Genomic DNA, 103,424 nt, shown 5'->3' on the forward strand with positions numbered 1-103,424 from the left:
ATATATGTGTGGATATGTGTAGAAAGAAAGAAAGAAAGAAAGAAAGAAAGAAAGAAAGAAAGAAAGAATCTTCTCCAGAATTTTCTTTTATGAACTGAAAATGAAAATGCTGACAGATACAGGAAATTGGATTTAAACCTATTCAGTAGAATCACCAAAACATATCTCATTGCATTTCAGGAACCAAATTTTCTAATATTATTTACATTAACAAATTAAGGAGTGAGTCATCAGGAGAACATTAACACCCATGAATTACAATGCATTAAATGGGATCTCATTAACCTATACCTATAACTTGTCAATATTTATTTGATTGATTATGACAACGGAACCATAAATTTGTAAATCTACATTCATTTGATTAATGACACATGGCACATGACTTCACCCAACACCTGATAAACACCGTAAATGATCATGAACACCACTCATCTGTCAAAACTTTCTCTCTCATAACACTACCTCCACCCTGCCAAACCAATGGACAATATGTTTTGTATATTAAGTAGCTTATTTCTTTCTTCACACTTTGGCTTTTTAACCACTTTGTTAAAGGTTGATCTTAGTTCCAGAGCTTTTGTTGCTCATCTCTCTACTTCTTTGTGATTTCCAGTCTGGTTTTCTGATTGATACTGTTGATGAGTGGCTTGCATTTTGTGTAATGGCATCTATATTTCTTTCTTTTTCTGAGCAGTTTAAGACTTTAGCCAAATCTCCCAGGGACAGCTCTCCTCATGTTGGTTTATCCTTCTAAAGAAAAAAATGAAGTGTAAATGTACACACAAGATACATTTTAAATACTGACACTAATTAGATGAAACAGAAAAAAGATCATGTGATGTGCTGGGACTGACGGCTAGTGTTGTTCTGTGCTGTATACAATGCGACCATGACAAGAATAAAAAAATAATCAGAAAATTAAGGACATAATATTCATTTGATTTTAGCTTGTCTCTAAATGTTACACAATTTCTGAATGTCAGTACTAGACATTCATTTTGGTGGAGTGCAGAGACTGAACAAAAAATAAATGTGGTTGTAGAAAAAAAACAAACCTGCCAGGCATCTGATATTTCAGAGTATTCTAACACTGTAGCTGCAACTTTTCATTCAGATTCTGAGAAGGCCTAAGATATGCTTGAATGAAACCATTTCGATTTAGTTTAATTTTCTTTGTATAGTGCTTTTAACAATGGACATTTTCTTAAAATAGCTTTACAAACATATCAAAAGTGAGAATAAAAATTTTATATTTGTCCTCAATGAACAATCTGATGCAAATGTGGCAATAAAAAATAAGGAGCGTTTAAGCAACTTAAAATGTAGGTGTAATTTTTGAATTAAAGGTGGGGCGCACGATTTGAAAAATGCTTCAGAAAACTGAGTCTGGCCGAGAAACAAAACAAACGTGTAGCCAAGTAGCAGAAAGGGGCATGTCTTCTCAATATGCAGCAGAGAGTGTTCAGTGTGCATGTCTGACATTAGCAGAAAGCAATTGAAACATTGACATGGCGGATACCTGCCATTATCTCTGCCTCGGGTTATAGGTGTTGAACGTCGTCTTCCGCGTAAAACGGAGCTAAACCTTTCATTGTACAAAACCCAGTACTACAAAAACACACTTGTATTACTATAGTATTACTCATGGAGTTCATTTATTGATAAAAATATCTCCTCGGCCAGCTGCCCCAGCAGGTTCTGCCATACTGTAATAGTTGCCTGGATTGCGTATGTATGGGTGGTGGGGCAGAGCTATCAAAACAGGGGTGACACCCATTTGGGTTAGGGGCGTGTTTGTTTAGGTGATTTCAAATGTCAACATTGGCTTTCAAACATTGTGCACCCCACCTTTATTTATAGGTTTAACTCCAATTCCTTCATGCCAAAGCCAACAAAATGTTCAATGATGGAAACCCAAGTGCAAAACCAACTGCCACAACAGCAGGTCAATCAGCAGACTTATTGGGCATTCCTCCAAATGCCCTAGCAATATACAGTTTGCTTATATAATAACCAATGTACCGAGTTTTGCTCGCGAAGCAAGGTAAATACTTATAAGTAACTATAACGTGTTATAGTGACTTCTAAATATTTTAACCTAAGTTGAAATTAACGGTAATGGAATTAACGTTACACTTATTTTGTCTGTTCGTCCGGCGAACGGGCCGTGTAACCTTTATTAATTCTATGAAGGCGGTATCTTCCCGGCCAAGAAAGATTCGCTTCCCTTTTACTTTATACCGTAATTTAAATTAAATAAACTTTAATAGAGCATGTAGTTCAGACCCGATGTTGCAGGTACCTTAATTTGTGAGCGATACTCAGAGACAAATCACTTGTGGTGCAAAAATATGACATTTAATGAATGAGACTAACACAACATAAAACTAACTACACAAACAAACAAAAGAAATAGGGAAAACGAAGATGAAAATAAAATAAAACAAAAGAAATTAAAATTGGGGAAAGGGAGGAAGAGACTGGAAAGAAGAAACTAGAGAAAGGACGGAAAGGAATGGCAAGCTTAGACTCAAAAATTAATCACACCCTAACTGGGAAATCGTCACAGAAACTTAAATTCACTTTATGATTCAATGAAAGATTCCTACTTAAAATTATGCATCTAAATTGGTTGGTAAAGGAAACGGTTACTTGCATTGGCTTACTGCACAAGAGTCCGGATGCAACAGAGAAATCTCTGAAAAGTCAGTTAGGGTGGGGTCAGACGTTCTTCCAAGTTCTCCTGAAGATCAGAATAGTTGTCGTTCTTGGAAGTGAAGCTTGCTGGAACTTCTTTGAAGGAAAATGGAGTCGTCTCCAAGCTGTTCCTGAAGTCTGACCACGGATTAGTGGTGTTTGTGACAATTTAAAGGTCGTGAACTCCACCCATCTTTGGGGAGATGACCAATACTTCGGTCAAGATTTTGGAGGGAAAAACTCCCTTTGTTTCAGGTGTCTGCGGGCGTGGTTTAGCTATCAAACTTTTAGATGACTTTAAAGTTTGATCCAGGGTGTATTATGTAGCGATTTTGGCTCGCGAAGCAAGGTAAATATTTATAAGCAACTATAACGTGTTATAGTGACTTCTAAATATTTTAACCTAAGTTGAAATTAACGGTACTGGAATTAACGTTACGCTTATTTGGTCTGTTCGTCCGCCGAACAGGCCGTGTAACCTTTATTAATTCTATGAAGGCGGTATCTTCCCGGCCAAGAAAGATTCGCTCTCCTTTTACTGTATACCGTAATTTAAATTAAATTAACTTAATAGAGCATGTAGTTTAGACCAGATATTGCAGGTACCTTAATTTGTGAGCGAGACTCAGAGACAAATCACCTGTGGCTCAAAATTATGACATTTAATGATTGAGACAAACACAACATAAAACTAACTACACAAACAAACAAAAGAAATAGGGAAAATGAAAATAAAATAAAGCAAAAGAAATTAAAATTGGGGAAAGGGAGGAAGAGACTGGAAAGAAGAAACTAGAGAAAGGAAGGAAAGGAGTGGCAAGCTTAGACTTCAAAATTAAATCACACCCTAACTGGGAAATCGTCACAGAAACTTAAATTCACCTTAAGATTCAATGAAAGATTCCTACTTAAAATTACGCATCTAAATTGGTTGGTAGAGGAAACGGTTACTTGCATTGGCTTACTGAACAAGAGTCCGGATGCAACAGAGAAATCTCTGAAAAGTCAGTTAGGGTGGGGTCAGACGTTCTTCCAAGTTCTCCTGAAGATCAGAGCAGTTGTCGTTCTTGGAAGTGAAGCTTGCTGGAACTTCGTTGAAGGAAGATGAAGTCGTCTCCAAGCTGTTCCGAAAGTCTGACCACGGATTAGTGGTGTTTCTGACAATTTAAAGGTCGCAAACTCCACCCATCTTTGGGAAGATGACCAATACTTCGGTCAGGATTTTGGAGGGAAAAACTCCCTTTGTTTCAGGTGTCTGTGGGCGTGGTTTAGCTATCAAACTTTTAGATGACTTTAAAGTTTGATCCAGGGTGTATTAAGATGGTATGGTGCCTTTCATGCTCAAATAAAATACACCAGTGCTTGAAAAATGAGTAACCGATAATTTTGTGGTCATTTGGATACTAAACATGAAGGGTAATGACGGTATGAAGGCAGCGGTACATTACATACATAGATCATTAATCAAGGCAAAGATAAAGGCAAAGAAACAAAAATTAAACATAAACAAGATGCACTTTCATTAGGGAAGTAAAAAAGAAAACGATAGCTTCGTATACATTCTGACATCAGACCTTAAAGGGGCATACGGCATTAGACCAGGTATACATTAACATGCCATGATCAGTAAGATATGATGATAGAGTATAACGGATTTTAAAATACAATGTTGTTTTCTGACACATGAATAAAATGCACCTTTGTCAGGAAATTAAGGAGCAAATAATTTTAAGTCAGGCAAGCCTTAAAAGAAGAAACACATTACAAAAAGGGTTATAAGAATGAGAACCTTAGAGTACCTTATCTTGGGTTTTATTAGTAAAAGGAATGTCTCATTGTGTTGTGTGTGTGTGTGTGTGAGAGTTCTGTTTGCAGGCCCCAATGAGCCGCATGGGGTTATCTGGTCTTTGTGGAGGCTCCAGACATTCTGGAGCCAGGTGTGTGTTTAAAACTGAGTTGCTCGTCGGTTAATTGAGGAGTAGATGTTGAAATTTAGGGTGCCTGGGACATGAAATCTAAAATGACCGGGAAAGACGCTGCAATTAAGACGGTATGGCGCCTTTCATGCTCAAATAAAATACACCATTGTTTGAAAAAAGAGTAACCGATAATTTTGTGGTCATTTGGATACTAAACATGAAGGGTAATGACGGTATAAAGGCAGCGGTACATTACATACATAGATCAGTAATCGAAGGGTAACTGATGTTAATATGATATTGTGTTGTTATAAAGGCAAAGAAACAAAATGAAACACAAAACAAAATGCACTTTCCTTAGGGAAGTAAAAAGAAAACGATAGCTTCGTATACATTCTGACATCGGACCTTAAAGGGGCATACAGCATTAGAACAGGTATACATTAACGTGCCATGATCAGTAATTGGAGTATAACTGATGTTAAGTACAATGTTGTTTCTGACACATGAATAAAATACACCCTTGTCAGGAAAGTAAGGAGCAAATAATTTTAAGTCAGGCAAGCCTTCCTTAAAAGAAGAAACCATTACAAAAAGGGTTATAAGAATGAGAACCTTAGAGTATCTTATCTTCGGGTTTTATTAGTAAAAGCAATGTCTCATTGTGTTTTGTGTGTGTGTGTGTGTGTGTGTGTGTGTGTGTGTGTGTGTGTGTGTGTGTGTGTGTGTGTGTGTGTTCTGTTTGAGAGCCCTTATGAGTTCAATCGGAGAAGCCGCATGGGGTTATATGGTCTTTGTGTAGGCTCCAGACATTCTGGAGCCAGGTGTGTGTGTGTAAAACTGGGTTGCTCATCGGTTAATTGAGGAGTAGCTGTTGAAATTTAGGGTGCCTGGGACATGAAATCTAAAATGACCTGTACCAGACGCTACACCAACATACACTCAAAATGATTTCTAATAAATCAAGGGTCACCTTTATCTGAAGGATGCCCTCTATCAACAATTTGTTAGCATTATTTTTCCCTTGCAGACAATTAGGCAAGACATATAGCTAGTTCATGCCTTCATGACCTCTAGACTGGACTATTGTAATGCATTACTAGGTGGTTGTCCTGCATCTTTAATAAATAGGTTACAGTTAGTCCAAAATGCAGCTGCCAGAGTTCTCACTAGGACAAGAAAGTATGACCATATAACCCCAATTTTATCATCTCTACATTGGCTGCCTGTTAAGTTTAGAATTGACTACAAACTGCTGCTACTTACAGTGAGGAAAATAAGTATTTGAACACCCTGCCATTTTGCAAGTTCTCTCACTTAGAAATAATGGAGGGGTCTGAAATTGTCATCGTAGGTGCATGTCCACTGTGAGAGACATAATCTAAAAAAAAAATCCAGAAATCACAATGTATGATTTTTTTTTTAACTATATATTTGTATGATACAGCTGCAAATAAGTATTTGAACACCTGAGAAAATCAATGTTAATATTTGGTACAGTTGACTTTGTTTGCAATTACAGAGGTCACACGTTTCCTGTAGTTTTTCACCAGGTTTGCACACACTGCAGGAGGGATTTTGGCCCACTCCTCCACAGAGATCTTCTCTAGATCAGTCAGATTTCTGGCCTGTCGCTGAGAAACACAGAGTTTGAGCTCCCTCCAAAGATTCTCTATTGGGTTTAGGTCTAAAGACTGGCTAGGCCACGCCAGAACCTTGATGTGCTTCTTACAGAGCCACTCCTTGGTTATCCTGGCTGTGTGCTTCGGGTCATTGTCATGTTGGAAGACCCAGCCTCGACCCATCTTCAATGCTCTAACTGAGGGAAGGAGGTTGTTCCTCAAAATCTCGCAATACATGGCCCCGGTCATCCTCTCCTTAATACAGTGCAGTTGCCCTGTCCCATGTGCAGAAAAACACCCCCAAAGCATGATGCTACCACACCCATGCTTCACAGTAGGGATGGTGTTCTTGGGATGGTACTCCTCATTCTCATCATTCTGGAATTATGACCAAAAAGTTCTATTTTGGTCTCATCTGACCACATGCCTTTGTCATTGGCAAACTTAGGACAGGCCTGGACATGTGCTGGTTTAAGCAGGGGAACCATCTGTGACCTGCATGATTTCAAACCATGATGTCTTAGTGTATTACCAACAGTAACCTTGGAAACGGTGGTCCCAGCTCTTTTCAGGTTATTGACCAGCTCCTCCTGTGTAGTTCTGGGCTGATTTCTCACCTTTCTTAGGATCATTGAGACCCCACGAGGTGAGATCTTGCATAGAGCCCCAGTCCGAGGGAGATTGACAGTCATGTTTAGCTTCTTCCATTTTCTAATGATTGCTCCAACAGTGGAACTTTTTTCACCAAGCTGCTTGGCAATTTCCCCGTAGCCCTTTCCAGCCTTGTGGAGGTGTACAATTGTGTCTCTAGTGTTTTTCGTCAGCTCTTTGGTCTTGGCCATGTTAGTAGTCGGATTCTTACTGATTGTATGGGGTGGACAGGTGTCTTTATGCAGCTAACGACCTCAAACAGGTACATCTAATTTAGGATAATAAATGGAGTGGAGGTGGACATTTTATAGGCAGACTAACAGGTCTTTGAGGGTCAGAATTCTAGCTGATAGACAGGTGTTCAAATACTTATTTGCAGCTGTATCATGCAAATATATAGTTAAAAAAATCATATTGTGATTTCTGGATTTTTTTTTTAGATTATGTCTCTCACAGTGGACATGCACCTACGATGACAATTTCAGACCCCTCCATGATTTCTAAGTGAGAGAACTTGCAAAATGGCAGGGTGTTCAAATACTTATTTTCCTCACTGTACGTACAAGGCTCTTAATGGTTTAGCTCCCATGTATCTAACTAGTCTTCTAACACGTTACAATCCTTCACGCTCTCTGAGATCACAAAACTCAGGACTTCTGGTAGTTCCCAGAATATCTAAGTCTACTAAAGGTGGTAGAGCGTTTTCTTATTTAGCTCCCAAACTTTGGAATAGTCTTCCTGATAGTGTTCGGGGCACAGACACACTTTCCCAGTTTAAACGTAGATTAAAAACTCATCTCTTTAGTCAGGCGTACACATAATACATCCCATAATATCATGCACCAGTACATCAGACCAGCACATTTTTATGAACAGCAGATATGTTAATCCCTTTCCACTGCTTCTCTCTTTGTACCTATCCCGAGGCATCCAGACACTGTACCAGCTCCCAACGTCCTCTGTGGGACGAAGCCTTTGGACGTCCACTGAGCCGAGGCCGACTCTAAGAATCCTGAGATATCTCCAGTTAGACTCTGTAGTACTGAGGATATCAGAAGTCCTTGATCCTTACACCAATACAACATTTAACTGACTGTATATTACAATCACACCCCCAGTGTCACCCATATGAGGATGGGTTCCCCCTTGAGTCCGGTTCCTCTCAAGGTTTCTTCCTTTACCAATTTAAGGGAGTTTTTCCTTGCCACTGCTGCCTGAGTCACCTCAGACTTGCTCATAGGGGAATAAATACGTACAGATTGTGAACTATATACAACTAATAATAATCTAGAATTTTTATTCTGTCAATTCTTATTTCTTTTATTATTCGTTAATTCCTTTATCATTAATTATGTTTACCTTCTGCTCTATGTTTATGTTCTGTAAAGCTGCTTTGAGACAATGTCTATTGTAAAAAGCGCTACACAAATAAACTTGAATTGAATTGAACATATAATATCAAATGTAATAATATATAATACACAAAATAAAATATCACTATATGCAGATGATATACTTTTTTAGTATTGCTTTTTTTTCAGATGTCCCTCAACCCCTCATTCTTTCAGGAACTCAAATTTATTTGGCATAGTTAAAAACTCAATTATTTGAAATACATTGAATATTTTTATATTATGATAGATATTATGTGTCTCTTAATAGATAAAATAATGTAGCATATCATTTGCTCTGTTATCTTCATCTTCTTTTATTTTCACGCATGCACACACACACCCACACACCCACCCACACACACCCACCCACACCCACACACACACACACACACTTACTGATTATAAAATCAATTGTTTATCATAAAAATGCAGTTCTCTGAATGCTAAAATACATACAGTATTGAGTGCTTAAAAAACAAACAGTATTAGGTTAGAAAACAAATAAAAAATCCTTTTAACCCTACCTAACTGTAAATACTGACATATCAACTTTGACATTTTGTTTCAAAGTAATTTTGTATTGCACTAAAAATGCAGGTCTGGAAATGCAGTCTATTTAGTAGGATAAGACTCTGGATTTGCTGGACTGTGCCAGTATTCTGCTGCGCTTGGACACTCCTGTGTTGGATACCCTTGTGTATGGTGTTGAAAAGCATGTGAAGAATCCATAGTGGTGTATGGTGGAGAAGGTAATAGAGATGGGTCGAATCCTGATGCTGACGCATTTAAGTCTGGAAAGATGTCCGTATAGGAAGGTGGTGGTTCATCTGGATTGGCTGGCTGAGGGTATTCAATTGGGTATACATTTGGGGCTGGACCAAAGGCACCAGCAGGAACAAGGGGAAAGGGAACAAGTGCCGGTTGTAATGTAGAACCCATCTGTAATGATTGGCGTCTGTTCTGACTGGTATTGGATGCTTCATGACTTTGCTGTGGAATGCAATACTGGCCTGTTTGTACAATGACCAGTGGAAATATGATCTCTGGGTCTCTAGCGTAGGGGACATCCAAATACACCTTAAAATATGAAAGAAATGCAGCAAAAATGGATAATATAAGAAAGCACATATTTGAAAATATTAGTACCATTAAGAAAATAGTACAACATCATTACCTTGAGCATGTATTCCACTTTAATAATCTTACAGTTTGTGATGGTTAGATCCAAGTTTAAAGGGATCTTCAGTCTACTGGTGAATGTTTTCTTGGATCTGGATGGAATGGGATCTTCCACAGCTTTGAAAATAGCTTTTATCGAACAGTTTTTTTGAGATTGAGCAATGAACGTCTGCCATTGTTCAAGTTTGAATTTGAGCTTGAGAGCACGAGATGAAGAGTTTTCAATTTGGGTTTCAACCTTGATTCTTTATAGTGGGCTAAAAAAGCTTAAATTATCTCTGGCCTGTTACTGATGACATACATTGTGTAATGTAAAATTACCTGGCATGTAGCCATTTTTGTCAGTAGTTGCTCTTATTGAGACACTTCCAGATGTGAAAACTTTCATCTTTTTATCTACTGACACAGAAAGTGGCCTCTATAAAAGAAAAATCATATTTAAAGGCAGTACACAGAACACTTTAGTCTGTTTATGATAGCCTGTTATTTGGATTTCACTTAATTCATTCATGTTCAGTAACTGCTTTATTCTAGTCAGGGTTAAGATGAACATGAGTATTTACAGGTAATACTGGGTGTGAGGTGAGAATACATCTGGGCAATTTAGTCTCCAGGAATAAAACCAGAAGGACTGAACCAAGGATCCTGAAGCCGTGAGCCAAATAAGCTAAACACTGTACTGCACTTCCATGCTTTGGTTCAACATAATGTAATTTAACATTATAAGCACATAACATTAAATGAGAACTATTTTCAGAAACGTCTGACACAAAGATGAATTCTTTCGTTACAGTTTGAGGGATCTTCCATGATCTACTCAGTTTGGCCTGAAGGACATATGCAATTGCTCCGTGGAATCCTTTAAAAGATAATGGGCTGTTCCTTAATAAAAATAAAAAAATAAAAATAAAAAAGATTAAAAAAGTAATTAACATCTGCATCTTCTACAGGAAGTGGCATATGGGACCATACTTTGAGAAACATGGCTTGCTGTTCTGATTGGCTGAATGGATGACTGCATAAATGAGTGTACAGATGTTCCTATTAAAATGTCAGATCAGTGTATATCCACTGACATTAAGACATAGATCTAGAACATCATCTTTTTTCTATTAACATGAGTATGTAGAGTCAAACAACAAACCATATTTTATATTATCGACATACTATCTCCAGAAGAATATACCTGTGAGGAAGCTGAAATGAAAATGGAAAGGTATGGTATCCTGGCATAACCAAATTGTTGTCTGTAAATTCAAACCAAAATAAAATGAAGTTACCGAAGGCATCACATAAACTAAAATAAAATAAAATCGATTTATTAAGGATTTAATACTTAAATACATATCATACAATAAAGCTACTGCATTTGCATCCTTAATATTTACTATTACATAAACAAACAAATAAAAGAATATGCTCACATTTCTCCCCATTTGATGTTACAAGTATGGCTCCATTTTCTTCTGTAAAGACAAAGACAAAATTGAGCAATTTTTATATCACCTGATTTATTCTAATAAAACAACACACACCACACAATTCCAAAGATAACTGAAGTTCAAAGGCTGCATTTTCTGAGCTGTTTACAGGAAGGGATTCTTTCTTTTAACACTTTCACATCTTGTGAAGACATAACAATAATCAGACATCTAATCTTTTTCTCAGACACACTGATACAAGCAAACAGGATCCAACAGCACATAACTTCTTAAATGCCATAATCTTGTAACCTTTCACTCTGCACTCTTCAATGCCTTAGCCTTAGAACAATTTCTGTAATATTTATTTACTATATACGCTTTCATATAGTATACCACTTGCTGTAAATATGCTAGATCTGCACTTTTGCATGACTGCTACATTTTGCGCTTCTGGTAGATGCCAAACTGCATGTCGTTGCTGTGTACCTGTACAATGCAATGACAATAAAGTTCTTTCTTTCTTTCTTTCTTTCTTTCTTTCTTTCTTTCTTTCCTTCCTTCTTTCTTTCTTTCTTTCTATCTATATATCGAATAAGTGTGCAACACCTTTAGGCAATGCTCTGATAACAGGTATAAAACCATTTTGTCCATACAGTACATAAGTTTATCATGTTTTTATATCACTGTTTCCTCTCATTGAACCATGTAGAAAAGAAAACTTTATAAAAGCAGAACTCTCTCATGTTAGGGACATGTATTACTAATTATTACACAAAATTGCTTGGCACAGAGAAAATTTTATGGCTAAAAAACTGTTGGTGCAATTTCAACAGGCGGTCTGAAAGACATTAAACATACTAGAAAAACCTTTGATCAAAATAAAATTATAACCTGAATCATGATTTATTAATTAAATACACTTTACGTCAGATGACCCCATGACATTAACATGAATAAATACTACTTTCTAAGTAAAAGGGACATATTTATGGCTAAAAAACAGAAAAAATAAAAATAACATCTCCTGACAGTGTCAGGTCCCTTCTATCCGAATCTATTTTAGACAAGAGTGCATATTATTATAGATAGACCTGTGGGGGGGGAAAAACATATAACCACAAAATATATATATTTTTATATTTGCTGAGGAAGTTCAACCTGCCACAGGATCTTCCTAAACAGTTCTACTCTGCCATCATTGAATCCATCCTCTGCACCTCAATTACTGTTTGGTTGAGCTCAGCTACCAAATTTGACCTCAGAAGACTACAGAGGGTAGTGTGGACTGCTGAACCATTGGCACAACTCTCCCCACTCTTCATGACCTGTACTTCTCCAGAGTGAGCAAAAAGGCAAAGTAAATCACTCTGGACCCCTCACATCCAGCACACTCAGTCTTTGAACTGTTGCCATCTGGTCGATGCTACAAAGCCCTGATCATCAGAACGACCAGACATAGGAAGTTTCCTCCCTCAGACAATCCATCTGATGAACAATTAACACACATGGAACACACAACACTATTCTCACACTTTATTTACTTAAAACACATACTATGTATACTTCAGTTGCACATTTCACACCTGTACATGTGTACATACAAGTTTGTCTATATTATTGTTGTTTTGGTGCCTCTGGTACTGGGTACCTTGGCTGTGTGCAAGGCATCATGAAATCTGGTCGCAATGAAGGGCCCAGTGTCAGAAAGCTGGACTTGCGTCCAAGATCATGGGTCTTCCAGCAGGACAATGACCCCAAACGTGATTCAAAAAAGCACCTAAAAATGGATGGCAACAAAGTGCTGGAGAGTTCTGAAGTGGCGAGCAATGAGTCCAGATCTAAATCCCATTGAACACCTATGGAGAGATCTTAAAATGGCTGTTGGGAAAAGGTGTCCTTCCAATATGAGAGAACTGGAGCAGTTTGCAAAGAGTGGTCCAAAATTCCGGGTGAGTGGTGTAAGAAGCTTATTGATGGTTATAGGAAGCGACTGATTTTAGTTATTTTTTCCAAAGGGTGCAACCAAATACTAAGTTAAGGGTGGCAATCATATTTCAAGACTGCCAAAACGTTTGGCCATGACTGTATGCCAGTATTAAATTTAAATAGATGTAGTAAATAAAAAGAATAGGTAAATAGTTATTAAAAAAAAAAGAATGCCACAAAAATTGAAGAAAACAGACTTGTGTCATTTTCAGTTTACTGTTCCAATACAAAACATTATTTGGTATGTGCGGTATGTTTAGTTTGGTATTGAAAAGGAATCTGAATTATGACACACGACTTAATCTGCCAGCCACATTTCTTTCATCTGGGCTGCATCATAGCTTATTTTACAAATTCCTGTCCATTGAATGAGTAAAGCTAAACTACTGTGGTGTTTAAAACTCTTAAGAATTAAGTGACCCACAGGATCCCCTCACAAGAATGTATAGAGAAAATGTGCATATAGGCTTGTTTTCAGCAGCACGTAACATTAAATTGACACCACTAGACCTTGGCACAAAGAGAATTTCTTTTTTTTTCAGTGCGGTCCATTTTCCATGAACGGTCCACTGTGCTGAGCCATGACAGCCATCAAAAGATGCTGGAAAATTTATTTGGTGGAAAAAACAGCATACATTATTTGAATGTAATTTTAATTAACTTAAAATACTAAAAATATTTACAGCTACAGCATGGACTACAGTTGCACATTTTATCCAGAAGTTAAAGTTCTGCAAACAAAATGTCCATGCTGCAATATTTACATGTAGCTGATCCTTTTATCACGATGTGTGCACTATGTAAATCCAAGCCACTATTTTTCACTATAACCTCCTTTGATCGATTAGAGTTTTTTGTGTTGCTGTATGCCATGTTGGACTGTTGCATGCTGAAGGAATGTGTGCTTTAGGATTTCCTCTACTTACTGATTGGTCTGACAAACATTTTGTGTTGTGTAGGTGATTTTCTTTTTTTTGGTACAGGTGTTGGTGGTAGAGTTGGTGATGGTAGTAGGCATACACTGAACTGAGTATTGGTATTGGTCTTATCAGATTCAAATACAATATTAGATTAGACTGTAGTTTAGTGTTTAGGCAGTGCAGAGGGTTCAGGTTCAACTGATGGTATGTAACATATGAAAGCAATGCAGAGTGTTACAGTTGCTAAGGTTTTTACACAGTAGTTTTTATTAAATATGGAATATACTGTCAAGTTTAAACTGCTTATTTTTACATTTATAGCATTTAGCAACCATACTTCTCCAGAGCAACTTACAGGAGTGCTTTGGAGTCATCAAAAGCAGAAATGTAATCAAAAATACATCCTCAACCTTAATCCTAATGTCAGGAATTAGGAGCATTTTTTTTTCTATTATTGCAATTAATTATATAAAATGGTAAACACACATACTACACAAATACTACTAAAATAATAATAAAGAAAGTGAACTAACACAAACCCATAAATGAATACAAAGTAAACTGTAGCATCATGACTACATTTCTAAAATTAGCTGTGTTAATATTCATTTGGCAGCTTGTTCCCAGCTTTGGAAATAATATTGCAAAGCTTTTAGCACTGTGTCTGTTAAGAGTACTTTCTAAATCTCTGTTGACCAACCTGGAAATTGCAATCATGATTTCACTAAAACAAAAATTTTTAAATTTCAGAATTGTTGAACTAGAGGTTTTACATACTACTTCAGTGTAGTATTTCTCACAATGACGTATTTGTCTAAAGGGTTTCAGTCCCAAAACATAAAGCATTTCTAAACCCCATCAAAAGCTGTTAAAAGCTCATTAGAAATCACTATACAGTACTTACCCATGGGGCAGTTGAAAGCTAAATGGATAAACATGGTTTCTGGGCTTAACCACATTGCTGTCTGAAAGTCAAAAACAGAAAGAAAAAAAGAGAAAGAAAAACATTTACATATGATGGAAGACAAAATAAAGCAGCTAATGTGACAACTGAATAGGAAAAGCAGAGAGCAAAAGCATAACAGACAGATATGCTGAAAGTTGCCAATAATTACAAAGCTTTTACTTTAATTTGGTAATAATTTAATGTAAGGAATAATAAAGAAAACACTTACAGATCTCTCCACTCCGATCTAATATCACACGAGATCTTCAGTTCCTGAAAAAAACAACAACACAAAAACATGTACATTTTAATGTTTAATCCTACATGAATTGTATGTCTTTATTAGATTAGGATGGTTAAGATAAAAATGTGTGCATCCTTTTAAGCAAAAAGATTCCAAAAATTTCATTTGGATTGAAAGAAAAAAGAAGCAGGGTGGACCAAAATGAGAAAACTTAATCGTATACTGAAACAAAACATTTATATAATTAGATTAGATTTAACTTTATTGCCATTACACATGTAGAAGTATAAGGCAACGAAATGCAGTAATGTGAAGACTAAAACGTTTTAAAAGCTTTTCGAGATGGAAAAACATTAACTATGTGGAATCAGAACAAACCCTTTTATCACGATGTGTGCACTATGTAAATCCAAGCCACTATTTTTCACTATAACCTCCTTTGATCGATTAGAGTTTTTTGTGTTGCTGTATGCCATGTTGGACTGTTGCATGCTGAAGGAATGTGTGCTTTAGGATTTCCTCTACTTACTGATTGGTCTGACAAACATTTTGTGTTGTGTAGGTGATTTTCTTTTTTTTGGTACAGGTGTTGGTGGTAGAGTTGGTGATGGTAGTAGGCATACACTGAACTGAGTATTGGTATTGGTCTTATCAGATTCAAATACAATATTAGATTAGACTGTAGTTTAGTGTTTAGGCAGTGCAGAGGGTTCAGGTTCAACTGATGGTATGTAACATATGAAAGCAATGCAGAGTGTTACAGTTGCTAAGGTTTTTACACAGTAGTTTTTATTAAATATGGAATATACTGTCAAGTTTAAACTGCTTATTTTTACATTTATAGCATTTAGCAACCATACTTCTCCAGAGCAACTTACAGGAGTGCTTTGGAGTCATCAAAAGCAGAAATGTAATCAAAAATACATCCTCAACCTTAATCCTAATGTCAGGAATTAGGAGCATTTTTTTTTCTATTATTGCAATTAATTATATAAAATGGTAAACACACATACTACACAAATACTACTAAAATAATAAAGAAAGTGAACTAACACAAACCCATAAATGAATACAAAGTAAACTGTAGCATCATGACTACATTTCTAAAATTAGCTGTGTTAATATTCATTTGGCAGCTTGTTCCCAGCTTTGGAAATAATATTGCAAAGCTTTTAGCACTGTGTCTGTTAAGAGTACTTTCTAAATCTCTGTTGACCAACCTGGAAATTGCAATCATGATTTCACTAAAACAAAAATTTTTAAATTTCAGAATTGTTGAACTAGAGGTTTTACATATGATCGCGAATTTTTTGTGACTTTTGTTCCAGAGCGGGCAAAGAAATGGCAGGGAAAACGGATTTCATTACAGGAACTAACCATTTCAAAAAAGAGACTGTGAGAAAACACGACCATAGTCACAAGCATAAAAATGCTCGTGATCATGTTATCGCAGAGAGTGCTCCACAGACTACAGCAATAGCATGTGCAGTTTCTCTCACATGTGAACTGCGTGACGACAAAGAAGAAGGATCTAAACATTAAGTTTAACACAGCCTATATGATCGCATGTGAGGAGCTACCATTCACAAAATTTACCCGTCAGGTGTTACTTTTGAAGAAAAACAGGCTTGATGTGAGCAAAACGTATGACAACGACAACGAGTTTCTAGGATGCATTGCAGATGAGCTAAAAGACCATGCTCTGACAGAGGCCCATACAACTAATTACATCTCCATTATCACTGACTGTGGCACAGACGTTTCTGGGAAAGACAATGTGATTGCATACTGCAGGCACATTTCTGCAGGTGTTGCAGTGAACTGGTTTATTGGTTTAGCTGAGCTTGAACACTGGCATGCACATGGAGTATTAGATAAAATAAAATGCTTGTTTAGTGATGCTAAACAAACTGATCATGATTGGTGGCAGAAGAAAATTACGGCCTTTGGAGCAAATGGGGCTGCCGTTAACATGGGTGTCTCAGGTGGTGTAGGTGCTCTTTTAAGAGAAGAAATAGGAGAGCACATTCTTTCCTTTCATTGTATGCCACATAGACTGGAATTAGCCATGCTGGATGTTCAGAAGTCTGTTCCAGTGATTGAAAATTTCTATGACTTGCTACAGCTAGTATCGAAAACATACCATTTTAGCCCCAAAAGCAAGCACGAGTTGAAAGCCATCGGTATGGAGTTAGGCTGTGCCATACGAATACCTTCTGCAGTGAAAACCCAGCGCTGGTTGGCTCACATTTACCGGGCCCTTTCTGTTTTTCTTGCTTCTGATGTCACTACAGGCCAGGGTCAATATACAGCTGTGCACCTCCAAATGCAACACCTTGCTGCCTCATCCAAAAACACTGAAATAAGAGGAAGAGCAAAGCACATCTCACAACAAATGGAAAAGTTGCCTTTTGTGGTGTAACTTTCTCCATGACCTGTTTGGAGAAATCTCAAAGTTGTGTTACAGTTAAGGAACTTGAAAGGAGGTTTGAAATGATGAAAGAAAACACACAGCACAAAAACACAAAAAGGGAAGAGATCATTCAATGCTTCTCAGTCTTTTGTCATGATTCATGGCCACACTTTTGGACAAAATTAAATTGACACACTGCTGAAATGGTATTGAGACATCTTGCTCAAAAATGGTTGTGACATCAGTGCTGTGCAGGCTGAATGGAGATTGCTAAAGGTCTTGTAAAAGGACATTTCTCAGATAAATCTTATTGCAGCTTGTGGGAAGTCCTACATACAAAAGGGCCCTACTGCACAGATTTTCAGAACGTTTTGCATCTAGTTGAGATAATGCTTGTCCTACCAATTTCGGCTGCTCAGTGTGAATATGACTTTTCAGCTCAAAACAGGATCAAATCTAAAGTACACAATTCACTCCATGTGTCAACACTGGAAGATCTGATCAGAATCAGCACTGAAGGTCCATCACTTGAACAGTTTGATCCAGAACCATGTGTCAAACTGTAGGGCCTATATAGTTTGTAAGTTGGAAAAGACATTAAGTTCCCACATGAATTCAGTTCCCAGAACATTCAAGATAAAAATGCTGAAACTATAAAAAAATAAGTTAATTGTTATGTGGCTCTTAAAAAAAATATTTGGCACCTGGTTTTTCCCTTTATAGGAGTGAATGGCTCCTTAATTGATTTTTTTGTCTGGAGCCCTGCAAAGGCAAAAATGGACAGCTCCCTATTACTGCAAAGCAAATCACTCCTCTCACTGTACCTTGCTTCCTTTTGTCTACTAACAATGCTTGACTAATAGGTAATTGTTGAAAAGGAACAACAAGTAGAAGGTTATAAGATTATGGCATTAACAAATTGTGCATATATATATATATATATATATATATATATATATATATATATATATATATATATATATATATATATATATATATATGAATGTGAAATATTAGGCAGAATGTACAGTAGTGTATATAGATACACATACATTTTAATAGCATTTATAGATTAATCTCTAAAATACTTAATCAGTAACAGCTTTAAACAGTTTATTAGTAATAGTTAAAACTGCCATGCCCTGTGCTGCAATGGTCTAATCAGTTTCAGCATCATGTGTTCGTATCACCACAGTGGTACCTGATTTTTTTATTTATTTCTTTTTCAGCAACAGAATGTAAAAATAAAATAATTAGCTATCTTTATAGTTAGAAAACTATCTAGATGTAAAGTTAATATACTGTAGATAGGTATGGGGATAATTTTACTAAATAATTCCTATTAACCAATTACAAAAACAAAAAATTTTATTTTGGTATGCAAAATTCAACATAATTTGATTTAATCTTGTAATGTCTAAAAGAAAACAAGTCATTATTTTCAGGGTCAGAATTTGAATAAAACATGTAACAGGCATAAAGTTTATGATGTCAGAATTTTGAGATTATGAATCAGTAACTTTGAAATACAAACATTCTGACATACAGCTGCTGTAGAAATGAAAGAAAAAATATGTGTTGCATTTCTTTTCTTTTACAACCTGGTAGAAATGGACTTCAGCAGAATTATCATTTATCACCTGAAATAAAACCTAACTAGCGGGAACAGGAGGCTCACAGACCGCCTACTCACACTGTTCAGGAAGATTAAAGAGCAAACACACACACACACACACACACACACACACACACAGTGAAATATACTGTTTTTGGGTTAAATACAGTACAGACCAAAAGTTTGGACACACCACCTTTTCAACAGGACAATGACCCCAAACACACCTCCAGGCTGTGTAAGGGCTATTTGACCATGAAGGAGAGTGATGGGGTGCTGCGCCAGATGACCTGGCCTCCACAGTCACTGGACCTGAACACAATCGAGATGGTTTGGGGTGAGCTGGACCGCAGAGTGAAGGCAAAAGGGCCAACAAGTGCTAAGCATCTCTGGGAACTCCTTCAAGACTGTTGGAAGACCATTTCAGGTGACTACCTTTTGAAGCTCATCAAGAGAATGCCAAGAGTGTGCAAAGCAGTAATCAAAGCAAAAGGTGGCTACTTTGAAGAACCTAGAATATGACACATTTTCAGTTGTTTCACAGTTTTTTGTTATGTACGTATATAATTCCACATGTGTTAATTCATAGTTTTGATGCCTTCAGTGTGAACCTACAATTTTCATAGTCATGAAAATAAAGAAAACTCTGAATGAGAAGGTGTGTCCAAACTTTTGGTCTGTACTGTATATTCACGGTTTCCTAAAATAGCTGTGCCGTACTTTTAAGCAGTACTTAAAAAAACATGTGAAATAGAGGGAGGTAACGGATTCTGATAACCTGTAATGCCTTATCATATTTGGTGACCGTGCTGTAAGTTTGTTTAATTCAAATATGTAATAATAATAATAATAATAATAATAATAATAATAAGCATCAGCATCTGACTACATTTTTTTAACCTTAATTAATAAATTACTTTCAGGGTAGTTAAAAAAAAGCAATAATGAAAACAGAATGCAAAAGCATTTGAATAGCTTTGTTTTTTTAAGTACTGTAAATGAGTCTTTAGTTCAATGCGCATGCAACTGTTTCTTTGCAGCACGACGGCACGCGCGTTGAATGTAACGTTCACGGCGCTTGGCGCGTTCTCGCAACAAGATTTACGCAAGATTTTGCATGTACTCTGTTTACGTACTGTAGCGGACGTCTCTAGGCGACCTATTTTAAGCTGCATTTTAGCAACAGCGCCCTCTAAGGTCACAACATACGATAGGTCACAGATTTCGGTGTCACACCTGTTCATTGTCATCACTTTATCAGAAATCAGCCACAGTAACATCCGCGGTTTTTATTTCCACCCCAGAGTTCATACAGCGGTTTAACCTGTTATTATATTCAGTATGTGTAACAGCAGTGACTTACCTTTCTTTGAAGGGTCCTGAATGAAATACTGTTTGAGTTTAAAGTATCTTTCATTAGCGCTGTAAGTACGGTGTCGGTCATTCCGCCGCTCGCTCCAGCTCACTTTTGCTTCACCTTTACACTTTATGTAAAGGCTTCCAATCGTAACTTCTTTAGTCACTTCGAAACTGACTCGACCATTAATAACATCGCCGTTTGTGAATGTGTTACTGTTATTAACCGGATCGTAAACGATAGAGTTGTTTTATCGGTGACATTGTAGTATGGCACGCTAACGTAGCCCCAGATCTCCGCCTATAGTGCTAATGAACTGTTAACAACAAAGCCTTACAAACTTCCTTAAGGCTTTCTGTGGAAGGCAATAAGGGCCAAAGAGTCTCTATGGAAACACAAGTCAGTATTCAGTACTCAGGGCTGTAACCATGACTTTTTATTTTTTAAATAATTTTTAATTGGAAAAAACAGAAATGGCACTGTACAAACTCCTTCAAACATGTAAACAATTTAACAACAAAACAGAACATAAATGTGTGTGGATATGTGTAGAAAGAAAGAAAGAAAGAAAGAAAGAAAGAAAGAAAGAAAATCTTTTCCAGAATTGTCATTTATGAACTGAAAATGAAAATGCTGACAGGTACAGGAAAGTGGATAAAAGTTAAACCTATTCAGTAGAATCACCAAAACATGTCTCATTGCATTTCAGGAACAAAATTTTCTATTATTATTTACATTTAAAAAATAAGGAGTGAGTCAGTTTCATCAGGAGAACATTAACACCCATGATTATAATTATAATTATATTATATAGAATTATAATACATTAAATGTGATCATATTAGCCTATACCTATAACTTGTCAATATTCATTTGATTAATGACATATGGCACATGACGTCACCCAACAGCTGATGCCGTAAATGATCATGAACACCACTCATCTGTCAAAACTTTCTCTCTCATAACACTACCTCCACCCTGCCTAACCAATGGACAATAAGATTTGTATATTAAGTAGCTTATTTCTTTCTCCACACTTTGGCTTTTTAACCACTTTGTTGATCTTGTTGATCTACATCGATCTTAGTTCCAGAACTTTTGTTGCTCATCTCTCTACTTCTTTGTGATTTCCAGTCTGGTTTTCTGATTGATATTGCTGATGAGTGGCTTGCATTTTGTGTAATGGCATCTATATTTCTTTTTTTTTTTTTTTTTTTCAGTTGAAGACTTTATAATTTATAAGACCAGTTGAGTTTATAATCAATAATAGTGCTGTGATGGAATATAAGTATCTGGGCACTATTATTGATTATAAACTCAACTGGTCTGCCAACACACTAGCAAGATACTCAAAAGCACAGCAACGGCTCTATTTTTTAAGGAAACTGCGTAGATTTAATGCAGACACAACGACTTTGACATCGTTTTACTTAACTTTTATTCAGAGTGTGGGGTGACTTTCGCCATCCAGGCCTGGGGGGGGAGGTCTTTCTGTCCAGAACAGGAATATGCTGGATAAGGTGACTAAAATGGGCAGAAAAATTACTGGATCTAATGTTAAAAGCATCTCCAATCTTACAGATCAGTATACCCTCAATCTGGCATTGAGGATACTGGATGATCGATCCCACCCACTTTTCCTAGAGTTCTCCTTACTCCCATCTGGATGTAGATTTCGAATGCCACCAACAAAAACTAAACGTGCTATTACATCATTTGTACCGAGGAGCATTCAGTTACTGAACAGATTAGACACAGGTACATAGAATTTTTAAAGAAATATTTTAATTAGCTATTGATTCATTTTTAGATATTGGACTGATTATTGTATGTCACTATCATTGTTGTGTTTGTGTTGTTTGTTTTTTTTGTGTGTGTCTTCTGTGTTTGTGGTGTTGTTGGATGTTGATGTGGCTTCCTTGAGTGCAAAACAAATTTTGGGGCAATAAAGGTTTCAAAATACAATAACTTTAGCCATGCTCTGTGTGGTTGTTGTTGGTAATGTCATTGACAGTTGTTTGGGGGTTTTCTTCACAACTCTCCCAGGGACAGCTCTCTAGTCCTCATGTTGGTTTATCCTTCTAAAGAAAAAATGAAGTCTTCACAGACAGATACACTGGATTTATGCACACTGTCATTAATATCATCAGTGTGTAAATGTACACACAAGATACATTTTAAATACCGACACTAATTAGATGAAACAGAAAAAAGATCATCTGATGTGCTGGGACTGATGGCTAGTGTTGTTCTGTGCTGTATACAATACTACCATGACAAGAATTAAAAAATAATCAGAAGATTAAGGACATAATATTCATTTTATTTTAGCTTGTCTCTAAATTTTTCACAGTTTCTGAATGTCAGTTCTGGACATTCTTTTTGGTGGAGTGCAGAGACTGAACAAAAATAAATGTGGTTGTGGAAAAAAAAGGAAAAAATCCTGCCAGGCATCTGATATTTCAGAGTATTCTAACACTGTAGCTGCAACTTTTCATTCAGATTTTGAGAAGGCCTAGGATATGTTTGAATGAAACTATTTTGATTTAGTTTAATTTTCTTTGTATAGTGCTTTAAACAATGGACATTTTCTCAAAATAGCTTTACAAACATAAAAAGTGAGAATAAAAAGTTTATATTTGTCCTCAATGAACAAGTCTGATGCAAATGTGTCAATAAAAAACAAGGGGCTTTTAAGCAACTTAAAATGTAGGTGTAATTTTTTAAGTAAAGGTGGGGTACAAGATGTTTGAAAAATGCATCAGAAAACTGAGTCGGGCCAACAAACAAAATAAACTTGTAGCCAATTAGCAGAAAGGGGCATGTCTTCTCAATATGCAGCAGAGAGAGTGTTCAGTGTGCATGTCTGACATTAGCAGAAAGCGATTGAAACATTGACATGGCGGATACCTGCCATTACCTCTGCCTCGGGTTTCTAGGTGTCTTCTTCCGCGTGAAACGGAGCTAAACCTTACACGGTACAACACACAGAACTAAAAAAACACACTTGTATTACCATAGTATTACTCATTGAGTTCATTTATTGATAAAAATATCCCCTCAGCCAGCTGCCCCAGCAGGTTCCGCCATAATAGTTGCCTGGGTTGCATATTTATGGGTTTGGCAGAGCTATCAAAACAGGGGTGACACCCATTTGGGTTAGGGGCGTGTTTGTTTAGGTGATTTCAAATGTCAACATTGGCTTTCAAACATCGTGTACCCCACCTTTAATTATAGGTTTAACTCCAATTCCTTCATACCAAAGCCAACAAAATGTTCAATGATGGAAACCCAAGTGCAAAACCAACTGCCACAGCAGCAGGTCAATCAGCAGACTTATTGGGCATTCCTCCAAAAGCAATATACAGTTTACTTATATAATAACCAATATACACTCAAAATTATTTCAAATAAATCAAGGGTCACCTTTATCTGAAGGATGCCCTCTATCAACAATTTGTTAGCATTATTTTTCCCTTGCAGACAATTAGGCAGGACATATAATATCAAATGTAATAATATATAATACACAAAATAAAATATCACTATATGCAGATGATACTTTTTTATTATTGTTTTTTTTTTCAGATGTCCCTCAACCCCTCATTCTTTCAGGAACTCAAATTTATTTGGCATAGTTAAAAATTCAATTGAATAATTTATAATCAATACAAATTTAGAATATGATTGATATTATGTGTATAGGTAAGTGGCTCCCATTATTTGTCCCTTAATAGATAAAATAATGTAGCATATCAATTGCTCTGTTATCTTCATCTGCTTTTATTTTCGCTCACGCGCACACACACACACATTCACTAAATCACTTGCTCTCACTCCCACACCCACCCACACCCACCCACACACACCCACACACACCCACACACACACAGAGTAGGTCTATAGACATACATGATTTTGGTTTATAATATCAATTGTTGATAATAAAAATGCAGTTCTCTGAATGCTAAAATACATACAGTATTAAGTGCTTAAAAACAAACAGTATTAGGTTAGAAAACAAATAATAGAAAATAGTAAAAACAAAAAAAATGCATTATTATTTGTATAAAAATAATAATAAAAATGCATTATTATCCTATTATTTTGTTTCAAAATAATTTAGTATTGCACTAAAAATGCAGGTTTGGAAATGCAGTCTATTTAGTAGGATAAGACTCTGGATTTGCTGGACTGTGCCAGTATTCTGCTGCGCTTGGATACTCCTGTGTTGGATACCCTGGTGTATGGTGTTGAAAAGCATGTGAAGAATCCATAGTGGTGTATGGTGGAGGAGGTAATAGAGATGGGTTGAATCCTGACGCTGACGCATTTGAGTCTGGAAAGATGTCCGTATAGGAAGGTGGTGGTTCATCTGGATTGGCTGGCTGAGGGTATACAATTGGGTATACATTTGGAGCTGGACCAAAGGCACCAGCAGGAACAAGGGGAAAGGGAACAAGTGCCGGTTGTAATGTAGAACCCATCTGTAATGATTGGCGTCTGTTCTGACTGGTATTGGATGCTTCATGACTTTGCTGCGGAATGCAGTACTGGCCTGTTTGTACAATGACCAGTGGAAATATGATCTCTGGGTCTCTAGCGTAGGGGACATCCAAATACACCTTAAAATATGAAAGAAATGCAGCAAAAATGGATAATATAAGAAAGCACATATTTGAAAATATTAGTACCATTAAGAAAATAGTACAACATCATTACCTTGAGCATGTATTCCACTTTAATAATCTTACAGTTTGTGATGGTTAGATCCAAGTTTAAAGGGATCTTCAGTCTACTGGTGAATGTTTTCTTGGATCTGGATGGAATGGGATCTTCCACAGCTTTGAAAATAGCTTTTAACGAACAGTTTTGTTTAGATTGAGCGATGAAAGTCTGCCTTTGTTCAAGTTTGAATTTGAGCTTGAGAGCACGAGAAGAAGAGTTTTCAATATGGGTTTCAACCTTGATTCTTTCACCTGGAAAAAAAATTAAGAAATACTAGATAACAAAATAGAATATAGTGGGCGTTAAAAGCTTAAATTATCTCTGGCCTGTTACTTATGACATACATTGTGTAATGTAAAATTACCTGGCATGTAGCCCTTTTTGTCAGTAGTTGCTCTGATTGAGACACTTCCAGATGTGAAAACTTTCATCTTTTTTTCTACTGACCCAGAAAGTGGCCTCTATAAAAGAAAAATTGTATTTAAAGGCAGTACACAGAACACTTTTATCTGTTTATGATAGCCTGTTATTTGTATTTCAAATAATTCATTCATGTTAAGTAACTGCTTTATTCTGGTCAGGGTTAAGATGAACATGATGAGTATTTACAGGTAATATTTTACAGGTAATACTGGGATTTTACTGTAAAATTTAGTCTCCAGGAAAAAATGCAGAAGGACTGAACCAAGGATCCTGAAGCCATGAGCCAAATAAGCTAAACACTGTACTGCACTTCCCTGCTTTGGTTCATTTATTTTCTACCGCTTATCCGAACTACCTCCCCATTTTCTACCTCCAGAGATGCCAATCAACCTACCATGCATGTCTTTGGACCGGGGGGAGGAAACCGGAGTACCCGGAGGAAACCCCCGAGGCACGGGGAGAACGTGCAAACTACACACACACACACAAGGCGGAGGCGGGAATAGAACCCCCAACCCTGGAGGTGTGAGGTGAATGTGCTAACCACTAAGCCACCGTGCCCCCCCTGCTTTGGTTCAATATAATGTAATTTAACATTATAAGCACATACCATTAAATGAGAACTATTTTCAGAAACGTCTGACACAAAGATGAATTCTTTCTTTACAGTTTGAGGGATCTTCCATGATCTACTCAATTTGGCCTGAAGGACATATGCAATTGATCCGTGGCATCCTTTAAAAGATGATGGGCTGTTCCTAAAAAATAATAATAATAAAAAAAAAGATTTAAAAAAGTAATTACCATCTGCATGTTTTACATTTTCTATAGGAAGTGGCATATGGGACCATACTTTGAGAAACATGGCTTGCTGTTCTGATTGGCTGAATGGATGACTGCATAAATGAGTGTACAGATGTTCCTATTAAAGTGTCAGATCAGTGAATATCCACTGACATTAAGACATAGACCTAGAACATCTTTTTTCTATTAACATGAGTATGTAGAGTCAAACAACAAACTATATTTATATTATCAACATACTATCTCCAGAAGAATATACCTGTGAGGAAGCTGAAATGAAAATGGAAAGGTATGGTATCCTGGCATAACCAAATTGTTGTCTGTAAATTCAAACCAAAATAAAATGAAGTTACCGAAGGCATCACATAAACTAAAATAAAATTTATTTATTAAATAAGGATTTTATACTTAAATATATAATCATACAATAAAGCTACTGCATTAATCTGTGCAAAAAAACAAACAAACAAATAAAAGAATATGCTCACATTTCTCCCCATTTGATGTTACAAGTATGGCTCCATTTTCTTCTGTAAAGACAAAGACAAAATTGAGCAATTTTTATATCACCTGATTTATTCTTATTTAATGTTTCTCAGATCGACTATAATGATAGCACTAATAAAACAACACACACCACACAATTCCAAAGATAACTGAAGTTCAAAGGCTGCATTTTCTGAGCTGTTTACAGGAAGGGATTCTTTCTTTAAACACTTTCACATCTTTATGAAAGCATAACAATAATCAGACATCTAATATTTAATAATGATAGTCATAATTAATTCTTGTATTTCATAAATCCTATCCAATACATTTTTGTTAAAACTTTAAATGTTCTTAATTATATTTAATCATTTGTGTTTTTCTTATTAGATTAGATATTTTTAGATTCTTATTAGATTAGATTCTCATTGGATTATGTGGACTGTAATGTTTATTTCATACAATAAATTTCTATTGTCTGTTTAATATATACTGTATATAATTTATTGGCTTTTGCAATACTTATATTGTACAGAATACACAAATTTCTAAATGTTGGCGAAATTTTAAAATTTGGTCCAATCTGGGAAATAACCAGGCTTTTCCCTAATAAAACTCTTGTTCAAATGAAAAGCTTGTTTGTAAAAAAAAACAACAGTATCTTATTTGCATTAACTGACTCACAAATTTATCATCACTTTTTTTTTCTCAAGCACACTGATACAAGCAAACAGGATCCAACAGCAGGTTATATTTGTATAGAAAAAGTGTGCAACGCCTTTAGGCAATGATCTGATAACAGGTAAAAGCATTTTGTGCATACATAAGTTGATCACATGTTTTAATATCACTGTTTCCTCTAATTGAACCATGTAGAAAAGAAAACTTTATTAAAGCAGAACTTTCTCATGTTAGGAACATGTATTACTAATTATGACACAAAATTGCTTGGCATGGAGAAAATTTTATGGCTAAAAAACTGTTGGTGCAATTTCAACAGGTGGTATGAAAGGCATTAAACATACTAGAAAAACCTTTGATCAAAATAAAATTATAACCTGAATCATGATTTATTAATTAAATACACTTTACGTCAGATGACCCCATGACATTAACATGAATAAATACTACTTTCTAAGTAAAAGGGACATATTTATGGCTAAAAAACAGAAGAAATAAAAATAACATCTCCTGACAGTGTCAGGTCCCTTCTATCCGAATCTATTTTAGACAGTTGTAACTAGAGGAAAATAAAGTGTTTCAACCTGAAACCTTTTCAACCTGTATTATATCATTGCCAAGCGAATAAAAACCTTGCACTTATAATTATACACAGATACTGTTAATAGTCCTTACCCATCTTACTCTTGTCCCAAATAAAGATATGTTTGAGTTTGAAGTATCTTTCATGAGCGCTGTAGGTGTCGTCCGAGTTATTGCTGCTGTTTGACTCGGTCCACTGCACATTCGCGTCCCCTTTACACTTTATATAAAGTTTGTCAATCCGTACCTCTTTGTTTACTTCCAAAAGAAGTCTCCCATGAATCGTGTCACCACTCTTGAACGTATTGCCTTCGTTAATCGGGTCGTACGTTATTGAGAAGGTTTTGATACTTCCAGACATTGTTCTGATCCGTGGCTGCAGTCGGTCAGAGCTGAAAACACATGAGCATGACCAACACTGGACTGGTGACAACACGTAGTTGAACAGGAATTTCCCGTCAGAGGTGTGGACTTTCCAGGCTGTGGGGTTAGTATTAGCAGTGACGTAATTTCCTCGTTAACTTTTAATAGTACAGTATTAGTGATAGTGTATGTAATTAATTAATTACATACTAATCATATGAATAATGAAACATTTTCCACCAGTGCTCAATTACAAGAGTCAATTAGACTCAAGAGATAAATTATTAAATTATAAAAAGATTTAATATTTACATTAGTAATGATATACACCTGCCCAACCTTATGTATGTATGTATGTATGTATGTATGTGTGTGCATGTATATATGTATGTACGTATGTGTGTGTGTATGCATGTATGTACGTGTGTGTGTACGTATGTATATCATTCCTCATTCTCTCTCTCTCTCTCTCTCTCTCTCTCTCTCTCTCTCTCTCTCTCTATATATATATATATATATATATATATATATATATATAGATATATATATATATATATATATATATATATATATGTGTGTGTGTGTGTGTGTGTGTGTGTGTATGTATGTATGTATGTATGCTATGATTTTGAATGTTATATAATTTGTTCTGCCCATCTCTACTAACTGTCATTAAATGCTATTCTATTAATAAAGTTTAACTCACAAAGTGGTTTGTAAATGCGCTTATGTTTCCAGACAATAATTGTATTTTAAGCAACAGAGACTCCAGGAAGTGCTTATTTAATAACATCCGGGTAACGTTCATGGTCACAGAAATTCCAACATGGCGTTTCACATGTCCAGATTCGGGACTTGGGGCCGAATACAGAGGTAGCGTTTGTTTGTCATTTGTGACATTCATAGTTTATTCGCATTACTGTCAGAAGAGTAAGTTTATTGTGATCTTGCCGTCTTGTTAATTTGTGCACTTCAGCTGAATTTCCGTGGCTAGTTTACCTTTGAAGTTTGAATTTCCGTGGCTAGCTTACATTTCTCATATTTAATATTGTTAACCTACTTAGTGATGCGTTTAGTTATTCCAGTCATAAAACAAGGAATGTTAAGATCGATAGTAATAGGAGTCAATAGTTAAACGCAGTTTATATTGGGGTGATTATGGTTAGGTCAATGTTCACAGGGTCACAACCCTTGTTAATTGCTCCATGACTACCAGTTCCACACATGAAGGTGTGATGATTAGTTACATCAGAAGAGCTGGGAAAAAGCACCAAAATATGCAGGACAGGAGATCTCCAGGACCTGTGATGTAATTGATTTAGCATTATAATAATACTACTAATAATATACTTTTATATTAATATTCAGCCAACATTTTACTGTTTACGGCATCTAGGTTTGTCGCTGTTGATGATATTACTGCTGTTTGAGCTCAAACCTGGTAAAAAAAACCCAATCTCTTTGAAGCTTAGTGAACATTTACTGTTTATCACCAACATTAACACACAGCTTTAATATATACGAAATGTCTTACTGTTTGTGGTGGAAGAAATGAAACTCTACATAAAGATGTTCTCAATTTGTAATAATGGCAGACGCACTTGCAAAAGATTAACCTTACAATCACTTGTGTCTGCATTTACTCTTGTAATTAACTGAAGGAGAACCTGATCCTATTTTATAAAGTAGAGTTGTATTTAAAAATGTGTTGGGTCAAATAAGCTGTGCACTGGTTACGTCGTATCACTACTGTAAACTATTATTTAATGTCTGTTAATGATGGGCTGTCTTCATATTCATATTCTTCCTTCTTCTCTCGGCTTTTCCCTTCAGGGGTCGCCACAGCGAATTACTACTTTAAAAATCATGTCTGAGCAACACAATTGCAATAATCTTGATTTGCTAACTTCTAATTTGCTTTTCTGTTTCAGTTTTGGCATTGCTGCATGTAGACAGTACAGCAGTGCAAGGGGCTATCCTAATATTTCTCTATCTTCACCTTTACCTGGCATACCCAAGCCTGTGTTTGCTTCAGTTGATGGTCATGAACAAAATGAAACCAAAATAACCACTTTAGAGAATGGCCTTAAAGTTGCATCACAAAATAAGTTTGGCCAGTTTTGCACAGTTGGAGGTAAGTCTGTGGCGAATTTCTACAGTATACAATTGTGGGATTATTTTCTTTGTTCTATATGTGTTTAATATGGTATATTGTGATGATTATGATGGTTCCCACAGAAAGCATACAGTCAGGTCCATAAGTATTTGGACGGTGACACAATTTTCATACTTTTGTCTCTGTAAACCACCAAAGTATATTTGAAGAGAATCAATCAATATGTGATTGAATTGTAGACTTTCAGTTCGGTTCACAAAAATACCGCATTAACTGTATAGGAATTGCAGCCATTTTTTACACAGTTGCTCTATTTTCACTGGTTCAAAATTATAAATATAATAATAAATATAAGGTTTTTAACTTCTTATTAGCAGTTGAGCCCATGGACATCACCAAATGCTGAATTTTCAATTCAGTTTATTCAATTGATTTTGTATAGCGCTTTTAACAATTTTCCATCTTCTCAAAGCAGCTTTACAGAAGTACAGAAACAGAAGAGAGAGAAAAAGAAATAAGACATTTTCTCTCTTTAGCTGCTTTGGATCTTTCTGCTGAACTGAATGTTTTGTCGTTTGTTTTTCATCCAATTGACAGCCTCCTTAACTTTTAGAAAACTTTTGTCTTTCATTTGAAATAACAAGGAAACAGACCAAACATGCCATTAAACTGCTAATTTCTGAGCCTGTGAACATGGAGGGACTGTATAAAAAAGACGGTAACTCCTACACAGTTAGTGCAATATTATCTATTCAGCCCCATTCTTCATCTATTGATGTCTTTATTCTAAAATATTATTGATGGTGAAAATTTTATTCAGTTTGAAAGTCTGCCTGTTGCTGTATCAAAGAACAGGATAAGAACAAGTTTGCATGTTATTTATATAGTATGGTTAGGAAGGGTTTGGAAAGGTTATTATCTGATGTCTTCTTCTTTTTTTTTTTTTTTCCAGTTTTGGTAAATTCAGGTTCCCGACATGAAGCCAGATACCATAGTGGGATTTCACACTTTCTGGAAAAGCTTGCATTTTCTGTATGTTTCTTAAGCATTTATATACTGTGCTGCCTTTTATTATTATTATTATTATTATTTTTAAATACAGTATGATATGTAAACACCAGTGTTGATGTTTTGTCTTCTTATTTTGTTTAGTCTACATCACAATATGGAAGTAAAGATGAAATTCTTCTGTCTTTGGAAAAACATGGTGGAATCTGTGACTGCCAAACATCCAGGTTTTGTTATTTTTATCATTTAGTTCTTACTTTTTTAGTCCACTTCTAGTTCTGTATGTGATGGAATGACTGCTGTTAATTTTATTTTTAACTCTTAAAAAAAAAAGTTATTCTTAATAGGTTTTATTGTCATTTTAGGGATACAACAATGTATGCGGTCTCTGCTGAAGTAAAGGGTCTGGAGACTGTGGTTAACCTGTTGGCCGACGCTGTTCTGCAGCCGCGTTTATTAGGCAAGATTATGCCAAACTTGTTAGGATAAGTCTATAGCTGCGATGTGTCCTTGAGCAGTATTTAATCATTATGCTTTCCACAGATGAAGAGCTGGAGATGACCCGAATGACCGTAAAGTTTGAGTTGGAAGATTTAAATATGAGGCCTGATCCCGAGCCTCTGTTAACTGAAATGATTCATGCTGTGAGTGAAACCTGCTTTTTTTTATTGTATTTATTTTTTTTGTCCTGTTTTGTGACCCCGATTAGGCTTACTACATGATTAATTTAATCCTCTTTAGTCTTAATTTATTCTAAGACCGAGCTTCCTCTCTATCCCAATACCCAAACGCCGACCCAAATACCCACCCTCTTCACAGTAGTTTAATTCTCTTTGTTTGCAGGCAGCATTTCGAGGCAACACCGTAGGCCTGCCCCGTTTCTGCCCAGAGGAAAATGTGTGCAAGATTGACAGGAAGTTGCTGCACATGTACATGCGTAGCTACTACAGCCCAGAGCGCATGGTGCTGGCAGGGGTGGGGGTCGAGCATGAGCAGCTGGTAGAATGTGCTCGGAAGTACCTGCTGGATGTGAAGCCAGTTTGGGGCACAAACACACCAGCGAATGTGGATCGGTCTGTGGCCCAGTACACAGGAGGCATTGTAAAGGTGAGATTAGTGTCAATGACAATGCTCCAAAAATGGTAACTATAACAACTGACCAAAAAAAAACAAGCCATTGGATTCTGTTCTAACATAAGCAACAGCATAACAAAATTCTACTTGAATCTATTCTGACATAATTAACATGTCTAAAGAAGAAGAATATTCTATTCTGTTTGTATTACTAAATCTACATTTCCACCTGTATATACAGATGGAGAAGGACATGTCTGATGTGAGCCTTGGACCCACACCCATCCCAGAACTCACACACATTATGATTGGCTTAGAGAGCTGCTCCTTCTTGGTGAGTTTGCAGCACCTTCAGCAAGGAGGTTTTTTTATTCCAGTATCCTTCTGACAAATTTTAAACCACTGACAGGAGGAAGACTTCATCCCCTTTGCTGTCCTCAACATGATGATGGGAGGAGGAGGCTCCTTCTCAGCAGGCGGCCCAGGAAAAGGCATGTTTACCCGCCTCTACCTGAACGTTCTCAACAGGTACAGCAATGTTTCGCAATAGCTGTGATACATTAGAGAGAACTGCACCACAGAAATAGTAACATTGCTCAAAGGGAGGCTTGTTATACATCCAGAATAACACTAGATGATAGATTTCCAAAGAATTTGCACCACCATGTCTGGCATGGGGGCTCATCAGTCCTTTTCTTGCATAAGACTTTTAAAACCTTTTATTATGTCCTGATTGTGTGTTATGTATTTTGTATTTATTAGCTTGGGTCAACAACCATGAATATCTTTTAGAAATAAAAGCTCTTTTTCCTATGGTAGTAGATCAGCATATTTTGAGTAAATACGATCAAAAGCCATAACGGTTTCTAAAGACTGAACGGGTTAAAAAAAAAAATTCTGTAATTAATCACTGCAGGTTTAATACTTATACATTTAAAGTGCAACCATTCTATTAGTCTTCTCTTCCTCTTTTTTATTTATGGAAGACTGTTCCTTAACAATGCATATAAAAAATATAGTCGGTGTCTGATGGATTATTTTGTTGTGCAGACATCATTGGATGTACAACGCTACCTCCTATCACCACAGCTATGAAGACAGTGGCTTGCTCTGCATTCATGCTAGTGCAGATCCAAGACAGGTACAAAAGAAAAATGGAGAAAAAAAACAACAAAGGAAAAAAAACCCCACATCTAATAATGTTAATTTTTGTCATGAATATATATACTTTTTTCTTTCAGGTACGGGAAATGGTGGAGATAATCACTAGGGAATTCATACAGATGGGTTCTACAGCAGGAGAGGTACAGTTATGTCAACAGATGATTTCAAGTTGAGATCTGAACATATTTTTAAAACCAAAATAATTGCCTTGCTTGTAGATGGAGCTGGAAAGAGCAAAGACTCAGCTGAAATCTATGCTGATGATGAATTTGGAGTCTAGGCCTGTCATCTTTGAGGATGTCGGGCGACAGGTTCTGGCCACAGGCCACAGAAAGCTGCCTCATGAGCTGTGCAATCTTGTCAGTAAGTCCAAACTGCATTTTAGTCCATTTTACTGGCAATTTGCAGCCTTAATTTCCACAGTGCTTTTACAAATGAGGAAGGGTTCTTTCACAATAGAAGGCTTTTTTTTGTCTGCTCTGTTGGTTTCCCTTGTTGCATACACAGACGTAATCTAGATCTGGGCGTCCAGTCTTATTCGAAACAAAAGCCGGTGTCGGTGCGGGTGTTAATTCCAATTAAGCAGGAACCACACTAAGATTGGACACCCAGATTAATATTATATATATTGTTTCTTTTAAAATGGACATTGCATCTTGTCTCCAATTTAAGGTAAAGTTACCGCCAGTGACATCAAGAGAGTCAGTACGAGGATGCTGCGCAGCAAACCAGCTGTGGCTGCTTTGGGAGATCTGACCGACCTGCCTTCATATGAGCACATCCAGGCTGCTTTGTCTAGCAAAGATGGCCGTCTGCCCCGTATGTATCGCCTGTTCCGATAGAACGCCACCACATGTAGCGATTATACAGTTGTGTACAACGGAGACTGACCTACAGTGTAACTTTTCCTGGAGCTCTTTTATCGAGCTGTTCTGGAGAAGTGCTGAGGGTCTGTGGTAGACAAGGCACTTAATGTAAATGAAATTTTATCTTCAAAGGACTTGTTAGCACTTATATTGTGTGTATTCGTGCTCTGTATCATGTTCAGATAAAAAAAGCCAAAAAACTGGCTGTAGGCAGTCCCTGTTACACAGAAATGCAAGTTTTCAAGTCGTCTGCTGGCAAACATTTCCAAATTAGGACTAAGTGTTAACAAAAGTTAATAATTAGAATCCAATCCAAGTGGTTATTTTCAAATGATTTTCTGGAATATTGATTAAATAACTGATGTATAATACTGTAATGTACATTTTCATCAACCAAATATTCAGGTTAAACACTGGCATTATGAGGACCTGGCATAATGTTACTAAATTTATAATAAAAGTATACATTAATGTACTCAAAATATACTTTGTTCTGTGGGAATCGAGAAATCAGAGGTGAGACTGGAACTTGGGTTTTAAAGGCTTTCTGAGCAACATTTTGCTATGATTGAAAGCCCATCTCATAATTTCTTGTGTGATGAATATTCTTTGCCATACATTATGTATCAGTTGTCATACTATGTTTGTGTAAATGACTGCCTCATTTAAACATCTTTCTTTTCACAAATTCTAATAATGCTCTGACTTTGAACTGTGAAATTCCACTTGCTTTCCATGTCTGTGTTTGTTCATAAATGAGGTTTACATTTGAGTATTCTTGTTTTTGTATATGTATTTATTTGGTCTGTTTTAAATGTGGTAAAACTTTATTTCCATAGATGTAAACCAAGAAAGACAAGTAGTTTCATGTTAACTTAACACTGTAAACGTTCAAAACATGCTGTTAAATAGGTTGAAACAGAGTGTTCTAGAAAAGCAACATAAGGAATCATCTCAGGCACTTTCCATCACAAGCATGATGCAAGAGGATTGCAGTTACTTAGTTTTTAGTTCTGTATGCATGGCCATTTGACATCAAGAGGCTGAATGATTTTGTATTAGAAGTTAAGGCAATGGACAGATGTCCAAGAGGAGTCTTTGTTCAGTCTGAGTTGGATTTCCCCCATTACTGCCGTCTCTAACTAAAACATGACACATTTTCATTGTTACAGATACCACTTTGATAATGTAATGTAATTTTGGCTGAATTTGAACTAGATCTATGAAATAAATATTTTTAGAAACTTCGCATAATTAATATTGGTAAGAAATTAGTTGAGCTACTGATTTATCTGCGTATCTACATATTTCATATGATCTTAAATATAAGCTGACACACTAATATCAAAACACATTGCAGTGCACAAGATATAAAGAGGTCATCTTTACATTCCCTATATTTCAGCCCTATATGCTCACCACATCTACAGAATATGTAGTGTTTATGTGGACATTTCCAGCGCTAACCAGAGATGTTGAACGATAAGGCACAGCCTCTATTCGAGCTCCTGTGAATGTTCCTGGATAAAGAGACTTGAACGCTACTTCTCCCATAGTTCTGAGCTTCCCTTTGGTCCTGAAAGTCCAGCTTCCTGAGTTGGTAGGTCAGAATGTGGAAGATACGGTCTGAAGCCAGCTAACCCTGAATCAGGAGATGGAACAGACAGTGCTGTTGCTCTGGTTCTTCATGGCCTCCCTCCTCTTCAGTTCTCTCGTTATCCTTCTCCTGATGCCTTCTAGGTACACAGCTCGGTCAAACAAGCCTGCTCCCAATGGAATGCTAGAAAGCAGGTACTCGAGAATTAGCATGAACGTAATAACCTCCCAACAGTGGTGAATAAATTACAGAAAACATTCACATCATCTTAAATGTATTCTATGAAGCTCTAAATTTTAAAGTAGCGTGTAATTTTTAAAATGCTCACAAAGGCATTGAAAACACTAACCAATCTCCTCCCAAGCCTTATACTGAAAATATATTTGCCCTTTAGGAAAAGTGGCTGAGCTGAGAAGATTGTTTATAAGCTAATTTCTATATCTAAATGTAAGAAATAGTCTGGAATGAATAAAATGGAGAGGTTCATTCCAGCGTAAGACTGGGTAAATTTGTGACTATAGTTTAAATCTATAAGCATTATAAACTGCCCCCTCAACTGCACACAATCCATTGCATAAAATGTTTCCTTACTTGTCTCTACCAGGACGGAGTTTGACCTGGAACATTCCAATGACAGGACGGTGATCTGAGGTCTTGATAGATGAGCAGGATGTATACTTAACCACTTTGATATCATCTACTTGTCTACTCCTAAAAAGGATTCGATCCTGCAACATAAAGATTTTCATAGTTTAGTTAGGGTTTACCAACATTGAAACGATTTAAACTGAATCCACACAAGGAGCTGAATACGTTCTCTCACTGTGTATGATGGTGTTCTCTGCTTGGGTGTTGTGTCATAAACATCACAGCCAATGTCAAACTTGTACGTGGGAGTGAAGTGGATAGTGGCTTCCTGAAATCCTTTAAAGATGGAACCTGTGAGCAGGAATTAATTCAGTCTTACATAAAAAGCAATACTATACTGTATATTCTCAAAGTATTACCCCATAAAGGAAGCTTGTTAAGGACAAAAACTGGTTTTGCAGAAAAATCTACACTCAGTCTACTAGTTCAGACTAACCTTCTTTCATTTCTTTGTACAGCTGATCATGCTGGAGGAGGGTGTCCATGTTTTTCCCACTGAGTTGCTTCAAAATACCCTCCACTCTTCCTCTGTCTTGATTAAGGCGGAAGTTAAAATCCCCAAACCAGAATACTTCATCGAATCTGGTGGTCACGTCCGCTGAGAACAAAGTAATCGAGTCCTTTATGATGATGATGAACGTATGATGCTTAAGTTTGTGGTTGATCAAAAGGAAACTCACAGGAAATAGATCGGTACGGGTTGGTGTCAGGAAGGCACCTGGGAAGAGCTAAAGCTTCTATTATCTTATTGTAGTCCAGTATCCTTTCATAGACTTTGGAATCTCCCGCTAAAATAGAAATTATACCCAAATGTTAAATGGTTGCATATTAATAATAAATTATCTTACCACGCACATAAACATACTGTGAATATACATTTCTATTGAGACAATTACATGTCTAACATACATGTAAAATGAGATGTGATGAAAAGAAAAGATGTCCCAAAGAAAGTGAAGCCAATGCCCACTGCCCCTTTGGTCTTAATCTGTGAGATGATCCGAGTGGTGACGGTAGCATGCTCCACCTCTACAAAAAGAAGCCAACACAATGGGTTTGATCAGATCAGTCTGGAGAAGTACACAATCAACCAAGCACAACATTATTTTATGCTATGTAATCAAATAATGTAGGTAAGTAACAATCCTACAAGATGAAAGGCTCACCAGAACAGAACCATATGAGGTCCCTGCGTATAAAGATGGTGAGATAGAGCACTCCATGTGAAGCTGCGTACAGCATCACATAGTACGGGCCAAGAGTTTCCTGCAGACGGATCTCCCACTCCTTCCTATAGATACACAAAATGTTCAGATTAACAAAAGACAAGACGTGTCTGAGATTAAGCAAGAAAGACAGAAAGACACAGCAAACATCCTACCTATCAGGGCATCCTTCTTGGACCCCGATAATATAGAAGTCTTGTGCAAAATCAGTGTCTGTTGGAAGCAACAGGTCATCTAGGTTGTTTGGAAGCCCCTGCATACAATATTCACCATTAAAATACAATATATCTTGCATGCCAATAATATAGGATCTTTTGTCTCGGAGTACTTCAGTTCTAACTCACTTTCTCTCCCTGCATGTTCCATGTAGCAATGTAAATCCCAATTTGCCTGCTGGGAAAGTACCGGTCCAGCTCTTCAGCCCCAAGTAAGGCTCCATTGCCCAGCACGCTGCCTTCCAAAAAGCTCCTTTAAACAGTATGTGTATGTTAAGAATATATTTAACAAAAAGATTTCACTTCTAGCTTAACAGATTCAAATTTAGTTAAACTCTCAAAACAAGAAAGTCAAGACCTGTCAATAGCCGCTATACTGCAAAATCCCATTCTACATGATGAATGAGTGCTGAGCAAGTGTTTCACTGATCCAGCCCTAATCCCCTTCACCCCAATTCACTTTTCAGTCCTTTGCTTTACATCTCTCTCTCCTATAATGGAACTAAATTTGTTTTAAAAATGAAAGCAATTTGTCACAAAAAGTAATCATTTATAGCAATCACATTTATATCTTCTTTATTCTTTCTTGACTTGCAAAATCTGGTTCATACCTGAAACACTTATAAATACTCCCAAATAGTGTGACACACCAAATGAAGTGATAAACCACATGATTAAGTGCATACTAAAAAGAGAGCCAGACAAAGTACAATAATAAACACAAAAAAAACTAGAACATGCAACAAAAAACAGATAAACTACATAAAAAATATATCATTAAAATATCACCAAGGCATCTTAGCAGACAGCTGTATGAACAGACAATCTAGAAGTGTAAGCAGTTGAAGTATGGTCTTGGCCTACATTTACAACACAAACAAATAAAAGGATTCTACCTGTTTCTCACATCCTTGGGCCGGATTGGGTTAAGCACGCTGAAGGTGGACTTCATGGAATTGACTGAGGTGTTGTCTGACACCATGGCGTCCCAAAGCTGGCTGTCACTGAGGTCCTTTTGCAACTTATCATGCAGGCTCCCATTCCTATAATCCAAGCAATCCCTGTCAATCTGATTAGAGGTCCTTAAGGACATAGAGGTGATATTGTACTCCAGAGGAGGAAAAGCTCCTGTGGGCTGCAGTGGGGAAAGTATAATTTTGGAAGGTTTTGGATGCTGCCCTGATGGATGGTTTTGGCCAGGAGAACATCTGTCCTTCTCAGGGAAGCTGCTACATCGATCCCGGAATGGTGGGGAATGCCAGGCTTCTTGATCAGAATGACTCCCTCCAGAATTCTGGCCATTCTTTAAAACCATATGGCTATTTGGTGCAGGAAAAGTGGAGACTTCCCTAAGGGAGTCAGTCGAAGAGGTCATTTCGGCTGGGTCAGTGAGGCTCTCCTGACTGCTTCTCAGTCGTCTTCCCTTTTTCTTTTCCTCAAATGACATATTCCTACCTCCTTTAGCCACAGCAAGGGGCTTGGGAAGCAAGGGAGGATGAGGCATGTAGGGATGAAGTTTGTCTTGCTGCTGTTGCTCATCTTGAGAGGTTTGGAACACTTCATTAGACAACTTCTGGCCACTGAGCTGTTCTTTATTGGTTAAGCCATTTGACACTTCTATACTGAAGCTAGCTGTATCATTCCTGCAGACTACTCCTTCTGACTGAAATTCAACAGGTTGGAATGGGACAATGAGGTCTTCATTTTTATTCATCCTACTCTTCCACTTGTTTTCAGACACAAACAAGTGTCATTATTCTTAAGGGTTCACATTCTGGAAATACAGTAAACACAAATTACTCGCCCAACTTTTAACTATACAATATAATGTTCAATAGTTTAAATAATGAGTTGAAATTCAGGTATTTGAGGCCATTGCAAACAAAATAATGTGGATAATTAATCATGTTTGCTAGATAGAAAAACATGTATTAGCTTGTAATGCAACTAGTTATATATGAATCTACGATATGTTAGTCTAGATATGTATAGTTTACTCAGCAACACTACTGAATTAGCAAACTAAGGGCAGTAAGGGGGGTTTATTATGAAACAGCTTGCGAGCCATTCATTAAATCTGTATTTTGGTATATTTTCTTATGAAATAAGAACTCCGAGTTAAGAAATCAGAAGTGACAAACTGGAATCAGTTACAAAATAAGAACATCTAATAAAAAACATTTTTGCATACCTTTTTTTTAAATGATATAATTATAACTGTATTGGTGTCTATAAAACAAGTCAAAATATTCTACATCTGCTAATTTACCCTGAGGGATTATAGCCTTTCTCCTAAAAAACAGCCACAAGCACATAATATTATTAACACCTGTAGCTATTTGTTTACACTGTTATCTGCCTTGTTAGCTCATTTTCAATGTATATAAACACACAACTAGCATAACAAGCTAACGCCAGCGATGGGTCTGTACTCTGGCTCTCAATCACAGCAACACAGTGTGAAATAAAACAATTCGCATTAAAAACCTATGTTTAATACGTGTGTACTGGGAAATAAAACCATCGATAACAAAGTGCATCCCTTTACCTCTAGGCAGCTCCTCACATTACAGCAAACTTTTTTTACTTCCTTAGCAACACCCGACAACCGACAACTCACTGAAGCCGCCATTATACAGCTCTCTCACTGATATACGGGTTGCCAGGTCAATTCGATTAAAAAAAAATACGGTGAGGTTTTTAAATTATATACATCCGAATAACAGTAAAGAATAGCAAAAATCGTCCATGCGGTCGTATAAAATCTAATAGAGTACTACAATATGTATTAAAATTCAGGGAAAATGTAATTTGTAAAATGAGCAGAAAATAAATCTGTTTTTACCGGCGTCACAAAACAAATGGCAACCCTGAGAAACGCCATCCTTTGGTCTGTAAACATCTGACAGAAATTATTATTTATAACCACAGCACTGGCAGTGTTCATATTACATATATTATTATTATTATTATTATTATTATTATTAATCATAATTTTTGTAGTTTTTTATTTTATTTTAGTACAACCATTCTGAATAATTACCAAAATATAGTGTGCATTTGTTACAAAAACAATGAGGTTGTATAAAGTAAAATGAGGTTACATAAAGTTGTATACAGAGAATAGATTACAGTTTATGGATTAGTTTACTTTTACATTTTATATTTCAACGAAACATGTGCAATGTAAATGTAATTTTTCTTGGTCACAGTTTGTATGTAGGACAATGCTGTAGTGTATATCATGAGAGGGAAATGGTGGTAATTCAGTATATATAGAGGTGCTTCAGTATACCTGTAGTCTGTCGAAAACGTTCTTCTATTAACCTATAAATATCAGTTTATCATGCAAACCTGGTGCACTTGTGAAGCCTAATTCAGTTTATAGCATTTTTAATTGAACAGAGTGACGGTGCATATGCATGTGTGCTGTTTTCTCGTGCCTTTAACTGCCTTTCTACTGTTTTGTAGATTTAACCAGTGCCTTTAATCTTTCAGTGTTGTTTAGAAATGATCTTTTTTCAACATCTAAACTGTTTGTTAGTGTGAATCTATTCATCTTTAGTATTCTGGTCAGTGATGGACCGAAAGCCTTTCATAGGAACATTTATTACAAGATGAAAATACACCATGGAAGTTATGCTGGTCCGTATCAGGGCTCTGAGCACATAACATGTGTTTTATAAGAAAAATCAGCTATAAAGGAAGAATATTGCAATGAACTCTTATTGCTGTTCTTATTGCTGAGCTGAGCCAAATTCACTGAAAAGAGGCAGAATTCCCATTAAAATCTTCTTAATGGCATCAGCTTTGAACTTTTGTATTTTTACAGTTACTAATTTTCACATCAAATTATTTTTATTATACTGATTCACATCACATACAGAAAAGAGATGTCCACACCATGTTATAGAGTTATAAAAGTTTTTAGTTTTAGCAATCAAATTTATTGAATATCAGTCTTGTAGTGTAGCAAAATTGTGTCACTGTTATACTGCACTGCAGTCTTCTCTTAAAACATATTGTATTATAAATGTATCGTTGTATAAAAATAGGAAAGTATGAAATATATGTATGCCATATATAAATTGTTTGTAAAAGGTATTTCCAATAAAAGCTGTATGGGTGTGTGAGTTGTTAATCCTCTTTGTGCTCCTCTATTTGGTGCAGTAGGAGCAATGGGACAATAAAGAAAGCCGAACTGATGATGAAGCACAGCTCAGCACCGGCAAGCCAGTACACTGCAAAGGAAATACCACAACTGCTTAAATGTAAAGAATTACACATAGCACATTTTAAAAAAATCAAGACCAGGAAATGTTCTAGTCACCTGAGGAAGCCATAACTGGACCCAGTGCTCGAGCCAATGCACCCAGACTACGCAGGATCCCCATCACTGTACCCTTCTGACTCGCTGTGCCTAATTACAATCAAGAGATTTTTAAGGACTTTTTAAATGCACAGGATGGATAATGAGAATAAATTTATCTGTAGGTGTTAATTCATACAGTATATACAGAGAACTCATGCTCACCGTGACCAGATACTTCCGCCGAAAGACACGGTACAACAATGGCAGCCGCTGCAGAAAACAGAAATCTTATTGTTAGTCAAATAAATGTATTGTCCAGTAAACTGTCAATACTTAGAAAATAATAAAATAAATAAAAGCTAATACTTACCAAAGGAATAGAGAAACAGACCGACATAAAGCATTATTAAATTCCATGCTATTCCAAGGAGTATGAAGGCTGGAATGAGTAATAATACTGCCTGTAAAAATAATTGTCTGACATCATTGACATGGCGATGATTATTCCTTAAAAGCCATTGTAAATTATATTTAAATGTACAGAGTAATTTATGATAATTACTCCTTTCTTTAAGTACTAATTTACTCCTGTCTTTAAGTAGCCTTTAAAAGGTGTTACTCGTATATTTTGTTATGAAAAAAGAAAAAATAAGTTCTATGACACATAATACTCCTATCACTAGAAACAAAATAACACACAACATTCCTCCACACATAAAAATCACAGTTACTCATTCACATTTTTTGAACCATTTTTCATACACAGGGTCAGGGGGGCCTGGAGTCTATCCCAGGAGACTTGGGGCACAAGGCAGGGCACAAACAACACCCATTCACATGCTACGGACAATTTAGAGAGGTCACTCAGCCTACAATGCATATCTTTGAAGAAGGAAACCCGAATAAGCTTTAGGAAACAAACCCCACACATGCAGGGCAGAAGTATGATCAATTGTGGAGTTCTGGAGGGATGATCGAGTAAATTTTAATGCCAGGTGACATTGTAATACCAGACCAAATTAGCCATAAAAAACAAAATCCAGTTTACATGCAGATATGAAAAGAAAAAAAAACAGAATAATCATATTTACTGTACTCTCTCAGACTTACCATGCGGACCGTCCGGATCTGCTGAGCTGGTTGGATCCTGCGTGCATATCCTCCCTGGAATGTTGCCATGGTGATTCCAATGAAAAAGAACATCTTCCCCTGTTGCATGCTGTGAAAAAGAAACGTGCAATACCAATAAACTAAAATCTTGTTAGTAAATAATATAACAGGAATGTGTACTGGAAGATGTACAAAACCAGAAGGATCATAAACAATATATTCAAAGTGGTAGAGCTTACCTGGAAAACTGGAAGCGCTGGTGAGTTAAGAAGCTGAGTGTGAACTCAAGACCAGAGAAAAGGAAGAGGTATGTGAAGTACACCAAGCCTAGAACCTTAAGGCTGCGCATCCCTGATGTAGCAATGACAAGAAAATGTAATTAAATTAAAGCCACAGTGAGTTTTAAGAACAATAAGTAAGCTATTAAACAAGCATATGAAGCTAGGGACATGGGATTAAAATATACAGTGTGTAGCCTACGTTGTTTTGAAGGTGGGGCCTTTGTTCTTGTGACAGCAGAGAAGTTAAAAAGGGCCACTGGGCTGAGCAGGTCTCCTGTCTCATGAACGCTTGTGTGCTCTGAGGTGCCCTATGTTAAAAACAATTGTACTGTAACTATGATTCACTGATAGTATTTCATGCATCCACGAAAAATGAGCAATTATTCTTAATTTACTGAATCATGGTTCATAACAGTGCTTGAAATAATTATAATCATAACATGTTTGTTTTTATTTCTTGCCTTGTTCAAAGTCTCTGGAAGCATGTAAAAAATGAAGATCAGGTCTGCTACAGAAAAGAAAACTGCTAGCAGAGCAGGGCCTTGATAAAACAACTCAGCATCCACCGGTCTCAGTGCAAAGTAAGCTCCCATTAATGGGCCCAAAGTAAAACCCAAAGAGAAGGCAACACCAATCATTGCCTAGTGTGAAATCAGCACAAAAAGGAGCAGGTTAATAATTACAATTAACCATGTAAAAATCTACACGGTCATTCAGAGCTCACGTTGAAGACACAGTTGTAATTAAACTAATGACTCACCATCCCTCTGTTTCTTGCTTTAGGGCAAGGCAGGTCTGCAACAACAGCAGTGCAGAGGCTGACATTGCCCTTACAGATTCCTCCCACCACGCGAGACAGGAGAAAAACACTAAAGCTGTGTGAAACAGCCCACAGAATGTAGGAGAAAATCAGCCCAACCTAGACAACAAAGGGATTAATTACTTTTCAAATATCAGCACTCAAAGAGAACATGTGAACACTATTCAGAAGCTTTATATTAAAATTGTACTCCACTCACAGTAGTTAAAAGAAGCAGCGGTCTTCTGCCATACTGATCAGATGCAGCTCCTATCACAGGAGAGCAAATGAACTGCAGTAATGAGTAGAGTGAGCCAATCAGACCTATCAAGTGGAGAAAAAAAAAAGAAATGATTTGTTCACTGTGGTACACAAGCTGCTCAGGAAAATTTCAGAAACTAAAATTAATGTATACATTACCTCCAAAAAGTACACTGGTGTATTTTCTCTCCAAAGGAATTCCTACAATACCTCGGAACCAGTCCACAATGCTTTGTAGTGTCAGATACACACTATCCTGTTTTTAAAAAAAAAAAAAAAAAGCCCAAGTAAAATGATGTAAAATGCCCATTTCATTTCTATTTTCTCTACCAATTATTCTATACACGGTCATGGGGAGCCTCGAGTCTATTGCAGGAAACACCCTGGATGGGGTGCCAACCCATTACAGGGCACAATCAAACACACTTAAACGCTGATCAATTTAAAGATGTCACTCAGTCTATAGTGCATGTGTTTTTGACTGGGGGAGAATGGCCAGAGTAAAACCTTGAAAAGTTTGCTTGTTCTCCCTGTAATTCATGAATTCATGCCAGAATCAACCCCTGAACCCTGGAGGAAAATGGCAAGTTTGCTATGCACTGGGACACCATGACATATCATGTCAATGTGAATTTTTTGTTCCCTTGTGTTAATATAAACACTAAATAGCAGTTTAATCAGAGCAATCTAAATTTAAAAAACAAAAGATTACCCTAAAATGACATGTGATTACACTTTAGAACAGCAGATCCTGAATCTGACTTGGTGTTTGGAAAAAACTAAATTTAATATCATTTATCTAAAAAAAAAACTCTTTTAAAAAGGTTGCTAAAGCCTCACCTCTTGCACCAGCACACTTCCTCTACTCTTGTGCAAACACACACAACTGAACCAGGCAACTATTCACAGTTAGTGCAAATAGTTAGTTTTGGCATTAAATGGTAATATGGAAATCTCCTTAAAAATGTTAATGATTTTATAGTAAATCCATAGAAATTATTGGTTTGATGTACACGTTGATGCAGACAAAATGTTTAAAAATGACTTTACATGCAAAACAGAATACTATATACATTAGCAACAACACCTATCAGGTATTCTCCAAATACGAGTATAATAAAGAGAAGGCTTACCCCTGTTTGACTGTAGTGATCTAAGATAGAAGGGAGAAGGGGGAGGATTACTGTGAACCCCAGCAGGTCGAGTAGGAGAGCAAGAAACACCATCCGATTGACTCTGGAAGAGTGTGTGTCCTCTGGAGAGCTCTTCTCTCCCGCCATCACTCTTCACTTCACTGGCCTCCTCAAAAATGAAGAGCTTTAGAAGATCCTCAAAGCATATCCTGTGTTCACTGAGATGACACAGCTTTTGATGAGAATAAACAAGATAATAAATAAGTGCAATAATAAACCTGAAAAACTCCTTACTCGCAATCTTGGTATTATATTAATAAGGAAGTCCTGAGGGCTCTACCAGGAAATACTCTGTGATGCTTAAATGTCAACAAAGTCACTGTTACTGTTGTATTATTCAGGGCCTAATCTACTTTTTCATAGTCCATATTTTACTAATGTGGTGTACTTGCAGCTCTAAACTTTTTTTTGCAGCTCTAAACTAAATTTACTTCTAAAAGTATTAATGCCTTGCTGTCCTCATTCATGCTATACTATAACAAGTGGAACATTTCTGGGCTTACTCAAGTCATTTAAAGAAGAAGAAAAAAACACTTATTTAGCTTGTAGTTTGCTTGCACATAGAAATAGTTTTTCATTTTTACGCATGTGTGACCTTTAAGTAGCTTGTGAAACTATAAATATATAATAAAGTTCCCTAATTCCCAAGACTGAGCACAGTGCACCAATTTCACCTTAAAGTAGACAAAAATAACATTCAGTAACATTAATGCTGGATATAAACTAGACCACTGTTCAACACATGAAGATGAAGGCAAACCGACACTGGAGACAGTTGCCTGTTGCGCACTGTCTGATTCGGCCACATGTATTTACCTAGTAAAATACTGCGTGTTGTTTAATGACGATTACCTTCAGCAGCTGTCTCTCTGTCCTGAGTGAATGGATGCACAGAGTCACTAGCACGTCTCTATAACAAACAGCGCACTTCCGCACTAGACATTAAGGCGGATTACGCGCACTATGCTGTAGACTTGTACACGGTTTGGAACGCAGCCTCGTTCAGCCAGGAAACGGTGTCCGGTTTCAACGTGTTTGTGACACAAAAGAGGAAGTTTGAGAGTATAGAGATTTATGTGTGAGCATAGATATCAAATGCATATGAAAATATAAACTATATTTAATGTATATTTTGTATATTTAAACACTTTATATTTTATAATCTCATGCAACAGGAATACTGTTAAAATATAGACTTTGCCATTCAGTAGAACAAAATACACAATCAAATAAATAGACAGACAGACAGACAGACAGACAGACAGATAGATAGATAGATAGATAGATAGATAGATAGATAGATAGATATATAGATAGTTTATCAATCAATTATGCAATGTTTTTTGTATATTAATAACCTTCCCTTGGAGTTGATTTAGGTACATTTTTATATATACAACTTTGTATTGTAGTTTGGTCAACAGATTAACATAATTACTTACTTTAAATTGTGTATTGTAGTCTACTGTATACATCATAATTTTGTTGATCTTTGCTTTTTTTTTTAAATAAAAATAAAAAAAGATTTAGGTGAATGTGTTAATAGTACCAAATTGAAAGAAAAAGACTTTCTATATAAATTACTTAAGTTCTACCAAATATTTACTGTAATGTATAGACATGCCCACGTGAGGGCGCTAAAACAACAGCGTGCTGTAGTTCAGGGTCATGAGCTGTTTACTATAGTAGGTCATTTATAGATTCATTTGAAGCTGGATATAGGTTTGTTTATTTATTTATTTATTTATTTTTTACAAAGTCATTTAAAGTGTAGCAGAATAATTCAGATTTTATTTTAGGCTACAATTCAACGTGCACAATGAAAATAAAAGAAACATAACAATTTAAATGTCAGAAAATATTTAAACAAGATGCATGAAGTTAGTTACAATGTTTTATATATAATATAAATAACAGCATACCTTTTATGATTATAATTACATATTTAAAGTATAACTGTAAGCATTATTTTTCTTCATCGGAACCCAGTAGCAATTCAGTGTTTCCGACGGGACAATTTACATGCAGCACACCTTCATCTTACCTGTCAACATTATTGTAAGTCAGAAATATCGTTCATCAGACATGCATTACAGTATTTATTTTTTTTAACCATTTTTTTATAACTATGTATTTATTTATTCATCGGCGTGAAACAGCATGTTAACTGTGGTAGCTGTTTAGCAAATGTAGCTGTTCATTAATCTCGTAGCTTTTGGACAATGTACAGAATATATTCAGTAAACATATTAATAAATTAGCATAAATTATTTGAATGCTGAATGATTCAAAATTGAAGATTATAAGAAACTGCTATATTTGCTGTTATATGTTACAAACCAAAAATTATTTAAATGAATTGTACTGTTAAATATAGTTAAGTGTTCGTTACTAACTTAATTTAAATATGGGCTAAGACCTGCAAGTCAGGTGGTTCTTTCCATAATTATAAAATTATTATTAATAAGATGTTTAATTTCTGTAGTACCTTTTTTACACCAAGGACACTTTTCAGTTGTATAAAAGTAAAAACACTAAAACACTAAGAAATACAAACTACAAAATAATAAACAAAGCGGTAAAAGCATTTGAATGAAGAGATTCTCCACGTTTATTTATTTATTTATTTATTTATTCATTCATTCATTCATTCATTCATTCATTCATTCATTCATTCCTTATGTATTAGGTGTCCAGGACATGTAGGCTTCACCTATTGTCACATCAATGGAGATGATGTGTACCAAGATACTGAAACTTCTCAGCTCACATCCACTACGGAGACTTCCATCACAGGCTTGTTACACTAGTTTTACGACTGTCCATAAGGACAGGAGAGATTTTAGCACAGTTTCACTTGCATCAGGGGCATGTGTTATCAAGAGAGACTTTCAGAAACTGAGAAGGGGTTTGTCAGAATTCCCTCACTATTGTCTTAACAACAAAAGATCTTTCAGCTTGAGTCCTGCAGGGATAGTAAATGCATCTCCGGCGTCTGTTCAGCCGTACCTCCGCTTAATGAGATTGGACAAACCTATTGGTGAGCTTATGTAAAGCATCCACTTACACGGTCTGATTACATTATCCGGACGTCACAGAAGCTCACATCACCTCAGCAATATTATACATTTCTTACTGATTGTTCTATGGGCTATGTGTTGGTAGGGACATGGCTGCTGTATCTGCCGTGTACATGGAGTATCGGGCTGGCGGCAGACCCAGGCTGTCTGCCTGACCTACACATGCTTGCACTGTTTGGGACTGGAGCTTTGCTGATGAGAGGAGCAGGTTGTACTATCAATGACATGTGGGACAGAGACTTTGACAAAAAGGTATTCTTATATGCACGAACAGAATGCCTTTATTGTACGATAAAATATAGCAATCTATAAATATAAATCAAGTGTGTTTGAAGTTCATAAATTATTTTGAATGTAATATAGTGTTTCCATAACTAAAATATGCACTATATAAAGTAGTAAGTCATGGAACTATTGGCACCCTTTGTGAAATTCTGTTTAAAAATAAATGGGGTTATTAATAGTGTCTGTGTTCAATTAGCTCAATCTCACATTGAAAGTTTGAATGAAAATCCACAGGTGTCAGAATTTATTAATGTTTTGGTATTGATTGGTAAAAGTGTAAGTATTGATTGTAGTCTTTTGTTACCTTCTGCTCTTCAGGTGTCCCGGACAGCCATGCGACCCATCGCTGCCGGACAGATCTCTCAGTTCCAAGCACTGGTCTTCCTGGGAGGTCAGTTAAGCTTAGCCCTTGGGGTGCTGCTGTGTCTCAACTATTACAGGTATTTCACTTATCTTCTATTGTATATTAGCATACATTTACATTTATGGCATTTAGCAGATACCCTTATCCAGAACATTTCATTTTATTTCTATGAGGGTTAAGGTCCTTGCTTAAGGGCTTTGGACTCACAACCTTCTTATTAGTGTTCAGACATCTTAACCCCTGAGCATACCTGCCCATTACCTTCTAATTAAAAAAGGTTTTTATTTTGATTCTATTTTGATTAACCTTTTTATTCACTTTGGATTTACTTTTTCACCTATCAGATACTCAGTCAGTGATGTCAGTACACAAACACTGTATAACATTTTGTCTGTTTCAGCATAGCCCTGGGTGCCGCCTCGTTATCGCTGGTCATCACCTACCCTTTAATGAAAAGAATAACATACTGGCCTCAGCTTGTCTTGGGTATCTTCTACAAAACGCATATTTCCTACAGTAAATCCACTCTGAATGACTCAGATATTCAGCATCAAATTCTGACTAGATTTTTTTAAGTTCTCATTTTTTAAACTTTTATAATGTTCACTACATTATGCACAAATTCATCTGGAATGGAAGTGAAGCCACTTTTTTTTTAATGCTTCATCTCTATATAAAATGAGTGATGCAGCAGCACATAAGTCCTTTAGCCTGTCCAGATATCTTACCCTCTCTCACATCTATACACTCTGCCTCAGACACATCAGCTTCCAAAGCTTCAATTCAATAACACCGGTAATGCCATCATAGTAGTCCCATTGTAGATCACTAACTAGCCTTTGCTCTCTGCATTCTGGATGTCTGGGTGAGTGTTTGTTGTCTTCACTGCTTCTAAGTTGGATTTCACATTAATGTGACAAATGTCATTGAGAAAGAAACACAACTGCTCATTTTTCATAGGATTAACAGTGATATTCATGTTACAAACTTTTCAATATAATCATCATCAAATGTTTTTCAGGGTGGACTTTACTTTGACATTACTCTGTAAATTATTTTAATACAATACATTAAAAGCTTAAAAGTCATTTTTCTTTACAGGTCTTACCTTTAACTGGGGAGCTTTGCTTGGCTGGTCAGCCGTGATGGGATCATGCGACTGGTCTGTGTGCCTGCCTCTGTATTTCTCCGGCGTGATGTGGACGCTGATATATGACACCATCTATGCTCACCAGGTACGTTGTAATTTATTACATTGTAAATTGATGATTGACTAGCAGTGTATCTGGATCGTGTAGAATGAATTTGAGGTTTGGGGGTGGTACAGTAGCTTAAGACCTCAGAATTCTTATAGGAAGCTGACACTGCTGGGCCCAGAACTGCTCAAGATAAACGTAAGTAAACCATGTCATTTCTTGACTGAACAGGACAAAGAGGATGATGTTAAGTTGGGTGTGAAGTCCACAGCTCTAAGGTTCCAGGAACACACCAAGCCATGGCTGAGTGCTTTCACTGTGGCCATGTTGTCTGGATTAATCCTGGCAGGAACTAATGCAAACCAGACAATGCCCTACTATGTCACCGTTTCTGCAGTTGCTCTTCATCTAGCGCAGCAGGTTAGTATAATTCAAAATGTGACTTTTTTTATTTAATTGTATTTTTTGTAATCTGTTACAATTTATTTGTATTTTTCCTCTGTCAAATTAAGATGAAGTAATGTTAAAAAGTAAGGTCTAAAAATTTTCTTTCCAAATTTTGTGATTACAGATCTATTCTTTGGACATCAACAAGCCTGAGGATTGCTGGAAGAAATTCGCTTCGAATCGTAATTTAGGACTTTTGTTATTCTTAGGAATTGTTCTTGGCAATTTCTGGAAGAGAGATAATAGTCGAGATAAAACTATTAAACATGCTTCCTAGTACAAAAGTATTTCTTTATACATAAGAATTTTTCTTAGTCATTATCACTCCTTTAAAACATATTTTATTTTATTAAATAGGGAAGTAATTCATTTAAAAAATTAGAAATTGTTATATGTTTATTTAAAAAAAAAAAAAAAAAGAGACATCAAGTTACATCTACATACACCCAAAACAAATCCTTACACATTTAAAGATTTTTTTTATACATGGAATAAAATATATAACAAACCTCTGCGAGCTTATTACTAAATCAGTTTGAATAAGTTGTTTTAGTAGACCTAAAGAGAGGATTATAGAATGTGCAGAAGAGGAAAACCAAGTGAAATTAAACACAACTGAAGAGGAGAGATTACATGTGCTGAAGAGGAATTATTTGGAGGAAGTGAATGGTTGCTGGGAGAAGGTCACGAGGATGCGCACTCCTCATATGGAGATTCATAGGCATCCATGGGAGGGCAAGTGCACATGAGATGCTGGTCGCCATAGAGGTCATCAATCCTCGAAATTGAGGGCCAGAACTTAGTTTCGGGTCTCACAAAAGGCTGCAATAAGACAAAAAAAAAAGTTAGTTTAAGTTGTAAATTTATATATATATATATATATATATATATATATATATATATATATATATATATATTTATTTATTTAATAATCATAAGATATCCTACCATGGGGAATGCAGCAGCCTCTCTAGAGTAAGGTCTGTCCCATGTGCTTGAGGCAATACATGCCAGAGAATGAGGAGCCATCTGTGTACAACACAACTCAGATGAATTCACTTTCTTGAGCTTTTATGGCTAACTGTTGCATTGTTTCATTTATTTAAGGATACTTAAAGCTTATAGCACAACTATACTGTGTACCTTTAATGGGTTCACTCTAGAATCCATCCTGCCTGACTCAATGTCTGCAATTTCCTGTCGGATGGCCAGCAAAGAGTCACAGAAACGGTCAAGCTCAGCCTTGTCCTCTGACTCGGTGGGCTCAATCATTAGTGTTCCAGACACAGGCCATGACATGGTAGGAGCATGAAAACCTATAAATGTTTAACATTTTATTAACAGTTAATACTTGTAGATAATTAACTACAAAGGATAAGTTGTGTTAGCGCTTCTCAGATGTTTGTCATCCTGTACCGTAATCCTGGAGTCTTTTGGCAACGTCCACTGCCTCGATGTTGGCCGTCTTTTTGAACGGTCGAACATCCAATATGAATTCATGAGCAACAAAACCTGTAAAGAAAACAGGGTTGTCTTTTAGAAAACTTAAAAAAAAAGTACTACCTGCAAATTAAATGCCATTTTATTGATCAAAACCATTGTTCACCTTTAGAGCCCCTGAACAGGACCTTGTAATGGTTTTCTAGTCTCTTTGCCATGTAGTTGGCATTTAGGATGGCCACTTCTGTTGCATGCCTTAGGCCATTAGCTCCCATCATCTAGAAAAACATTACATTGTTTATTAATATCTGTTATTATTTATATATATATATATATAAATAATAGCTTTTCTTCCAGGCTGACAATCACATTACCTTTATGTAGGCCCAGGAGATGGGAAGGATGGCACTAGAACCCCAGGGGGCAGCACTGATTGTGCCTAGAGAACTAGTTTTGCTACACTGCATGTTCACCACTGGGTGGCTTGGCAGGAATGGGGCCAGATGCTCTTTCCTGAAACACAATAGTAATACCTTTAAACTTAAAAGGAGGAAATGAAATGTACATGAAGTCCAACATCTTAAGGTCAATGTATATATTTATATTTGTTACGGACCATGGTGTATGTGAGCAAGAATAAATAAATCCACATAATTCTACTTAAAGGAAATCAAAGCTGAACAGATCGTACTGTGGAAGTGCTGGAAATGAAAGCTAGGTTTATGGCATTTGGCAGAAACCATTATCCAGAGTAACTTTTTTTTCTCATTTTATACGGCATTTGAGGGTTAAGGGTCTTGCTCGGGGGCCCAGCAGTGGCAGCTTGGTTGAACTGGGATTTGAACTCTCAAACTTTCAATTAAACCGTAACCATTAAGCTACCACATCCCCCTTTTCCCCTTTTTCCTCCATTTCCCCTTATTATTATTATTAGGCATATCTATTGCATCTGCATCTATTCTAGCTAAATTTGAACTTACACTCCAATTGGACCCATTCCAGGCCCTCCACCTCCATGAGGAATACAGAAGGTCTTGTGAAGATTCAGGTGAGAAACATCTGCTCCATAATCTCCTGGCCGACACAATCCCACCTGGGAGAAATACAAATTTTAATTATATGACAATGTTTATTGGAATCTCTTGACTCCTCCCAGGCAAGTTCAAGCAGTCTCAACAGATGTTTCTCACCTGTGCGTTCATGTTTGCCCCATCCAGATAGACCTGTCCGCCATTCTCGTGAATTAACTCACACACCTCACTAACGTTCTCCTCAAACACACCATTAGTTGAGGGATATGTGATCATTATAGCAGCCAGGTTTGCTTTGTGTTTATCAACCTGTTGATGAAAAAGTTGACAAAATATTACATATGCAAAAATATATGAACAGCAGTGCTGTGTTATAAAGCAAGTACTTGTTATAGACTGAAGATTTTATAACCTCCAACACATCGGGACTTACTTCCATACCTTAAAATGAGAATATTTATGCTTTACCCAACAGCATTTTCCCAGGATACTTATATTTTTTTCTTAATAGTAAAGGTAGCAAAAAATGGCAGCTGGACCAGTCTGTGCATGGAGGCGGAGTCAATAACAGAGACAGCGAAAATGGAACACCACCAAACAACAAGATTCCTATACAGTATATAATCTTTTACCATTGCCTTCAGATGAGCCACGTCAATGCTGCCATCTTTGCCCACCTCCACAACCTGGACTTTCATGCCAGCCATCTGAGCACTGGCAGGGTTTGTTCCATGAGCAGACTTCGGAATCAGACACACCTGAGATTTAAAACACAACGCAAGCTTAGACATTTTTAAATCTGTGTGGACATTTTTTATGGCATTTAAAAGTACACCTTTCAAATGGTTACTGTGCTAAATAAATGTTTTGTTTTTATAAACTGTGCTAAAAATAGTAAGCACACAATTATCATAAAAAACAGGAAGCAATAAAGAGGTGTCTTATAAAGAGGTGTAAAATTGTATTAACCACTTGGGAATTAAAGCCTTTTTGTTAACACAGTCCCTCCATTTAAATTGATTCTTTTCAAATAAATGCAATACAGAAACCTGTTCATGCTTCATGATCACTAAAGGAAAACTAAACGTCAATGCCCCTGAGATTATTCCCCTTTTTTTGAACCACCAAATATGGAATTTTGCATGGAAGCAAATTACTGCAACCTCCTGAAATGTGTTATATTTTATTTGCTCAACCATGGCAGTTTGGACCTTGGCTGTTTCAGGTGTACTGTCAACTAAGATGTACTTTCAAGTGAGGTGTTCAAATTCAGATTGCAAAGCAACAAGAGATACAGATTATCTAGTACACACTGTTTCTTCCTCTGTTTCATGCTACCACCTTCTACTTGATTATTCATTAATTCATTGACCCTTTATACAAATCAGAAGAATCTCAGTACATTACAGTTCACGAGTTATATGTATAATCTATCAGCTGAACTTACATTTACAGCTACAAGTTTATCATAATTATAACATCAGTTATTACCAAACTGAACTGGCTGTTGTGTAATACTGCTGTTCTCTATTTCCCGGTACCATTTGTCAAGGGGCAATCATCTGTAAAGGTTTTATCTGTTCCCAGCTAGTCATGACTTTCCTTTTGTTCTGTGACTTCATCAACTGATGTGGGTTCTGTTTTAGATTAGTTACCTATTGGCTACAAGTATAGACACTCACACTTCTGTGGGATTCTCCTTTGGAGTTCAGATAAGCTTTGATAGCAGCCAAGCCAGCATACTCTCCCTGAGCACCACTGTATGGAAAAGCAAAACAGCGTTCAGGCTGGCACGCAATTCTGCCTCAGCAGATCATAGTTCAAAGGTCTTAAAGACAATTTCTCAATGAGGATAAAGTGCAGCATAAAAAAAAGTGTGTATTAAGTGTTAATCAGCCTGTACTTGTGTTGTCTTAAAATTCACCAAACATTAACAGACATCATACCAAAGAGCTTTTAATTGCTAATTGTTAAAAAACTCTTCAGATGTGTTAGAATTTCTATAGTATCAGCACATTCATAGTGACTCATATGGCAGACAAGCTACAGAACTTAAGACTAATTATAAGAGGATTAAAAGCTGAGACGTTATCAGTAAGGAGACATTTATTTAACATTTATGGAAGTTGTCCCTAGTGTCAACAATTTGTTAGGATAAAAATAAGTTTTACAAGAGAGCACTTAATGGTTTTTCAGTAACGTGACAATATGTGTCTTTTTCTCTTATGAACTTCAAGAAATGGAAAAAAATTGGATTGGACAGCAATTCAGCAATTGGACAGCTTTTCTTCAGTGAAAAGAAAATTGAAATAATTCGCAAGTTGCTGTTCGGTCTTACCGTTACAGGGACATAATCAGCTTTGGGGCGGTAACACATCACACAGTCCTATTTCATTCCTTCCTCAATTGACTCAACTATCCACAGGAAGAGCAACTGTTCTGCTGGCACTCAGGCTTTATTTTAGGACTATGCTTTTGATTTGTGCAAAGTTGTCCAAGGAAAAATTTAAATCAAAGCCATTTACTCACCATTCTGTAAAGAATAACTATTATATAATTCAGAATCAGAAAGGTCTTTATTGCCAAGTATGTTTTCACATATGAGGAATTTGTTGTAGTACAGGAGCTCCACAGTGTAAACAGAATGGCAATGATAAGAAATGAACACATATATAATAGACAGTTGTATGTACAGTGGAAAAAGAAAATGTGCAAATTGAAGTATAGATGTGCAAATTCAAATATAGATGTATTCCTTGATATAACAGAGTTTTACTTTATCTAAAACACTGACTACCGCAGTTTGTAATCTTTGTTATTCCCTAGTGACTCTAATCACTGCAAACATTACCTGTTTGGTTGAAAAGAGATCTTGTCATATCCTGTGATCTCACAAAGATCCTTTTCCAGTTGTTGGAAGAGCTTCTGATAACCCTCTGCTTGGTCCAGTGGCACAAAGGGGTGGATGTTAGCGAACTCCCGCCAGGTGATTGGCTGTCAGTGAGGTAAAAAAAAGCAGTTTCATGAATGAGCTGGTTGAGTGAGGGTCAACAAACTGGAGAGAGCAAAGAAACTGTGAATCGACTGGCCATTCAACAAAACAACGGACTACACATTCCTAAGCATGTAGGGTACAGGGTCTTGGTGATGGTGCACATTCTTATGTCCGAGCCAAACGTAACCTTGACAACGTTACCGAGACTATCCACGATTGTCCTGCGTAAGCCAGAATAAGCATGACTCACCATGAGTTCAGAAGAGCTGTTCAGCTTCATTGTACAGGATCCCTGCATTTGAATACGGTTTCAATTAGATGTTCGCAGACATAATGTGATCCAATACATATTCAGATCTGTCTTTATGTTACTTACCAGTGGAATCATACTGTGTACAAGAGAAATGTCTTTATTCTCCAATCTTTTCATATAGCGTACAATGTTGGTCTCCGAGTGATAACTGAAAGTGAAAAACATCAATAAATTACCAATGTGCTTAGAGGAATAAAACTAATCTAAATCACACTGTACTGAAGTGAAAGGGAAAAGTAGTCTGGCTGGTCCTTCAGTGTGATAAAGCATTCTAAATCATATGACTCAACACACAAGCCAAGATTACAAAATATGCAGAAACAAAGTTCTGTGGTTTTAGAATTTTAGGTAAATCCATCTTCAGGCTATTCAGGAAATTCTAATTACTATCTTGCAGTTATTGATTAACTGTAAAAGAAATCAGTCAGCTATGAAGTTCTCCAGACAGGCTTTGGAACATTACATAACATGCACTGTAATATCGGGTTGTCTGATTTATAGCTGTGTTTTGTCCGGTCACATCCTGTCCTAATTACAAACAGCCTTTCCACTGTGTTTTGCAATACTGGACGTTATCCTGAACATCTATGCTTTGCAAAATTGTCAACATGATCAGTAAAATTAAAATGATGTGGATGGTCAAGTAATTATTTAGCATAGCTAGAACACTGATATTTTCCCAAACATTGCAGGTTTATTAGGTATTAGCTATTCTGCCATGATTCCACATCCACTGAACAATAAGGCATGAATTCTTCACATGAATAAATATTTAATTAGCACAGTTAAGCTGAAAAACTCATCACAGACCTGTTGAACACTGGGTGGGTAAGGAAGTTGCTGGTTCTCTTGAAAGGACTTGCTAGAAGGCCTTTGGGTCTCTCACTCATTTTTTCAGCAATAAGTTCCTGAACCAGAAATCATCACAGTAATGTATCAGTCACTGTTTAATGCTGCTTGCAAGTTATCATAGATCTCATGTTTGGCTGCTCTTGGATACTCACAGCAGAGGATTCACATCCAAACACCCACAGCAGGTCATCCAAGTCCTTCTCTGTAATGGTCTCATCCAGCGACACGCCAAGCTGAAACCGTTCAAATAAAACTATTTTAAATATTCAAAAAAATCCTTTAATAGGAATGTATACAGTCATAACTATTCAGTGAGTGTATTCCTTAACACACTGCAAACTTACCATGCCATCACCATAGATTCGTAGATTGATCTTGCGTTGTGCAGCCTTCTCCAGTATGTCTTTGGCAGCAACACCACAATGAACCTTCAGAGTGTCAAAAAACAATTCATTCTGGAGCTTGTGTCCAGCCCGGATCAGTCCTGTAATGGCAGGAACATGATTGATAAGTCTCAGTGACATTCATGGAAAATTCTGACTTGTGTATCAAAGAGAAATGACTGATGACAAACCCTCAGCAAGAATCAAGGTTGATTTGTGAGTCCTTTCAGCAATGTGTCTTAGGCCTTGTGGCCCATGGTACACCACATACATAGCAGCCATGTTTGCCAAAAGAGCCTGGAGGTCATATTGAGTTACACATGAGTCACTCACTCTAATTATGGTGGCATATTGCATTATTTAGTGCACTTCAGTTAGAGATTTGCACCTGAGCTGTGCAAATGTTGCTTGTAGCTTTGTCTCGGCGAATGTGCTGCTCTCTGGTCTGTAGAGCTAAACGATATACATCTTTTCCAGCAGCATCCCTGTGAATGAGATGGAATGAGGATTTCAGTTATGCATATAACAATTTATATGAACTTTTTGTTATCTTGATTACAGAGGCACCATTTTTTTTGTATGCAACTATTTAAAAGTCTCTGCTTTAAAAATGGGGAAATTTTTCACTTTAGCACTGTTAACAGTTTTGACACTAATAAGATTGAATTCAGCCAAGAAGAGCTTAGAAATCACAATTTTGGGTGCATGGTGTTCAAATCCTATTAACAGAAATTCAGGAAATAACAGTCAGCAATTATGAAAGCTCACCTTGTGACACCAACCATCCTTCCTGGCATCATTCTGACCAAGTTCTCCTTGACTGAGAAGAAGGCAGCATGAGGTCCTCCATAGCAGAGAGGAACTCCAAAGCGCTGGGAGCTACCCAACACAATGTCCACCCCAAATTCACCAGGTGGGCGCAAGACACAAAGCGCCAGCAAATCGGTAGCACAACAAGCCAGAGCCTTTAATTGGAATATAATGGAAAGCAAATTAATAAATGTTATAGCAGATAAACAAATGGAAGGATTTTAAAAAATAAAATATCAGTGACAGATGTATCAGAACATCTGGAAACTTCTGAAAAATGATTTTTCCTGCAATTGGAAAGTTAGAGAAACTTTCAGGACATTCTCAACCCTGATATGTAATACATACCCCACCCTTATGAGCCCGATCCACAAGTTCAGAGAAGTCTTCCACCCTGCCTTCAGTGTCGGGGTATTGGAATAGAATGCCACACACATCTTTTCCACTGAAGTCCATCTCATGGGGCAACTTCAGCATAGTCTTCACTCCGATGTAGCTACAAATTACAAAGGCCAACAATTACTATAAACTGCTCTTTATATACATACTATATGCTTTAAATCAATAGTGTGTCTCAATCAAGGTGATGTACTTCGCTCTGGTCTGCACCACTGCAATGGTCTGTGGATGACAACGGGGATCAATGTAGAACGTACTTCTCTTGTTTTGCCTGCAGACAAAAATCAATCAAATGAGCCGCATGGGCAAGTAGATTAAAGCGCAATATTACTGATGTATTTTGGTGGCTGTTCTTTCTCCAAGTCTTCTAACCTGTGGCAGAGCTGCATGGCTTCAGCAGCAGCAGTGCCTTCATCCAGCAAGGATGCATTGGCCACTGCCATACCAGTGAGGTCACACACCATGGTCTGGTAATTGAGCAGACTCTCCAGACGACCCTGTGCGACCTCTGGCTGGTACGGAGTGTACTGGGTCACCCTGTGAAGAGGAAACGTTTTAAAAGTAATGATATAATTTAAAATGGCAGTCATAAATTGTATTTTAGCCATATTATGCAGTTAGCATGTATAGCTTGTACTTTTAGGCTCCCTAAAACCATCTAAAAACAATTTGCCAGATTTTGCATGCAATATGCATAACTCTCTTAATAAATAACTGAAATTTGGCATTTGAATAACAAGCAGAAAGGGATTATGAGGACACACCATCCAGAATTTTCCAGAAGATTTCTCTGTATGGCAGGGGGCACTGAGCAGTTGTAATAGCCCATTCCAATATAGGACCGCCAAATCTTGTTCTTGGAAGCAATATTTTGGAGGGAATCAAGAATTTCATTCTCACCTGTGAAGAGTGAAGATCATTTTAACCTTAATGTTTAAAATAAAACATTTTTTTTATTTAACACGTAGAAAATTTCAACAAAATATAGTATGCATTTACACGAGGAAGGATTTACTTAACATGCTCTGTTGCACATGAGCAATTCTCCCATGTGACTCCACTGTGGCAAATAGCTAACCATAAATTTAACCCAACTTGACATTCAGAAAAATGCATGAATAAGGCCTTTGAGACAAGCTTTTCATAAAATGAAAAACAGCACACAAATGAATGTCTAGTCAGCTGTTGTATAATGTGTACTTATTCAAACAGCCGATTCCTTTTTTCTAATATCGGCATGTCAATATTTACATTAAAATCTGTGGAACTGGTTATTATTAATCATGGGTGAGAAAGATGGGCACATGTTGGCTGTTTCTTGGTAGAGTTCAGAGCTAGTTCTAAATCAAGTTCTAAATTCCAGCATTGTGGAATTCCCAAACATTGTGGTGCAGCTTAGTAACACGGCAACTCAGCAGAGCATGGACAATACGGTAGTAGACTGAGGCCCACACATTGAGCACACCCCCATGCAGCAATATATAATAGATTCAGGATTTGGAAAGACTTATTTCAGCCTTGTTCCAACTTGTTTTAACTATGCAACATACTGAACAGCATATTTCATGCTGAAAGATTCTCATCACGCCATTATAAACCTCTCACACTGAAACACCAAATATTCTACAAGATGATTTTTTATGGATATTAACAGATTTGGATCATCACATTTTAGCCCTTTTTAATTGACCTGGGATAATTACATTTGATACATAACATGCCACAGCTGGCTAAATTGCAATGTGTCATATGTAGGTAGACTTTTTAAATCAGTTTCCATTTTTCATCTTGTTCATGAAGGTTATATCTATTGTTCATGTTCAAACCTCTTGCTGGATTTGCAAAGCAAGCTTTGGGCAGTTGAACCAGCAAAATCCAGTATGGGGTGTATCCAAAATCCCCCATGGAGCTCTTCAGCATGGCTTGCTTTATTACTACAATACACACACAGAACTGACATCTGTGTACTCACTAAATAGATGCTCACTTAACATAACGACCCAAATCATTGCGTGAAGTAAGCTCTTACTGACATTACACAAAGTTCTTCTACGTAATTATGATTAGGAACGTCTATGTTTGCACATCTTTCATTATGTTTTAAATGCAAACAACTCTAAATAACCGAGCACTCTCTTCTACCAGGTATAATTTACAGTATATATAGAATACCTAGTACACACACAAATAATATAGATAAAAATGAATAATTATAAATGAATATATATAAATAATTATTATTATAAGTAATAAGAATTTATAATATTAATTATTTAATAATTACTTAATTAAATTCATTATATTATAGTTACTTAAATACTTACAAGGGGCAAAATACCACAGTAAAACGTTATTTTACATGAATGAGCCAACACAATTGAACAAATAGGAACAAAAGATTGCGTTTCTTATCAAGTTGGAAATCAATCCTTCCTATTCTGAGCTGTATGTACAGAACATGATTACTGGAAACAGGTTAATATGAAGCGCGCGCGCGCGTTGCGCCACTGGTGCACTGAGATATATGTGATGTGATGTAATGTAAAGCTGACGCTAACCAGCTCAAACTGGACTTGTGCTCCAGCAGCTCGAGCTGAACTTTACACTCAGCTTGACATCCCACTGGCATAAAGGACTGAAGGGGCGGCAAGAAGTTCGGGGTTCTTGCAAAAAAACAACTCCAAATATGTGCAAAGGAAGACTACACAGTAGAAAACAGCCAGCCTGGCTATTGGCACACAGTGAGCGTGCAGCCTACATTCTGCTACAGACACAGCTTTTTGTTTGGATCCGGTTTGTCAAAAAAAATCCCACGTTCAGAGCTCTTAAATGATCTTGAAACATGTGCGTACACACAATAAACGCGCCACAAACCCATCCAATCTTTATCTCTACCATGTCTACATTAAATCATTAAGTGATTCAATTACAACAACAAACCACACGTGCTTTCTTTCCTGCCTCGCGCACAGTCCTCTGTTGTATAGCCAAAGAGTGAAAACTTACACACTGGGTCGTCCATTTTCAGGCTCCTTTCCAATCGAATAGATGATGGGATTGTGTTTTCTATGAGCTCTGATATGGACTGAAAGCAAACAGATCAAACAAATCATGTGCATCACACGTCAAGCTGAACTTTCAATAACTTTACTCATTGCAACAGGAGGAAATGGAGAAAATAGGTATAAAGGTATAAACATTAACATAGGTATAAAGATTGCAGTAATTTTTTTCTTTTTTTACAACTCACCCCAACTCGGAGAGTGTTGAGCATCTCTTTCTTCTCTTTGTCACCAGGTCCAATGTGTCTTTCTGAAAAATCATCATGTCTCGGCATTATTCTGTCAATCGTCCTGGATCCTAAAACCGCACAGGTTCTCAGGTCACGGATATTTTTGGACTCATTTGGAAGTGTTTTTGCAGAAAGTTGTGTTTTCTGCAATGCATTCCTCTTCCCACAGGCAGTTTTGTAGCTTTTGTATTGCACGCGGCTGTTTACAGCTCTGCTGGTGATAACCGCCCAGGATCTCGCACAGCTCTGCATCTTAATTCCAGCTAAAAAAATAATTAAGAGAAACTTAAAAAAAAAAAAAAAAACACTGCTCAGTCACACCCCGCTCCGTGTGACCTTCCGTCGCTTAGCTACTGATGTGAAGTTTCTCGTGAACTGTTCAAGTATCTCTGGTTATACAGCGTTCAGCCAATCAGTAATCAGATGCGCCAAAACGCAGCGGCGATCCCCGTGCCAAAATCTCCGCCCCTAAACTCCTCAAGCGCACTTCACTACTAATTCACGCCAATGCTACAGTGGCCGCATGTACGGTAACTTCAGGATGTGGTCTGATAATGTACATGCTGTATTCAAGTGCGTTGAGGTCTCGTGGAGGTGCTTTTTTTTAGAATCAAATTCGGAAACAGAATCGAAAACAGAATTAGGGGGTTAGGGGTCCAACCACTGCTATGGTGGGGTTGGTCAGGCTGATGGGCTGGCGAAGGTATTAATATTTTGATATTTATTTTATTACCAAGGATGAAACAAAGCCAAACAACATGTTATATAGAAATTAAATATCCTCCAACATTTTTATCAAGGTTCTGCCAATAAAACTATTTTCCTGTCCTTCTAGAACTAAAACTTATGTAACTTATGACCCACTACAAGAGTCAAACATTTGTTTTCAGCCCTATCCACTTACTCAATACCAAACCAGGAATGTAATGGTGATTATAATTATAATATTTAGAGGTTCCTCTAAAGACCACAGGTTTTTTTTTCCAGAACTAATGTGCCATATTCTAGCCCTTGGAGAGTAGGTAATTTATTTCATAGGGAAATCCAAAATCTGTGGGGAAATTACAGTAGAAGTACAAGCAATAACAACAATCTAATGGAATAGACCTTAGTAATCTACAATGCACCTGCTGGCCATAGTTGATCAAAAGAAGCAAATAAATAATCCAACGCACCGTAACTTGGTGCTTTCAAGATCTTATAAGCAATAGACTTGAATGGATCTTGAATCTATGAGAATCATTTCTCAAACTCAAGACAACAGAAAATCATCTATAACAAAACAAAGATTTTGTGGTGAACATTGTAACTGTACAGGAGAAAGTGACTGCCAAGACCAGCCAAAGATTGATTAAACCTTCACACTGATTATGTCTGTGAGTGTTATAGTGCATTGTACATACTCTGAAACACACAACTACTTAATCAATGCTTTTTAAAACTTTGCCATGATTAGAATGGAGTGAACACCCATACATATAAAACTACTCTCTCACCAGGGCTGAAACCCATTCTTGTAGTCCACACAGACCATATCAGAATCAGAATCAGGTTTATTGGCCAAGTGTGTTGAAATTTGGTTCCAGCTGTTTGTCTAGTAGTGTAGTGTTCTAGCTGTGGTTTGGGAGGATTTGATATTAACACTCTGATTCAATCGATTTAGGAGAGGCTTTCTTTGTTGAAAAACAGCAGTAGCTAGGCTAACACAGATATTTTATTCTGTAACATGATCTTTAACTCTGTGGTACTAGCACCACCTGGCTGGTAAACAAGCCTTCCTGGTGCCTGAGTGTACTCTATGGTACATGATAACTTCTGTCTCTTCTGTTGTCTAAATGAATGACTTTCTCTAAAACATTGTGCAAAGAATAGCATGTTTTGGCTAATTAGTTTTTATTTATTTATTTGAAAAAACACACAAAACATAATAGTGCTATATTCATTCTATATTTTACATTACACATTGGCCAGCAGTGTTCCTTACAGGAAATGTTGCAATGATGTCAATCTACAATCTACAATCTACAATCGCTATGACAGTTTTTTCAATAAATTTAACTAAACACACGGTTAACACGGTTAGCACAACATCTGTCTTTGCAGGCTATACAATTAACACATTTCTTGTTGCTTTGATACAAAATGCATACAGTTAACACCAATTTAAAATGCTTGGATTTCTTTTACACACAAGCTCATCCAAGACCAAAACAATATAATTTTACAGTCAAATTTACAAATCCTTTCACACTGTATGTCAGAACATAACATCATGTTCTAAACTTATATAGGCTAAAGTTAAAGTGAACAGCTGTTCATATTGTGGATTGAAACACAAATATATTCCCTTTGTTTTATTCCATTGCTAATGAGAAACAGCTTATTGCAGTTATGCAAATATATAAATCACAGCTGATTCCCTTCTAGGAACCACACTCAAGTGTTGAGGTTTTTTCAATCGCACGATCATATGTTCTAAAAGAGGACTCTTTGGGCAGATTAGAAGATTACTTTGTTTTTTTTATTATAATTCCGGTGCTTTTTCTGTTTGTATCTTGCAGTAATGTCCTTTTGCAAATAAAGTCTTTACTACAGCAATTCTGTGTCTGTATTTTTTTTACATAAACTGTACATTTTATAAAGCTACTTTGAGATGGTCATTCATTTTTTGTATTGATTTTCTGCAACAAAAGAAACAAAATGCATGCATTTACTAAACCCAACAAAACAAAAATGTAGAGAGGCTTCAAAAGAAACTACAGTGCAAAACACAATCTATGATCAATACAATATACTGTCTATTGTATAAGGGCAGACCTGACATAAAGTAATGCAGTTTCTGTAATTTCAGCTGATGATAGTGTTTTTTGTCTTTTTTTGTCATTTTGTTATGATTGACTAAATGTTCCTGTTGGAAGAGAACATGTGTTAGTGTTTTGAATAATTATTTGATTTTGAAACATGTTTGCAGTGTTTTGTTAGACATAGTGTATTGTGTTAGTTTATTATTGTATTTTGAAAATTAATTTTGGGTTTAGTTTACAATGTGTGATTTTGAGCATGAAATTAACCGTTTTTTGCCAATTGTGTGTTTTAGGTGTGTTGGTGCGTTAAGAGTTTAGGACACTTGTTAAATGTATTGAAAAAACTGTCATAGCCATTGTAAAAAACTGTAAAAAAAAACCAAAAAACTTTTTACTGGGCCATTTGTGGCTGACTTCAGTCTAACCTAACTAAAATCCAAAAAGAAAAATATGAAAAATTATGCTTCGTAACTTGAACTAGTTACTAGTTAGTTTGAACTAAAAAGAAACTGCTTAGGAAAACAAATTAAAAAGAGATGTAATACTATAAAATATGATATTATGCAATTTAACATTAACTTTTTGGAGGCAAGTGGACATAAGGGTTAGTGTTGCTTTTGGAGGCAAGTGGACAGAAAGCTAGGTTGCTAAAACATTTGGAGGTAAGCGAAGACAAGCATGTGACATCATCCAAATACTCCTGAGGAAGTTCCCCACATTGGGCTGACTGTTTTGATATGTCACTTGTCCATGTTGTGCTAATTTTTGATTTTCACGTGACATCACGTGACATCACGTGACATGAGCAGAATACACATGAGGCAGTTCCCCTCATTGTGCTGAGTGTTTTGATATATCACATCTCTATGTTGTAAAACGTTTTTTTGATTTTAAATATTTTGGGGGCAGGGCTGCGGCACAACCGAAAGGCTAGTCGGTTCACCAATTTAAAACTTTGTTCAGAGTATCACCCTAAAGGAGCTGACCGAGTTATAAACATAGATAGTTCGAAATCTTGCCGAGTTATAAACATCCAAAATTTATAATGGGAGTCTAGGGGAAAAAAGGCCACTTTGAGACCCGGTACCGAAAGTACCGGAACTCGGATCGCTTAGAAAAGTAATAGCCCTAGGAGGAGTTACTCTTGATAAATTTTTGTCTAAGCTTAAATAGGAAAACAGAATGTTGGCTTATACAAAGCCAATATAATTAGTGGAAAAGGATACGCCATTTTACAGGCACTTTAACAACTGAAGTCCCCAGAGCTGTAAATATCTCTGGACTGGCTTATGTAGGTGGTTAATTTTCTATAAAAAGCAATTTAAGACTGGTCACATTGGTTATTTTGGTCTAACACCATGTTGCAATCATATACTGTAAATCACTTAAGGTTTGTTTTTAGTGGTTGAGTAATTGAGTTACCTGTTCTAAATAATCCATCAGTTATTTCATTTACAGCAACATTTAAATAAATAAATAAATAAATAAATAAATAAATAAATAAATAGATAGATAGATAGATAGATAGATAGATAGATAGATAGATAGATAGATAGATAGATAGATAGATAAATAAACTGATATCTGAAGCATAATCATTATCTGTCTCACTTGTATAACAAATGTATGTACTCATGACAGTGTTGCTGCCTTTTAACTTTATTTACTGAATATGTAGAAAGGTCAACCTCTCTGCATATCTATTTATCCATGTACATTTGGAATTTAGATTGCCTTTTTTAAGTGGAAAATATAAATGTTGAAGGCTCCATAGCAATCACACCCTCACCAGTGTGTTAATAATAAACTGACATGTTCTTCGCCTATAAGAAGGCACAGACAGGGCAAAGCACAAATCAAGACATATTAATCACAATAGAATGGATTTTTTCTCTATGACTTTTACTCAAAATCCTCAGTTGGTGAACCAGTTGGCCACTATACCCTTTGCTTTTGTCTTTTACAGCTTAGCAACACAAGGATATCTGACGCTGTTTAACAGGTAAGCATGTTAATTATATGAAATATTTTATTGCCATTCATTCTTCATTAATTAAGTCAAATAATGTAAGGGAATTTATTTTGGTAAGGCATATCTGTCTGGCACTGGGAGGATTCATACTTGCTGTTCTGACAATGGGTCCATACAGCATGATGCTGTTTATCACCAACATCATATTTTTGTTACTGGTGCGCTTCATGGAGCCAGTTCATATTCACTACTGGATTTTTGGGCTGCAGATGTGGTGGCAAACATTGTGGCACTTCTATATGCAGTACAAGCAATACTGGCTCCAAGAACCTGTAGATTCCAGGTAAAGTTTTTTCAGTCTCACTGAACATAGTATTTTGAAAATATATATATAATGAGTTTTTTTTTAAACTTAGGCTTGTGCTGGCCATGTCTGCTCTAATGCTTCTCAGTCAGAGAGTTACGTCAGTATCAATGGATCTCCAGGAAGGAAAAATCATCAGGCATTTCCGTAAAGGCCACCAGAGCCAAGTCATTTCCCTCGTTCCTTTCCTGAGTTACACTCTGTATTTTCCTGCCCTTCTTGGAGGACCGCTTTGTCCATTTAATACTTTTGTGATCTTTGTGGAGCAGATGAGTATCAATCCACCACCGTCTCCACTTACCATTCTGCTTTGGAAGATGCTGCAGGTTTTACTTCTGTTAGTTCTTAAATTTATTCTTACAAGCTTTTTACAGTCTAGCATGTTCAACCTAAGTAGCTCTCCATGTATATTATGGATCTGGATCTTCTCCCTGGTGCTCAGATTAAATTATTATGTTCACTGGAAATTAAGTGAATGTGTTAACAATGCAGCAGGATTAGGTTTCAGTGGGTACAGTACAAGTGGATGCGCATTGTGGAATAAACTTTCTGATGGTGATGCATTTGAGATTGAAACCTCAAGTAATATTTCAACCTTTGCTCGCCTCTGGAACAGGACAACAGCTGCCTGGCTACGCAGATTAGTGTTTCAGAGGTGCAGCAGGATGCCTGTGCTTATGACATTCAGCTTCTCTGCTTTGTGGCATGGTTTGTACCCAGGTCAAGTGGCAGGCTTCCTTGGATGGGCCATAGCTGTGTTAGGAGACCACAAGCTACACAAACACCTTTCTCCAAGGTTCACTACAGCTTCTAGGAAAGTCTTGTATACTTGTCTAAGCTGGCTCTACACTCAGGTGGTCATCACTTGTGTCGTAGTCACAACTGAACTCCAAAGTTTGGAGGCACTCAAGTTGTTTTGTACAACAAACATTGCTTTATTTCCACTTGCAAGCATATTCATACTGTTAATTTTATAAGTCTGCAGAATACCTTCACTGGCCACTTTAATAGAAACATACAGTAAATACATCAGCAATTACACAATCAGCAAATCATGTGGCAGTACTGTAGTGCATAAGATCATGCAAAGATAAAGGTCAAGAGCTTGAGTTAATGCTCATACCAAACAACAGAATGGGAAACAAATCCAAAAGTGCATATTGCAAGTGAAAAAGTGTGTATTTGGAATATTGTATTTTTATGATTTTTTTTTAAATTAAAGTAGCCAATGAGTGTACAAAGCTAATGATATTCAAATATTTTTTATTGTCTCTTTTTATATTTTATTATAACAATAGCAGTGCCAATGCAGTGTGCCTTTTGTAAGTGTATTTGAGATCAGTAAATGAAATATACACGTTCTCATGGTAATGTGTGTGCATATATATTTGTGTATTGTTGTCAAGTCACTTTTTTACCCCTGAACATTTTTGAAAATACCTCTGACACTGCTCAAGAGTCGTTTATATTTATATGTTATCTTGTGTGGAACATTTTGCTGGCAGGTTTCCACTTGTCTCCTGAGAGGAAAGAGTTACTGCAAAGAAAAATAGCTTCCAAAGTTATTTTGAGTGATCACCTTTAATCTACTGTGAAATATTTCTCTTATGATGAAATCAGTCTCTTCCAACATTCACAAGGACAGGAGGGCTCAGGCTATTGCCTTCACACTTACAAGACCTCAAGCCAATTAAACATATATGGGAGATTTTTTAGAAAAAAACAAAAACGTTTGAGACAAATTGTGTTTAATTCTCCTTAACAGTGTCTGCTTTCAGAGACTGTGCCAAGGAGCACTGAACCTGTTCTACACCTTACTCACACATACTTTATGCATTATTCAAGGCAGTGATGATTGTTTCTATGAGTTTGTTGTTCAGATACTGCCATCTTGTGTTCATGAACAAGAAAACATAAACATAAACTATCAGGGGTTAAAGTCCATATTGATGCCCCAGACATATAACATGTAGTTGTAATGTTAAGTGTTAGATTACTGAATGGGACTGAGCATTAACAGTTGGCTAGTGTTTATATCTATATCTATATCTATATCTATATATATATATATCTCTACTGTATATCTAAATCTTTTCCACATTTGGTAGTATTACAACCCAGACCTGTCCTGAATCTACACATATTTTAGCCCAAAACATTGATGTATGAGTAAAATCTATATAATTTTCAAAATTATTTGCAAATTGACATAATTTTGTTTAATTAGTCTTTGTGTCACAATATAACATTTTGCATATTCAGATGTTAGACATAAACCAAATCACAAAAATCTCAACATCACAAAACATTGTGACATGTACACCCAGATCTCCAGTGAGTAGAGCTGTATACAGAAAGTACAAAAATATTTTTAAACCACAGAAAATAATGTACAATCAAGGTTTTGTACAGCTTATTTATTTATTTTTGTATAATATAAATTATATAGACTCACTATAAAGCCAGTTTTTAAAAAAGAATCAGTGGATTAAGCTTGAATTTTCAAACTTTAATCGCAGCAACTTGCTAAGACCCCTGAAGAAGCACCATATCCAACGTCCGGTGGATCATATACACTTTTATGGTGTATCAGTCAGCTTCACAATTTTTAAAGGTAATTTGTATAATTTGAGTAATTTTTTTTATAATTTGTATAGATTTGTAAAATGAAATCTGTATAATAAAACTGTGTTATTGCTTCCTTTTAATTCATGACTGTATGCAATTTTTAGCTAATTGTTTAATAGGTAAACTGCTCTTGGCCCTTTGAAATGATGAAATGTTAACAAATCTATAATATAGCTGAATTATTATTATTTTTTAATTATTTAATTTTGACATTTTGTGCCGCAAATTCTCATTTACAAGGTTATAATTCTAAGGTAAGGTTTGCACTGTCAGTTTTGCTTTCTGAATTTCCTAAATCTGCTCTAAAATGATCTAAAGGTGTCAAATGTTTCTCATGAGTAATAAAAAAAACATCAAAAATACAAAGAATAAGTCTGTTACAAGTGAAAATACCTATATGTACCTATACCTAAGTTTCAGCAGTAAAAGGAAACATCCCAGGAAACAACCAATGCCAGAAAGTGTTCAGTAAATGTAAAGTGAATAGTTTAAAGGATTAAATATTCAGTCTTCAGTAGTGAAGTACTCCTACATCATCCCTTCTCTGTTGCTGTAAAGGTTGGTTGTTGATCTAAAGTCACATATGACATTATCAGAGAGGACAATGGTACATTTCTATTTACAACCAAGTTACAAGGCCAAATGCTATACATAAAATATCTTTAATAAGCTAAAAAAAAAAACTGTGTTTGAGTCTATTACATAAACAACGATGACCTGAATGTTATGTAATCAAAAGTAAAATGCCAACTAAAAGCTTATTGCTTACCCCCAAAATAGTTGATAGTGATAGAACTGCAGTTTGTAATCTTCAGCATTATATTTAGAAGCACTGATCTGATATCACAGTCAAATTGAGAAGTTTATGGTTGTTACGCATATCATGGCCACTCCTCTATGCTTCAGGGGCATGCTCTGCTAGACTCATTAGTGGTGGTAGAGCTGGTGGTGTTTGTTGCCTAAGGCTGGTACTACAGGGTGGATAAGGGGTAGAATCTGACTCCTACCAGGAACCTGAGGATAAGTCTTCCACTCCAAAGGCATGAACCATTTGTGGTGGCCCCACATACAGTCCATTTGATTTGGTAATTCTGTCTGAAGTCTCTTTGACAGCAGGTCTGAAAGAGTTGAGCCATCACACAAGAGATTACTTTGGTGATTTATACGTGTGAACTAAGCAGATTGTTCTAACCCACCAGCAGGAGTGAGATATCAGTCAACCTTATGGAGTGATCAACTGGTCCAATGTTAGCAACAAAACCGCTAACCGTGGAGCAGGTTAGATTATGCATTATCTGGATTTGGTGTTGTAGATTTCAATGCAGCATACAGCCCTACTTTGGGGTACGAACACCTTTAGTGTGGCTGCCATGGCTGGTTTTAGTGCCCGTCAGCAGCCCCTAAGAGCAGGCATGAGCCAGACCCTCACAAAGGTGAATGTATTCATGACATCATCACCCACAAATAATTGCCGCCATTTATCAAAGACCTGAGCCTAATACTGAATTGTCCATCTTTAATCTTTGTTCATCATTTGTTTTACTTTCATATCACAATTATGTTACTTTCTTAGTCTTTTAATGGTTTGGACAAAATATCCCTGTATACACTGTAAATAAATTCAATCCAACTGATTTTTAATTAGCTGTTGTGTGTCATAAAACAAATGAGAAAAGTATTGCATTTTAAAATGACTTCTTCCAGACACATATTAAATATATGATTTTAATTAGACACCACCTACAAGATGATAAGCTATAAACATTATATATCTCTCTTCATTTATATTTAACTGCTTTAACAGTCCAAATATAGCCAGAATTGCATCATCTTTCATTTTTATAAAATTATAAAATCTTTTTTATTTATGTACATAAAAACACATACAAAAAAAGAACACAATTGCATGTGCATTCTTCCTTTCACAGTTCTTCAGAGTAAAGAAATATGCTAGCACTGCTAGCAAAGGGGTGTTAAGGGAGAGATAAGCAAACTAAAACGTAGTTGCTTAAAGGCTGGTAGAAGTTCAATGTCCTTAATCAGGTCTGCCAAGATGGCACACTGAAAAGCAAGGAGAGTGCTGAAGAAGGTCCTGATTAAGGCAGTTACTAGAACAAAGCAAAGTGTTTCTCTCTCAAAATGGAGGCACTTGGGTGTACAGATCCGAATCACTGCTGTCTCGAAACAAGTCGATGCGCAGAGCGAGCTCCTTGAAGGCTGGACGTAAGGTTGCATCATTATCCCAACATTCCTGCATTGTCTCATACATCTAAGAAAATTAAAAGAACAAAGCAGTTAAGAATATGAAATGCAGATATACAGTACTTTTTTTTTTGTTTTCTCTCTTTGCACATGCTGTCTCACATTTCAGCTGATTGCTGTTTTGCACAATAACTTACATTACCTCATGCAACTGCTGCTATTATACTGTGTTCAATCCAGTTTTTCTGCACACGCATCATTTACTGAACATACAGTATTTACACTGATTGGTGCTGTTTTACTTATTCAGGAAACACTTCAACTAGCACTTCTTTCCTAATCTTTTGCATTTAAAAACAAAACAAACAAAAAAAACACAAACACAACCTTTGACACTTTTTTATTGTAACTTTGAACAAATGTTTTAGACTCATGGTATCTTAAGTATGTAACCTAGTGAGCCAGCATTAATGTATTCAATGTTAGAGATTTAAGCACTTATGTATGTCGCTCTGGATAAGGGCATCTGCCAAATGCTGTAAATGTAAAGGTAATGTAATGTTTTTGTGTAATGTCTTGTATTTTTGTTTGCACTGTCTTTTGTCCTGCAGTGTCTTTCTGTCTTTTTTGTCTTGTCCTGCACTGTTTGCACCAGGTTGCACAGATGCACTTTATGTGGCTAGGACTAACTTACTAAGTCCTTAGCGCTGTCTTTGTTTTATTTCGATAATTAATTATTTGATTACATTCATACTATTCAGGCATATGTATTGTCTTTTTACAACATTGTAAGATACTTTTTTTAATAAAAAAAACAAACAAAAAAACAAAACAAAAGAAGCTACTTGTACAAGGCAGACAAAACACAGATCCTTTTAAAATGTCCTTTATATTAGTCTATGCCATTAAATATAATTTAGTCTTTGAAAAAGTGAATTTATAAGCACAATGTACTGTACATACATTATGTCTGCTTCTAACTTACAAGATACAGTTTAGTGTAGATTGTTTATTCAGAATTTTTGCAATTCTTGGCCATTTGTGAAATGTTGGTGTCTTACCTCTGAGGGGCAACCCACTGGCTGAGGTAAGCGGTTCCCTTGTTTCAGCAGTTCAATGAGATGATACACTATAGTCTGGCCAGGCTTGTCTCCTCCCATCATACTCATAAACACCTGAACAGAGATGAGCAAATAATGCTCTTTTTACATGCAATGTCATGCAAAATCGACAAACTCGGCTTTGATCTGCCTGATGTGGTTACAGAAAGTGCACACTTAAAACACACACTAAACCATTTGTAACCCACTATCTCCTTTGTGGATGCAGTATGAACAGTAAAGGGACTCTAAAATTTTGAAAAGATTTCACTTATAAGCTGTTAAATGTTCTTGGGATGAAATAAAAAAAAGAGAAATAAACATTAATGGAAAAACACCAACTACTGCATACGAAGGAATAAGTTATACATACCGTTGGGGGGCTACAGAGCTTGTCACTGTGTGTGAAGAGTTCATACAGAACAACGCCATAACTCCAGACATCTGATGCTACAGAGAACCTGCTATCTGTTAAGGATTCAGGGGCATACCTGAAAAAAGGACCATGTGTTCAAGATCTTAGTTCCCTAATGTATAGGAGTTGTACAAAATGTAAACTTTGTTTTTTAAGAAATACAAAAATAAAATCAATCCAAAACATAAACACGGCTTAAAAAAAAAAAAAAACCTCACCAGAATATTGGACTTTCTCCTGGCTCTTTGACCTTGTAGTATTCTTTGTCCTGAGGTAAAACCTTGGTCAAGCCAAAGTCACCAATTTTTACCTGAGACTCACTCTCCACCAAGATGTTTCTAGTGGCCAGATCTCGATGAATGTACCGTTTGTTGGCAAGGTACTCCATACCCTGTACCAACACAAGCCATTCAACATTTACACCACTTCTACATTCTACTAGAGGTCAAATAAGACATTAGAAAAGAAAGTAGCTACCATTTAATAATAAACACTCATGAATCAGGCATGGGTATTGGCAGAAATAAATTACTCTATTACCTTGCATATTTGAGAGGCATAATGTACAAGCTTTTTGTGGTCAATCCTGACTCGGTTCTTGCTGAGATAATCTCTCAGGCTTCCAAAAGGGAGATACTCCATCACAAGCCGGAGATTTCGCCGGCCTAAAAAGACCATCAAATTGTGTTTAATAATAGATAAATGTAAACAAAAAACATTTTTGAAACATTAACATTATGAAATAAATGTTTTTAAATTACTTTAGAAACAGTTTTTCCTTCTCAATCAAATGTAATCAGAAGGTATTAGCAGCATGGCAGCTAGAATCAAATTCTTTACACAAAATGTTTACAAAATCTGAAGTTTTAAAATGTAGAGAGAAAGCATACTTCCTCTCTGATAATTTAATAATAGTAATATAATGTCCACATTCATAAATAAATAAATAAATTAACAAACACAGTTGTGCTCAAAGGTTTGCATACACTGAAACAAATTGATAAACATTGCCATTTATTTGGAAAATATGACTGATAACGCAAAAGATTTTTTTCTTATTTAAGGATAGTGGTCATGTGACATCATTAATGATCACATAGTTGTTTGACTCCTTTTTAAAACCTAATGATACTGAAAAAAAAAAAAAAAAACGGATCAAAAGTTTACATATCCCTGAATGTTTGGCCACATTATAAACACACAGGTTGACACACAATATGGCTATTAAAGGAAAGTTTCCACACCTGTGACTGTAATTGTAATAAGTATCTATGCATAAATTGTCAGTGAGTTTCTCAGCTCATGAGGTGATGCACTGACTTGGTGGGATACTGAACCATGGGGAAGACAAAAGAACTCCCAAAAGACCACTATAAGGTAGTTGAACTTTATAAAGCAGGAAAAGGATATAATTTAGAAATGGCAGTCAGTACTGTTCAAACTCTGATAACGAGGTGGAAAATAAGAGGTTCTGCCAGAATTGTACAGGAAGCAAAGAAAAACCCACAAACAACTTCGAGAGAAATACAGGCTGCTCTGGAAAAAAGTGGTCTTGTTTCAAAGAGCACAATAAGTAGGTACTTGATCAGAATCAGAATCAGATTTATTGGCCAAGTGTGTTGACACACACAAGGAATTTGGTTCCAGCAGTTTGTGACTCTCAAAGGTACAGTCATAAATAACACAATACTATACAAACTATACAAGACAATGAAGACGATGAGATACAATATAGATGGAATGGGTATAAAATATAAATATAGAATGAATAAAATATGAATATGGAATATGAACAATCAGGTATGTACATAAAGTGTAGGAGTGCAAATAACAATATTGTGCAATATTATGCTTTTTGTGCAATATACAGCAGCAGTAGTGTGTAATATACAGATGATTTGATGACTGACAGTCCTGATAATGCAGTAGTTATGATAAGAAGCAGTGAATATACTTAATGGTGAGTTGTTGATCAGGGTGATTGCCTGGGGAAAGAAACTGTTCCTGTGATCTTGATCACAAATGACCTACATGGTCAAGTTGCCAGGAGAAAGCCATTACTGCACCCATGCCACAAAAGGGCCTGCCTTCAGTACACCAGACAACACATAGACATCTGGAGCAGAGTCATTTGGAGTAATCAGGCCAAAATTTAACTTCATAGTCATAAACATAAACCCAATGTTTGGAGAGGAGTCAACAAAGCCTACGGTGAAAAGCACACACCACCAATGTAAAGCATGGTGGTGGATCTCTTATGTTTTGGGGCTGTGTGAGCTCCAGTGGCACAGGGGAGTTAGCAAAAATTGATGGCAAGATAATTGCAGCATGTTAGCAGAAAATACTGGCAGACAATTTGCATTCTTCAGCACGAAAGCTGCGCATGGGACGCTCTTGGATGTTCCAACATGACAATGATCCAGAGCACAAGGCAACGTTGATCCTCTAATGGCTACAGCAGAAAAAGGTGAAGGGTCTGAAGAACATCACAGTCTCCTGACCTCAATATCATTGTGCCACTTTGTTGAGATCTCAAACATGCAGTTTGTGCAAGACAACCAAAACATATACCGGAAGTGGAGTCATTTTGCAGAGAAGAATGGGCAGCTATACCCGAGAGGATTAAGGCCCTCATGCACAATTCTTACAAAAGACTGTATGCCAACATTGATGCCAAAGGGGGCAATACACCCTATTAAGATACACATAATACATATATTAAGAACTAAAGGTATGCAAAAATTTTTTGTTATGCTTTGTTTGATGATTGTTCCATTTTGTTACGTCTTATATTAACCAGAGTCCTATAAGAAATAAAATTAATAAAATAAAAAAAAAAAACAATTTTCAAATTCTCCCAAGGAATGCAAACCTTTGAGCACAACTTGTGTGTGTGTGTGTGTGTGTGTGTGTGTGTGTGTGTGTGTGTGTGTGTGTGTGTGTGTGTGTGTGAGAGTGTGTGAGACAGGATTTTCTTGTTTCTGTAACCTGTCTCTAAAATGTTCACATTCTCAGGTGTTGGATATCTTTATTGGCATAGAAGTGGGTCAAATTCTTTCCACTACTTTCTTTCTGCCAGATCGTTCACAATTTGGTGTTTTTTTTTATTTCCTGTCCTTTGTGAACTTAAGCTCTTATGGACCTATACACTTATACACATATATTACCAGTATTACTCCTCACCTGCACCATAGCACACTCCTTTGTACTTCACAATGTTCTCGTGCTGAAGAGATTTAAGGATCTCAATCTCCCGCTCAAAGTCACGCAGGTGTTCAGTTGTGCTGTGCTGTAGCTTTTTCACTGCCACCACCTCGCCTGTACCGTCTTGCAGGGGGTCATATCGACACATCTCTACACTGCCAAAGTTCCCCTGAAGCACAAAACTCCTAATTAGCATCACCAATAATGAATATATAGGGTTTGTAGTGATGTAGCAAAACATAAAATGCAATGCAACCTTTGGTCATTAGTTTGTTGTAGTGGCTTTTATTTCTTCACTTTCTCTTCCTTTGTGTATTTAAGTATCAAAAAAGGACACAGTGTATGCTCCTTTGCTATGGCTACTAACCAGATTAAGCTATCTCTCACCAAGCTGTGTGCAAGTTCTGATTTACACGATGAACTACTGACACATGACAATATGGTGCACAGATGGCAAAATTGGTGTCCACTATGGGACACCTGCAGAAAGAATGATGTAGTAACACTTACAATCACTACTTTCAGGCATGGAACAACCTGCCTTTTTTGCTGTTTATTTTAAATTAATTCTTTATACTCTACCAATCAGCACCTGCCTGCCTGACAAACAGCACTACATATAAGCATTAAGCAGTGCAGACTGAAGTGTAGAAGTTAACTAATCTCTGCATCTTTTCCGACCACAAACACAAAACCCCTTCTCTTTGTTGTGGCACAGAAGTGTAAATTAAACTTGCAGCATTAGTGCAGATATGATCCCCAAGTTTACTCTTAATCTGTTTCATGCAGATAGTGTTTTACTTTACCATTATATTCATTGTTTATTTACTGGCATTTTTTTATCTATATAGCACAGAGCTTCATTAACTTTCATAGCGAATGCAAAAAAAACAAAACCCTAACTTTCTGAATGGACCATATTTATTACCACCATACATGAAAACTATTTTTGATCTGGACACTTCATAATCCATAACGTTACATTGGCATCCATTTTACGATAAACGTCAACTCTAAAGTATAAAAGGTGCCAGCTACCCCATTAGGTCAGCAATCCCTATTTTGCACATGATTTTTGGACACCCTTTTTTAAATATAAATGACTGGAACCTACCTTGCCAAGTTGCTGTAAGAATATCAGATGCCTTTCCTCAAACTGCACTGGCTCCTGGTCCTCAAACGTTCCTGCGACAAGTACAAGGCCTCCGGTTCTAACAGGCACCAAGTCACTCTCCATCATTACAGTTTCATAGTCTGTGGGCAAATATTTTATATTTCAGGGAAAAATCTTTTTTTTGACCTTTGCTGATGTGCACAGATGAGCAACACAAATCAACTACTGACACACATTAACACTATACTGCGTAACTATAATTTTACAGAACAGTCAATACAATGTCAGCGTTACCCAACACATTCGATATGGTTATACATGCGTTAACATTAATAAAATTTGCAATTTCTGCTTTGTAAAATCTAAGTTAGCACCTTACCCTTATCCACTAAACAGATTCTGCCTATGTCTGCTTCACCAGCCATATTCTCACAATGGTGAGTGTGTTTGTGTAAAAACCACAAACCTGGGCAAGAGAGACTGTTGAGGTCACGAATAATCGCTCTGAACGACGACCTGAATGCTGGCTCATAGTTCATGCAGCTATTAATCAGGTTGGCCAGTTCGGTCCACTTGGGGACAGGCAGATGTTGGTTCTTCTCATAGAACAAATGTTTCTGAAGGGAAATGTTCAGAACAAACAATTTACAAGTTTACAAATCATTTTTATGTTGTATTCATTAGGGTGCAAAATGATTTTTAATTGATACATGATGCAGTGGTCGGTGTAAATGTTTTGCAGTTTCTGCATGATATATTAAGAACTGTCTAGTGAGATTACCTTACCTTGGAGCTGTCCATGTTGGCAAGCGGCTTCTCTCCTCCGCTGCAAATCTCCCAGAGAGTTGTGCCAAAGCTCCACTTATCTGTAGCAAGGCTTACATTCTTTGGGTCTACAATACATTCAGGAGCAACCCACGGGATTCTCTCCAGTAAAACTGCAAGAGAGGCACGGACTGAGCTCCCAAATCCAAGTAGTCCAAATAAACAGACACCTAAATGTTCTTAATAGACCCTGAACCACACTGTGACTAAGATGTCCTTTATTGCTGACTAAGATTAGTTTCTTTTAGTAGACATTTTACATTTCTCATATTTACATATTTTCTCACACATCTGAAGGTCAAGGTGCTTTCTATAAACAGATGCACATCACTGTCATGTAAGCTACAATTAATCAAACCAAAAAATTTACAATAAAAATGATAGCGGTTTACTGCTCTGTCACTATGTAGCATGAAATTCACTTACTCTCTCTGGGCAGAACTGTGATGCTGATGCCTGGATCACTGAGTTTAATAAAGGGAGGGTTGCCTGTCTTCCTGTCCTCCTCACGGATTAGAAGGACATTTTTTGCACACACGTTCCCATGAGCTAGGTTCTTCTCCTCCTGTTTGGAGCAAGTGGGGGAAAATATAACATGCTTCTTTTGCTTAGTAGGACTTTGAAACCTTACACTTTATTATACTTCCTTACCAGAAAGTGCATAGCCCAAGCAAGCTGCTTAGCCACCTCCAGCTTCCACAAAATACTGATGCTGTTTTTGTTTTTTTTCAAGTAGATGTCCAAGGAGCCAAACTTCACATATTCCTGCACCATAATGTCTGTAACAGTAATTACATATGATAAGCTTTAGTCATTACTGACCCAGTGAGAAGAACACTAATTAAAACCTGTGAGCAGACATATGGAGTGTAAGGGGTAATGGAGAAGAGTGAGTAAAGGGAATGAGCTTAAATTTCAAGTATAATAGCCCGGGGAGTAACATGACACACACTTACTCTCCTCGCCACACACACAGATGCCATAGGTGAATGTCAGATGCTTGTGGGAGAGCTGGCTCATCATACTGGCTGCCTCAAAAAAGGACTGTGGAAAAAACAAATTAAGTAATTAATAAACAGTGGCACTTTATTTTCAGTACTTTTTCAACAAAGTTATTTATGATTGTAAACCATGACTTTTACAACTAAGAAATTGGAAGCAGTAAATTAGAGGCAAGATGCTGTTACAAACCTCTGAATATTTTCTGTGCGCTTTATCAAGGACTTTGATGATAACGTCTGTCTCATGCATTTCTCCATAGTCTCCCATCTCTTTCCGAACTCCCTTAAAGATTTTCGTAAATGTTCCCTGGCCTTGGTTCTCTCCCTGGGACATAATAAATTAGGTAGATTAGACATTATACACAATTACTTAGCAAAAATAACTTGATTTAATTAATTGAATTGATTCATTATTTTGATTATTATGAATCAAATTAAATTTTATTCATTTAATTATGAATTTTTTTTGTGACTATGCAGAATTCTGGCGACATCTATGCCAAATCCATTAGTTGACACACATGGCAATAAGACATGTTTCAGGCCTCTCTAACACTGTTGATACAGAAATACAAAAAGAGGATTGGGACTAAAACAAAATAATGCATACTCACAAACTCAAGGTCCTCTTTCCTGATTTTGTGGAAAACCATCTGACTGATGGTCTGTCTATGCAGCGAGGGAGAGAGGAGAACCTCTGAGCCTTTGTTACACCGACAAACCAGAAGATTTGTCTTTTCTGGAACAGACCAAATACAGAGCTTTTTAATTATTAATTACATAATTATTTATATTAATTATGCATATCTATTAATAAAGAACCTGCAATGGCAAATTATTTTTAAACAAATTCAGTCACAAATTCATATATATTCAAATTAAATTTAATTACATTAATTCAATCTAATCTTTTTACATATACTGTAATAAAGCATAATGACAGAAAACGTATGCATTTTGTACCAATAAGCTATTATTTTATATCTGCTTATTAAGCTGAAAACCCCTTGTGCATTACTGACCTTTGGCCTTTGGAGGACAGCACTTGCTGAACTGAAAGGCAATGCCATCTGATCTTACGGTCTCTTTTTGGTAACATTTAAGCAGCTCCTCCATGCTTCTGAAGGTCCTCTTAGTTCCACTCAGAACATAATCACCAGCGTCTGACCTACTAATCAGGCAATGCTTGTATTCCACCTCAGTACACATCTAAAAGGCAAAAATAAGATTGAAATCTCAACTCTACACCATTTAATAAATATTGGTAAATTTACTTTGATCAACTCCACAATATCAACCCTTACAACTCTTTTATAGTTTGTGTGTGCAGATTATAAAGAATAATCAATTAACTGTACACTGATACAGAATGCACACCACCAATTTATATAATCGTAGAACGCCTACGCTATATTAAAGCTATCCAATTGTAAAATTGTATTACAACTGTAATTCAAATTCAACTGACGTAGATAGCAGAAGTGCATTAAATCACAAGCTTCACATTCATAGGGCTTGTCAAACATGACTGAACACATCGTGGTCTGCAGAATCACAATGCAATTTGACACAAATTTTGTCAATTTGAAAGGAAAAAAAAAAAGTGTAAGGCTTCCTGATATCAAAAAGAAAACATACCCCGATAGCAAATGTCAGGAAGTATTTGTTATAATCTTTGGGGCTGCAGCGTAGCACAAAAAGACCTCGCTGGTTTCCGGCCTTGCGCAGTTTACTGATGGCAAACTCCATTCTACTTTCCAAGCACATAATTTAAGATGGTCAGTACAACAATTATACACGATAGATGATAAATTCACCGGAATAAATTTTCTGTGTTAAATAATATTATGAGGCTTACGATATTGGCCCATGGCAGTAGTTTTCAATAGCCTCCAGTAATCGAGGTGGTGCAACATCTTTACAGAGGTAGTGGTGTGCATCGGTGGTCAGCCTGTAGTAGCCGTCTATCAAAGATACAAATGACAGAGCCTCTGCGAGGGAGGAGAACTCCAGCTCCTATTGAGAAACGCAAACATTTCCATCAGAGAGCACACACTTAATGGTCCTGGTAAATGAACAAGAAGCATGATGGACATCTAATGTAACACTAACTATAATTCAGATCAAATAATGGTATATTCTTAACGGCTCAATAAAAAGTCTTTAACAGGCATAAAATCATTTTAAATGATTTTGTTTAAATGTTATGTTTAAAATCTGCTGGCTGTTAACATGATTGTAAGTCCTTAAAGTTATGGCCTGTTATACATTTTCATATATTAGCATTGTTTGTGATTTTGAGTTAAACACTCTTATGGACAAACTTACCAGAGTTTTGCCATCTTGCTTGTTGATGGAGACGACCCGGCTCTTACCCTCCTTGCTGGCTTGTCTGACACCGATATCAATCACATGAGGGAAATCACAATACGTCTGCAGGTCCTGCATAAGAAGTTCAGGGTCACTGAGGGTGAATAAGAAACCATGCTGCTTTGCCTCTATGTCCTGAAACATTTTTAAAACTTTATTTTAAAACGTGACAAATGTTTTCAGTTTTCTGTGATGGTAACTGCCCTTAACACTCTAAATACAAACTAATAACTACAGAAAATAAAAGTTGACAATACTAAAGCCCTCTACTTGTTACACAATATTCCTGTTTCATTTAAAAGTAAACAAATTTGAATAATAAAAAAAACTTTCCACACTTTATTTGTTTCTGCATTAGGTATCTTGTAATAATTTGAGCTGTTCAATTCCTCTAAAACAGCATTTGACAATGATTTGTACACTGTGCTGACTAATTTCATGACTGTCAATACTAGTCTATAGACAATTACTGAGAATTTAACACTGTGATCCTGGCACTGTTATGCTGATAAAAGGGATTTGCAGGAAGTGCTAAATGGTAAGGTGTCTATATTCATTCTGTCTTTAAAAAAACAGCACAATCTTGTAATAGGCCTATGTCTGCTGGTCATGTCTATGTATTTTACTGATGTAGTAATCTATGTTTCTCCTTGGCAGCAAAACTGAGGTCACACCTATTTACACCTGAAGTAACATTAAAGTGTGAGTCAGATGATTTAAATCTGATTGTAGGAAGTCAACTGTAGGAATTTTCTGACTCAATGTAATTTAGTGTCCGGTACAAAGGGCACTTTGAACTTTGGCTTAAACCCGGTCAGGAAAACCTTCCCATTACATTTTGATTGTTACTGACTAATGCTTACACATGAGTCAATAATATTGAGTACACATGCCCTCTTTTCATATGTCTCAGCAAATAAAAGCAAATCACCAAAAGAGCTTGGTTGCCCTGTTCGTTCCAGACGCATTCTAGAGGCTCCAAATTATATGTTTTATGCTATTGTAAATATGGCAGTTAGATGTTATAATAATTTAATCTCCCTGAATACTTTTTAATTGGAGCAAAACAGACCTTTGATCTCATCATTGCAAACAATCACCTTTATGTGAAATGAGCAGTAAGCTAGCTTTGAAAAGCCTTCAATTGATAAACCAAAGACACACATTGTCCTGGAACCCATGCATTCATAAAAACCACCAGCCAGCAGTAATTACCAGGGAACTAATCTGGTTTACTAACCTCTAGCTGGATGTCCATTTGCTTCTCACGGCACCACTGAATGCCTTGATCGGCAGAGACGATTATAGTGACCTGGCCTGCTGAGGCCTCTTTGACCTGGAAGCGTTCTGTGTAGAAGCCAGGATCAAGTGCCTCTAGGTTGATCAGGTATTTGAGCTTGAGATCACGTGGTGTGGCCCGGCACTGACTAAACTGCTGCACAACCTTCCTAAAGCGGTAGCGGATCCGCTTGCGTGTTACAATGTGGTAGTCCTGGATCTTCATCCGCATGTCTTTTGGGAGGAAGGACTTGTAGCTGTACACAGAAAGCACACAGACCTTTTTATCTGGCATATCGTACATTTTTTAAACAAGACAAAAGCAAATAAGTAAAATTGTTCTGACGTTTAAAGACATGTATGGCTGCAATGAGTACATAGATAAAAAAACAAAACAGGATATCATGCATTGAAATTAGCTCAGTAACCACTGTGTGTGCTGCTTAATGACAATGTCATTTGATTTAGCACTATAATAATATAATAGAATTGTATCAGTTCAGACCTAGAAACAAATTAGGTCATCACAAATACAGACATCAGCACCTGCTGCACACTGCATGTTTTACCTGGTTCTCAATAATTCATACCTTATGGCATTGTAAATATCAAGCGGTGAGCACTGCTTTTCCTTGGCTATCCTCATCATATCTAAGACAGCCATACCAAGGCACTCTTCTTGGGTCTCATGGGTGGTGGACAGCTTTACCCAGCCATTCACAAAGTCACTCCTCCACTGAAATTGAGAAAAAAAGGTTTATTTAGATGTGAACAAAACACCACAGAAATGAGTCGGTCAGAATAATGAAGTGATCACAGAGCACAATTATCAGTGTAGTGCCTAAAATGACTCCAGGATTATTTTACAATGCAAACATGCAATCCCTCATAATATGATCAGATGACCCACATTCTGATGCTAAAGTACTAAATCAATAGTCCCAGTAAAAATAAACATAGACATGGTCATCATGGTATATGCAACAAGTTAGATATTAGGGGAAAAAAAACTCTTTAGTGCTATAGATTCTGTACTAAACTGGCAGAGCATTCCATCAAATTTGTGACTATATGCAATTCTTGCAAGTTTCCTCCAATACGCAGGAACATTTTGTTATTTGTCTGACTATATGCCAGAATGTAAGTCCACCTCATGCATGACCCGAGTCCAGCTCCTTCTACAATGTAGCTAATTTCTAACTATTAAGCTAGTAACAATGGCTATAAAGCATACATTCTGAGTAAATACACAAACTGGTGCCTAAACCTTCCTGAACAATACTTGAAAACACTGACCAATGAAGTAGCGCTAGAAAGATTTGTACATTTTAGTTAATCTCTTTAACTGTATTTCCACAGTGAACTTTAACTTTCATAGTCAAGAGCTCAACCTCACTTTAGGGTAAACAGAACAAACCAAAATATTGACTACGGACAAAACTGGAGACAGCCCTCTTGTTGGAAGAACACTACGAGTTTCCTTTATTTGGCATTTGTTTGGTAAATAAGGGCTCAAGTCCATGGCAAACCCTGTTCCAATTAATTTTTTCGCACTTAATAATCTGAAAACAAAACGGTCATGTACTTATTTAAAAGAGAGTGAAACCACAACCCTAATTTTCATGGAAGCGAGGCTGAAACCACAAACCTAATTTTCATGGACACCAGACACAACATAAAAGACACAAACATTTACACAACAGCTTAAAAGTTTGGTCATTTATGTGAATCAAATGTTTCGCAATAACATATTTAATAGACTGGACAAATAGCACATATGAATAAAAACAAAGGCTATACATGCTTTTCCACACACAATATTAGTCAAGCTGGTAACTGACCTCTGACTAGCTCTATATACAACAATATCATAAGTCACTGCCTTCTTCTTAAAAAGACACCTACTGTTTGGCATAAAATCACATTTCTGCCTGAACAACCTATCATGAGGACCTTTACTCACTATGAGTTCCAGAATGTAGTATCTTAAAGTTATTTACACTACCATTTACACTTTAAATACCTATCCCACAGATAATCACAGGAAAATGTCTGTGCTCCAGTCATATTATTAATGGCAACGGGTAGAAGGTAGAACTACAAGGTTTCTCCAATCTAGTGCTTACAATTCTGTGCAAATTCTGTATGTAAAAAAAATCCAGAGAATTTAGCAATTCTGAAATACACAAACCAGCACCACAACCATGCCATGTTCACAGTTACTGAGATCACATTTTGCCACATTCTGATGGTGGCCATGAACATTAACCCAATCTCTTATTTATGATATACACCAATATCTGATATATGCGTGGATAACTGAATGAATAAAAAGGTGTGCAGATCTTCCAACTAAAGCAGCCAGTGTGTATATACTTGATTAGATGCCTGATCAGGCCTTTGTAGGTACTGTATGTTAAAGGGTACAATGACTGGCAACAATGTACAGAACTGTGTAAAATGTCAGCTCTAGAAATCATGTGAAACAACAGTGTGGTGAGGATAGTATTAAATGCAAGTTGTGAACATTGAGCCGTGTGGTGTATTTTGTATATATTTCTAAAAACAACATGCTCACGGAAAGAGGCACAAATCAAATATGACTGTAGAAGGAATTAATTTAATATGTTGAAATTTACTGATATCAGAATTTTAAAACAGTAATATAGTAATTAGTTTTTATTAAAACAGTATAGTAACATTGAAACAGAGTTTTTGATCGAGTTATATACCTAGCAACATAAATATGCCAAGTCATCTTTTGCATTATACGGCTTATAATTATTTAACAGGCCTCTGTCCTATCACATCACCACACTAATGACTGAAGAGAGCAGAAGTTAGCATAGCACAGACTATCACTCTTTATGGGTGGCACTTTAAACTTTTAAAACTCAATGACATTGCTGAGCTATTGAACACGGCAGGAATAGAACAACAGATACCACACATGTGCAACTCACTGCTGAGTGTTACAGATCCTGTGTTCTTCAAAAACGTTGACAAATCACACCAACCAAACAACAAACCAAGGTCTACTATGTATCTATCAAATTGCTGCTTCTGACAGCTGGAATACATGTACATACATCCCATGTGTAAGAAGAGATAAATAGTAGCCATACAAGGAGGTGGCGGTTATCTGACATCATAATACAAACAGAAAAACAGGAAAAGCCAGTATCATGAAAACTATGCAAGAAAAAGTTGTGCAGAAAACATCTGGTCACTGAAACATGATGGTGTCTGATAACCGAGAGTCTGGTGTGTGCAGATGTCTACTATCACAGATGAAATTGAAACACCGGACATCTGACACTTGCAATTTGACCCTTACTTTGAAGTAATTGCACTGAATGTAAATCAGACTCCTAAAGGCAGAGTAATTTAGTCCATACCTTGGCTTCCTGTCACATTCCCTATAAATGTGGCTTCAACTCATAAAATAAGAGAACTAGATGCCCATAGCTGCCAAAGTAACCTACCTGGGCAAAAAGATAAGCCATAACATGGTCGTCAAGGATTGGACTCTCAGATCCCTTGGCAACGCCAAATCTGTAAGCTCGAGAGGCTCCACAGCTATACCATCCAGGAAAGTAATACCTGTTAAAATTAATAAAAAAATAAATTAAGCATATGCATGTGTTTTGCAGAAGTACAGTGCAAACAACCAGACAAAAATCACTATTCGGACAGGACTAGTTTTACGTGGAGTAATGCAATTTTACCTCAGGACGTCTGTAATATTAATGGCCAATTCGCACGGGACAAGACATCTCAGTAAAACTAGCAGAAGTGGGAGGGGTAACTCACTTTATGCACAACAGTAACCTCCTTGTCGTCATGTGCGTATGACGTTGCTTCCTGTTTCAAGCGCCTCCATGCTTGCAAAACGCGCCAAAAACTTTTAAACAGGAAATGACGGAATTTTACCGTACATATTTACAGCGGGTCGATTCGGACGGGATTAGTATTACCTGAGGTAATTTTTCCAGACCTTTTTACAGAAGGTAAAAGTCGCCGTAATCTTTACTGACATTGTCCGTAATGATTACCGAGATGCCACATTCGGACGGGACTAAAATCACAGAGAAGCTCTGGTAATAATTACTTTACCCCCACGTCCCCACGTAAAACTAGTCCCGTCCGAATAGTGCTTAAGCCAGATAGGATCTTTCATTTAAATTAACTTCAAGATGTGCAACATGCAGATTGAACAAAATAGTAAAAATGTTTTTTTTTTCCATAACAAAATATCCATAGTACTGTTGACATTAGCGTTTAATCAACAAATGAGACATATGACAAAACTTTAAATAACTTGTACAAAACCAACAGTTTTCAGCTCTGAAGGCTTTTACCTAATTCTGAAGATCAAACTCTCTTTAGCTGATTCATCTAAGTGAAGAAGGTGGTTGGGTGATAACCAGACTCGGTCACGTTCTCTATAAAGACCGAATAGACTGAAGTAAACTGGTGATACACCTATGCAAGAGGAAAGAGAAAAATCAAGGGTCAAACAAAGGTCAAATCACTTAACCACTTTATTTTTGTTTCTAAAAAGATCTTGTGCTGACTCAAGCTTAAGAATTGAAGATGTCATCCTTGTTTCACATTTAAGAGTGTAATAGATGATTTAACTAGTGCAACTAACCTCAAAAGTATGTAACATCATTCAAAAAAAGAAAAAAGAAAATTTGTATTATGAAAACCCATTCAGAAAACTGTATTACAGGCCACAGGGCTTAGCTGTGTTTTTATAGGTCTCTTCTTACAAACACTTCTCAACACCCCATCAGTCCTGCCCAATCTCTCTTTGTTTGGAAATTAAAGGCATTTCTGTAAACAGCACAGGGAGATAATTTTCTACAGTAACTTAACAAATGAAACTTGATGCATATTTAAGATGGAGTATCATACCTGAACAGGTATATGAATATAATCTGTATAAAGCTTTAAATTAGTTGAATGGCCTGTTTACAATTGATCGTGTAGTACTCGAATCACTTACAAGGACAGGTAATCACTTTAAGACAAAATGCTAGGGGAAACACCTTCATAGAAATATACGTAAAGCTAATTATCTATATTGTAGTTAATGACACTATTATCATAGTTTAAAAACTCATGAGAGCTCATTACATAGAAAAACAGCACTGCAAAGGCACTTTTAACCGTTCTCACAAATCAGTATGAGCTGAAGCAGGTGAATGGCCAAGTGATAAAAGTGAAGTCATAACAGTCCTTGCTAATGATAATGCTACTAAGTGGTATAAACTGTATTTGATTTCTACACAACATAGTATGTTCTAAGGGTTGAGCTTTTTACAATTTTGACCAATCTTGTTTTATGCTCTGCCCCAGATTGAGGTTGGGAGGGAGTTCTTAGCATTATTGTCTTTTAGATTACGTGTCTATGGTTGGTGTTTTCAACACCATACAATATCCACTAAACGTGTGATTAGAGCCTTGCTGTTTAACAAGCTACATGTTTATGGTGATGGATAATAAATAGAGGTAGACTGACAGGTCTTTTTAACTCTGGAGCCATATTATGCTGACTGTATTTGCTGGTGTTTTAATTGCAAGTACTAATAACAGAAATGTTTTATGTACAATTTCCTTTTTAATTCCAATCTGTGCATAAGTAATGTGAACAAACACCCACTGTACTACACACACTGGCTGAGGCATGATGTAATCTGCTGTCACTATTTTTCTTTTCTGTTTAAAACAGATTTTGAAGAAGTGAAGTGGTTGTAAAGTATCAGTGACAGTTGGACTGGTGTTTTGAGACCTTGTTGAGAATCTGTTTTCTTTTTATCCAGAGAGTTAATACTAGTGGCATTAAGGTGCATTCAAACTAGAGACCGACTGTCTCCAATGACAGGAGTTATTCATGACCATCCAGTAAGTAGGAAAGGGTTAAAAGTTTGAATAAATAAATTAAAAAAAAGCTGTGGTTTGTGTCATGTCATTTGATGATGGCTATGCATTTCTACCTGTAGGCCTAACTAATGCTGTGACTACTCAAGATTAGTAGTTAAAATATATATTGGATCAGTATTGAGTGATGCTCAAACTATTACGAATAATCTTCACAACTCAAGTACTAACAGGTGTAATCACTTTCTTTCTTTCTAATACAAGATCCAACAAGGGAGCTCTTCTAAAACACGCTGGTTTATTCACTTGTTACATCAACTTCTACTGTTGACTCACCACACTCCTTGGCTGCTTCGATGGCCAGCTGTTCAGCGATGTACTCTCCTGGTGGGTAACAGATCGGAGTGCAGTCCTCACCACCCTGGCTGCTGCAGTACAGATGAAGCGTCAAAGCAGTGACGGATGGCTTTGGCACTCTTTCTTGCCGATGAATATCACCATTCTGGTGTGCTGGAGGGCAAGCAGCCATGTCCTTTACAGACACACACACGTGGGTGTGGGTCAAGGGGCTACATTCACCTGGGAAGGAAGAGACAGAGACAACGGCAATGCTTTAATAAAAAATGAAAAAAGAAAGAAAGAAAGAAAAAAAAAAGCTTTTTCACCACAAATGTTCTATTATTAAACATTCTTCTTTCTGTGCTTATTCACTTGGGAGAGATTTCATCTTTTTAAATTTGGTGCAGCATTTTATCCAAAATAACTCAAAACTTTATAAGTTTTACGATAATTCTCTTGCCAACTAGGACTGTTCCCATCAGTAGTACAAAACCTTCAACAAGGAGCGCAACTGAAGGAAATTAGACATGAAAGTATGTACAGGATCTCCTCATATTGTGTACAGGTGAAAGTTAGTAAAGATAATTTCTCTGTAATTTTTCTACCTGGAGAGAATTCTCTCTCATACAGTGCAGGAGACACACATGTGGACCAGAAGGTTCTTATTTTAAGGCAGTATCAGTTTTTAATCATTTTCCCTTTCCTTTCAAAACAGATTTAGAATGGTAAACTGGTGTGGTTCTATAGTCCCAGAGGCTGTGGGACCGATTTTCTTGATAGGAATCAGTTTTTCTTTATACCTCTAATGGCACTTCAGTGCTTCTGATAGATTGAGCATTTCAACTCAGAGAGCCAATACTGAGGTCAATAAGGTGTGCCAACATTAGCAAGTGATCATTCATTTTCTATGCATGTGCATGACACTGAACCATAACAAAGCATCTGAATGACAATTCAAACAACAATAAATACAATTGCTTGGATCAAATGATTCCTCTGACTAATTCTGAGGAGGTTTCATTCCTCCTCCTACTGGTTCAGATCATGATTGCTTTTAGCTCCCATGTTTAGCTTCACTCCAAAAAATAGTAAGAAAACCCAAAATACTTGGTTTCATTGGATCTTGTTTACACATCCTATCATCAAACGTGTATAGACAGCATGAAGAAAAATATTTTTGCTGTATTCTTGTGCGTGTTATGTGATGTGACCCAATTGATGTCATACTTTTTTGGACTTTATTAAAATATTACATGCCTTTAAGTAAATATAAAGATAACCATTCAGTAGGAAATCTTGTGTGGCTGTTGGTTACATAAACCATATAAAAAAAACATAAAAAGTGGCTGCATAATTACTGATCGATATTATGGAAGCAATGGCATATAAGCTGTTGTTTAACCAACATTTCCGCATCCAAAAGGGCCAAAAACAACAGCTCATACTAACATAATAACATAACCTAACAATTACATAAGAAAATGAGTATCATCCTGTCCTGAAAGTTTGGTGAGCATGAGGTACAGTGAACATTTTAGTACTGGAGAGAAAGGAGATGCAAAGCTTATTGACTGCTTGAGAGGTGTTGCAGATTCTCGTCTAATTTTTTATCTTTCTAAATTGAAGCATGAGGACAACATCGCTATGAAGTGGATAAACCACACGTAGACATCTGGCTGGATCGAACAGCAAGTGCAACTTACAACATTAACTCAAAACTAACAACTTTGTATCTTCATCTAGAATCAGTTGTCTAGCTGCTTGCGTACAAAAAGACATCACATCACATTTGTAAAAACAATACAATACTGATGTAGTTTTGTAAATCAGAAATGTTTTATAGTACTCATCAATACCAATACAAGATACAAGGAACAAGTTATGTAGCTTTGTGTTTATGCTTCAACAGGTTTACGTGCACACATTTGTGTTTATACTAGACTACTTGTCTCCCTCTTTAATTAGGTTTCCTTGTTGATTTTAAATAAAGTGCATTAGCTTTTATAGGGTTGTAATGAAGAAAAAAAAACAGATTTCAACACTTCTGTACAGCTGTAAGTAAAAACATGCTTCCTTATTTGCACAGAGTCTGAACTCAGCCAGCAGAATCACTCCTCATACTGATTTAAATGTTTAATATGCAAGAGCTGTGGTGTGAATTGCATCTTAACTAGTGAGCAATCTGCTGACCATAGAAGTGCATGCTTCTCATCAGTACTCGCAAAACAACTTGCTCCAGTCTGGTGAGTACCCTGTGTGTGCACGAATCATAGCACCTTGTACTCAATCCTAAGACAGAGCTTACTGATAATGCTCTGTGACCTCAGGTCAGCCACGCTTGCTCTTGCAGTTTGAGATAATGTTAAATGTCATAAGGATGTTTTACTAGACTTATTATAGGAAGACGGTGGAGTTCATTCCTTTGGCATTTTTACAAAGCACATTCTGCTTTGCTTATATTGCCATCAGCAATTTTTTTTTATAAATATGAGTACAAGTAAATGAACACTAATACAAACCACATCAGTATCAGTACTGCTGGGCCCCTAACCTTTAACATAGACTTTTGGACTTGCCAATGTCTAGATGTCCCTGGAGAAATGTATTCTGGGATTTGGGCGATGCAACAGTTCCAGCCTATGAGAGAGCACAGTATTCACAGAACAGCTTGTATGTATGCAAGCGCTTACAGCATCTGTGTACTGAGGGCGACTGAGTTTAAAAGAGTTTCCTGGACTGCTTGTCCTTGGTTGGTGATTCATTACAAAGGGGCAAACACACAGGAACAGGTGACCTGGTTGAAAGGCCAAATCTTGGTCCATTTGAGACAGTAGAGAAAACTGACAGAATGTTCTGACCACCAGTAAAAGCAGTAATAGATATCAGGGTCTGGCAGACCATCTCAGAGACATGAACCAGGCTCTGTGGATTCAGTGCTGAATCTGTGCAGCGTGGAAAGAATTAGCAGTGTAAAAGGAAAAACTATTATTAAAATCTTGTTTTACCATTTTGCAGACTCTTTAGTTTATTTTTTATTAGCTAGCCAATGCAAAATGCATGGTAAGTAGTTTATTAGCTGTTACGACGCTCAGGATGCTGAATTCTTTGAAAAAGAAGTATAATGGTTGGAAAGATATACAACAAAAATGACATTTGATATATCTAACTTATAGAAGCAATGGCTAACATATTATTCCAAGACACATGAAAGCAGCAAGGTCATAGCAATAGCTCAGAAATGGGGGGTATGCAAATAAATGACAGACATCATTATGCTCTTTTGTACTCACGGCCATGGACTGCATTTTCATTACTGAGATTTGACCTTGGTAATCTGATGAATGCTTAGATGGTTACATCACTTGTTTTTAGTTCATTATCTGCTCAACCTATTAGATAAATATGGAGTAAACCTTTTTGAAATGCTGTGTCTGACAGTATAGTTCACCACAAACTCATGACTGCCCAAGGGATAAGATCAATACGCTGCTGCAGTAAACGTAGCGAAACTTTACATTGGCATTTGAGAAGGAAGAGGAAACAATCCTCTTTATAAAATGTGAATAACCCAAGCTGCCACTGAGCAACTGCTTATAATGGAGTTACCAAATGGGACAAAAGTCAAATTCAGAAACATGAAAAAGACAAGAACAGGGGTGGGGGTGGGGGTGTATGAGAATATAGACGAACAATCTGAATAAAATGGGCTATTAGCTATCAGCTCTGATTAGCCTTAATCCGACCTGATAAATACATATACCTATATACACACACTTAAGCACCCTAAACAAGTTTATGTACAGATAGCATTCTTAGTCCCTGACTGAAGGTACAAGCATGAGGACACTTTTTTGATAGAAACTTTCAAAGCAACTTCTGCAAGCTATTCTAGATAAGGACATCTGATTTGTGTCATAAATGATCTCACTTTAGGTCTTCCTCTTTTTACTGTGCATGTTTTACTGAAAATAACACTGTAGAAAAAGTAGAAAATGCATCACCAGCAAATGCAGTGGAAAAAAAATAAGCTACTGGACTTACAGTATTTTAAAATAGAATATGTTTTAACTTGCACTCACTGAAGGGTGAAACTTCACATTCACAATGATCTAAGTGCTTGATATGATTCTCATATGGAGAATCTTCCATTAAACATATGATCATGAGTAAAAATGAAAAATGCGAGGTCCATTAGGGTGCTCTAATGCTGTAACTGGTAAACTTTGGTAAAATTACAAAACAGCATCTCAAACCACAATCCTCAGCTTTGTAGGCACTTTTGGAAGACAGTGTCAGCAAGAGCCATGAGGAGACTAGAGGAAGTGAAACACAAAGTTACTGTAAGCCCAATTTTAACACATATTTATTTGACCTTAAATGCTGTAGGGCTTGTGTCGATACAAGTGACTTTATACTGAGGAAACAGCACAACACCTACTTTAAGGGTTTTCACACCTAGTTCGTTTGAGCCCTCCAAACGGTCTCGGAGCGGGTCAGTGTGTATATGTGAACAAACCATGTGATCTGAGACCCCTTTAAAGGACCCAGAAGTGAACCGAACTCAGACCATGTCCGGAGGTGGTCTGAGTACGTTTCGTTTGTGGGTTCGACTGTGGTTCAATCTGTGTGTGACATATGAAAGCAATGAGGTCCCAGTCCGCTTTGTGCTTCGTTTCGCCAAATGTCCCTGGAAGCTTGCCATACCTGCAGCCATGTTCCGTCACTGTGACTGCTGAAAACACAAAACCTTTCGCCATGGCAGGTTGCGGAGTCATGTGGTCTTATGAAGAAAGCACTTATTGATATTTGGAAAGAGGATGGCATTAAACGCCAACTATTCTCAACAAATATATATATATATATATATATATATATATATATATATATAAATATAAAAACATTCATTCATTCATTTTCTACCGCTTATCACGGGGAGCCAAATACATAATATATATAAATATTATATATTATTGTTATTATGTATATATTAATAATATATTAAAAATAGACCAAATACTCAAAATCCATTGCTGCACAGAATTCTGGGTTCTGAGTTCTTATGAAGTGTGTGTGTGAACACGAAAGGGTCTGAGATCACTTCAACACTAAAGAGGACCAAAAAGAGAACTGGGTTCTCTTTTGAGTCCACTATATTGTCAACACCAAACGGACTGAGGTCACATTCGGCTAGTTCCTTTTCTGGTTCACTTTAAGTGAACTGGGTTTGGTTCTTTTAAAACAAGCTATATGAGAAAACACCCTAAAAGACAATAAATTCCTCACAATTCAAACTTGGACAGAATACATACTATGTAGACAAATGTATACAGACACTTGACAATCACATCCATATGTACTTGTTGAACATCCCATTCCAGATTTAGACCCCAAATGCTGTTATAATAACTTCCAATCTTGTGGGAAGAGTTTCCATTACATTTTGGAGTGTGGCTATTGGGATTTGTCTTCATTAATCCACAATCTTACTAATGCTCTTAGGCTGATGTATAGGGTGCAGTTAGCATTCAAATACATCCAAAAAGGTGTCCAATGGAGTTGATGCCAGTGGTCTCATGCTTGAGATCATCCACCCAAACCAAACAAACCATGTGTTCATTGAGCTTGCTTTGTGCACAAGAACACTGTCATGCTGGAACAGGTTTGGGTCTTAGTTCCAGTAAAGGAAAATCACAAAGCTACAAAATTTGGGTGTTGAGGTTCAGGTGTCCATAAACCTTTGAATGTATTAGCAAACAACCCCCCCCCCCCCCACCCCCAAAAAAAAAAAAAAAAGACAGTGATCACTTATCCTGTACAAGTCAATAACAAAATACTACATACATCCTACAGCAACATCCCATAATGGACCAGGAGTATTGTCATCCTATCTAAATAGTAGTCTTAATATATTTCATAATATTTAGGGTGAATGCATTATGATGTCTCCTGACTGGTGTGCACACAATCTGTAAAAACACAGGTCTAGAAATCACAGATAATCAAATCAATATTTACATTACTGTTCATCCCTGTGTAAAGCTAATCCAGTCTGAATAGGGCCAAAGTCTAAACGCTCAATACTGAATATACTCGCCTAATTACTACTGTATAGTGTGATTAAGAATACAAACATTTGACCTAGTCTACAGTAGGCTAGTGTGCTGTTTTGGACCTAGCCAATTCGAAGGAAACGCCTCACTTCCGGCAGCGTATATAACCAAAATAACCGACTTAAAATTGTTTGTTCGCTCCTCTGTATAAACAGGGTGTTGTCGCTAAAACGGCATTCGATTGCAAGTTTGTTGCAAAATGAAATGGCCGAGTGAATCATCCGCTGTGTGACATTACAGGAACCGAAGGCCTTAATGTCATGTGAAGTTTGCATGGACAGCCAAAACACCGACAGCTAGCAGGTTGCATCAAAGTTAGCTACCTTTTTAAATGGGTTTATTTGGTACATATGATCTAAACAGAGATGAAAAGGTGCTAAAGCGAGTTAATAACAGCTCGATACCGAAATTCACTGTATCTTATAAGAACCTTTAGGAACCTTGTAAATGAAGCTTCATTGCTCAACAGTTTGTTTTAAACAAGAGAGTACTGAGTCAGCTAATCAATCTGCATTACTTTCGCAAAAAAAAAAAAAAAAACCCAAAAGATAGCTAGCCAAACTAGTCAATCAGGTGGAGTAACACGCTTGTGACGCTTTGTTTGTTATTTACCAAGCTAAACATACAGAGGAGATATAAGATAATAACTAGAAGTAAATTGAGCAAAGGAAATAGGAGCTGCAAAACTTACTTGGTGGTTTGCTGTCGCTAAGCTAGCTAGCAAGGTTAGCCTGCTGACCAGCGCAACTTTAACCCCGAATCCCAGACTTAATCCATAACGTCGGTTTGTCGTAGTCCAAATATGTTCGTCTTTCCCACTTTCGTAACATCTGAAGTTCTCCGTTAGCCGAGCTGCTAAACCGATGGCAGCTAGTCAGTCCCTCACTAGCAGACTCTTGACATTTAACGTTGCGCGCTGCAAATCTCACAGCTGAAACTCATCAAAAATGTTCACAGGCCAAACTGTACGTTAGTGAAAAAATGACGCAAAACCAAAAAAAAAAACCCCCCAAACAATCAAAGTACGTGACTGGTAGCACGAACAAACAAAACACGCAAAAAGACTAACTTTAACGCTGTCAGCTACCTAAAAGAAGAAGAAGAAGCGTCAGTCAAACCAGCTAACATGCTAACTCCGACTCACAGCGACACTTCCTAACTGTCTTAGCCTTACAGTCATTTCCCAACATGCCCGACGAAGTTTCGGTTGTGTCTTCAAAGAAAAAAAAGTGAAAGTGTAGCCGGTATTTAATTTCCAACACGCAGTGCGTGTGTGTTTTCCGTCCGCGCAGGTTAACAGCAGAGCTTCAGAGTGAGAAACAGTGGAGAGAGAGAGACTGATAGGAGCTCAAAAACACACTGCACTACCACCTGTAAGCTCTACACTACACTACCCTCACCACAGATCACACTGCTCACACTGCCCTACTGTCCAAATACACACTACAGAAATACCCATAACAAACAAATGAAGCCATGGTGAACATCTTACAAAAATACTTTTTATACTCAAAATTACAATGTGTGATAAAATATTATGACTTATATGCAGAAAAAATGTCGTAGAGCTTAGAGAATTATAGTAAGCTTTCAAAAGATTGTATTGCAATATAATGTAATATTAATAAATAATTAATAGTAATAATAGTAATAATAGTGGCAGCACCGTGTTGCAGGGAGTGGTCCACGGTTCACTTTTGAGCTTAAGTGTGTGTCTGTGTGTTTTCAGATATCCTGACTGTGCTAAATGGCCTCAAAGTGTGTGCGTGTGCATGGTTCCCTGTGATGGACTGGCATCCCAGCTCTGCCTCATGCCTAGTGTTACTTGGATAGGCTCCAGATCCACTACAACCCTTACCGGGATAAAGACAATTACCGAAAAAGCTATATTCATTTATTAACAGCAACAATAATTATAGCAATAAAATAATGAAATACAATTTATTGATTATAGTAGTATATAACCTAGTTTTTCAATTTACAGTAATTTAGCTAAAACAAATCAAACACAAATGTATAAAAATCATGAAAACAAAATCTGTAACTTTGAGCAAGCACCAGGCAAAAAAACATCCCATCCCATAAGAATCCCATCATATAGAAGGCAATGCAGAAGAATCTATTTTTCTAGCTCCATACAGATTATTATTATTATTATTATTATTATTATTATTATTATTATTATTATTATTATTATTATTATTGGTCCAAGCGTGTAAAGCTGAAACCCTATTGTTAGTATTTTTCTTCTTTTTTGGATTCTCCACTTACATGAATTGTGAAGAGCCAACTCTAAGTCCTAAAAATGTAGGACCCAGATGGGCCTAATTGGCCTAACAGTGTCTCCAATGAAATGCTTGCTGACACTCAAAATATTTTTTTCTTCTGAATTCATGTAGGTTTACAGTTAGACTGATTTGCACAGTATGTGCAATAAGGCAACAGAATGAGGAAGCATTCTATGTAGCAATATTCAGTACAGTAATGTTCATGATTTGTCAGTCACAAAGATGATTATCCTAATTATTATCCAACTATTTCGGGTTAACCATCCAGTGTGACCGGGGGTGTGGAAAAGAGGTGAAGAGGCGAGCGCAGGCAGGTAGGAGGTAAGGTGTCAGGAGTGGAGAAAAGTGGAGAAAAGTGTCGGGAGTGTTGTGTGACAGAAGAGTGTCAGTAAGAATCAAAGGAAAGGTGTACAAGACAGTAGTGAGACCAGCTATGCTGTATGGGTTAGAGACTATAGCAGTGAGGAAAAGACATGAGGCAGAGATGAAGGTAGCAGAGATGAGGGTGTTGAGGTTCTCTTTGGGAGTGACGAGGATGGACGGGATTAGGAACGAGCACATCAGAGGGACAGCTCAGGTTGGCTGTTTTAGGGACAAAGTCAGAGAGGCTAGATTAAAATGGTTTGGACATGTACAGAGGAGGGAGATGGTTATATTGGTAGAAGGATGTTGGAGATGGAGCTGCCAGGTAAGAGGTCAAGATGGCGGCCAAAGAGGCGATATATGGATGTGTAAAAGAGGATATGAAGTTAATTGCATGAGTAGAGGATACCAATGATAGAGTTAGCTGGAAAGAGATTATTTGCTGTGGAGCCCACTAAGGTAAAAGCCCAAAGTGGAATATCCTATTTATAATCTTAAAATTGAGGTAAACAGAAAATACATTTTAGAAAAACATTCATGTGAGCAAACCACACTAAACTTTGGTAATTTGTCATTTACCTCAGTATAGAGGAAGGCAGTGGAGTCTGGATAAAAAATCAGCAGCAGGGGGCGCTACAGTTTCTATTTTATTCCCAAAGCAGATCTCTTACTGATATGTGAAGCTGCTGAAGCGTGCTGTTTTTTTAAGTTAATGGTTTTAGGGATCCCTTAATGGGCCATAGACATAAAACTGTTTTGCGTACTTTGAGAATTTATAGGTAAGGTTAAACTTGTCATTTAGAACTTTATCTTGAATTGGTCATGATGAATCCAGAGTATGTGCTGGAATCACTGTGAGTGAGGAGTGGGATGCCAATCCACTGCAATGCTCAGTGCACCACACACACACACACACACACACACACACACACACACACACACACACACACACACACACACACACACACACACACACACACACACACACACACACACACACACACACACACACACACACACACTTTTGAGTAGCCAATTCACCTGTTTTTGTAAGTGGAGGAAACTAACCTAAACAAATTTGATTTGAGTGCAAATTTTGTACCCTCTGTTGTTTACTGTTACTCTTACAACAAAATGTTGTGTAACATTTGTAAATTTGATTACATAATAAGATGTGTAAATTTACAGTCTACATACATTATTAAAATTAAGAAAAACTATGTATGTTATCAATAGTTGAAAAAATTATGCATCTCTTTTTCTGAAAGTTTTCTTTTCTGTTGATTTTTTCCTCTATAAAAACATTTTTGTATAATAACATATACCGACACAAAACAACGTCCTTCTCTTTGTAAGTCTGCAAAGATGGTTTATTAGCTAACTTAAGTGTAACACTAGGCTGCAAAACTTATTTGCAAGAATACCAAGTCAAGGTCTTACCCCTTCTCTTCCAAATTGTTACTTTACCACCTACATGTTCTTGACACAGACCTCATTACATAGCACGAACACTGTAAGAACATGCCCAGAAGGTATAACTGAACAAAGGGTGAATAGGATAGTGCTTCGGGAACTTTAGGTCTGTTAGGCTATCCTATACCCCTTGCTGGATTCCCGCCTGGTGCTTTTTGTGTCCCCTCCACCCCCACTCCACTTTTCACTTTCACCCAAATACTCCCTGTGTTTCCCCTCCCCAAACCCTGCACCCATTATGGAGTACCAATTATGCAGCGGAGGGTAAAGGGGAGGGGGGATAACAATGCAGATAAAGAAAGCATGTGGTTAGAGCCTTGTGAATGGCTCCATTCAGTCAAGCCAGGAGGCAGAGAGAAAAGCAGTTCGGCACTCCCAAGCCCCAAAGTTTCACTTAGCACAACTGTGCATTTATTTTCTGTAATTACATGCAAGCTCACACATACATGCATATGTTCTTGCATGAGCACATGCAAGCTGAAACATCAGTGCAAAGTTATCTCTAATCTGCAAAAGCCTTATTTCTTTGACAGATCCAATGCCATATATCTATGTGTAATCCGTCACCCAAATGTGTGCTACATCAAAGGTGTCACACAGTATTACTCAAGTTCAAGTTGCAGCCAGAGGGTGATTTTATCTCACTGTGACTTAGAAAGCAAAAGGAAAAGATTAATTGGTGCCATTTGCTGTTAAATGCTTTTACAGTTCAGACCAACTGTCCCAATTTGTCTTTGGTTCATACAGAATGCCTTTATTTTTTGTAAAAAAAATAAAATAAATAAAAATAAAAAATTAAGTAGTAATTGAAGATGAAGAATGTCTCTAAGTGAAAAAAGGTAATTCTTCAAAATAAATAAATCTGTGCAAGTCAGTGAATACTGGCCAGTAAAGGTCTCCTGAGTGTGCTTATATACTTTTTGAAAGAAGAGTTGCTTTTAATCCACACTCGTTACATTTTAAAATACATTGAAATGCTCTTCCTTAAAGGATCAGGGATTCTACATGGATTACAGATCATCATCATCATCGTAACTGGATGTTCAAGTCCAATACTAAATCCGAAAAACGCATTATCAAAATAACAAAGCAGCAGGTCCTTAAGCCTTATATACACAGCATTTAACATATCAATGACCATTACGACAGTAAGACAGACACTCATCTTTGCACAAGTTCAAGCAAAGAGAGAAAAATTAATGAAACTGCCTGGTCTGGAGCATCCTGTCTGTGAAATAGGTCATGGCCCCTCCACCTGTTACCTCACAGATGTTTAACTCCATACTATGCGTCTGCCCTTATTAATCACAGCCGCACACACAGCTCAAGTTATGTGTGAGTATTTGGAGAGGGGAGGCTCCATATGGGTCCTCCTGCAACTCTTTTCTGATCCAACAGGCGGGCAGATGAGACGTGATCCTACAGGTCACCGTGCACAGACGTAAGACGAATAGCTGAGCAGCAGAGAACTGCATGGGGCCCCAACAACGTCTGCCAGCATAGTGCAGCTCCTTCACCTCATCCCCCTGCTCCCACACACCCACCGTCCAACGCGCTCTCTCTCTCTCTCTCTCTCTCTCTCTCTCTCTCTCTCTCTCTCTCTCTCTCTCTCTCTCTCTCTCTCTCTCTCTCTCTCTCTCTCTCTCTCTCTCTCTCTCTCTCTCTCTCTCTCTCTCTCTCTCATTTGCAGAGAATAATGAAGTAATCATCTAAATTAATACTTGAGCCAGAGAAGTATTAGAATTATTACTTAAAAAGCATTACTCATTACACAATATTAGATTTAAACTTTACACTATTTTATGTGACGTTAGTGCTAGAGTTACACATTGGTGTACTTGTATTACACTAATGATTATGACTATGATGATATTGAAAATATTTACTATAATTGCACTGGGACAAAATTAAACCCATGTCAATATATACAGAATTTATTGTATCATACAGAATATGCAACCCTCTGTGGAAGAGCACACATGAGCATCATCTTTCTGCACTGCATTCACACAGAGTTCAGTGTGTTTATGAAAATATTCCATATGACCATCCTGCAAGTAAGCAAAGGTTTTATTCTTGAATGTTATCCATAGGTTTTGACATTATGCAATGCCCTTTGTACTGTCAGAGCTGTCACAAAAACTCAGATATATACAGATAACACTTCTGTTTGTCTGTATTTCAAAGCTAGAAGCTCAGTGTCTGTGGTGTGAATTTAGGAGGACATCCACTGCAGCTCTGATCAGTCATGTTATGCTCGTTCTTTACCTACCGATTACTCCTGCAACTGTGTTTCAGCTTTTTGTTAGTGAATGATTTTCCTGAATCTGGTTTTTCAGTTGCTCTGGAAAATCTTTCCATGTGGAGCAGTGATGCAGACAGATAGCCCATTGGTGTAAAATTGAGAAGGTTCTGTTGTTCACAGGAAATTTTATAACCAGGATCATCCAATAAGGATAAAGAAATCAAACATGTACTCAATGTTGTTTCA

At 36.8% G+C, this 103,424-nt stretch overlaps 8 protein-coding genes and 1 pseudogene across 18 annotated transcripts; 3 read left to right on the forward strand and 6 right to left on the reverse strand.

Moving 5' to 3' along the window:
• Positions 1-8,682: 8,682 nt before the first annotated feature.
• Positions 8,683-20,620, reverse strand: LOC113637545 (annotated as a pseudogene).
• Positions 20,621-23,923: 3,303 nt separating this feature from the next.
• Positions 23,924-28,534, reverse strand: LOC113637604 (arrestin domain-containing protein 3-like). Its single transcript, XM_027138332.2, has 7 exons — positions 28,171-28,534; positions 26,817-26,858; positions 26,588-26,648; positions 26,135-26,282; positions 25,466-25,562; positions 25,096-25,352; positions 23,924-24,998 (listed from the first exon to the last, which is right to left on the reverse strand). The coding sequence occupies exons 1-7, from the start codon at positions 28,436-28,438 to the stop codon at positions 24,534-24,536; spliced, it is 1,338 nt and encodes a 445-aa protein (XP_026994133.2). The 5' UTR covers positions 28,439-28,534; the 3' UTR covers positions 23,924-24,533.
• Positions 28,535-29,178: 644 nt separating this feature from the next.
• pmpca (peptidase, mitochondrial processing subunit alpha) lies at positions 29,179-35,440 on the forward strand. Of its 2 annotated transcripts, XM_027138325.2 has the most exons (13): positions 29,179-29,313; positions 30,372-30,574; positions 31,509-31,588; positions 31,709-31,791; positions 31,930-32,024; positions 32,108-32,208; positions 32,408-32,671; positions 32,880-32,972; positions 33,048-33,166; positions 33,689-33,779; positions 33,880-33,942; positions 34,021-34,165; positions 34,475-35,440. In XM_027138325.2, exons 1-13 carry the CDS (start codon positions 29,267-29,269, stop codon positions 34,642-34,644), a joined length of 1,554 nt encoding a protein of 517 aa, XP_026994126.2. In that variant the 5' UTR covers positions 29,179-29,266; the 3' UTR covers positions 34,645-35,440. The 2 variants fall into 2 exon arrangements, with proteins under 2 accessions (XP_026994126.2, XP_026994127.2); XM_027138326.2 differs by lacking the exons at positions 29,179-29,313; positions 30,372-30,574 and having other exon boundaries at positions 31,533-31,588; positions 31,709-31,786; positions 31,927-32,024.
• Positions 35,441-35,443: 3 nt separating this feature from the next.
• inpp5e (inositol polyphosphate-5-phosphatase E) lies at positions 35,444-41,058 on the reverse strand. The gene is made up of 11 exons (XM_027138321.2): positions 40,903-41,058; positions 39,251-40,128; positions 38,484-38,607; positions 38,295-38,392; positions 38,080-38,204; positions 37,823-37,942; positions 37,594-37,701; positions 37,350-37,511; positions 37,089-37,204; positions 36,857-36,993; positions 35,444-36,448 (listed from the first exon to the last, which is right to left on the reverse strand). Exons 2-11 carry the CDS (start codon positions 40,066-40,068, stop codon positions 36,316-36,318), a joined length of 1,941 nt encoding a protein of 646 aa, XP_026994122.2. The 5' UTR covers positions 40,069-40,128; positions 40,903-41,058; the 3' UTR covers positions 35,444-36,315.
• An 886-nt stretch (positions 41,059-41,944) lies between these two features.
• Positions 41,945-47,302, reverse strand: mfsd10 (major facilitator superfamily domain containing 10). 5 transcript variants are annotated; one of them, XM_027138329.2, is made up of 13 exons: positions 47,163-47,302; positions 46,251-46,468; positions 45,277-45,373; positions 45,077-45,180; positions 44,818-44,976; positions 44,519-44,698; positions 44,257-44,365; positions 44,016-44,127; positions 43,777-43,885; positions 43,037-43,127; positions 42,889-42,936; positions 42,685-42,774; positions 41,945-42,595 (listed from the first exon to the last, which is right to left on the reverse strand). In XM_027138329.2, exons 2-13 carry the CDS (start codon positions 46,395-46,397, stop codon positions 42,492-42,494), a joined length of 1,350 nt encoding a protein of 449 aa, XP_026994130.1. In that variant the 5' UTR covers positions 46,398-46,468; positions 47,163-47,302; the 3' UTR covers positions 41,945-42,491. The 5 variants fall into 5 exon arrangements, with proteins under 5 accessions (XP_026994130.1, XP_026994128.1, XP_026994132.1 ...); XM_027138327.2 differs by having other exon boundaries at positions 46,251-46,482; XM_027138331.2 differs by having other exon boundaries at positions 41,945-42,615; positions 46,251-46,482.
• On the forward strand, positions 47,266-52,207 carry coq2 (coenzyme Q2 4-hydroxybenzoate polyprenyltransferase). Of its 3 annotated transcripts, none has more exons than XM_027138334.2 (9): positions 47,319-47,388; positions 48,300-48,368; positions 49,000-49,350; positions 49,476-49,642; positions 49,994-50,115; positions 50,440-50,525; positions 51,141-51,274; positions 51,467-51,655; positions 51,807-52,207. In XM_027138334.2, the coding sequence occupies exons 3-9, from the start codon at positions 49,038-49,040 to the stop codon at positions 51,957-51,959; spliced, it is 1,164 nt and encodes a 387-aa protein (XP_026994135.1). In that variant the 5' UTR covers positions 47,319-47,388; positions 48,300-48,368; positions 49,000-49,037; the 3' UTR covers positions 51,960-52,207. The 3 variants fall into 3 exon arrangements, with proteins under 3 accessions (XP_047674260.1, XP_026994135.1, XP_026994136.1); XM_027138335.2 differs by lacking the exon at positions 47,319-47,388 and adding an exon at positions 48,017-48,032; XM_047818304.1 differs by lacking the exon at positions 48,300-48,368 and having other exon boundaries at positions 47,266-47,388.
• gldc (glycine dehydrogenase (decarboxylating)) lies at positions 52,008-63,798 on the reverse strand. The gene is made up of 25 exons (XM_027138320.2): positions 63,156-63,798; positions 62,912-62,990; positions 60,670-60,805; positions 60,278-60,442; positions 60,099-60,176; positions 59,855-60,002; positions 59,465-59,661; positions 59,085-59,181; positions 58,888-58,993; positions 58,658-58,797; positions 58,466-58,546; positions 58,272-58,369; positions 57,525-57,609; positions 57,399-57,440; positions 57,005-57,147; positions 55,836-55,911; positions 54,786-54,911; positions 54,313-54,462; positions 54,103-54,215; positions 53,497-53,635; positions 53,289-53,400; positions 53,099-53,194; positions 52,826-52,998; positions 52,631-52,711; positions 52,008-52,504 (listed from the first exon to the last, which is right to left on the reverse strand). The coding sequence occupies exons 1-25, from the start codon at positions 63,447-63,449 to the stop codon at positions 52,367-52,369; spliced, it is 3,093 nt and encodes a 1,030-aa protein (XP_026994121.2). The 5' UTR covers positions 63,450-63,798; the 3' UTR covers positions 52,008-52,366.
• A 4,083-nt stretch (positions 63,799-67,881) lies between these two features.
• On the forward strand, positions 67,882-69,314 carry mboat4 (membrane bound O-acyltransferase domain containing 4). Its single transcript, XM_027138224.2, has 3 exons — positions 67,882-68,003; positions 68,092-68,316; positions 68,390-69,314. Exons 1-3 carry the CDS (start codon positions 67,882-67,884, stop codon positions 69,312-69,314), a joined length of 1,272 nt encoding a protein of 423 aa, XP_026994025.2.
• A 3,362-nt stretch (positions 69,315-72,676) lies between these two features.
• Positions 72,677-98,210, reverse strand: jak2b (Janus kinase 2b). 4 transcript variants are annotated; one of them, XM_027138466.2, is made up of 24 exons: positions 97,501-98,210; positions 90,697-90,939; positions 88,836-88,959; positions 87,960-88,077; positions 85,065-85,210; positions 84,437-84,731; positions 83,155-83,331; positions 82,685-82,842; positions 82,465-82,576; positions 81,849-82,035; positions 81,441-81,565; positions 81,017-81,151; positions 80,782-80,869; positions 80,477-80,604; positions 80,252-80,390; positions 79,787-79,938; positions 79,467-79,617; positions 79,001-79,140; positions 77,866-78,055; positions 75,223-75,347; positions 74,901-75,073; positions 74,641-74,758; positions 74,229-74,342; positions 72,677-73,234 (listed from the first exon to the last, which is right to left on the reverse strand). In XM_027138466.2, exons 2-24 carry the CDS (start codon positions 90,887-90,889, stop codon positions 73,100-73,102), a joined length of 3,423 nt encoding a protein of 1,140 aa, XP_026994267.1. In that variant the 5' UTR covers positions 90,890-90,939; positions 97,501-98,210; the 3' UTR covers positions 72,677-73,099. The 4 variants fall into 4 exon arrangements, with proteins under 4 accessions (XP_026994267.1, XP_026994269.1, XP_026994266.1 ...); XM_027138468.2 differs by having other exon boundaries at positions 83,155-83,268; positions 97,501-98,209; XM_027138465.2 differs by having other exon boundaries at positions 82,465-82,579; positions 97,501-98,136.
• Between the last annotated feature and the right edge of the window lie 5,214 nt (positions 98,211-103,424).

Source organism: Tachysurus fulvidraco, chromosome 9, assembly GCF_022655615.1.
Source record: "Tachysurus fulvidraco isolate hzauxx_2018 chromosome 9, HZAU_PFXX_2.0, whole genome shotgun sequence".
NCBI lineage: Eukaryota > Metazoa > Chordata > Actinopteri > Siluriformes > Bagridae > Tachysurus > Tachysurus fulvidraco.

Excerpts from the sequence above, each read along its gene's own strand:
- LOC113637604 (XM_027138332.2), bottom strand. The coding sequence starts at position 28,438 with ATGTCTGGAAGTATCAAAACCTTCTCAATAACGTACGACCCGATTAAC. Across the intron at positions 26,649-26,816 it reads AACATCAAATGGGGAGAAAT|ACAACAATTTGGTTATGCCA; the intron begins GTGAGCATATTC and ends TTGAATTTACAG. Across the intron at positions 26,283-26,587 it reads TCATTTCAGCTTCCTCACAG|GAACAGCCCATCATCTTTTA; the intron begins GTATATTCTTCT and ends ATTATTTTTTAG.
- pmpca (XM_027138325.2), top strand. The coding sequence starts at position 29,267 with ATGGCGTTTCACATGTCCAGATTCGGGACTTGGGGCCGAATACAGAG. Across the intron at positions 29,314-30,371 it reads ACTTGGGGCCGAATACAGAG|TTTTGGCATTGCTGCATGTA; the intron begins GTAGCGTTTGTT and ends TTTCTGTTTCAG. Across the intron at positions 33,167-33,688 it reads TACCTGAACGTTCTCAACAG|ACATCATTGGATGTACAACG; the intron begins GTACAGCAATGT and ends TTTGTTGTGCAG.
- inpp5e (XM_027138321.2), bottom strand. The coding sequence starts at position 40,068 with ATGAATAAAAATGAAGACCTCATTGTCCCATTCCAACCTGTTGAATTT. Across the intron at positions 38,393-38,483 it reads GGAACATGCAGGGAGAGAAA|GGGCTTCCAAACAACCTAGA; the intron begins GTGAGTTAGAAC and ends TATTGTATGCAG. Across the intron at positions 38,205-38,294 it reads CAAGAAGGATGCCCTGATAG|GAAGGAGTGGGAGATCCGTC; the intron begins GTAGGATGTTTG and ends GTGTATCTATAG.
- mfsd10 (XM_027138329.2), bottom strand. The coding sequence starts at position 46,397 with ATGGCGGGAGAGAAGAGCTCTCCAGAGGACACACACTCTTCCAGAGTC. Across the intron at positions 45,181-45,276 it reads CACCAGTGTACTTTTTGGAG|GTCTGATTGGCTCACTCTAC; the intron begins GTAATGTATACA and ends TCCACTTGATAG. Across the intron at positions 44,128-44,256 it reads GGCCCCACCTTCAAAACAAC|GGATGCGCAGCCTTAAGGTT; the intron begins GTAGGCTACACA and ends TTGCTACATCAG.
- coq2 (XM_047818304.1), top strand. The coding sequence starts at position 49,038 with ATGGAGATGATGTGTACCAAGATACTGAAACTTCTCAGCTCACATCCA. Across the intron at positions 51,275-51,466 it reads ACACCATCTATGCTCACCAG|GACAAAGAGGATGATGTTAA; the intron begins GTACGTTGTAAT and ends TTGACTGAACAG. Across the intron at positions 51,656-51,806 it reads CTCTTCATCTAGCGCAGCAG|ATCTATTCTTTGGACATCAA; the intron begins GTTAGTATAATT and ends TTGTGATTACAG.
- gldc (XM_027138320.2), bottom strand. The coding sequence starts at position 63,449 with ATGCAGAGCTGTGCGAGATCCTGGGCGGTTATCACCAGCAGAGCTGTA. Across the intron at positions 58,798-58,887 it reads AACCTTGATTCTTGCTGAGG|GACTGATCCGGGCTGGACAC; the intron begins GTTTGTCATCAG and ends CTGCCATTACAG. Across the intron at positions 54,463-54,785 it reads TGGCTCATCTGAAGGCAATG|GTTGATAAACACAAAGCAAA; the intron begins GTAAAAGATTAT and ends TTTCATCAACAG.
- mboat4 (XM_027138224.2), top strand. The coding sequence starts at position 67,882 with ATGGATTTTTTCTCTATGACTTTTACTCAAAATCCTCAGTTGGTGAAC. Across the intron at positions 68,004-68,091 it reads TATCTGACGCTGTTTAACAG|GCATATCTGTCTGGCACTGG; the intron begins GTAAGCATGTTA and ends TATTTTGGTAAG. Across the intron at positions 68,317-68,389 it reads CAAGAACCTGTAGATTCCAG|GCTTGTGCTGGCCATGTCTG; the intron begins GTAAAGTTTTTT and ends TTTTAAACTTAG.
- jak2b (XM_027138465.2), bottom strand. The coding sequence starts at position 90,889 with ATGGCTGCTTGCCCTCCAGCACACCAGAATGGTGATATTCATCGGCAA. Across the intron at positions 82,036-82,464 it reads TCCTGACATTTGCTATCGGG|ATGTGTACTGAGGTGGAATA; the intron begins GTATGTTTTCTT and ends TTTGCCTTTTAG. Across the intron at positions 79,618-79,786 it reads CCAACATGGACAGCTCCAAG|AAACATTTGTTCTATGAGAA; the intron begins GTAAGGTAATCT and ends ATTTCCCTTCAG.